The sequence below is a fragment of the Girardinichthys multiradiatus genome, chromosome X (genome assembly GCF_021462225.1).
Source record: "Girardinichthys multiradiatus isolate DD_20200921_A chromosome X, DD_fGirMul_XY1, whole genome shotgun sequence".
In the NCBI taxonomy this organism is placed as follows: Eukaryota; Metazoa; Chordata; class Actinopteri; order Cyprinodontiformes; family Goodeidae; genus Girardinichthys; species Girardinichthys multiradiatus.
In genome coordinates this window covers 38,460,812-38,589,014 of record NC_061817.1, presented here as the reverse complement: position 1 = coordinate 38,589,014, position 128,203 = coordinate 38,460,812, and the positions used below count along the sequence as shown (strand labels likewise).

At 41.1% G+C, this 128,203-nt stretch overlaps 5 protein-coding genes and 1 long non-coding RNA gene across 16 annotated transcripts; 4 read left to right on the top strand and 2 right to left on the bottom strand.

The window, feature by feature from the left end:
- The first annotated feature begins 12,459 nt into the window (after positions 1–12,459).
- LOC124863351 lies at positions 12,460–16,034 on the top strand. Its single transcript, XR_007037112.1, has 3 exons — positions 12,460–12,536; positions 13,721–13,875; positions 15,230–16,034. It is a non-coding gene; the product is annotated as an uncharacterized LOC124863351 (long non-coding RNA).
- A 1,858-nt stretch (positions 16,035–17,892) lies between these two features.
- On the bottom strand, positions 17,893–20,990 carry LOC124862496. Its single transcript, XM_047356451.1, has 3 exons — positions 20,842–20,990; positions 19,380–19,661; positions 17,893–19,263 (listed from the first exon to the last, which is right to left on the bottom strand). Exons 1-3 carry the CDS (start codon positions 20,914–20,916, stop codon positions 17,893–17,895), a joined length of 1,728 nt encoding a protein of 575 aa, XP_047212407.1. The 5' UTR covers positions 20,917–20,990.
- Positions 20,991–32,457: 11,467 nt separating this feature from the next.
- On the top strand, positions 32,458–58,381 carry LOC124862367 (globoside alpha-1,3-N-acetylgalactosaminyltransferase 1-like). Of its 5 annotated transcripts, XM_047356237.1 has the most exons (12): positions 35,656–35,716; positions 35,980–36,046; positions 42,328–42,659; positions 43,908–43,940; positions 45,113–45,148; positions 50,319–50,375; positions 52,051–52,083; positions 52,160–52,294; positions 52,368–52,500; positions 56,522–56,717; positions 57,008–57,227; positions 57,303–58,381. In XM_047356237.1, exons 3-12 carry the CDS (start codon positions 42,598–42,600, stop codon positions 57,439–57,441), a joined length of 1,044 nt encoding a protein of 347 aa, XP_047212193.1. In that variant the 5' UTR covers positions 35,656–35,716; positions 35,980–36,046; positions 42,328–42,597; the 3' UTR covers positions 57,442–58,381. The 5 variants fall into 5 exon arrangements, with proteins under 5 accessions (XP_047212194.1, XP_047212191.1, XP_047212195.1 ...); XM_047356238.1 differs by lacking the exons at positions 35,656–35,716; positions 35,980–36,046 and adding an exon at positions 32,458–32,482; XM_047356235.1 differs by lacking the exon at positions 35,980–36,046 and having other exon boundaries at positions 35,570–35,716.
- A 7,801-nt stretch (positions 58,382–66,182) lies between these two features.
- LOC124862474 (integrin alpha-3-like) lies at positions 66,183–94,263 on the top strand. Of its 5 annotated transcripts, none has more exons than XR_007036927.1 (29): positions 66,183–66,373; positions 68,143–68,306; positions 75,972–76,099; positions 78,034–78,122; positions 78,324–78,454; positions 78,540–78,646; positions 80,638–80,736; positions 80,967–81,026; positions 81,108–81,261; positions 81,402–81,595; positions 81,674–81,762; positions 83,842–83,975; positions 84,068–84,145; positions 84,234–84,295; positions 87,394–87,530; positions 88,336–88,479; positions 89,049–89,146; positions 89,378–89,546; positions 89,894–89,980; positions 90,077–90,156; positions 90,232–90,309; positions 90,771–90,870; positions 90,940–91,113; positions 91,259–91,384; positions 91,685–91,795; positions 92,100–92,198; positions 92,273–92,398; positions 92,552–92,782; positions 93,549–93,687. XR_007036927.1 is itself a non-coding variant. In XM_047356424.1 (29 exons), the coding sequence occupies exons 2-28, from the start codon at positions 68,149–68,151 to the stop codon at positions 92,660–92,662; spliced, it is 3,123 nt and encodes a 1,040-aa protein (XP_047212380.1). In that variant the 5' UTR covers positions 66,184–66,373; positions 68,143–68,148; the 3' UTR covers positions 92,663–92,664; positions 93,549–93,686. The 5 variants fall into 5 exon arrangements, 4 of the variants coding, with proteins under 4 accessions (XP_047212380.1, XP_047212379.1, XP_047212381.1 ...); XM_047356424.1 differs by having other exon boundaries at positions 66,184–66,373; positions 92,552–92,664; positions 93,549–93,686; XM_047356423.1 differs by lacking the exon at positions 92,552–92,782 and having other exon boundaries at positions 66,185–66,373; positions 93,549–94,263.
- A 5,343-nt stretch (positions 94,264–99,606) lies between these two features.
- Positions 99,607–111,499, top strand: LOC124863312 (phospholipid transfer protein-like). The gene is made up of 15 exons (XM_047357645.1): positions 99,607–99,808; positions 103,808–103,930; positions 104,037–104,124; positions 105,173–105,295; positions 105,625–105,768; positions 105,841–105,892; positions 106,060–106,221; positions 107,684–107,851; positions 107,972–108,022; positions 108,155–108,313; positions 108,393–108,460; positions 108,535–108,574; positions 108,667–108,718; positions 109,975–110,051; positions 111,322–111,499. Exons 2-15 carry the CDS (start codon positions 103,819–103,821, stop codon positions 111,391–111,393), a joined length of 1,368 nt encoding a protein of 455 aa, XP_047213601.1. The 5' UTR covers positions 99,607–99,808; positions 103,808–103,818; the 3' UTR covers positions 111,394–111,499.
- Positions 111,500–111,864: 365 nt separating this feature from the next.
- Positions 111,865–122,231, bottom strand: LOC124863289 (RAD52 motif-containing protein 1-like). 3 transcript variants are annotated; one of them, XM_047357615.1, is made up of 8 exons: positions 121,876–122,231; positions 120,616–120,795; positions 120,373–120,501; positions 120,132–120,291; positions 112,795–112,893; positions 112,604–112,680; positions 112,112–112,255; positions 111,865–112,040 (listed from the first exon to the last, which is right to left on the bottom strand). In XM_047357615.1, exons 1-7 carry the CDS (start codon positions 121,972–121,974, stop codon positions 112,175–112,177), a joined length of 825 nt encoding a protein of 274 aa, XP_047213571.1. In that variant the 5' UTR covers positions 121,975–122,231; the 3' UTR covers positions 111,865–112,040; positions 112,112–112,174. The 3 variants fall into 3 exon arrangements, with proteins under 3 accessions (XP_047213571.1, XP_047213572.1, XP_047213570.1); XM_047357616.1 differs by having other exon boundaries at positions 111,865–112,043; positions 112,115–112,255; XM_047357614.1 differs by having other exon boundaries at positions 112,123–112,255; positions 121,876–122,228.
- Between the last annotated feature and the right edge of the window lie 5,972 nt (positions 122,232–128,203).

The window sequence follows — 128,203 nt, the reverse complement described above, 5'->3', positions numbered from 1 at the left end:
CTTCTTCTTCTTGTATTATTTTTGGCGGTTGGCAAATAATTTAATGGTGTGCATTACCGCCACCGACTGGTATGGAGGATGGTTCTTCATGGTTTTAAATCTTATTTACTATTACAACAATCAAATTCTATTTATTAATAAATTTTTTTTAAATCTAACTATAATTTGAATATGTTCGCTACCTAAACTTCTTTGCAAAGTATCTCTCAAAATAAAATTTTCTTTAATACCTACAAATTCTCTCCTTAAAATTGTTCTTTCTTGTTCATCTTTCTGACACTTCAGTATTACATGTTCTATTGTTTCCTCCTCTCCACAATGATCACATTTTCCTGTATTATGTTTCTTTATCTTGAACAATGTAGAATTAAGTCCTGTATGTCCAAATCTTAATCTTGTAATTAATCTTTCCTCTTTTCTTCTCCTTCTTCCAGTTCTTACTTCTCCTACTATCTTGTTGATTCTATAAAACCATCTTCCTTTCTTTTCTTCATCCCACCTTTTTTGCCACTCTTTCCTGATTCTCTGTTTAATTATATTTCTTGCCTCTGACCTACTAATATTAATTATAAAGCTAATGTTGTTTTGTGTTGCCTTCTTTGCCATCCTGTCCGCCTTCTCATTCCCTCCAACTCCTACATGTGCTGATACCCATAAAAACACTAATATTAATCCCATTCTTTGTATTCTAAATAAAGTAAGTTTTATTTCCAACAAAATGTCTGGTCTACCCTCTGAATGATTATGTCTTAAACTTAATAATGCTGAACTTGAGTCTGAACAAATGATTGTTTTTAATGGTTTTATATCCTCCACCCACTGCACTGCTAACAATATTGCTAATAATTCTCCTGAATATATTGATAATCCATCTGTAATTCTTTTTCCTACTTTTATTTTAAATTCTGGTATTACAAATGCTACTCCTATTTTTTCATCTGTTTTTGATGCGTCTGTGTAAATCTGGACATAATGATAGTAATTGTTTATATATTCTTGTATTATATTTGAATCTAAAATACATTTCTTATCCTTTTTCTTTTTCATCAACACCATATCCACCACTGCTTCTGGTAACAGCCACGGTGGCACTACTGGCAAAGGCAACATTAAACTTATTTCTTTTTCATATATTTGAAATTTTTCTGCTATATTATTGATAATCCAACCAAAACTCTTAACTTGTTTTTTTTCTTTTTCCCAGCATGGTTTTAAAATATCACGTGTGGGATGATCCGGATTATTGCTTTGTAAGTTTATCCAGTAATTTAATGCTAACTGTTTCCTTCTTAGATCTAATGGCATCTCTCCCATCTCTACCTGAAGTGGTGCTATTGGACTGGTTCTGATTGGTCCTGTACAAATTCTTAAAGCTTGATGTTGTATATTGTCTAATTTTATAAATTGTGTGTTTGCTGCTGATCCATAAATTATATTTCCATAATCAATATTTGATCTAATTAATCCTGTATAAATTCTTTTTAATGATGTTCGATCTGCTCCCCAATCAATACCAGCCATACATCTCATAATATTTAATATTTCTTTGCATTTATCTATGATTCTTTCTATATGTACTTTCCATATAATTTTTTCATCCAACCATATACCTAAAAACTTTATATTTTTTACTTGTTCTAAAACTTGATTGTATAATTTTAGTTTTATATTTTCTCTTTTCCTTTTCTGTGTAAACACTATTACTTTTGTTTTTTCCACTGAGAATTTAAATCCCCATTGTTCTATTCTAATAATCTCATCCGGTATTTTCTTTTCAATAAGTTTGATATTACGACCCCTTTTCCATATAGCTCCATCATCTGCAAATAGTGAGCAACCAACTTCTTTACCAACATTTTTAAATACATCATTTATCATCATAGAAAACAATAACGGACTTATAATACTTCCTTGAGGAGTACCATTATCTATTATATATTTACCTGACAATTCTTGACCAATTCTTACTTGTATTTTTCTATTTGATAAAAAATCTTTAATCCAGTTAAACATTTTTCCATTAACACCCATTTTATTTTATTTTATTAATAATCCTTCAACCCACATCATGTCATAAGCTTTTTCTATATCATAAAATACAGCTACTACATTTTCTTTGTTTATTTGTGCTCTCCTAATTTCATATTCTAAACATAATGCAGAGTCATTTGTGCTTCTCCCTTTTCTAAATCCATTTTGATATCTAGATATATATCCATTAATATTTAAATAACATGTTAATCTATTATTAATCATTTTTTCCATTATTTTACAAATATTTGATGTTAATGTGATCGGTCTATAATTTTCTGGTTTTGTGTTATCTTTTCCAGGCCTCGGTGACCCGTCCCCCATTGTCTTGTGTCATGATGTATGTTTGGATGGGTTGTACTGGAATTCTAATTTCCCTTCGGGGATCAATAAAGTATCTTTGAATTGAATTGAATTGAATTATCTGTACCCTCATGTCCTCCCTGATTAACTCCATCATCTCTGTGCCTCTTTCTTTTCTGACCCCTTCCTGATGGCTCTCTGTCTTCCTTCTCCATCTGGTTGACCACCGCTCCGCTTGGCCCTGGAGGGTCCTCAGGGATGGAGGCAATTAGGACAGGAGGTGTTGTGGAAGACCTCTGTCCCACCATCTCATCCATAAGGACAAACCAGGGCCAAGTAGCAGCAGTGGGCTTTTCACTGACTCCCTCTCCTGACCCTGGATTCTTACAATCCTAAAGTTATTAGGAAGAAAAAAAAGAGTTGACTAAACAGAGAAACCAACAAGACTTTTAGAAATATTTTTTTATTTGTGTGTGACATGAGAACTTCTGAACATACTTTATATTTCCTTTTCATATTGTCCCACTTTTTTTTGGCCTGCAAGGGGGTGACCTTCACCTGTTGGACCATCTTCTCCAGAATTGTCCTAAAAAAACAAAAGGAAAGAGGGAAAACCAAAAGAAGTATGTTAATCACTGGATGGATATTTATGAAAGTTAGAAAGATAGGAGTTTATGAAACTGGACAGAAACTGACTGTAAAGAATGTTGTTATTGTACCTCCAAGCCACGGTGGCTGAGTTTTTAGCTCCAGTAAAAAGGTGGTGGTTCTCACCCCAGAGCTTCATAAACTGACCCGTCTGCTCCTTTGTACCTAAAAAAAATATGAAAATACCAAAGAAAAAAAAACATCTTGTTTAATATCAGAGCAAAAGTTTACATTTGTCTTAATTTGAAGAAAATATTAAAATATTTCTATGCAAATGTCTAAAACAAGCTCTTTCAAACTTTTCACTTCTTTACTGAGATTCATTTACATTTGGAGGTTTATTCCTCGTCGGGTTTACCTGGAATCAGAAATTATAATGCTAACTGAATTATAAATAAACGTTTAAAACATATAGCACATTTCTTCATTAAAAATTCATATTGAAAAGCTTATTTATTCTCAATCACACTCTCCAGCGATACAGTTGGATTACATAAAACTGTCCATTTATTCTGGTTAAACTTTAATATCACCTGAAATGTTAAATTGATTTTCAGTAACAATTAAAATAATAACATAAACTGTTAGAAATCACTTGTGTTAAACGTTCACTGTGATGACTGCCAGCGGGAGCTTAGTGCCGATAGTTCGGTGTTGTGTGAAATTCTGTTCCCCTGAAATATTCTGTTCCCTCTGTGTCGGGAGCGCGCACTGCAGCCAGAGAGGCAGATCTGACCGTCTTCACAGATTTTCTGATCGATTTGTCGGTAAAATGACGAAACGTATTCATGTCAATGTTGTTACTTCATTTTGAATCAACAGCTCCTAGAAAAAAGCAATAAATATAAAATGAACCTGGTCTTGTGAGGTTGTTTTTGCACAGTTTCGTGTTGTTTGTCTTTTCCAACTTGTGTCATTTTCACTTTAACCTGACAGTCATCAGTCAGACACCAACATGTCGTGTTTATTTCTACTTTTTTATTACTGATATAAAACAATGGATGCTCACTCTGTTGGCTTCCTGAATAGATGAAAGTGTAGCTTATTTTTCTGGTAAATCGCGTTCTAATGTAAAATATGACAAAATACTGGATTTATAAAATACATTTTACTGCTTTCATAATGGTACTGTCTGATGTTTTGTTTAAAATAATCCTCTCTAGTATTATTTAAGTATTTTACATATTCCTATATTAAACATACTGTCCCTGTCATGTATGAGAACATATTTCCTCTCTTTTAAAAAGAGGGGAAAATATTTCTAGGAACATCATAGAGGAACACAGTCTTCCAGCCTGACGCTCACACCTCGTAATGTTCTGTTGCCCCATGGGACAGAGATTAACCAATCACCTTATATTTTGGGTGGGTCATTCCTCACATCATACACAACTATTCTTGTGAATTTGGAAACATTTGCTCTTTATTTGCCAGAATTACAGGAGGAACAGAATATTTCAGACAGCTGAAATAATCATTTCCTCCTCTATAACATGGGAACAAATTATATTTTCAACAAGTCCTTCACTGGGTTTATTCCTCTCATCATGGACAACAACTCCTGTGAATTTGGAAACATTTGCTCTTTATAGGCCCGAGATACTTGGGAGGAAAAGTTCAGTTATATTGTTTTTAAATTTCAAAGTTGTTACAATATTTTGCTAATCTTTGGTCTATTAATGCATTTATTGCTATAATCGTGAAGGATTACAACATCCAGAATACAGGTCAGGCTGCTTTTATTGATTCATTTGCAATGACAGCAATATGGCAGGAAAAAGTCCAAGATTAAAGGTATATCTCATGCATTCTACTATGTGTTTATGTGTGAGTTTTCTATGTGGTTGTTAGGTATTATTTAGTTAACTCAGAGGTAAGAACGATACAGTCATAGTTACTTGCAGCAAGGGTAGCCCACTTTGCAGTGAAACTACAAAGTTTTTGACACCCTATCTCTTTATTTATATGCACAGTTCAACAGACAGTTCAGACAGGGTGTGTGTGTGTGAGACAGAAAGGAGGCTGGTTCACACAGAGATAACAATGATCTCACACACACAGGGAGGAAGGCATAGTGCAGGTGCCTTGCAACACAAAGTTTTTACATGAGTGATAACAAGTTTTTGCACCCATCCAACAGTCCCTCCTTTTATCACAAGTAAAAACATTTAATATAAAAACGAATAAGAAAAATACTTTGTATGAGCAGAAACCCACGGACGGTAAACAGATTATATTTTGTGGGAAATACTCATACGGCCCCGCCGCCCTCGGCAACCATTAAAAGTTAAATGTTGATTAATACTTGAAATCATAAAAATAAAAGAATAATACTTGAAATCATAAAAATAAAATAATAATACTTGAAATCATAAAAATAAAAGAATAATACTTGAAATCATAAAAATAAAAGAATAATACTTGAAATCATAAAAATAAAAGAATAATACTTGAAATCATAAAAATAAAAGAATAATACTTGAAATCATAAAAATAAAAGAATAATACTTGAAATCATAAAAATAAAAGAATAATACTTGAAATCATAAAAATAAAAGAATAATACTTGAAATCATAAAAATAAAAGAATAATACTTGAAATCATAAAAATAAAAGAATAATACTTGAAATCATAAAAATAAAAGAATAATACTTGAAATCATAAAAATAAAAGAATAATACTTGAAATCATAAAAATAAAAGAATAATACTTGAAATCATAAAAATAAAAGAATAATACTTGAAATCATAAAAATAAAAGAATAATACTTGAAATCATAAAAATAAAAGAATAATACTTGAAATCATAAAAATAAAAGAATAATACTTAATGAAAACAGTGAAACATAATAAAGGAATTTAAAAATCTGCCCTGTTTATGTCATCATTGTACTTTTTCTCATTTCACTTAAGCAACAACTTCTTTTGATTTTCTGCTGTAAGGTCATTTTATGAAATACAATGTATGAGTACACTCAGGCTTTCGATGTGATTTATTTACAACATGTCATCATAATCGTCCCCTTCATTTTCGTGCATTTCTACCTGGTTCAGTGTTGCATATGCCACCGTGACTGACAGAGTTACTATTCTTTGTACCATGCATTTGCAACATGGGATAATACATATTGACAGGAGACACAGAAGGCCCATGCATGCTATTACTGCAACTAGGAGAACCTTAAACAGATTTATCCATCCCCCTGTGAGCATCCAATCTAACCAAGAAGAGTTAGGATCTGGGTGGTCATGTGTCATGACATTTTGCAGATTCCGTAGGTTGTTTAATGCTCCCGTTATGTTTGCAGAGTGTATATTATCTGGGATATATGTGCAACAGGTGTTATTCAATAGAACACAAACGCCCCCCGTTGATGCTGTTATAATATCCAAAGCCATGCGGTTCTGAATTATCATGGCTCGCATAGCGCTCATTTCTGTGTTTTGACCCTCTTCTACTATTATGGAGTTATTTAGAAACAATCCAAATCAATAACTTAAAGTTTCCACGCGCAGCATTAATTTGCCCACACCTAACCAGGGTAAGAGAGATAATAATGTTTTATCCTCTTTAGACCAAAGTTTAAATTCATCTGGGACATTTGTTCCCCAAATGGGGTCATGTGGTTTAACATCTATTTCCCTTTTTGATCTCCTATGTGGTATAACTATAGTCTGCTTACTAAGTACCACAGTGTGATCTGATGTGAAAACTGGGGCACATACACCATACCAACTGGGTGGAAGTACATAATAAGCGTTATTATCACATAACCATGCCACCCCTTCTATCCAGTATGTGCCGTTTCCGGGATTATTCCTGTAAGTGTAGAAGTAGTTACATTTCGCTTTAGATAGAGAAAGAGTCCTGCTACCAGAATTAAGCTCAGGCTTATCAGTCCTGTCCACATGTTACAGAGAGCCATTTTATAATTGGGCGCAGATCAGCTGTTTTCTTCACCGGTTTGAGACGCTGGGCCATCTTTGAACCCGGACTTCCTTCTGCTACCCCGTCGGTTGGTTTGGCTCCTGTAACGGCAAAACTGGCTTACAGTGGCTTTTATGGATCCAGGAAGGCCTCTCAGCTATTTTCAGAGCTGTGGGCGTTGTCAGGAGTATTTGAAACGGCCCTTTCCACCGAGGAGTGCTCCAATCCTTCCTGTGGAGTGTCTTAATCAGGACCAGGTCTCCAGGCCTCAGGTCGTTCTGTGGGATAGGAGCAGAGATTATCGGCAGACCACTGGACATTTGTTCTTCTTTTGTCTGCAACATTTTATTCATCCACTCAGCTAATGAAGTTTCCTGTTGTGCTTTCTCTATTTCATTCATGTCAGAGGGCAGAGAAAACGGTCTGCCATGTACTATTTCTTTGAGAATACAAATTTATATCAGCAACTTGGTGTCACGTGATCTCAGACTCAGAATATAGTGGGTGGAGTTATACAATGATGTACAGTAGGTGGCAAATGGAGTAAGACCAGTTTGATTTGGAGTTATTCTCATCCATAATTAACCAGGGATAGGCATTCGGGTCATGGCCTCCCTGTTTCTTCCATTGTTTTCCTTAATCTTTAACTGAAACCCTAATGCTCTAGAACTTAGTTCTATTAATTTATTTACAAAATGAGTTCCATTATCTGACCTTATAATCTGTGGGATACCATATGTGGGGAAGAAATGTGTCACTAGGTTCATCTATTACAACTAGGCAATATTTCTTCCCCCGTGTTTGCAACAAATTATGCATGATCTGCAAAAATTAAATTGATGCTTTACCAGATGTGACATATTCCCCCCTTGACACGTGGGTCTTCCCAATGTGTCACTGTAGCCGCTGTGTTGTATAAATGTTTTTGGGAGGATTGGTTTATCTTCTATCTGATAGATGTCATCTTTTTTCTGTGCTCCTCTCTTTAGCCAGGCCTTTATTTCTGTCTTGGGTGCTGACTGTTGGGCGTCTTTCAGCACGTCTGTGTCTATAAATAGCAGATCTGACATTTTCTCTTTAATAGGTTGAAATGAGTTAGTTCTGTCCCTGATGATGTTTTAAAACCTCTATTTTGCCAAATCTTAGCATGGTGATGTACTGATCCGAAAACGTATTGGCTGTCTGTGTATATAGTAAGTATTTGTCCCTCATGTAATTCACATGCTCTTACTACAGCATATAATTCTGCTGTTTGGGCTGAGCATGTATTGGGTAGAGATTTAGCTTCTATTATCCTATCGATGGTTGTTATTGCATAACCAACTCTATTCTTTCCATATTCATCTTTAGATGCTGAGCCATCTACAAACACAACACATGAATCTGGTATAAGGGTTTGAGAAATGTCTTGCCTGGGTTTGGTGTCTTCTTCAACTTTTGCTTTATAAGAATGTGGTTTTCCATCTTCTGCAGTAGGTATTAGAGTACTTGGATTTAAAGGGCACATCTTTTTAGAGTTATGTTTGGCTGTGATAATAATAGCGATGTCAGTGTGATATGCCTTGCATGTAGCGTCAGGTGCTTCTCTTAATATTCCTGACTTCAACATATCTTGTATTACTGGCTTAGTATCTTCTTCAGCTTCTGGCTTTAAGGGGTATTGACGGACTAATGGCCTTTTTTCAGATATTAGTTTAACCTTGTATGGTGGGAACCCCTTTATAAGTCCTACATCAGTTGATGATTGGGACCACAGTTCAGGTGGGACAGCAGCCAGGGCAGGATGCATGTTGCTCTCTTTGCTCTCAGCTAAGCCCTGTATTTGTCCCTCTGCCTCATCTAAATGTATCCTTGGATGGACTTTGACTATCCATCCTAGAATGAGCTTCCAGATTCCTGTATTAGGATCTACCTTTGACAGTGTCAGTGCTGTTCCTGCAGAGGTTTAAAGCCTCTGTTTTTCCAAATTCTTATTATTATTTTTTATCATATTTTATAAAGTAAGTCCTTATTACATTTAAAAATGAGATCACTATATTTGGTAGTTGCTATCATTATAAATAATGCTTGGTTTAGTTCTTATTAAAAATAAAAAATAAAAACTCACTCACTGATGAACACAAAAAATGAAGGGCATATTATATCTTATAATCTTAGTTTTATAGATACAACATACAGTTTCAGTCAGCTTTGTATTTAGTTCACGTAACTAAAGTTTGTTTCATTTAACTCAAGTTTTCTCTATTTCAGTCCAGTCCAGTAATTCTGTTAAGGTTCATTTCATCTTATGTTAAGTTTGAGTCTAATTCAATCATTTTGAACCTGACTGGAAAAAGTCTAAACATCTGTTAAAATCTTTTTGTTTTACCATAGAGAACTGACCTAATATTATTATGGTAATGTTGAGGACTCTAATTTTTACATAACATGAAACAAACATTTATTTCACAAAAACAGAAAGTCAAACACAGACATTTGGCCACATGAAAGTTTAAATAACCTGTTTGTAAAAGAATTATGAAAAATTGAAGACGGATCTATGAACTTTCTTATGGTTATCAGTATTTTCAATACAGGTAGAACCTTTGATATCTTTATATGATTTTTCGAAAAAGATTCTGGAAACCTTATTAAGATATAAATTTGGCAAAGATCATCAGAACATCAGACCTTTATTAGCGCTTTTAAGGTCCCTCAAAGATGCATTACAATGAAATCAGTCATTCCCATTCACACACATTCACACACTACTTACTTATTTCTCTGTCAGAGTCATTTTATTTGCAAAGATTTGAACATAATTTGACTTCTATTATTCTTAAAATGCACATTGTTTCCTCATAACCCCTTTTGTTTCCACAAGGTCTGTTTTGAACGCTTCAATTCTTTTTTTTTTATTCACCAAGAATCAATAAGGTGGTCTTAGTGGGTCCACCTTAAAGGTGTTATTTGTTGGGTGTCATGTTATCATTGTCAGGTCAGTGAGGTTCATAAGTCAGTCAGAACCTTGGTCATTTGGTCTGTGCTCATAATGTTTCATAGATCCAGCCTATGATTAATCAGCAAAACTTCCACCTATAGGAGAAAAAGTGATTGTTAATGAATGAGCTGCATTTCCTAGGAACACTGTCTTCCTTCTGGATGAACATCACCTGTTGAAAAACTTTCATCATTGTTTGTTTCACATATTCAATCAGATCTTTATATTATATCAGTAGGTGAAGTTGTTAGTATCTCATGTAGACTGACATATACTGTTGCATTTGGAGAAGATCTCAGATTAAATAAACATAGTTAGAGCTTCAATCCAAGTTCATTTTGTGTCTGCAGACTTTAGCCAATTTTTCTTTTCTTTTTTTTTTTTTTAGACATAAAGAGCAAGATTCAAAACATTTTCAAAAGGCAGATTGTGGCAGAATGTAGACAAAACTGCTTATTGATTGACAAAATAACATTCAAGCACACAATCACCATATTAAAAGGCTCTACTTCTAGAGAATCACTAAACTTCTGAGGTCCGGTTTTGGCCCGCGGACCTTGAGTTTGACACATGCAGGGTAGAGTTACAATTGTTTTTTTTTTTTTTCAGACCTTTCAGCAGAGACAGACTTCTGCTGTTTGCAGAAGTTTTATCTTTGTTTTCAGGCAGCTGCATCTCTTTGTCAAGGTCGTTTCACATAGCTGAAATTTAACTTCTCTCAAAGAGGAAAAATCAAGAATGCAAACAATCTGAGCCAAATATGGAATTATTTCCCTGTAAAATGAATCTTTTGCATTTTATCATGATATTGTTGGTAGTATAACACCATAGAATGATTTTTAAAGCACCTGTTTCTCACTAATGCTTGCCTACAAAATCTTTTACTCTCAGATTACTTCTTTAACACTGGGTTGTCCAGTTGGACAGTTTCCATGTTGTCCACATTGTCACCTCCTATTTTAACTTATTTTACCACGTCCTCTAAAACCATCTCTTAGTCTTTATAATTTGGGGCTACCTTGGTATCCTAACCTGGGATGGGTGGCGGTCCGCCCCCCTTTATTTGTTTTCAGTTAAGCTGAAAGTTTTTTTTTTTTTCCTGTGCTTTTCTTAAGGCCTCAGTATTATGGCTATGTCAGTTAAAAGCTGCTCTTATTGTTTTTTTAATTCATCTTTTTGTTTTAATCTGTTTATTAACTGTGTGCACTCAGGGACTGAAAAGTCCCCTTTGAAATTATAATCTGGCAAGGTTTTTTATTGTCTCTTGAATCCTTTGAATGCATAATCTCCAGTTTAAGATCCCCGTGTAGTTTTAGGATTTCAGTGATAATTAAGTTACCTGAAAATCCGTATTTTTATGCCATCGTGTACATATTTCTGTTAAATCAGAGATTTTTCTCTGTTCTTTCCCCATTGTTCTTTGTTATTTTTCTCTTTTTAGTTTTCATTATTTCTAATTTTAGATCCCCTTGTAATTTTAAGACATCCTTTGTATCTAATTTGTACGGAAGAGTATTAGGGCCACTAAAAAAATAAAATAAAATTCTGACTTTAATCTCAGAATTCTGGCTTTTTTCTCAGAATTCTGGCTTTTTTCTCAGAATTCTGACTTTAATCTCAGAATTTTGACTTTTTTCTCAGAATTCTGACTTTAATCTCAGAATTCAATCTCAGAATTCTGACTTTAATCTCAGAATTCTGACTTTTTTCTCAGAATTCTGACTTTAATCTCAGAATTCTGACTTTACTCTCAGAATTCTGACTTTAATCTCAGAATTTTGACTTTTTTCTCAGAATTCTGACTTTAATCTCAGAATTCTGACTTTAATCTCAGAATTCTGACTTTTTTCTCAGAATTCTGACTTTAATCTCAGAATTCAATCTCAGAATTCAATCTCAGAATTCTGACTTTTTTCTCAGAATTCTGACTTTAATCTCAGAATTCAATCTCAGAATTCTGACTTTAATCTCAGAATTCTGACTTTAATCTCAGAATTCTGACTTTAATCTCAGAATTCTGACTTTTTTCTCAGAATTCTGACTTTAATCTCAGAATTCAATCTCAGAATTCTGACTTTAATCTCAGAATTCTGACTTTTTTCTCAGAATTCTGACTTTAATCTCAGAATTCTGACTTTACTCTCAGAATTCTGACTTTAATCTCAGAATTTTGACTTTTTTCTCAGAATTCTGACTTTAATCTCAGAATTCTGACTTTTTTCTCAGAATTCTGACTTTAATCTCAGAATTCAATCTCAGAATTCAATCTCAGAATTCTGACTTTTTTCTCAGAATTCTGACTTTAATCTCAGAATTCAATCTCAGAATTCTGACTTTAATCTCAGAATTCTGACTTTAATCTCAGAATTCTGACTTTAATCTCAGAATTCTGACTTTTTTCTCAGAATTCTGACTTTAATCTCAGAATTCTGACTTTACTCTCAGAATTCTGACTTTAATCTCAGAATTTTGACTTTAATGCAGGTGAGCACCTGGAAGCATCTGGGTGCAACCAGCTTCATCGCCTGAGATGTGAGTCGTGCAGGGGAACGTCCAGCAATCTTGGGAAACATGTCAGATTTAAGTGACTTTTTACGTGTCCGAGGGCTTCCTGAAGATGCCATTTCATTATTGGAAGAGCAGAAGGTGAGTAAAACAACAGAGTTAGTTTAGTGTCCAAAACGGAACGAGCTGTTAGCATGTTTGTTAGCTTACATCGTTAGGAGGAATAAACGTGTTCCACAATGTTACATCACACGCATTGAATATAGGGTTATTAGCTGCTGATTGCTGGAATTATCCCAAAAGTGTTGGTTGTGTTTTATTTTATTGTTCTTTGTGTTGAATGTTTTCCAAGGAAATTAACCAGTAGTTGAATTATAGACGCTAACCACCTGCCAACATGAAAAATGTATTTGATGCGTTCAATTGAGTAACTTTTCGTACAGCAGAGGAGAGAAACTTGAATGAAATTGAAGGTGAAATACATGTTTATATATATTAATCAGGAAAATGGATGGCTTGCATAAACAGCTGCCGATCCCCGATTGTTGTTCTGATTGTGGTTGACTAAAGATCCTCTCAAACCATTCGCTAGCACCAACTAATGTTGTGCAAATAACTATATATAGGCTATGTTAGTGGTACAATGTCGGAAAAATATACAAACTGTTAAAATGTCAGAATCACAAAATAATTTTCCTGCTCTGTGTTTTATGTGCCAGCTCAAGACTTAAATTACATTTTATACTCTGAGCTACCCTCATTGTTGTCAGTGCAGTTATCGCCAAGGTGCGGAAATGGTGGGCTACAGTTCACTAAATCAAACTTAATACACTCATTAATGTTTCTTATAAAACAGTAAAACTAAAATTGCTGGTTGGGGAGCACAGCCGCCTTGAACTTTGACCACAGGGTGATGTTGTTCGCACAACCAATGGAAACGTAAAATTATGTGATGGATGGATGGATGGATGGATGGATGGATGGATGATCCAATTGCTGTTCCAAATAATGATATACAATGTTTCATTGTGTGTTCTCTGTGTAATACCCTTTATTAGACTGTATATTAATGAATCGGTGTTATTGTACCGACATGATAATCAATCCAATCCTTTCATTTTAAAATAAAGTAGAGGATGGTCCATTTACTGAAAGGCTATGCTTTAGCTCCTTCTTTCACCATTGTATGTCTCCCTAAAACAGTATATAGCTTTTATGCTATTTAAAGTCAGTATTTTCCTATTGGCATAAGGGTGATCTTAACACTGATTTGCAGGGAAGACTTTGAAATAAAGTAATTGTGTTTTCTGTCTGTTTTTGTGCAGATTGATTGGGATGTCATAGCGCTGATGGATGACGCAACTCTGGCAAATTACATCCCTTCCTATGGAGACCGAATTGCCCTCTTCAATTTCTGCAAAAGCAAACAACCACTCTCAAAAAGAAAACAGGGTCTTCTGCCAAGAGTTCCCCTCTCAGAGTGAGAGACACAGTTCCTGAAATGTCAGATTTGGATGACCTAGTCAGACTCTACTTCAGACTTTCTTTCAGTAACAAAGAAATACTTGCAATTTTAGCACACAGTCATCAGACTATAATAAGTGTTCGAACTCTAAAGAGAATTTGTAAAAGACTTGGGCTGTTCAGAAGGAAGAATCAGTCAGACCTGGAAGAAGTGATGGTCTTTGTCCAACAAGAAATCATGACCAGTGGTCAGATGCAAGGTTATCGATGGCTACATCTTCATGCAGTTCAATGTGGAATTGTGGTGTCACAAGATACTGTAAGACGCATAATTAAATTGGTTGACCCACAAGGTGTGGAACTAAGACGAGCTCGACGATTGAGAAGACGTCAGTACAACTGCAAAGGACCAAATGCACTTTGGCACATGGATGGCTATGATAAACTAAAACTATATGGCATTGCTATTAGTGGCTGCATAGACGGTTTTAGCCGCTATGTTTTATGGATGGAGGCTTATGTCACAAACAATGACCCTAAATTGATTGCAAGTTATTTTCTGAAAACAGTTTCATGCATCAATGGATGTCCAGAGAGGATACGTGCTGACAGAGGAACAGAAAATAGATGTGTCGAACAAATGCAGATGTTTCTGTGGAGAAACCACACAGACAGTTTTGCAGGGGATAAAAGTTTCGTTTATGGAAGAAGTACAGCCAACCAACGTATAGAAGGGTGGTGGGCTACCCTCCGCAAACAAAGTGCACAGTTTTGGATGAGCTTATTTCAAACCTTTCAGGATGATGGTCACTTCACTGGAGACTTTTTGGACAAAAATCTTATCCAATTCTGCTTTCTTAATCTTATTCAGGTAAAAGGGTGTACACATGTTCTGTAATGTCTGTTTCAAAAGTTGAACATGTAAATGTTCTGGTAGTGTTTTTAGAAATATCAAAAGGTCTTTTGTGAATAAAATGAGTTTATTTTCATTTTAATAATTTGATGGAATTTATTTTATCATTAGACATAACTACACCTTTCTCAGCACATGTGCATGGAGCAAATGTGTTTTTATTGCCAAATGTTTTAAATTAGTAGGGAGTCTGTTCCCCAGTGCTCCCTTGGGTCTGGTTTCAGAAAGCATTTTTATCAGTAAGTTAATGCTACATATGAAATTAGGGATCATACAGTTTAAAGTGTTGCACCTCTCTGTGTGCATGTGCTGTTTGCTGAAAGTGCTATATTGTTGTTGTGCTTGGTATTAGAGGTCACTTTCTTTTTGTATTAATTACTTAATAAGCCCCAACCTTGGGAAAAGTTATTGTTCCATTATCTGTTTTATACATTTACACTGTGCTGTTTTTATGCAGGATGAACTTGATGACGTTGTGCACACATGGAACTCACACAAAATCAGGCCAAGTGGTGGTGCATCATCGGGTCGACCAGTAGTGATGTACTCTTTTCCAGAGCTGCACAGGGCTGAGGATAATAGACTGAAACCTGTTTTCATGGATGAGATCAGTGTGTGCATGGAAGAGTGTACACCAAAAGGCCAATATCCCTGCGATGAAACAGTGTTTGAACTTTGTTGTCTGCTTATGGTAGAAAATGAATGGAATGCCCCAAGAGATCCACTTGTTGCTGCTGATCTGTATATAAGGTTAAGAGAAAAAATACTCCAAAGTGTTTAAGAAATTTCTGTAGTCAAAAAGAGAAAAAACAGTGTTTCTGTTTATCTTGATTATGTGAGTAGTTGTCATGTCTTACAGGTACCCTATATGCAGGTATTCTTGCTTTGTATCAAATGAAATACATTTTGGGGGCAAGCAAACATGTCATTTTTTACATCATTCTGTCAGAATATTAATGGTTATTACTGGTATAATGTAAATGCAGTGTTTTGATATGAGTTTAGTTTTTCAGCTACCATTTTACTGATCAAAGTAAAAAAATGTTTGGTTGACATCTTGTCCCAATATATAGTTTTTTCTTTACTTTTACACTCAGTCATTAGAAGTAGCAATGCTCATTTCTTGTCAAATATAGATAGTGTGATGTGATCATCAGTTATGTAACAAATTCTTCTAACTAGCTATGCTTTCAGCTGCATAAACAAATGTATTTTTTCTTCTAACACAATTCTGTATTGTTAAATAAAATCCAATGACAATGTATGTGTGAAATGTGAATGAAATGGCAGTACGAGTACAGCAAAAAGGATATTATAAAATTTGTAAACCTGCCTTCCATTAAATATAAACATCACTGTTTTGTTGCCAGGCATTTGTGAAGTATAAACTCACTAACTATCCGTTGCATTCTGTTGCCAACTTTTTTTCTTACTATTCATGACTGGCAATCCAGATCGATAATTGTAAGCCTTGTGTGTATCAGCAAATTACCCATGCATTAACTCGGGGAGGAGGGGCAAGTTCAGCCCTCGAGAGCTACTGTCCTACATCTTTTAGGTGGATTCCTTCTCCATCATACCTGAATAAAATTAATAGCTTGTTATCAAGCCTCTTCAGGGCTTCCCTGCACCTATGTGACAAAACAGTGCCCAAAAGAAGTTCCAAGTTATTGTCCCATTAAGTCTGAAACCATTTGCAATTATCAAATGTGTATCTAACTTTTTCTAATGACATGTTAAAGACAAATAAATGGCATTCAGCTCTGTTACTGAGTTCTTTTGAATTCTGATTCCATTCTCTTCATTTTCTCACAATAAATGATTTACCTTAGGGTTATTCATTATCCTGTAAAGTTAAATATTTCTCTCAATTAAATTAGCTGATCACAGTCTTTAATTTGGTCGATGAAAGCCAAGCCACATGTTAAATTTTTCTTTCATTTACAGCCAACACATATTAAAAGCCGGAGGTAAGGGGATAGATTTGACGCCTGTTCAAATGGATAAGGAGCTAGATCAACATATTAAAAACCATGATAGAATTTTATTTTAAAGTAACATTTATTAGCAAAATTTTACAAGAAACATTTTCTTGCTAATCCCAACAACATGGCCATTAGAATGAGCCAACCTTTAAAAACAGAAACTAGATCTAATACAACCCTGTGTTATACATCAGTGACAGTGTAAAAAATTAACACTATTGCTCTTGTGGTATCAAAAATAAAAAGAGTCATCTAGGGTGTAGAGATAAAACAAGTGCTAATTGTTGAGGAAATGCAGAAACAAAAATTGGATATCTTCTGTTCACCGAGCACTGCACTGCATTGTATACTTTCTATTTATAACATTAGAAACCAGTACATTTCTTCAAAACAGACTGAATCCATTATGCAGTGGATTATTGGCGTATGAGAAACACACATGCTTAGAATCAATATGACATTTAGAAAATACTGGAAAATATATAAATATATTTTCTGTAACTTTCAATTGTACTTTAACAGCAAATACTAAAAATTGAAACCTCAGCTTAACTTAGCTAACAATTGCATAAACTGTAAAGAAACATACTGTCAGACATGACTAATTCAAATATGTAAAATTGTACAGATAACATTTACAATGTAACAATGTTTGAGTTTTATCCAGACCCAATAATAAAATATCTGGATTAATTAAGTCTGACTCCTTACTTACAAGAGTATTTGATTTAGCTAAACTGCTACAAAACATGAGGCACTAAAGAAGCTTAAAAAAGAAGCTTCATTACATTTTCTTTAGATCTCTTGAAATAATTTTTCCTGTTGCTGCTACAGGTTTCTTTCATGCAGCAGGAGAACTCAGATCTGGTGAAGACAGCTCTGGATATAGTAATAAACAGTGTAAAACTCATTCTTTTTTTTTACCACTTCATTGTGTCGTGTGAAACTAGGAATGATAAAAGAAACTGGAATAATTGCAGTCAAAACCGGTCTTCTGACATAAATGGACAATTACTCAGATTTGTTTTAAACAGGCGTAATTTTCATAAGTTCAAAATACATATTCTTTATGTCTCTTTGCAGCTCTGCTCTAGTCTGCATGAACCGTTCAAATGTAATGGATTGCAGTAGCTGTCTAAACAATGTCCATTACCCAGACATTACTTTCAAGAACAGCATTAAATTCAGAACGGAAGTCTGGGAAATTTTCATAGTTGTCAGCTATTTGCAGAATACTTCCACATGTGTGACCCACTGATCTTCTTGTGAATGCCGTCATATCTTGAAATTCCACAAAAATACTGTTTGTTACTATAAGATCAGATCCAGTGCAGAATCGCATAAATTTCTGAAGTTTAATGTCATCCAGCTCTCTGATGAATCTTTTGAGATGATTTCCCACATCTTTTTGCTTTGGAGACAAATCCTCAGCAAATTTCAGCAGTTGGCAGACTTTTTTTGATGTTGGTTGCAGGTCTGAGAACAACTTGATCAGTGCCTCTGGACTGAGGGAAATATGTGGATAGATGATCTCTCTCCAGCAGTCAATGACGAACATTGGTTTTTGGACAAGCTCTTTGTGTGCTATTTCATCAAGGATTGTAGGAAGAGTCTCGGCAATTATTCTTTTTCTACAGCCATAACTGTCAAGAACCTCCACAAGATCATCTTGGTCAACAGCAGAAAAATTCTTGACTGCTTCCCTCAAAACCTCACATTCTTGGCTGCTGACAAACTGTAGAAAATGTGCTTTAAGATCGCTGTAAACGCTACTGAAAAGCACTTGTTCAAGAAAAGGGATTGCAAGTTTATTTGGAAAATACTGACAGTCTTGGTAACCTTTCAAAAGTATTCGTCCAACTGCCTTCCATTTTTCAGCAGGAAAATCATGGCGAATGAAGGGGACTTTAACTGTTGTACCGAGGGTGCATCGCTCATAGAATTCATTCCAGAAGCAGGTGAGAACATCTCTTAGTATCCCTGAGCCACTGCCTGCTTCTTCTGTGTTGTCTGGAAGTATGCGCTTCACATTCAGTGTTTTTCTCATAATATCTGAATCAGAGAAAGCAGTAATAATGTCATGTAAAGTGTTAGTATGACGTACAGTGATTGTTATTGCATCATCTGGATTAGCTGGACTGAGGGGTACAAGAAAACCCTCATAGATTAATGTGTCTTCTGTATCTTCCTCAGCATTAAGAATGGGACCAAAAGTAATTTCTGAATCATCTGAAGGTTCTAAACCAGGGTGGGCATCAACAGAAGAACTCCTGACTTCCCACGTTTGCAATGGATTAATTTCACTGCTACTGCTTTCCAAGACAAATATGACTTCGGATGTCTCGCTGTCATCTTCTTCAGGAACTTTTGGCTTTGTTGCAATGTAGAAGCGTAACATTGTCAGCCTCGCTGCTTCATACATATTGCCAATCGTCAGGCAGGTGTCATCAGTAAGGTGGTTCTGTTTAAAGTCCCAAACCTCAAACTCAAAATCTGTCTCAGGACCCTTAGGAGACATGCCATCAGGAAAAAAAGTTTATTTCCTTCATGAAGAATATCTTTTAATTCAGAATCGGTGGCCATTTGAATTTTTCTAGTCCCACCTCCCTGTTTCGCTCTCACCTGTTTGGTTATTTTTCCATCAGTATGTATCCATCCTATCTCAATATTTCGTGTTGCTTTTTGCTTCTTTGTCTGTCTTGTTCTTTCTTGAGAGGTGTTTTCCTTTGGACTTTCCTTTTTGGTTTTCATTTTCTCACGAAGCTTCTGCAGAAGACCCTGTTTTCTTTTTGAGAGTGGTTGTTTGCTTTTGCAGAAATTGAAGAGGGCAATTCGGTCTCCATAGGAAGGGATGTAATTTGCCAGAGTTGCGTCATCCATCAGCGCTATGACATCCCAATCAATCTGCACAAAAACAGACAGAAAACACAATTACTTTATTTCAAAGTCTTCCCTGCAAATCAGTGTTAAGATCACCCTTATGCCAATAGGAAAATACTGACTTTAAATAGCATAAAAGCTATATACTGTTTTAGGGAGACATACAATGGTGAAAGAAGGAGCTAAAGCATAGCCTTTCAGTAAATGGACCATCCACTACTTTATTTTAAAATGAAAGGATTGGATTGATTATCATGTCGGTACAATAACACCGATTCATTAATATACAGTCTAATAAAGGGTATTACACAGAGAACACACAATGAAACATTGTATATCATTATTTGGAACAGCAATTGGATCATCCATCCATCCATCCATCCATCCATCCATCACATAATTTTGCATTTCCATTGGTTGTGCGAACAACATCACCCTGTGGTCAAAGTTCAAGGCGGCTGTGCTCCCCAACCAGCAATTTTAGTTTTACTGTTTTATAAGAAACATTAATGATTGTATTAAGTTTGATTTAGTGAACTGTAGCCCACCATTTCCGCACCTTGGCGATAACTGCACTGACAACAATGAGGGTAGCTCAGAGTATAAAATGTAATTTAAGTCTTGAGCTGGCACATAAAACACAGAGCAGGAAAATTATTTTGTGATTCTGACATTTTAACAGTTTGTATATTTTTCCGACATTGTACCACTAACATAGCCTATATATAGTTATTTGCACAACATTAGTTGGTGCTAGCAAATGGTTTGAGAGGATCTTTAGTCAACCACAATCAGAACAACAATCGGGGATCGGCAGCTGTTTATGCAAGCCATCCATTTTCCTGATTAATATATATAAACATGTATTTCACCTTCAATTTCATTCAAGTTTCTCTCCTCTGCTGTACGAAAAGTTACTCAATTGAACGCATCAAATACATTTTTCATGTTGGCAGGTGGTTAGCGTCTATAATTCAACTACTGGTTAATTTCCTTGGAAAACATTCAACACAAAGAACAATAAAATAAAACACAACCAACACTTTTGGGATAATTCCAGCAATCAGCAGCTAATAACCCTATATTCAATGCGTGTGATGTAACATTGTGGAACACGTTTATTCCTCCTAACGATGTAAGCTAACAAACATGCTAACAGCTCGTTCCGTTTTGGACACTAAACTAACTCTGTTGTTTTACTCACCTTCTGCTCTTCCAATAATGAAATGGCATCTTCAGGAAGCCCTCGGCCACGTAAAAAGTCACTTAAATCTGACATGTTTCCCAAGATTGCTGGACGTTCCCCTGCACGACTCACATCTCAGGCGATGAAGCTGGTTGCACCCAGATGCTTCCAGGTGCTCACCTGCATTAAAGTCAGAATTCTGAGATTAAAGTCAGAATTCTGAGAGTAAAGTCAGAATTCTGAGATTAAAGTCAGAATTCTGAGATTAAAGTCAGAATTCTGAGAAAAAAGTCAGAATTCTGAGATTAAAGTCAGAATTCTGAGATTAAAGTCAGAATTCTGAGAAAAAAGTCAGAATTCTGAGATTAAAGTCAGAATTCTGAGAAAAAAGTCAGAATTCTGAGATTAAAGTCAGAATTCTGAGATTAAAGTCAGAATTCTGAGATTAAAATCAAAATTCTGAGAAAAAAGTCAGAATTCTGATTAAAGTCAGAATTCTGAGATTAAAGTCAGAATTCTGAGATTAAAGTCAGAATTCTGAGAAAAAAGTCAGAATTCTGAGAAAAAAGTCAGAATTCTTAGATTAAAGTCAGAATTCTGAGATTAAAGTCAGAATTCTGAGATTAAAGTCAGAATTCTGAGAAAAAAGTCAGAATTCTGAGAAAAAAGTCAGAATTCTGAGATTAAAGTCAGAATTCTGAGATTAAAGTCAGAATTCTGAGAAAAAAGTCAGAATTCTGAGATTAAAGTCAGAATTCTGAGAAAAAAGTCAGAATTCTGAGATTAAAGTCAGAATTCTGAGATTAAAGTCAGAATTCTGAGAAAAAAGTCAGAATTCTGAGATTAAAGTCAGAATTCTGAGATTAAAGTCAGAATTCTGAGATTAAAGTCAGAATTCTGAGATTAAAGTCAGAATTCTGAGATTAAAGTCAGAATTCTGAGATTAAAATCAGAATTCTGAGAAAAAAGTCAGAATTCTGAGATTAAAGTCAGAATTCTGAGATTAAAGTCAGAATTCTGAGAAAAAAGTCAGAATTCTGAGATTAAAGTCAGAATTCTGAGAAAAAAGTCAGAATTCTGAGATTAAAGTCAGAATTCTGAGATTAAAGTCAGAATTCTGAGAAAAAAGTCAGAATTCTGAGATTAAAGTCAGAATTCTGAGATTAAAGTCAGAATTCTGAGATTAAAGTCAGAATTCTGAGAAAAAAGTCAGAATTCTGATTAAAGTCAGAATTCTGAGATTAAAGTCAGAATTCTGAGATTAAAGTCAGAATTCTGAGAAAAAAGTCAGAATTCTGATTAAAGTCAGAATTCTGAGAAAAAAGTCAGAATTCTGAGATTAAAGTCAGACTTCTGAGATTAAAGTCAGAATTCTGAGATTAAAGTCAGAATTCTGAGAAAAAAGTCAGAATTCTGAGATTAAAGTCAGAATTCTGAGAAAAAAGTCAGAATTCTGAGATTAAAGTCAGAATTCTGAGAAAAAAGTCAGAATTCTGAGAAAAAAGTCAGAATTCTGAGATTAAAGTCAGAATTCTGAGATTAAAGTCAGAATTCTGAGAAAAAAGTCAGAATTCTGAGATTAAAGTCAGAATTCTGAGAAAAAAGTCAGAATTCTGAGATTAAAGTCAGAATTCTGAGATTAAAGTCAGAATTCTGAGATTAAAGTCAGAATTCTGAGATTAAAGTCAGAATTCTGAGATTAAAGTCAGAATTCTGAGATTAAAATCAGAATTCTGAGAAAAAAGTCAGAATTCTGAGATTAAAGTCAGAATTCTGAGATTAAAGTCAGAATTCTGAGAAAAAAGTCAGAATTCTGAGATTAAAGTCAGAATTCTGAGAAAAAAGTCAGAATTCTGAGATTAAAGTCAGAATTCTGAGATTAAAGTCAGAATTCTGAGAAAAAAGTCAGAATTCTGAGATTAAAGTCAGAATTCTGAGATTAAAGTCAGAATTCTGAGATTAAAGTCAGAATTCTGAGAAAAAAGTCAGAATTCTGATTAAAGTCAGAATTCTGAGATTAAAGTCAGAATTCTGAGATTAAAGTCAGAATTCTGAGAAAAAAGTCAGAATTCTGATTAAAGTCAGAATTCTGAGAAAAAAGTCAGAATTCTGAGATTAAAGTCAGACTTCTGAGATTAAAGTCAGAATTCTGAGATTAAAGTCAGAATTCTGAGAAAAAAGTCAGAATTCTGAGATTAAAGTCAGAATTCTGAGAAAAAAGTCAGAATTCTGAGATTAAAGTCAGAATTCTGAGAAAAAAGTCAGAATTCTGAGAAAAAAGTCAGAATTCTGAGATTAAAGTCAGAATTCTGAGATTAAAGTCAGAATTCTGAGAAAAAAGTCAGAATTCTGAGATTAAAGTCAGAATTCTGAGAAAAAAGTCAGAATTCTGAGATTAAAGTCAGAATTCTGAGATTAAAGTCAGAATTCTGAGATTAAAGTCAGAATTCTGAGAAAAAAGTCAGAATTCTGAGATTAAAGTCAGAATTCTGAGATTAAAGTCAGAATTCTGAGATTAAAATCAGAATTCTGAGAAAAAAGTCAGAATTCTGAGAAAAAAGTCAGAATTCTGATTAAAGTCAGAATTCTGAGATTAAAGTCAGAATTCTGAGATTAAAGTCAGAATTCTGAGAAAAAAGTCAGAATTCTGAGAAAAAAGTCAGAATTCTGAGATTAAAGTCAGAATTCTGAGATTAAAGTCAGAATTCTGAGATTAAAGTCAGAATTCTGAGAAAAAAGTCAGAATTCTGAGAAAAAAGTCAGAATTCTGATTAAAGTCAGAATTCTGAGATTAAAGTCAGAATTCTGAGATTAAAGTCAGAATTCTGAGATTAAAGTCAGAATTCTGAGATTAAAGTCAGAATTCTGAGAAAAAAGTCAGAATTCTGAGATTAAAGTCAGAATTCTGAGAAAAAAGTCAGAATTCTGAGATTAAAGTCAGAATTCTGAGAAAAAAGTCAGAATTCTGAGATTAAAGTCAGAATTCTGAGATTAAAGTCAGAATTCTGAGAAAAAAGTCAGAATTCTGAGATTAAAGTCAGAATTCTGAGATTAAAGTCAGAATTCTGAGAAAAAAGTCAGAATTCTGAGATTAAAGTCAGAATTCTGAGATTAAAGTCAGAATTCTGAGATTAAAGTCAGAATTCTGAGAAAAAAGTCAGAATTCTGAGATTAAAGTCAGAATTCTGAGATTAAAGTCAGAATTCTGAGATTAAAATCAGAATTCTGAGAAAAAAGTTAGAATTCTGAGATTAAAGTCAGAATTCTGAGATTAAAGTCAGAATTCTGAGATTAAAGTCAGAATTCTGAGAAAAAAGTCAGAATTCTGAGATTAAAGTCAGAATTCTGAGATTAAAGTCAGAATTCTGAGATTAAAATCAGAATTCTGAGATTAAAGTCAGAATTCTGAGATTAAAATCAGAATTCTGAGAAAAAAGTCAGAATTCTGAGATTAAAGTCAGAATTCTGAGAAAAAAGTCAGAATTCTGAGATTAAAGTCAGAATTCTGAGAAAAAAGTCAGAATTCTGAGAAAAAAGTCAGAATTCTTAGATTAAAGTCAGAATTCTGAGATTAAAGTCAGAATTCTGAGAAAAAAGTCAGAATTCTGAGATTAAAGTCAGAATTCTGAGATTAAAGTCAGAATTCTGAGAAAAAAGTTAGAATTCTGAGATTAAAGTCAGAATTCTGAGATTAAAGTCAGAATTCTGAGAAAAAAGTCAGAATTCTGATTAAAGTCAGAATTCTGAGATTAAAGTCAGAATTCTGAGAAAAAAGTCAGAATTCTGAGATTAAAGTCAGAATTCTGAGATTAAAGTCAGAATTCTGAGATTAAAGTCAGAATTCTGAGATTAAAATCAGAATTCTGAGAAAAAAGTTAGAATTCTGAGATTAAAGTCAGAATTCTGAGATTAAAGTCAGAATTCTGAGAAAAAAGTCAGAATTCTGATTAAAGTCAGAATTCTGAGAAAAAAGTCAGAATTCTGAGATTAAAGTCAGAATTCTGAGATTAAAGTCAGAATTCTGAGATTAAAATCAGAATTCTGAGAAAAAAGTCAGAATTCTGAGATTAAAGTCAGAATTCTGAGAAAAAAGTCAGAATTCTGAGATTAAAGTCAGAATTCTGAGAAAAAAGTCAGAATTCTGAGAAAAAAGTCAGAATTCTTAGATTAAAGTCAGAATTCTGAGATTAAAGTCAGAATTCTGAGAAAAAAGTCAGAATTCTGAGATTAAAGTCAGAATTCTGAGATTAAAGTCAGAATTCTGAGATTAAAGTCAGAATTCTGAGAAAAAAGTCAGAATTCTGAGATTAAAGTCAGAATTCTGAGATTAAAGTCAGAATTCTGAGATTAAAGTCAGAATTCTGAGAAAAAAGTCAGAATTCTGAGATTAAAGTCAGAATTCTGAGATTAAAGTCAGAATTTTATTTTATTTTTTTAGTGGCCCTAATACTCTTCCGTAAATTTGCCCAAAAACCCATGTTTTTTATTTTTTATTCCATCTATGACAGATCATACCTGCTCCTTTTACACAGTTCTCCATAAACTTTACCTCCCCTTCTAAGTCAATTAGTTTACTTTGTTTCTTCTCCATTATGTTTTATGTTAGTTTAATTATAGTATAAATGTCCCAGATAAAAGGTCACTGGCATGAGACTATGGAGAGGACATTAACACGGCCTTCTACTGCGACTAATTCGCAGCGGTGTTAATTTTCTGGAATGAAATCCGACCTGAATCTCCAAAGTCACCAGTACGTAGTTTTAATCTGGGCAAAAGAAAACACAGGACTAGCAGAATCCTTCTGATTCTATTAAAATGCTTAGTCCTCCATACACACACAACACAGTCACACAGTTAGTTTCAGGTACCTTGTAATTTTTCTAAGTTAACTTGGTGTTATTTTATGAGCTCAATTTACTCCGTTCTTTTTACTTTTATAGCGCTTATTCTATTCCCTCGCAGGGGAATAACCCCTAGTCGTTTTATTTGGCCCCCTTCTTGGCGGGGCCCTACCTTAATTTGTCACTATTCCTTTCACGGTGGAATAAAACCATCCGAATGCAGCGTCCTTACCGGCGACGCACTACCAACGACTGTTAAGTACTTTTCCTATGAACTGTATTTTAAAACTGTCTCACCTCGGAGTTGACTTCTTGGTGACTCTCTGGACCCTGTGAGAGTCACCCCGCGCCGAGGAAGGCCATAACCCACTGGCCAGGTGTGAATTCACACACACCGGGACTTTCAGCCACTCCGGCTAATGGAGGCTGTGCAGCGGTGCTTCGCTCGACGTCAGGCTTCCCCCACGGATCCCAGAGTCACTGTTAAAGCAAAGAGAAATAAGGTTATTGAATGAATCCGGCTTCGAAGGACCAATAAATGTTAGGTATTATTTAGTCAACTCAGAGGTAAGAACAATACAGTCATAGTTACTTGCAGCAAGGGTAGCCCACTTTGCAGTGAAACTACAAAGTTTTTGACACCCTATCTCTTTATTTATATACACAGTTCAACAGACAGTTCAGACAGGGTGTGTGTGTGTGAGACAGAAAGGAGGCTGGTTCACACAGAGATAACAATGATCTCACACACACAGGGAGGAAGGCATAGTGCAGGTGCCTTGCAACACAAAGTTTTTACATGAGTTATAACAAGTTTTTGCACCCATCCAACAGTGGTAATAACAGTTTTGAATCAATGATAAGATAATATGTTATTGGTTGTGATATTTATTCTTGAATATATATTACCAGGTTTTGCTGTAGCACTTAGAGCAAATTCTAATCTTTGTACATTGTTTGTATAACTAAACATATTTTTGTTTGGTGACATCAAAACATGTTTACTGCTTTTTTAAAAGCACAGATGAACCCAATGGATTATGAAGTAATTCTGGGAATTAATAATCATCACCACCACTGGACATTAGTGGTAAGAATTTGTTTTTATATTTTAAAAATATCTTATATAATAGTTATGTCATAAGCAAAAACCACATGAAGACTGTTGATTGCAGACTTATTAGGTGATCTACCCACAAGACAAAAGATCTTTGGTCTTGGATCCACTGGGGGAGTCAAATCAAGACATCCAGAAATGTTTGCAAAGCTCAAGCTATGGGTAGATATGAAACGTTAACTTCAATTCAGATGACGGTTCTTCTTATTAATATACTTATATTAACAGGGCATTTATGAGGAAGAAGGGATGCAGTGTGTCATGGTGGACATGTGATACTGTCAAACATCCCAAACAACAGGACAGTACATCATGTGGAGTATTTGCATTGAAGATCCATACAAATTTTCACACAATGTATGATTATGATGTATATTTTGAAACATTTAAACGTTGTTATTAATTTAAAGCCATTAAATAAAGCTTTATATGTCAGTTTGCAGAAAGACTCCTTGCAGAAGAGGCTGTGGATTTCCCTGTTTCCACAGAGGTGGTTAACAGCCTCAGGTTTGACATTGCTGTAAAACTTCTCCTTAACAGTGGTGAGAAATCTAACATTGTTCTACCAAAATGTTCTTATTTTAAAGTTTGGATTAATTTTTATTATGATTACAATTGTTTGCAGTTGTTGCTACAAAGATAGGAATACTTAGCCAAAAATAACTACAGTGACAATAGGGTCTGCAATAACATTTGTTTTTCATCTTTTTCCACAAATAAATAAATACAACCATTATATTTTCTGTAGTTATTAAACTTCATAATGCTACTTTTATCACTAATTATGTCCAAACGTGGTACATTCTCATAGACAGCTCCTGAATAAATTGTGTTTGTGTTTACCACATCCTGTTTAATAGAAACCAGATCTGCATCTTGAAGCAACTCACTGAACTCCACAGACAAACAAACTTTGAATCACAAAAGATTTGCAGAGTGAATCTGCAAAAACATGAAAAACTGTATATATAGGTATATTTTTATTCTTCACATTTCTTCTTATCAGATGACTTAGAAGACTTGTGCCACTTCTACGGAGAGATGGAAAAAGAGACGGATTTGAACTGGGTAACAACATTATAGAATAATTCAAACATGTATTGTTAGGAGGTTAAATGGAGAGGATCTAAACTGTCATTTTAACTTGTGTAAGCAAGCTTTGATAGGATCCTGTTGGAATAAGAAGGAATAGAAAATGAATGGATGTTATCATTGTAAACAGATATTTTTGCTGAAAATACCTTATATTATTTGTCCTTTTTCTAGATCCAAAGTGAGATGTTCCTGAGGTGATTTCATCAGGCATGTGTGGGAAGCCCACCAACAGAAAACACATTTAAATGATTTGCATGTTCTTTTTAGGTTTGTGTGTCTGCTGTGCTTGTTTGTTTAGACTTTCTCTAAAAGTTAATAAATTACATTTTGAAAAATAAGCGTGATATTTTTCTTCACAAAACTTTTGTTTAAGGTAAATAGGGGAAGAAAAGACCCAAAGTCTCAAAATGCACTAAACATTAATCCTGTAAGTTATTTTTGTTCCCATGTTATAGAGGAGGAAATGATTATTTCAGCTGTCTGAAATATTCTGTTCCTCCTGTAATTCTGGCAAATAAAGAGTAAATGTTTCCAAATTCACAAGAATAGTTGTGTATGATGTGAGGAATGACCCACCCAAAATATAAGGTGATTGGTTAATCTCTGTCCCATGGGGCAACAGAACATTATGAGGTGTGAGCGTCAGGCTGGAATAAAGTAGAAATAAACACGACGTGTTGGTGTCTGACTGATGACTGTCAGGTTAAAGTGAAAATGACACAAGTTGGAAAAGACAAACAACACGAAACTGTGCAAAAACAACCTCACAAGACCAGGTTCATTTTATATTTATTTCTTTTTTCTAGGAGCTGTTGATTCAAAATGAAGTAACAACATTGACATGAATACGTTTCGTCATTTTACCGACAAATCGATCAGAAAATCTGTGAAGACGGTCAGATCTGCCTCTCTGGCTGCAGTGCGCGCTCCCGACACAGAGGGAACAGAATGTTTCAGGGGAACAGAATTTCACACAACACCGGTCAGATCTCTACCGGGCTAGCTCACCTCACCGCCGGTAGGGCTGGCGAGGCGAGCCGGTTACTACGCCGGGAACGGAAAACTCCGAACACGTCGGAGCACGTTTGAAATTAAGCGATGTCTTGATAAATCAAGCAAATATTTCACGTCTACATAGTTATATTCCCGCACTAAAAACATTGTAGAACTTAATGTGTGGCACAGAAAGTGTAATTTTCCACAATTTACTCACAGCTTTTGTTGCTATGGTCCGCCATGGCTTCCCCTGCCTGACCAATCCGCTTCGACCCGCAATGAATGATGGGAAATGATGGGCCGCGAAGGATACTCACAACGCATCCTTCAAATCGGGCAAAATAAGGACACATTTGTCGGCAGCATTTGAGGGAGTCTCAACTCCCACACTACACCCTACGCCCCTCTATAAAGTGTGTACTTTGTACCAGTGCATGTAGGGGTTAAAGTGCGCAGATTATAAGTGAAGTGGAGAATTGGGACAGTAGGGATTACGTCATCGACTTGCACCTCTGCACCGTAACTGCAGCATCAAAAAGGGCGGGAACCAGCGCCTGTTTTCAGTTGCTAAAAAAAAACTATTTAAAACTGCAACAAGCAAAATGTTTTGAGGAGAAGAAAGTGCCGGAAGTGACGTAGGTTTATACACCAGACTCTCGCTGCTCCAGTGTTTGTTTGAAAGGTAACTTCAGTGTTATGATCTACTGGCCCAGAACTGGCCCAGAATCACTCTGAACCCACTGGTTTCTTACTATGTTGAGGCTGGAAAACCAGTAAAAATATATATTTGTCGGCTTGCTGTCTAAAGTTTACACAGTTCTTATTATTCTGATTTGATGGTTAATTACGTTGACGGTTGTGATTGGTTTTGGATCAGAACGTCATCTGCAGCAGTGAATTGTGGGTAATATACTTCGGTGAAGTTCGCTTAGATGCGTTTTATTTCCTAGCTACCACAAAGTTGTCACCACGCAGTTTCTAATTATTCAGATTTTGTTGACTTTTTATTGTATTGCATTTCTTGGGTTTGGGGAGAAATTTGTTGATTTAAGTGGAGCTTTTACAAATTGCAAACAGCATTACACTATACTTCATTTTTTATTTCAGCCAACCTAGTCTCTACCGAAACGGTATGTCCTACATGCCAAGGAGAATACCCTGATGTCACTGAGGCGCATGCCAATGGCTGCAGTGAAAGATGAATGGAGACAAGAGGTTTTGCTATTAGAAATGAGTGTTTTTAATAGTATATACGCTCTCACAACTATTTCCCTTCTCACTTTGTGTGTACACAAAATAAGAATAGTTTAAATCAGCCAGATTATTGAGGGACTATATCAGTCGATAAGAGCTGCTTACAAATTAGTTCGCATTCTCTACTTTTAATGTTGACAGATTAATTGGGACTTTGAGAAAATTTACAGGAGAAGTTTTAATGGTTTTCCCACTTTGCAGGCATCTCAGTTGGCAGACATTTACAATTTAGCAGGTCCAGATATTGTGGCAACCATACTTTGATATTAGAATGTTTACTGCATTCCAGAATTTGTGTGAAATATATATTGTATTTTTTTTTGCAGGCCATCAACTGTGGAAGTGGCTTCATTTGACAGAAGAACAGTGGATGTTGCAAGATTAGAAGCACTACCAGGCCCATCCTCACAGACTACAGGTTTTCAAAATCAGCCAGCAAGTTACGCAGGATCTTCTGATACTGGCAACAAAACAGAGGGTTGGATGTGTATTTGGCTGAACATATTTTTAGTTTTTGTTTATGTTGGGAGTATGATTATTGATTGAATAATCTTGATCAATAATTATAATTACAAATCATAATCTGACAAAATCAATTTCTTAACCATAAATCCTCATTTACGAATCGAGACCAGAGAGGTTTCTGGTGTTGTAATTGTGGCTCGACGCCTCTGACAATTACAACCGTTAAATACTCCATAATAGTTAATAACTATTGCCGGAGATGTCACTGTTTAATCGACCGTTTCTGCCGAAACGTGTGGAACTTGAACCTTATTTTGACTGACACATCACTTTTTGCACACAATGAAACACCAAACGCTCTCTCTTTATCTATGTGAATATTTATTAATTTTCACCTACTCAACATGCAAAATTGTACAAACACAGGGGTAACACATCTAGATAAGCAAAATCAACAAACGGTAGTGGGTATGTATTGAGTCAACCAGCAGTTTATGGCACAACAGAGGAAAGGAGAGGATATGAAAAGGGGGGTGTGGTGATGACTGGTGGGGGGTTGGAGCGCAGCTTAGAGTGTCTTTTATGATCTTCTGATCATAAAACTTCCCCCTTTACTCCTGAAACAAAGGATTGATAACTTTTGGCGGCAAGCTAGCACAGTGAGATTGAAGACAAAGGTAAAATGGAGAATTTTACCATGAGGTCGTTTTAACAGTCCAGTTTTGCAACGCACCCGCGTTCAGATAGTAAACACAAACAGCTCTGGGGAACACGGCGGATCCCGATATTAACATAACACATCAAAGTTTCAAACAAGCAAGGTTACATGCACATATTATTCAGAACACATGAGATCCTAACCAGCGATTCTGATCGCTTCTACAACCTCTGACCCTGCCCAGGCCTCGTAATAAAGAAATAAAAAAAAGAAATGGATTTTACTTGTGTCGTCTTCTTCCTGAGCGAGGGAATTCGAGCGAGGAAACGTGGGGTTGAGTTAATTGTGCGTCCACAATTAACTTCAGGGGAACAGTCAGTCTTTGTCCTTTGGTCTTCTTGACAAAAAGGAAAAATATGATCTGACCATCAAAGTCGACTTGAAAATGAAACACGGTAGCGGTTCGTCTCTCCGAAACTCCGTGTCTCCAGTTACGTGTTAACTCACGTCTTCGATCGGCAAAAGTGAAATCTCTGGCCTTCCTAGTCCAAAAACTTCAGTTATGAATAGTTCGTTGTCCAACGAGAGAGAATGAATGAAACTCTGGACAGAGTTCTTCTCTTAAAGTGACGCTCTTCGATCCCTGGATGTGGGGTTCCAGCTGAAGGCAGTGTTTCAAACATGAGCGCCTCCTATATAGCATCCTGTGACGTCAGACTGGGGACGCCCAGTCATATCAGTCGCAATGCTTGATGGGATATGTAGGAGCGGGCTGTCCTGGGTACAAAATGGCCGATGCCATTGGAGGGGCACAGTGACGTCCAACAACGGGCAGATAATCCAATACTCAGCAAACAAGTGGTCCAACATTTAAATAGTTTGATTTCTCATACCAGATCTGACCGGGGCTGCTTGGATGTACAGAGACTGTGCTTAACATTCACAGATCAGGGAAGTCACTGTATGTGCATATTGACCTCAGAACCACCATCTCAGAACAAGATATTGCTTTTGTTACATTTTAAGAAGCATCCAGTGTTGAGTGAGCAAATCCTTTGCAATGCAGACTTGAAGGTTCATTTTTTTTAGTCTGGTTAGTTTTGATGCGTTATGTTTTTCTTAAGAACAACCACTAATATTCATATGTCTTATAATTACAAGGTGATCCTGCAGTCGGGGAAGGTGTGAACCGCTTCTTACAGAGGCTGAAAGATGGTTTCAACATGAATTTTGGTAAGCTGTCATCAATGGCTTTTTATCAACTGTGGATACATTTTAATCACCTTAATACTATTTATAATCCCTTTTTTGAAAATAAATTTAAGATATAACTATACCTGCTGTACAACCAAAGAATTGCTAAATGTTTGTGTACAGGATCTGAGAAACAAAATTTATGTCTACATAGGAAATTCTTGTGTAACAAGGCTGTTTGACGGAGAACCAGACCACCTTGTGTCTTCCTCATCTGCATTTCTGGTTGAGAGTGACCTATTTCTAATGGCAGGCAGAATGATCGGCCATTGCTTTTTGCATGGCGGTCCTCCGCTGACAGGGCTTAGTCCTGCTATTGTTCACATTTTGTGTGGAGGGACACCGGAAACTGGAATCGTTGAGATCAATGACTCTCCAGACATTGATCTGAGGGAGAAAATTTACGTTGGTATAAATGTACAGTAAACAGAACATCATTGACATTTTAACATTTATTTAAGACGTTTTTTCTATGTACATTGTTTCCTTAAGCTTGAAGGCAGCTCTGAACTCTCAGCTGATGAAAAGGAGAAAGTGACAATAGAAGATGGCTTTTTGAAAGGCTTCTGCATTATGCAGTAAAGCAATATTCTTGAAACTATATAACATTACTCTTTTAACCACTACCTGAGTAAAAATTAGCTTTCTCTTTCTCACTAGGTAATTAGACAGGTCATGAGGCAAATGAAGCAAATAAGAAAGGGACTCAAAGACACTATGCTGTGACTATGAATCTGAAAATATATATAAAAAAATATTAATAATTTCATATTTTATCAAGTAATATTTTGGTCTGTTAAGGGTTGTCCTGTGAATACCAGCCCAGTAAGGCGATGGTATTAGGACAGAATAGAAAGGTGTGAGACGAGCTCTGACATTATTGAACAGCATAAACTCTGTACATATATGGAATAAATTCACACAATTTCTTAAAATACAAGAATTTATTAACAAAAATAAGTCAACTCAAAGTCAAACATATTTCAATCAACAAACTCTTTACTTTGTTAAAACAATCCAACTAAACTACCAAGCAGAATTAAAGAATAATGAAGACTAATGGACTATGTACAATATAAACAAGTTGATTAAAGATGATTGATAATTATGACCAAAAGAGTGATGCAACATTACCATGCAATGTTTATGTTTGAGAACCAAGGATTATCTTGAAGAATCTGGAAGTGAAGTTAAGTTAGTCTTGGAACTAACTTAGGAAATAATCAGCAAACGTTTAGACAACCATTCACAATGCAAGATCAGATAAAATATTATTTTAATAAAATAATATTTTTATGAATGATCTGCTGAATAAAACCAACCTTCTGGATGACTAATTCTCAACGGTGTCTCATTAGATGTCTTTATTTATTAAAATAATATTTAAAGAAATATTAAAGAAATGGTCAAATATTTAAGGAAGTATTTTGGAAAGGAGCCAAATCTTTCTGGAGAAATGGGGCTTAATGGTGTTTACTTAGTTATCAAATTTAGTAAAATGATGTTAGAAAAATATTATTTACTGGATTGAAAACTAAACCTTTCTGGGTAAATATTATTTAGCAGCTAGCATAATGCAATAAATGCATAAGTGCGGATGGTGCGTTATGATCAATCTTCTGTGTTTAAAATCATCCTTTAAATAAAGTTTGTCTTAACTTTAAAAAGACACAAACACAGAACACAAACAGGGCACGTGTGCTGCAGATCGTCTGCTAGCAACAAGATAGCTGAGTTCAAATTCAATTCAATTCAAAGATACTTTATTGATCCCCGAGGGAAAATTAGAATTCCAGTACAACCCATCCAAACATACATCATGACAATTTGATCAATTGCATACAAACACAAACAAAACCAAACTTCATAAAATGAAAAACGTTCAGATAATTTCATCCTAAATCTTTCTGCCCAAACCCTAACCTCTGAACCATGCAGTTGTCCGGGCAACGAAGTTTGAAGAAATGTCCGCAGTCAACAAACGGTTAGCTACAGCTAACCTCCTTAGCTATGGGGAGTGACTCGTTCTGTCTTCCACCAAACTGCACATTACCGTAACCATTGTTCTGGATGTATGATTCTGTGGCCTTTTCTAATCATCTCTTTGCTGCCTTAATTAAATATATCTGCCCTTGTTGTTTATCTGCAGCACCGCTCACTGCTACAGCTGACCCAACATAACTGTTGATATCACATAAGATGCAACACATAGTCAATGATGAACTGATAGAAGGATTGCAGTAGCAACAGTGTTTTATCTAAAACCTCAACATTATTAGTTTACTTATCTTGAACAACAAGTGTGGTAAAAATTCTAAGGCTGCTGCTTACATTTTTCATAAAAACACACTGATCGAGGTTTTTAAAAGATACTGGTCAGTGGAAAATTTTGAACGGGAAGTTTAAATTACCGCCTAAACAAGGTCAGCTGTGGGGTCAATCCCTATGACGTTGCAGGTTTACAACATCGGATAAAAACACAATTTAACTTGCATGATGAAAGAAAAACACGACATTAATAACCGTGGTGATGATGTTCAGCGCAGGCCATAGACGTCATCGATTTAAATCGTCGGTGATCGCCTGAAAGAAAATGATATAGCTTGAACATAAAACCTGTACAAACGAAGCACTAAAAAATGAGCCCACTCCGGTTCAATTCGGAGTAAAATGGTGACCTCTGGATGACCTAAAAAAAAAAAATAATATTTAATATCTCAGAAACCAAAACAGCACAAACGAAGCACTAAAAAATGAGCCCACTTCGGTTCAATTCGGAGTAAAATGGTGACCTCTGGATGACCTAAAAAAAATAAAATAATATTTAATATCTCAGAAACCAAAACAGCACAAATGAAGCACTAAAAAATGAGCCCACTTCGGTTCAATTCGGAGTAAAATGGTGACCTCTGGATGACCTAAAAAAAAAAATAATATTTAATATCTCAGAAACCAAAACAGCACAAATGAAGCACTAAAAAATGAGCCCACTTCGGTTCAATTCGGAGTAAAATGGTGACCTCTGGATGACCTAAAAAAAAAAAAATAATATTTAATATCTCAGAAACCAAAACAGCACAAACGAAGCACTAAATATTCTGTCTATTTGCCGGAATGTTTCAAGTGGGTGGAGTGTCAGCTTCACGCAGCTGGAGGAACCGTATCTGATGGGGAAACGCCGGAGGAACTTCGAGACGTTTAACCGCCAACATGGTACGGTAGCTAGGACAAATGATTTGCTCTGTAAAGTAATACGTTCCCTTATCGTAACATTGCAGTACCACTAAAATGAAATCGTATATGCTGTAATTTTTCACCGGGAAGGTTTTGAAACTCACCTGTGAGGTGCTCGTCGTGTCCTCAGCCGCGAGGAGAGACCATGTTGTAGTCGGGGACCGTTAATAGTTTCTATTTTGACTGCAACGTTTGGGGACAGTTTGTAAAATAAGTTACATTTGTGTGCAACCTTTTGGCAGGAAATTAACTCCATACCGCCACCTGTCCCCCACTTCGTCTGCAGAGACCCCTACTTGGCAGAGTCAGGTAGGTTTCAAGGGGCGGGGCGTGGACTGTGTGACCAGCAGAGGGTCGTGGGGTCAGGTCGCGGGCAGGTGTGTCCAACTGTGCCCATGTGTGTCTGAGTTCTCTTTCAGTGCTTCTGTCAGTGGATTCAGTAACAGGTCGAAACTACAGAACTGGGTCGGGGGTTCGGCACACCCTGAGCGGAGAAACCCCGAGGTTTTGGTTCATTTACCTGAAAACCTTCACAGGCGCAGTGGAGAGTTATCATCCGCGTCACAGCTGCGCCACGGAAAACGTTGCAGCTGGACGCTCCTCCTGAGCTTTTAAAAAGAAACAGTCGTTGATTTAATGCAAAGCAGAGCGAGTCTGCATGGAGGACCAGTTGACTTCCTGAAGGTAAAGCCTGCAGTGAAATTTAACATCAGGTTCGATTAGGAAGCGGTGGACTAAACAGATGGTTTTCTTTTAGAAGTCGTGTAAAAAGTCAGGGAGAAATCCAACTGACTCCGGTGAAGTTTACATATAAAATATGATTCAAAATATCATCTGTTTTTTTTTTACTGCCAAACTAAATGTTTAAATATGTAAAGCAAATATTTAGTTTGGACCTAAACTGAATAACTAAATATAATAATGATAAAATAGAATATTTAGTTAGGAAGTATAAAGTAACTAATATTTGAAGTCCTTTTCCTCAAAAATCCCAATATTATTAATAATAATAATAATAGAAATGAAACAGTTGTTTAATTCCTAGGAGCTTCTGTCTATTTCTGCGGCTGACTTTTTATTTCTTCACTGAACATTTGATCAGATTTTCCTGCAAAGCTTCCAGACGGACTTCCTGCTGCAGAAAGTTTTATTCCTCCAGCCGTTGCCTTGGAGACAGAGCCACATTAATGAGGCTTTCAGTGCACATGTGAGCGAGTTTAAATTGGATTAACACGCTGAAGGTTGGTTGAATTTATTGATATCGGTTGTTCTGGAACCTGAAGCTCTGAGGTGGTCTTCATGGAGAAACTTCGGGTTCTGCTGGACTTCCCACCAGGTCTGCTTCTGTCTCTGAGTCTTGTCCGAGCTACCGCACCCTGTTGGCGGTAAGACGCCTCGGATCTCCCCCGAATTCTTTCCCCAGAAGCGTCATCTCTACTTAATCACTTTCTCTTGAAAGGAATGACTCTAAAACGGTTCTATACTCTCAACACTTTTATTCTAAATAAGGCAGAGAAATGGTTACAGAGATCAGCGCTGAGGCTCTCATCCTTCACCCGAAACAAGTTCACACATGGTTTTTATGTCTGGAACTCCCTGAAAGGGACATCCACTCCGTCTGTGTTTATCAGTTGACTATGTGTCACCGTTCTGGTGTCTATTTGATTGTGTGTGTAATAGCAGGTGTCCAACCCTGAATCTAGGCGTTGCTGCAGCTATCTAATCACTCCTATTTGTTCCACAATCAACCCAATGCACTAAATGTCATGTCAAACTGTAGGTCACTGAGGATTATTATCCTGTTCTAAGAAAAGTGAAAACATTAACATTCATACTTTATCATTCTGGTCTGCGTGTGAAAGATCATCCATAAGTAATAGTAAGAAATGCAGCTGGCCGTCGTGGTCTGATTACAACAAGTCGCTCCGTTCTCAGGTTGTAGTCGACCTAATCAGAGCTAACTGGGTCTCCAGGCTCCACCAGAACTCCATTATCATTTGTTGAACGTTTCATGGTCAGATCCCAAAAATTTTTGAGATTGTAATGTTTTTGGTCAGAACTTTTTTAAACGTTTAATTTTAGCTGCGCAACATTACATCTGTTGGAGGGGATCATAATGAACTGAACCAAATAGAACATGAAAACCCAGAATCATTTAAGACATGACAGGAGATCCAGCAGCTGTGGTTTTAATTGTTTCTGAGGTTCTGTTAGTAAAAAAATCAGCTGATTTGGATGAAGAACATGTGAACTGTAACTGAACCAGTCTCAAAACAGAACCAGCTGTCTCCTAACTGATGTATTCTGCTGGAATCTGACTAATAGAAGAATAATTTTCCAGTTCTGAAACTTGTGTTTTCTTGTTTTTAAGCTGCAGCAGATGGAAAAATAATGTTTTCCCTCTTGTTAATGTCCAGCTTCCTTCTTCCAACGCTTCAAACCTTTCCTCAATTGAGGATACCAAGCCTTGAAAAGTTCTGGTGTCATTCCATCTCATCTTCAGGGGTCCAACAGTATGGGATCATCTCCAACAGTCTCTGTTAAGCACAAGATATGAAGAGTCCACAGTTTTCATCAGCTTCAGATCTTTGGCTACAAGTCCTGCATTCGGCAGCGTTAGCGCGCCTGCAGCCGTTACCGACTTGTCGTCTGCAGGCAGCAACATGGGAGAAAAATTTTTTGAAACACTTGAGATGTTGCAATACAAACAGCTGGGTGTTGTTTTGATATATTCATTAAAGTTTATATATTGAGAAATACAGGGGTTGGACAATGAAACTGAAACACCTGGTTTTAGACCACAATAATTTATTAGTATGGTGTAGGGTCTCCTTTTGCGGCCAATACAGCATCAATTCATCTTGGGAATGACATATACAAGTCCTGCACAGTGGTCAGAGGGATTTTAAGCCATTCTTCTTGCAGGATAGTGACCAGGTCACTACGTGATACTGGTGGAGGAAAACGTTTCCTGACTCGCTCCTCCAAAACACCCCAAAGTGGCTCAATAATATTTAGATCTGGTGACTGTGCAGGCCATGGGAGATGTTCAACTTCACTTTCATGTTCATCAAACCAATCTTTCACCAGTCTTGCTGTGTGTATTGGTGCCTTGTCATCCTGATACACGGCACCGCCTTCAGGATACAATGTTTGAACCATTGGATGCATATGGTCCTCAAGAATGGTTTGGTAGTCCTTGGCAGTGACGCGCCCATCTAGCACAAGTATCGGGCCAAGGGACTCCATGCTTCACTCTGGGCATGCAACAGTCTGGGTGGTACGCTTCTTTGGGGCTTCTCCACACCGTGACTCTCTCGGATGTGGGGAAAACAGTAAAGGTGGACTCATCAGAGAACAATACATGTTTCACATTGAGTTCACCTCAGGAGCATCAGGCTTCCTATCTGCACAATAATGCTTGTGAATGTCTGTACTGTAGAGATGCTTCATGTGGTTCTGTCAACGGTTGATGAAGGACGGCTCTTGATGTAGAACCATCTGACAGATCAAAAGTCACAGCTGGGAAATTCCTCCAGATTCCTTGTATGATTTCTTGACATTCTGCTGTGTAGAGGGAGAAATATCCGACTTCCCTCCAATCTCTCTGAGAAACTTTCTCTTTAGATATATTGTCTCCAAGGGGAAATTATTTTCCTCAGACCAGTCCCCGGACTCCCATTACCAGCGGGTGGAACAATACAGTACCCTCACAAAACGGCAGTACTACCCAGAATACCTCATAGAAATCCTGCACAGAGCACAACATGATTAAAAAACGGCAGCCTCGACAGGACCTGTCATTTAGGACCGCTATGACCGGGATTCGGGCTTCTGCCTGATTCAAGGAGTTCCTCTCTTACTGTGGCTCAGTAGGAAGAGTAGTCGTCTTGCAATCAGAAGGTTGTGGGTTCGATTCCAGCTTCCTCCTGCCATATGTCGATGTGCCCCTGGGCAAGGCACTTGACCTCAAGTTGCCTACCAATCTGCGTATCGGTGTATGAATGTGTGAGCGTTAGTGAGTGCAATTGGGTGAATGTGGCTCTAGTGTAAAGCGCTTTGAGCGGTCTGTATGACTGGAAAAGCGCTATATAAATTCAGTCCATTTACCATTTAGTTTTACACTGAAGATCATGTTGCACTAGTTGCTACAACTTCCCCTATGTTGACTCTACTCACTGGTGTAACAGGTTGGAAGGGAAACAAAGATCCCCCTTCACCCACTAATGCTTAGGGTTAGGGTTGGGCCCCTTCTGAGGCAGCCCAAGGGATTCAAATGCAAATGTTTAAGTTAAAGGAGAAGACAGGAAGAATCTCTGGCATTTAAGTTGCATTTTAAGTCCTCAATAGAAACTAGGGCTCCACAATCTCGATTGTAATCGAGTTATTGCAATAATATTTATAAATCTCTTTTCCCTACTAGAGGCTTTAATGTATCGCAGGGTTTGTTTTCTGGGTTTTTGGCAGACATTTTAACCCTAACCTGACCTGAACTCTTCCAGGTCTTTAACTAAACCTGGACCTGACCTGAACTCTTCCAGGTCTTTAACTAAACCTGGACCTGACCTGAACTCTTCCAGATCTTTAACTAAACCTGGACCTGACCTGAACTCTTCCAGGTCTTTAACTAAACCTGGACCTGACCTGAACTCTTCCAGGTCTTTAACTAAACCTGGACCTGACCTGAACTCTTCCAGGTCTTTAACTAAACCTGGACCTGACCTGAACTCTTCCAGGTCTTTAACTAAACCTGGACCTGACCTGAACTCTTCCAGGTCTTTAACTAAACCTGGACCTGACCTGAACTCTTCCAGATCTTTAACTAAACCTGGACCTGACCTGAACTCTTCCAGGTCTTTAACTAAACCTGGACCTGACCTGAACTCTTCCAGGTCTTTAACTAAACCTGGACCTGACCTGAACTCTTCCAGGTCTTTAACTAAACCTGGACCTGACCTGAACTCTTCCAGGTCTTTAACTAAACCTGGACCTGACCTGAACTCTTCCAGGTCTTTAACTAAACCTGGACCTGACCTGAACTCTTCCAGGTCTTTAACTAAACCTGGACCTGACCTGAACTCTTCCAGGTCTTTAACTAAACCTGGACCTGACCTGAACTCTTCCAGATCTTTAACTAAACCTGGACCTGACCTGAACTCTTCCAGGTCTTTAACTAAACCTGGACCTGACCTGAACTCTTCCAGGTCTTTAACTAAACCTGGACCTGACCTGAACTCTTCCAGGTCTTTAACTAAACCTGGACCTGACCTGAACTCTTCCAGATCTTTAACTAAACCTGGACCTGACCTGAACTCTTCCAGGTCTTTAACTAAACCTGGACCTGACCTGAACTCTTCCAGGTCTTTAACTAAACCTGGACCTGACCTGAACTCTTCCAGATCTTTAACTAAACCTGGACCTGACCTGAACTCTTCCAGGTCTTTAACTAAACCTGGACCTGACCTGAACTCTTCCAGGTCTTTAACTAAACCTGGACCTGACCTGAACTCTTCCAGGTCTTTAACTAAACCTGGACCTGACCTGAACTCTTCCAGGTCTTTAACTAAACCTGGACCTGACCTGAACTCTTCCAGATCTTTAACTAAACCTGGACCTGACCTGAACTCTTCCAGGTCTTTAACTAAACCTGGACCTGACCTGAACTCTTCCAGGTCTTTAACTAAACCTGGACCTGACCTGAACTCTTCCAGGTCTTTAACTAAACCTGGACCTGACCTGAACTCTTCCAGGTCTTTAACTAAACCTGGACCTGACCTGAACTCTTCCAGGTCTTTAACTAAACCTGGACCTGACCTGAACTCTTCCAGGTCTTTAACTAAACCTGGACCTGACCTGAACTCTTCCAGGTCTTTAACTAAACCTGGACCTGACCTGAACTCTTCCAGGTCTTTAACTAAACCTGGACCTGACCTGAACTCTTCCAGATCTTTAACTAAACCTGGACCTGACCTGAACTCTTCCAGGTCTTTAACTAAACCTGGACCTGACCTGAACTCTTCCAGGTCTTTAACTAAACCTGGACCTGACCTGAACTCTTCCAGGTCTTTAACTAAACCTGGACCTGACCTGAACTCTTCCAGGTCTTTAACTAAACCTGGACCTGACCTGAACTCTTCCAGATCTTTAACTAAACCTGGACCTGACCTGAACTCTTCCAGGTCTTTAACTAAACCTGGACCTGACCTGAACTCTTCCAGGTCTTTAACTAAACCTGGACCTGACCTGAACTCTTCCAGGTCTTTAACTAAACCTGGACCTGACCTGAACTCTTCCAGGTCTTTAACTAAACCTGGACCTGACCTGAACTCTTCCAGGTCTTTAACTAAACCTGGACCTGACCTGAACTCTTCCAGGTCTTTAACTAAACCTGGACCTGACCTGAACTCTTCCAGGTCTTTAACTAAACCTGGACCTGACCTGAACTCTTCCAGGTCTTTAACTAAACCTGGACCTGACCTGAACACATTTTCTGGCTGTATGCATTTCCACAGTAAACAGCAGGGAAGGACTCTTATAAGCTGCTTATAAATAACTGGCTCTAACTCAGCTCTCCCTTTCTCTCTCTGCAGAGTGCTGCTCGCACCTCCACCTTTTCTCTTGCTTGTCGTTTCACAATCAGAGAGTTTGTACAGGTCAGCAAGATGGGTCGATGGATCAACCTCTAAGAATCCGCTGGTCCACTTCATACAGGAACCAGTGCTAGAATCAAGTAAAGTTCAAAGACCTCCAATAGACCCTGAGGAGCAGCTCCTTTCGCAATCTGCTGGAATTAAAGCTTCAGGACCGAGGGGTGAATCTGTGAGTCAGAACTGACCTGTTTGGACCGAGGGATACCTCTGATGATGATGATGCTGAACCTAAAGTATGTGGGCGTGCTTTTGCCGGTGGCTCTGCTGTTGGGGTGAGTTTACACAGCAGTGCAGGATAACAGAGTATTACAGAGTACAACACAGTACTACAGAGTGCATCAGATAATGCTAGAATGTCAAGTGTGACACACAAAGAGCACAGCTTAGAAGTTTTTAAATGGTGGAGAAAAATTTAAATGTGCAAAAAATATGACAAAGGTGTTCAGTTCAAGATATGTAATGTAGAATAATCAGTTGTTAAAAATAAGTTAAATAAGTTGTTAAAAAACAGGAACTGACAGAAATAAACATTTAAAGAAATTTAAAGAAAGGAACAAACAGAAAATAAATACAAAGTATTTGATAAATGGATAGAAAGGTTCTGTATGGAGGTTTTAGGTTCTGTTTATCAGTTGTTCTTGTGATCAGAAGCTGTTCCAGCAGGTAACATCTGAGGTTCTATGCTGTCAGCTATGTGGTCTGCCTCAGTTCAGCGGTCTGGCAGGCCCCCAAGCAGAACCTTGTGGTGTATATTGCTGCTGAACCCTCTGCTGGTGTCATGTTTGAACTTAGTTCAGCATGTCACCAATAGATTGCGGAGAACTGGACTCTGCTGTTTCTCTGCTTGTTTTCAGCAAGAAAAACCCGGTTCTAAGTTCTGCTGTAGGTTTTAACCTACAACCAACCCACAAAGAGGTGGTTTGTTCTGTTTTGTTTGAGGTTCTGTGATCTCCAAGCGCTGAGATGTTCCATGCCATGTCAGAATAAACAACCAACACTCACTGCAGTTAATGGGCTGGTTCTGTGTTGTGGGCTCAGTGGGTCTGGACCGGTTTCATGAAGAACTCTGAGGATGAATAGGAACAGGAGAAGTTATGTCTGCCTGTGAGGTGGTGGAGCCGACCTCTAGATAAAGATCTCAGAGAGAAAGCATCAATAAAAGCCTGAATCTTGGGAGAACTGACCTGGTTTCACTCGGTACCACTCTGGGTTCACTCTGGGTCTGCTTTGCTGCTTCAGAACCTGGATGACTTGTGTAATTAATGGAGCCATGAATTCTGCTCTCTAGCAGAAGGTCTGATCATCAGTTTGTGACCTTAAGCCCAAGCATCATGCAGAAAAACAATGATCTAGAGTTCACTAGCAAGTCCATCTCTGTATAGCTTTAACAAGCTTTTGCAGTGGCCTAGTCAAAGTTTGGACTTAAATTTGATTGAGATACTGTGGTTCAAAAATGCTGTTCATGCTGTAAAACGGCAGTATTCCCAGAGCTAATTCCTAATTCCTGTTTGAACCCCCAGAGTGGCGTTTGTCTACCTGAACTCATTCTACAGGTAACTATGTCTTGTCTCCTTATTTATGATGCCTGTTTTTCCTGCTTTCTGCCTTGGATTTGTCCTCTTCTCTGCTTCTGGGTTTTTAATTTCTGGGCATGCAGAAATCGTTTCTGTCTCTGTGATTTGAGCCGAAACGTTCCAACCGGAAAGATTGTACTGATGGCATTCCAGGACATTAAACTCACTGAAGGAGCTGCTCTGAGTTATGCTTAAGAACATCTGTGTTAAAGGTTAAAGGTCGGCTCAGTAAATCAGTATATGATTGAAAAGTGAATCTCTCATAGATTCATTAATTTGGAGGGATATATTTCAGAACTCTTTATGATTCGGGCCCCCAGCTGATGAAGCCCTGAATTCAGTCTCTCAGAACTAACAATATCACAGCAATAAAACAGTTTTTAATCCAGAAATGTGGTCCTACCGAACTGGACATTCATGTTCTGTACTCTATCTTCACTCAGTACATCTGCATGAATTACTCCATCAATGCAGCGTGGCATGGAGATCAGCCTGTGGTTCTGCTGAGGTGTTCAGGAAGCCCAGGTTGCTTTAGTAGCAGAACCTCAGCTCGTCTGTTGGTTCTGGTGTCTCTCATCTTCCTCTTGACAACAGCCCAAAGATTCTCTGTGGGGTTTGGGTCAGGCCAGTCTGCTGGTGTTACCATTTTGATTAAAGCTGGTGTTTGGTACCAGCCCACACTGTCCAGGTACCAAAGTCCTGCTGGAAAATGAAAGCAACATCTCCATAAAGCTTGTCAGCAGATCGAAGGATGATGTGCTCCAAGACTTCCCGATAGATGACTATGTTGACTGCAGACTTCAGAAGACCCAGTAGACCGGAAACTGCAGATGACATGGCACCACCAAACAATCATCGACTGTGAAAACTTCAAGCAACCCGAACCCTCGTCTGTGAGCTCCCACCAGATGATGGAGCTCCTCGCCCTGCCTCTGAAGTCCAGCCGCCTGTTGGAAGAACCTCATTTTGGCAGCTTGTATCCAGGAAATGAAATCAGATCTCCTATAACCCAGGTGCATCTGAAAAGGAGTCGTGTGGAACAGATTTCTGCTTCTCTATCACTGCCTTTCAGCCTTTCCACCTGATCCTCACCTGTCAACATTATAAAGAGTCTCTAAACATTTCATTAGTGTGTGTTTTTGTGTCTGCAGATTAAAGGAAGGCTTCTATGATTCTTCGACAGGACGGTGAGTAACTGCTGCTGGGTGTGACCTTATCAGTAACCTTTGTTCTGAGAATGAGCCAGATGTTCACCAGACGCCCCGAGCTGATGAAAAATGTCCAAACAACACCAAACGTCTGGATTTTACAGATGTCTAAAACAACAGAATGTGCCAGAACTATAAGATCCTTTACATTTCTACCTTATCTGATGGTTCTGTGCTGACAAGTTTCTGAGAACTTTTATAAACTGTACAAACGAAGGTTGGAGGGGAACTAGCAGTGTTGGTCTTTCTGGAGAATCTGCAGAAATTAAACAAAATCTAGATGATGAATTCTAACATTCTGGAGAAGCATTGGATTTTGACCCATCACACCAAAAACAGTTTCGTTCCAAAGGTTCTGTTGGGTGCAAGGGCTGTTTTTCTGAGTGGCTTATTCAGAGAGTATCTTTAGAGAGTTCTGGAAACTTGTTTAATGTGGGATTTAAATAAAATGACCCGGAGGTTCTTTACGTTCTTACTGGAGCTGAGCCCAAGGCAGAGCCACCCAGGGTAAGCGTTTTATAGAGAAATATGATGGAGAATCATCTAGTGTGAGAAGAAGAGTTTATTTTCTCCCATCTGATTAAAAACTGACCCGTTTGTGGTTTTTGTCAGCTGTGTCAGTATGTAGCTGAATGCAGAGAAACGACTCGGCAGATGTAAGTGGGTTCTGCTGAGTCCGTTAGGTCTGTTCTTCTAGTGAAGGACTGATATGAAGCTACAGCAGCATCAGCTGTTTTCTCTCCAACTTCCTTGTATGGTCTCGGTGTGTGTTGAGCCCAGATTGTGGGAATTTGGAAAACCTTTTACAGCATAGCGGTGGTAGAGCGTCCAATAAGCACCGACGACAATCAGAACCAAATGTCCATTTCTAAAGGGCTCTTATTCACAGGTAGACTGACTAGAAAGAACCAGCTGCTTCTCAAACAGCATTTGCTTCAGGGGATGACATGGAGAAGAGGTTTTGGGGAACTTTACTGAAGCTGGCTCTCGCAGGAACAACAGAAACACCAGAACCTCTGCAGGGTATCTGTTTGTAGAAGCTCTGTCTGTTTTATGGTGGTCATGGAGGTTGTTGCAGAAAGAGCCTCCTTTCAGACCAAAGAGTGACCCAGTTTTCACATGCTGGCTTCTCTGTCTCTGGATTTTCTGGTTCTGTTATCCTGTCAGCTCTGGGTTGCGGATGGTATCCTGTCAGGTTTAATGGTGGAGCTCAGACTGCACCTGCACATACAGAGGTCCGCTTTGTTCAGTATAGTCCAAGGCTGTGTTTTCAGATATCTTTGGCGTTTAACCTGCTCTGAGCTGACTCCAGGTCGGTTCCTGGGGATTTGTAACAGCAGCTCAACCGGATCCAACGTTGACCCACACACCTTTAACAAACTGGTTGGATCAAGTGTAACTAGAGGATGGAGGGAATTTAGAGACAATATAATGAGTTTCAAGGATTAAGGTTGTCCTTTGAACTCTGTGTTTACGCTAGGTGCACATTCACCCAATCGCACTCGCAAACGTGCACACATTCATACACCGATACGCAGATCTGCAGGCAGCCTTAGGCCCAGGGGCAGGAGATAGTCTCAATAGACTGGAAAACACCTTCAAGTCTTTATCTTATTTGCTCTGTAGGTGTTGGAAAGACTGAGGCCACCTTCTCAGTTTAATGTTGGTTTTTATGTTTGGAGATCTCTTCTTTAGGGTTCACAAATGCACAGGATCTAAACTTCTAATTAATATAACTACTCTGCTGCAAAGCCCTAAAATATCCCAGACAAATCTCTAACATTATACAAAACAGCCTCTTGTTCATCACCGATAGGCGCCTGGATCTTCAGGATGTGAAGGTCTTTATGACTGAAGTTTTCTGCTCAGAGATGTTCTCTGAATGTGTGTCGAAGCATACATGATATTATTTTGTTAGAGTAGAAATTTATGTCTTCAGTCCCGGTAAGTTGGGGGAAAAACATGTTCAGTGCAGATGCAGTAAAGGAGGACACATGTTTCTAGCTACCCTCTTTGAGATCCTTCAGCCACGTAAGGAACAATATCGTTGTTCGTTAAACCCACTTAGGGTATCTACAAGTGCTTTCTTGGTGTGTTCGGGTTCCTTAGAATTGGTTTGAGGTTCTCTCTGCTTCAGATCTTGTCTGGGCCTGTTCTGCTTGATGCTGTAGAGTTCTGATGACTGAGGTAGGTACTGGTCCGTTTAGACTTTGATGTGTTGTCCAAACAAGCCAAAAAGGTAGCTTGTGTTCTTTGGGTTCCTCCATCGTGAACATGCTGTTGTCCACTGAGTTCATATGTTCAGTGAACGATTCTTCTTCTTTGGCCTGGTTTGTGACCCAGTTGCTACCCTCATATCTGAACAGAGGTGTTGTTTCACTTCGAGTGTCTCGTTACTGAAAAGCGCTATATAAATAAACTTACCTTACCTTATATAAATTCTGTGCGTTTCTTTCCATGTCCTCCATGTAGAGACTGGTTATGATGGGAGAACATTAGGAGAACCACGCTTCTGTCTGTAGCTTCTTAAACTAAATACTTCCAGTGGGAAATAAGATGCATTTTCACCATCTCAATGTTTTTTGAAGGGTCTGAGGCAGCGAGGGAGGCTAATGTTGACTCACGAGTCACAACCGTCTCAGCTAACTTACACCAGGGTGAACTGGTCTTGGAGCTCCAGCTCAGGAATCAGCAAACATGGATGGTCTGTGTGAGCAGCTTTCAGGCAGAAACCCCGACTAAGACTGATTTATTTCTTTAAGAATGTTTTGAGTTTTCAAAGCTCATATGTGTAATATTGCTGGCTTGATTTGTGACTAATTTCTTTTCCGTTATGAAAGATAATCCAAAAAATATTTTACTAATATTTACTTTTCTCTAACTATTAAACAAACATGATTCGGTCAGTAGCTCAGCATAACAGAAGAGGTCATTATTTGATAGAAAAGGAGACACTGAGTCTCTGCAGGCTGTATTATTAGGATGTTTTACAGTTTTGGTCGTGGTTTTCATTCACACACTTCCATGGCAGAGGAGCGCTCTGATTGGTCAAGACATACATGATCTATTCAGAACTATATATCTATCAGGAATAATGTGAGGGAGCTAAAATGCCCTGCTTATTTACAGCAATTTTCATTTTTCAGTCCAAATAATTTGAAGCCAACTCCAGAGCACTGCTTGTTATTCTCTTACTTCCTGGTTGTGTGTTTAGGAGGCAGTGTGTGCTCCATCAGCCTCCATGTGTGAGACGGCCATAGAAGGTCACATCATTCTAACTACGTTTGATATACGCTTGTTTCACACAATCAGGTAGAAAATAAATCAGGTACTGTAGCTTTAATATATATATATATATGTATTTAGAGATGCAGACACATTTATTCGATGTAGACAAGAAGTTTAAAATTCACCCACTACTACCTTATTCAAATTCAATTCAAATTCAAAAATACTTTATTAATCCCAAAGGGAAATTAAATGTCGTTGTAGCTCATCAAGTTCCCAGAAATTACTCGTTATAAATGTTTTGAAAGAATGAAAAAGATATTTTATAAAATCATCTCTTATTAAATTGAAACATTAGAACCTACATTATTGAGAGATCTTTTGACAGAAAAATGTGATATAATCTACATGATTTGTTAGTGACACGTTATTTACTTCATTCTAACCATTAAAACAGCTGATTGGTAGACGATAACTGCATTTTCATTGGTTCCCAAAAAGTTTAAATATAGATAAACTGCATCATCATCACATCTCCTCAAAGTAGCTTTTCTACCAATATTCTAGTAATACTGAGTGATAGCTGTGGTTATCGCTAAAGAGAAGAGGCTTTTTAGACGCCTTCGAAGTCTTTAGCTAGCAGCTAGCTCATGGTACAACAAGGAACCTCTGAGTGAGAAAACCTGAACAGTCAGTTAAAAATAGCTTCTCCTCACCCTGTCTCCAGAGCACTCTCCTTCCTCTCCCTGCATGCGTGTTGTTTTAGTCTCTCTGCTCAGGCTGCTCCTCCGTCAGTGATGAAGAAAAAACGATGCAAAGTTGTCGTCTGACAAGTTCGCTGATGTTTTCATTTCACTCACCGATTTATTGACCGACGACTGTCCTGGAATCTGGACCGAACGTGACATGTTCTGGGCTCCACAGTGGTTCTCTATCTCACTGCGTGAGGGGCAGGTATTGCATGTCACAGAGGTCAAAGGTAATGAGGTGACCGGGGGGCGTTGTCATGTCATGTTTGTGTACCTTCTCTGTTCTGTCTTGTGCCCACAAGATGCTGGTCCAGCTGACAAGAACATGTCCCGGTGTGAAAAGGGGGACATGTGTTTTAGTTCAGGCTAAGACAGGATCTGCTTTGTGGCCACTCTAGGTAACCCACATCTGCCAGGTACCAGAATAAAATGCCCAGCATGTGACCTCTCGGGGCCCAAATATTAGCTCATGTTTTTTTTGCCCTAAATGACCCTATATGGACTAATCTTCTGAGAGTCTGGAATGGTGCACGTTAGAGCTGCGAAATAAATCCAAACAGTATTGTCCCAATTGTCAATATGTACAATTTCGCAATTGCTAAGGACCGGTTGGTTGTGGATGGCCACACACCTGATATGGAGCTGCTGATGGAGAGTGGTGGGAACGTTGTCTAATGTGCCGTCGGAACGTGAAAACATACCTGACGTGTTTCAACAGCAGAAGTTCTGTCGTTGTCAGAGGTGTCACCACATGGTGACATGTTTCATTCAAAGTGTTCACCTGAAGTTTCTGCTGTTGAAACATGTCACGTATGATTTGAAATCCTTGTGTGTCTGATAACAGAGGAACTTACCAAAGCATAAACACTTTGCATTTCATGGCATTAGATTGCAAATTACTGCTGAATGCAATATTTGTTGTCTATTCTATCCCAAGTGTCAGAAATCCACACTCTGCATGACAATAGAATACTCAGCCTGCTCCATTAAACCTTTCTTCAGTAGATGGTCAGTAGATGGTGACCATCATCAGAGAAGTTTACATGTCGTGTAGCACTAGTCTACAGGCGATCAGTCAGCATCTGGCCCAGAACAGTTACAGTTTTCAGCCGTCAACCTGTTAAGCCTCTGCATGAACTTCATGATGATGTGATGTCTGGCATGCTGTGCAGATTTGTGGATGAAAACCTCATTGGAAGTCCTGACCTCCACTTGGTGGCACCTGATGGGTAAGAAGCTTATTTCTCTACATAGATGGTGCCATCTGTCGCTTATCTCTGTTTTCTGTCTGGATTTCTGATTAAAGTCTCTCTGTCTTCTTCACACCCTTTATTTCCAGTTTGCGGAGACGGCATACCTCCTGTGAAAAAGTTTTCCACCACTTCCTGTTTCTTAGTTTTCCTTCCAATGATTCAGACTCTCCTGTAATCTTTTAAAGTAGTCTGGTTCAACAGTTTCTCAGGCTTCCTGAAGGTCTTCCTGAGTTTTTCTTTGGACCTTGGCTGCTTCTTCACTGCCCAGCCTTTGTACCCAACCATAGTTGTTCATCCACCAAGCTACTTCCAGTTCTTTCTGTTCCTGCCAGTTTTTTCTCAAAGAAACTGAGTTAGTTCATCTGTAATCTGTCCGAAAATCAAACCATAAGAAGCTCCGAGCTTCAATATCAATAAAAAAATCAGACCAGCTCTGGATCAACATCAGCTCACAGTCTCTGATCTTCAATGTCAGAGTGAACTTAGGTCAGCGATCCACACTGAGCTATTTGGTGGACAGACTGGCAAGGTCAGGTCCACAAGAACTGGACAGAACCTGAGTGAAGACCCCACTAAAGGCTAAAGAGAACATCTACACCAGATTTAGAAAGTCTGCAGACCTTTTGATTCAGACTGGTTTAAAGGATTACAGGAAAGTCTGGAGCAGAAGACATACTTCTGGAGTCACACATGACTACTGTGAGGTGTAGGTTTTTCCAGAGAAAGGTGTTCCAGCAGCTTAAAGTGATGTTTCATCTCTACAGCGATGAGGAAATCATCTTCAGAACAGCATCTTCAGCTGAAGACACATGAGGCCCCCTCCCCTATACAGTGAAGGTTCACATCTTCACTTACATAAATGCACAGGATACAGCGAAGTGCTGAAACAGATTGTAAACACTGCCAACTTCTTGCTATTTACTGGAACTGCTTTTTACCCTTCGTTAATCCAGGAAGAAAGCAGAGATCCCGAACATCCCTATAATTTTATGAGGAAGAAACATCTGACCCAAAAACATGTAGTGAAAAATATCGAACAGATGATTAAAGCGGAGCAGGGATCTCAGCTCAGAGCTGAGGAAGCTTAGGTCAGCTGTCACCTCAGCGAAGTCTGTCTGGAGGAACCGGACCTGATACTTTGGTTTTACAAGTGTTTCCAACGGCAGGGAGATCAGGCATCACTGTGCTTCATGGTGCTGATGTTCTCTGTTTGTGATGGGTTGAGATCTTTGCTGCTTTCCTTTCTGCCCTCTGTATTTTTATTTTCATTTTCTGTCTGGCTGGTTTGTCGACTCTGCCTGAAGCTCCCACCTAACCTGAGCTGCCCCTGCAGCAGGGGTTGGTTAGGTTGTTGATTGTCTCCAGTTTGAAGAGCCTGCCTCCGTACCGTTGCTGCAGCAGTGTTTTAAAATTGGTTCACCATCATCTCCTTCCTGCTTCTTGTCATCCGTTGTTTAGCTTATCTGCACCATGTCTGACTCTGTCTGTGCTGCCGTTAAAGGACTGGTTTAACATACATCTACTATGACTGGTGTGTCCTTATATTTTGGGGATCATACCAGATCGTCTGAATGCTCCTAGAACCCTGTTGAAGGCTAGGTGACCTCTTCAATGATGTTGGATGAACTTTATTTGGGTTTCTGTGTTTCAGGCTAAAGTACCCACAGCCGAGCATCATGCATGGGTGAGTATGGTTCTCTGCTGCCATCTTTGGTTTTTTCATCATTCCCGCTTCCCTAATGGTCGGTCTCTGACGACAGTCGGACTGACATCGTGTCAGTGACGCCCTGGTTAGCTCCGATCGTCTGGGAGGGAACCTTCAACCCGGTTATCCTGGACAGCATCTACCAAAAGAAGAACATCAGCATCGCTGCCACAGTGTTTGCTGTGGGGAAGTAAGTGTGACATCACAGTGCTGTTTTCTGTCTGTTTCCACCTCACCAGTCAGAGCTTGATTTTCCTGTTCAGGTACATCATGTTCCTGAAGAACTTCCTGGAGACGGCAGAGGAGCACTTCTTCGTTGGTTTCAGAGTGAATGTCTATGTGTTCACCGACCGGCCGAAGGAGGTGCCTGAAGTCAAAATGGCTGCTGGCAGAGAGGTAAACAGAGCTGAACATGAAAAACTCGGTGCAGCACTTCATCTTCTCCACATTAACTCACACAACAACCACAAACCTCAGTGTTTTTATTGGGGTTTTATGTTAAACTAGTGTAAAGTCCCACCAATCACAATGATGGCTATCAAAGCATGATCTGAAAAGTGTGGTGTATGTCTGATACCTCAAAATGAAATCCAGTTCAAATATTGCCTCCAAAGTTTATCTCATAAAATGTGTGTGTAATCAATCTGAGTCCAAACGCAGCTGTTCCTTCAAGGCCTCAGAGGCCAGTTAGAGAACATCGGAGAACAAACGGAATCATGAAGACCAAGGAACAGAGCAGACCGGTCAGGGAGGAAGTTCTGGTTCAGTTTAAAGGTTCTAGAACAACATCTCAAGCTTTAAACATCTCCCAGATTTTTGTTCAAACCATCATCTGAACATGGAGAGAAGATGGACCACCTGTAGACCTACCAACACATGGCCATCCATCTAAACTGACAGCAAGAGAGCATTAATCATAGGAGCAGCTAAGACGACCATGGTAACTCTGGAGGAACTGCAGAGATCTACAGCTCAGGTGGGACAGTGTGTTAACAGGACAGGATTTTGTTGTGTCCCTCACAAATCTGGCGTTTGGAGAAAAGTGGCCAGAAGAAAGCTGTTAAAAAAACAAAACACAAGTTCTTTCTGCAGTTTGCAACAAACCGACATGAAGAAGGTGATCTGCTTCGACAAGAACTGAACGCAGATACTGTGATCATTTCTGATACCTGGCTGATTAAATCTATTACTAACGAAGACATTAACATATTTGGATACAATGTCTTTCGTACCAATAGGCCCAAGAAAGGTTGTGGTGTTGCTTTTTTTGTTAAATCAGAATTTGATGCATCAATTCTTCTGAGCCTTAAGGAAAGTTATGAGAAAACTGTAAATCAACACGCTCGCATCAGGAAGCTCGGAGTGAAGGGACGGGGAAACCCCTGGTTTTCTCCAGAGCTGTCAGATATAATCCATCAGCACAATGGGGCCAAAGCCAGGAAACGTGACTCTACTACTGATCGGTCTATGCTCAAGCAACTCCGAAATAAACGTTCTTCTCTTGTCAACACTGCTAAATCAGAATATTATCTGTCACAACTGAGAACCTCCAATAATCTGAAGAAATATTGAAAAGTGATTAAGTTTCTATCTGTTAGTAAAAGTTTTCAGGCTCTCCAAAATTTGTTGTCAAAGACTCGGTGCCACTCTGATAAAGCTGAGGTCTTAAACTGCTTTAACAAGCTTTTATGTCATTTGGTTGCTTGTTTGACTCTTCAGGAGCAGCCGCTGTGATTCCCTGAACAGACCCTCTGTTTTCCAACGAGTGCAAAGTATCTCAAAGCGTTCGATCCCAGAAAACCCTCTGAGCCAGACTTGGTCGAGCCCTACTTTTTGAAATCAGCAGCTGATTTTGTAGCGCAGCCTCTTACGATCCTTTTTCATCTCTCGATCCAAAACAAGGAAATCCCATCAGTTTGAAAGTCAGCTTTTGTTACTCCTTTATTTAAAGGAGGTGATCCAGCAGTTTTAAAAACTGCAATCAGGCTTCAGGAAAGAGCAGGGCACCATCACTGCGGCTGCTAAGATGATTAATGAAATACTGTGAAAGCATCATTGAGCGTCACATTTGACTGATCTGTGTGAAGCTGCGACACTGGACCACGCCGTTTTGAAGCATAGGTTACTTGTTTGGGTTAGGGTCAGATCACATACAGGTGCTGGTCATAACATTAGAATATCATGAAAAAATGGATTTTATTTCAGTAACTCCATTCAAAAGGTGAAACTTGTATATCATATCCATTCATTACACACAGACTGATATATTTCAAACGTTTCTTTTCATTTTGATGATTATAACTGACAACTAATGAAAATCTAAATTCAGTATCTGAGAAAATTAGAATGTTGTGAAAAGGTTCAATATTGAAGACACCTGGTGCCACACTCTGATCAGCTAATTAACTCTAATCACCTGCAAAGGCCTTTAAATAGTCTTTCAGTCTAGTTCTGTAAGCCACACAATCATGGGGAAGACTGCTGACCTGACAGTTGTCCAGAAGACGACCATTGAGACCTCGACCAAGGAGGGCAAGACATTAAAGGTCAAAGCTCTGTGTCCAAGCACATTAATAGAGGTGGAGGGAAGGAAAGATGTGGTAGAAAAAAGTGTTCAAGCAATAAGGATAACCGCACCCTGGAGAGGACTGTGAAATAACAAAACCCGTTAAAAAAGGTGGTGGAGATTCACAAAGAGTAAACTGCAGCTGGAGTCGGTTCTTTCAGAACCACCACGCACAGACGTATGCAAGACATGGGTTTCAGCCGTCGCATTCCTTGTGTCAAGCCAGTCCTGAACAAGAGACGGCATCAGAAGACAAAAAGGACTGGGCTGCTGCTGAGTGGTCCAAAGTTATGATCTCTGAAGGAAGTAAATGTTGCATTTCCTTTGGAAATCAAGGTCCCAGAGTCTGGAGAAAGAGGATTATATCCCTGTTCTTAATTGGTCACCAAACTCGCCTGACCTTAACCCCGTAGAAAATCTATGAATTATCATGAAGAGGAAGATGCAATACGCCAGACTCAACAATTCAGAAGAGCTGAAGGCCACCATCAGAGTAACCTGGGCCTCATAACACCTGAGCAGTGCCACAGACTGATGGACTTAACGCCACGCCGCATTGCTGCAGTAATCCAGGCAAAAGGAGCCCCAACTTAGTGTTGGGTGCTGTACATGCTCGTACTTTTCAATTGGTCAACATTTCTAAAAATCCTTTTTTTTGCATTGCTCTTAAGTAATATTCTAATTTTCTGAGATACTGAATTTGTGGTTTTCATTAGTTGTCAGTTATAATCATCAAAATTAAAAGAAATAAATGTTTGAAACATATCAGTCTGTGTGGAATGAATGAATATAATATACAAGTTTTACTTTTTGAATGAAATTACTAAAATAAATACATTGTAAATCTTTGACCCATCACTGTGAGCAGCACTATCGAGTGGGATGGCCTTCTTTGTCCACCTGGAGGTTGGGACATTAGTATACTTTTATTTATAAGGTCATGCTGGGGATGCTGCCCTTTGTGATTTAATTACCCAGAGAAGTGTTGATTCTTACTCTCTGCGTTCAAATAATCGATTGGTGCTTTCTGTACCATTTACCAGCACAGAACTGGGGAAAAATGGCGTTTGTTCCTCGGATCCGTCTGCAAGTTTCAAAAAGGCTGTAAATTAACTCAACGTATTTCATTGAACACTTAAGTCCAGACTGAGAGAACTAGAGATGACCTCCTTAAATTTTAATTGTGTGATCTAATTGTAGTTTAACGTTTGCAGCCTCTTAATCTCAGTGGGACTTATTAAATAAATTAACATATTTAACTGTTGTAGACACAGAAGCTTCAGTGAGTTTTTAAATTTCTGAGAAACAGAGTCGTTCTTTAAGATGCTTCTCCAGGTGTGTGAGGCTGATGGACTTTGTTCTAGTAACCACAGCTTGCATCAGATCAACATCCTTTTGGCTTTTTGAATTGTTAGAGGTTTTAATCTTGGAGCAGCTCACCGTTTTGGTTCTGAGACATCGTGTTAGCTGCTGTAAGGGAGAAGATTGTTTTAATACAAATTCAGATCTTAAAAACTTTTTTGAGAACCTGAGAAAGACTCAGAGTTCCCTGCAGGAACCATGTGTCCGCTCTGACCTGAGAACTCATTGGGTTCCCCTAGAATGAGATGGAGAGTGTTTCCAGGAAGAGGAGGGTTCTAGTTGTCCTCTTGCACCTGTTAAATCCACAACCTGATCTCAGATAACCAGAAGACAATGGTAAGATGTTAGATTTGTGTTGATCACATAAAATCCAAATAAAATACGCTGATGTTTCGGTTGTACCATGATAAAATATTGAAAAGAATGCATGAAAACTTTCTCAAAGAACTCTTTGTGGATTAGCAGCTTGTCCTTGTCTTCCTCCTTCAGCTAATAGTGCGTTCTGTGCCGAGCTCCAAACGCTGGCAAGAGATCTCAGCCCGACGGATGGAGCTAATCCAGACTCTGATCGAAGAGACACTCCTGAACAATGTGGACTACATCTTCTGTCTGGATGTGGACTCGAAGTTTCACAGTCGCTGGGGGACCGAGTCACTTGGAGGGCTGGTGGCTGTGATCCATCCAGGTACTGCTTCTAGGTTTTAATTCTAGACTCTTTGGGTTGGGGAAACCTGAGAGGAACATTTCTAGTTGGTTGAGGAGTCACACTTTAAGGGCAAAGTGGACAGTTTAACACGATCTTCTCTTCATCAAGTATCTCAGTCTCTTCACTGAGTTTATTGGGTCCGTACTGTCAACTCTGGTGGTTGTAGTGTCATAAAGTCCTCACTCCTTCTTGTATTATGCAGCATCTTGGCAGCTCAGGTCTACCTGTCAAGTTGAGTCTAAGGTCTTCCTTCCCTCCTCCTTCTGCAGGCTACTACCAGGACAACCGCAATAAGTTCCCTTACGAGCGGCGGCCCTCCTCCAGAGCCTACCTGGCTTCTGGTGAAGGTGACTTCTACTACTGCGGAGGCGCCTTCGGAGGCCTCCTAATGGAGGTCCATCAGCTCGCCAGGACCTGTCGCAAGAACTTCGAGGATGACGCCAAGGAAAACATAGAGGCCGCCTGGCAGGAGGAGAGCCACTTAAACAGGTAGGCAGGGGCAGTGCACCGGTGCCAGGTCTGGTTGTATAATGTGGTGATGTCATTTCCTGTCTCTGTGTACAGGTACATGTGGACCAACAAGCCCAGTAAGGTTCTGTCCCCTGAATATCTCTGGCAGGACTTCAAACCCAGAAACCCAGAAATTCATACCGTCAGGTTTTCTGGGGTCATAAAGAACTACGCTGAAATTCGACCCAACTGAGCCGATCCAGACAGAACCAGACTGGATTGAGTGCACTGCAAAAGACCAAACAGGACTGGACCAACCAGGAAGTACAGCGCTAACCACTATCAGGATTTCTAGTACCTCTTTTACACTTAATATTTACCTTCGAAGACACTTCCTGTCTGACCCAGTCCATCCCCATCCATACTCAGAACTCCATAGTTGTCATAACCTCTTTTGAGCATGTGCAATCCTCACCTACTGGATCCATTCTATTGTTCTACTGATTTATCTGTGAGTCTGTTTAAAGAAACCCAAAAGAACCTAGAGTTGTGCTTCATTTCTGTAACTGAAGGTAGTGGTGGTGACTTCTTCTCTAGATCCAATAATTCTGATGCCAATGTTCTGCTCTCTCCCCTGGTGAGCAGGTTTCAAGTGGTCCGGTTTAATCAGCTGGACTCTGTCAGGTGCTTCAGTTAATACGTCAACATAAAAACCCGGTTTAAAGAACCCTCCTTCATTAATGATCACAAGGCTCACGTATAAACCCACACAGACAGTTTGTGAGGCAAACCCAATGCAGATGTTGGTCAGGGTCCTCAGCTTCTTTCAGGTATTTCTTCAGTGATTTATCTCCATGAAGTCATCACAGATTCCTCCACTAACACTATGGGAAGAGAACATTGAGCTGATCTACTGCTGAAAATGAGCCTTTTCTCCACAACTCTGGAGAAAAACTAGATCTTTGTCCTCACAGGAGAAGCTGCAGCTTCACAGAAGGCTTTAAGGTCAGTTTCTCTACTTTGCTCACCGGCTTCAATAAAGACATCTGGTTTTATAGCTCCAGTAAATTCTATCTACTAGCAGAATCAGTTGTTTTATGGGCCATCTGGTCCAGACTTGAGTCCTGGACCAGAATTATGGAAATAAGCTACTGTGTGTGTGTAACCCTAATAAATTACGTATGAAAATTTGAGTTTTTTTGATTATTTGTCTCTGTTATTATCAAACATTCATAACAAGCATAAAACTAACATGAAATTATTCGGTTGTTGAAGTTCCTGGTTGGAAGTTCTTGGTTCTCGGGCTGAAATGAAGGCCCAGTTCAATGAAGACCCATTCAGTCTGAACAGTTTTTCCTTCTGGTCTCGGTTCTGCTGTCCATCAGATATTTGCTGGGTCACATAATAAACTTTATATGTGACTCACTGTGTTTGCGGATCAAAGTTTTTATCCCCTGAAAAATCTGAATCATCTTTATTGCCATACAAACAAGGAATTTGACTCTGGTACACTTTGCTCTTTGGGATTGTTTTTGCATTACAGAATATACATATTTACAATTTACACAGGGGTTGAACACTGAAACTGAAACACCTGTCATTTTAGTGTGGGAGGTTTCATGGCTAAATTGGACCAGCCTGGTAGCCAGTCTTCATTGATTGCACATTGCACCAGTAAGAGCAGAGTGTGAAGGTTCAATTACCAGGGTAAGAGCACAGTTTTGCTCAAAATATTGAAATGCACACAACATTATGGGTGACATACCAGAGTTCAAAAGAGGACAAATTGTTGGTGCATGTCTTGCTGGCTAGCCAAACCTTTGGTCACTCATGCCAATGCCAAATGCTGGTTTCAATGGTGCAAGGAGTGCAAATCTTGGGCTGTGGACAATGTGAAACATGTATTGTTCTCTGATGAGTCCACCTTTACTGTTTTCCCCACATCCAGGAGAGTTACGCTGTGGAGAAGCCCCAAAGAAGCGTACCACCCAGACTGTTGCATGCCCAGAGTGAAGCATGGGGGTGGATCAGTGATGGTTTGGGCTGCCATATCATGGCATTCCCTTGGCCCAATACTTGTGCTAGATGGGCGCGTCACTGCCAAGGACTACCGAACCATTCTTGAGGACCATGTGCATCCAATGGTTCAAACATTGTATCCTGAAGGCGGTGCCGTGTATCAGGATGACAATACACCAATACACACAGCAAGACTGGTGAAAGATTGGTTTGATGAACATGAAAGTGAAGTTGAACATCTCCCATGGCCTGCACAGTCACCAGATCTAAATATTATTGAGCCACTTTGGGGTGTTTTGGAGGAGCGAGTCAGGAAACGTTTTCCTCCACCAGTATCACGTAGTGACCTGGCCACTATCCTGCAAGAAGAATGGCTTAAAATCCCTCTGACCACTGTGCAGGACTTGTATATGTCATTCCCAAGATGAATTGATGCTGTATTGGCCGCAAAAGGAGGGCCTACACCATACTAATAAATTATTGTGGTCTAAAACCAGGTGTTTCAGTTTCATTGTCCAACCCCTGTACACATATCTAATAAAAAAGGTACATTTGCAACATCTGTATGCTGTTGTTTTGTACTCTATTAAATGTTCAACAGAGAAACAGCTTGGGGGAAGAAACTGTCTCTGTGGCGGCTGGTTTTAGTGAACAGTGCTCTGTAGCACCACCTGAAGGTAAAGCTCTGAACAGTTTATGTGCAGGGTGTGTGGGGTCTGCAGAGATTTTTCCAGCTCTTTTCCTGACCCTTGACCTGTATAAGTCCTAGATGGAGGGAAGGTCAGCTCTGATTATTCTCTCTGCAGTCCTGATTATTCGTTGCAGTCTGGACCTGTCCTGTTTGGTGGATGATCCAAACCACACTGAGATGGATGAAGACAGGACAGACTGAATGATGGCAGTGTAGAAGATGACCAGCAGCTCCTGTGGAAGGTTGAACTTCTTGAGTTGTCTCAGGAAGTACAGTCTCTGCTGGACCTTCTTTTGAACAGTGTCTGTGTGAAGACCATCTCAGGTCCTCAGAGATGGTGGTTCATAAGAACCTGAAGTGGTCCACGGCCGATACAATGTTGTTGAGGATGGTGATGGGGGTGTATGGGGGTGGTGTTCTCCGAAAGTCCACCACCATTTCCACAGTCTTGAGTGGGTTCAGTTCAAGGTAGTTCTGACTGCACCAGTGGACCAGCCGATCCACCTGCTGTCTGTATGCAGACTCATCACCGTCCTGGATCAGTCCAATGACAGTGGTGTCATCTGCAAACTTAAGGAGTTTCACGGACGAGTCCGATGAGGTGCAGTCATTTGTGTACAGAGAGAAGAGGAGAAAAATCAGAACTTTTGATGAAGTCCAGGATCTGTTTGTTTCTTTTCTGGTTTTAGATGTTTTGAATGTTCATCATCTGTGCTCTCTGGAACTAACAGAACTGCTGGTTCCAGCTGCTCAGGTGGACCACCATCTATGCAGGGGGGCGGGGTTATACTTTAGCTGTTCAGGTGGAAAAAACCAAACCTGAGTGAAGTTTTTAAATGTTCAATTTACTTCTCAGTGGAAACCATGTGAGCTTGTTTTCAGTCGGGTTTGAATCTGTGAAGAAATTATAATTATTGTTAAACTGAAACAAACATTAAACCTGTCAGACTGCTTGATCTCTTCATCCTCATCATCAGAATGTTTAATTGCAGGTTTTTATAGATCGATATTTAAGGAAGTCTTCACTAGAATAACTTCCTGGTATCTGCCACACCATCAGAAGCTGCTGAGGTTCTGAAGTTTCAGAACATTCTTCCTCAGGTTCCTTCAGTGTTCTGTGCTTTTAAAAGAGCCTAATGTCTCCTGACCTGTAGGGATGTACTCCTGAGTCACCAGTGTTGAGATGTTCCATCAGAAGATGAGCTTCAGAGTCTGGACTCGAAGAAACATCTGAAATCTGTTCAGACTTCAGTTTGAGATCCAGCTCTGCCAAAATCAACAGCAGATTAGGACTGTGGGAACCGAGCAAATCACATCCGTTTGGGTCCTGATGGAGGAACAGGAGACAAGGCGCCATCATCTGGCCACATTTGGTACTGCATTAAACCAACAACAGCCGATTTCAGGTCCAAGTTGTGTACCTGTTCAGGGTGGTTCTGTGTGATTTACATCAGGTTCTGTTCTGGTTTTCATGTTTGAACTTTGATGCTTGTAGGTTTTTGGTGAGATTTGCTGTAATTTTTGCTGAATCTTCAGACTGCTTAAATCAGCTCCTCTGATGGAAAAAGTTCTATCCTCCTAACTGGATTATTGGACTAGACCCGTTATTATCTAGACCCAATGCTGCTGCAGTCAGTGGACATGAGTATCAGAACTGGACCGATGGAAGGGTGACATTAAGTTCTATATTGATTCAACATCGGAAACTTTTACTTCCTACATTTATTTGATTTAACAATAAATGATGATGCAAAACATGGAAGAAGTTTCTATGCTGACGCTCATCCAACCAGAAACACCCGGATGTTACGTGTTGGCGGATTAACTCAAATCAGTCGGAACCAAATTAGCAGAAAAAGAACCAAAGGCGTAGTTACTGTGGATCGCCTGCAGGAGGCGGTAAATCAATGTGTTTATTTCCAAGTGTTCCTGAGAAGTTTGTGTTCCTCGTCAGAGTAAAAGCATCTTTGAAGTCATCCAGAAAAAAAAAACTGTGACCCAGTTAGAACACTGGGAACACTGGGACCGAAGATTTTTATGGTTTGCATTCAGTTTGTTGGGGAACATTTGTTCCATCAAATAAACAAATCCTTTGACAAAGGGTTTAATTTTTATAATACTTGTTCTTACGGTGCATCACTAAACTATATCAGGCCTTTGATTGGTCTCTACTGATGCAGGAAGAAGTCTTGAAGGACCAATGTTTAATCTGCAGGATCAACAAAGTTCTGCTGTGTGTTGATGACCTTCCTGAGGAAACATCTGATTTGTTTTTGTCCTGAAACTTGTTGGAAACATTTAAAAATACTTAATAGGGTCTGAATTGTTATGCTCAAGTTATGTTTAATAATGTCTGAAATAAAATGTATTGTGTGGCTTGGTGGCCTGGTTGGCAGGCCTTCTGTGTGTGTTTAACTTAGATATATCAGTCAGTCCAACTGACACTTGATAGAATGTGTGTTTTGTTTTTCATGGACATGCCCGGCTTTTCAATAAAAACTGCTGAAGCCGGGGAGAAAGGCAGAAGCGTTCGTGGTGAGCAACAACGGGGCTGCAGCGTTTCTCCTGGCCGGCCAGAATAACTTGACTGCGCAGTCTTTTTATTTTCTTTTATTATTTAGTTTTACTAAAACAGTATAGCAGGACTTAGCTTTACCAAAACAAATGAGCACGCAGGAGTTCTAGGTAACAAACTCCAACAAACTCCAGGAAGGGTCCAGTTAATGATCCTAATCTGTTTGCTTTTTGACATCAGACCGGTTTTCTGCTGGTTCCTCGTTATCAGATCTCAACCCCCCCCCCCCTGTCAGCATGCAGTAATCAGAGTCTTCCTGCTCAGCCCTCCATCTATCTCTATCCACACAGAAACTTCCTGTAGAAGCCCCACACTGGCTCATTCACAGCGTCAAGCTTCAACACAGCCGTGGAGACAGTGTTGGAGAACCTGTCATCTTCCTCAACGTGGGAACCAGGGCCAGAAAGTGCTTCTGTGATGATACATTAAGGACCTGAATGTTTAGATGTTCTTCTGATTTGAATGCATGAGTTAACAACAGACTGCTGCAGAATTTCACACTTGATGGAGCAGAAACATCTGGTCTTAAAGAACCAGAGTTGGCCTTCCCAGCTGTAAACTCAGATTGTACCTTTACTCTGGAAACATTTTCCTAACCCTTACTACATCACCACACATCCAACCCTAAAAGCCAAGGTGGTTCTTCATGCTGAAACCTCACCTTCATGTTTTATAGTAAATCAAACCAATGCCATCACCTCAAACCAGACTGTAGCCTGTAACCTAAGAACTGTCCATCATTTTGACCTTTGACCCCATGAGACTAGTAACTGGAGTGATTAGGATAAGCCCAAACCCGGCGGGGTACACCCCGGACACCGGTCCATCAAAGAGCAACATGGAGACAACCACTGGTACCAGAGAGCAGTTTAGAGTAACCAGTTAGCCTAACAGTCATGGATTGTGAGAAGAGGCCCGAGAACCCAGAGAGAACACTGAAATCTCATGTTTAAATTTGTTTTGACATTGGATTTTTTCCACTACATAAGGATTCTTAGCTTACTTTAATTTTAGGGGAAAGGTTTGGAGAATGAGATTCACACCGAGTCTGAGACCCCGTCAGTCTTAGAACGTCCAGATCAGCCGGACAAAAATCAGGAATATAAGAGCAGAGAGGTCCCAGCTGATAGTAGATCTTCCTGGTCTGCAGTCTAGACTCCTCCTAATGAAACTGATGCAGCTGATAGGAATAAAACTGAATTTGTTCACATTTAAAATGTCTGAGAGCTCAGTGAGCGTCCTCCCAGCCTCAGCCTGAAGGGATGTGGTGATCACAGAATAAAGTGAAGAACCCGACACCATAGCTGAATCCTGCTTCTTACTGAGGCCTTCACTAACCTTTGCTTTCAAGCACTGGTTCCTCATTCTGGTGTTGTCTGAAGAAACCAAGGTTAGCAACAGACTGTTCTGATTCTAGACATTTCTCCTGTTACGTCAGTGGACGCATTTATTGGAGATGTTTAAATGTGATCCCTTAATTCCAGCAGAAAGTGGTTATACTTACCAGGAGTTACCAGTTACCAAGAGTAGGGGCATTAGGATTACCTGGGGCTACCAGGTCTACATGTCGGCATTAAACTTTCCTCAGATTCCAGGTCCAGTAAGATCCCTTTGTTTTATTGTCCTCTTGGGGTCATGAGGTCAGATTATTTCACTGCCATTGAGGTAGTTTCAGGTAAGGTCAGGCCCTTGATGCCATTTAAGAGCCCCTTAATGTCTGGTTCAGGTCCTGGATGAATATTTTAACTACTTTTGAAAACCTGGTTACTTTTTCAAAACGTTTTAGATCATCGATGACTGTGTTAGGTAGTTTCAGACACTTGATGACAGTTTATGGAGGCTCCTGGTCATTCGTTGCTGTTTCAGGATATTTTCGACCATTTAAAACGGTTTCAGGAAGTTTCAGAACCTTGATGACTGTTTCAGGGAGTTTTAAATCCTTAATAGCTTTTCTGGAAACGTTAGACTCTTATTTCTGGAGGTTTTAGACCCTTGATGACAGTTTCAGGAGGTTTTCAAACTTTTGCTGACTTTTCAGGAAGTTTCAGGTCTTGTGTGATTGTTACAGGAGGTTCTGAGTGACAGATTTTTGGGTGCCCTGCTGTTCTATGCCTTTAGGAACATTGTTCTCTCTCTAAACGTTCACCATGTTTCCATGTGTTGCTGAAACACACAAACGCGGAACCTTTGAGCCGTCTTCATGCAGCAGCGCCTTTACTGGTCTTTTTGTTTCTATGCCAATGGCAACGGTGAAGCTCAGGTTTGAATGCTCGCTGATGAGGTGCTTCCTGTCAGCTCACCTGAAAGCCTTTCATCATCAGAGGGAACAGCTGCCACCTCTGATTGGGTATTGTTCGGCTGACAGCGGCATCAGATAACCTGTGAGATTTATCAGTTCATCTTTCGGAGGAAGCTCTGGTCCTCACCTGAACTGAAGCTCTGTATCTGAATCAAATTATTCAGTTCTTCAAAGACACAACACTGGCAAATCCCTTGACTTCAGGAGTATTTTCTTAATTTGATGATCAAAGGTTACTTAACAGCTTTAGTCTGGTTACTATCAGCTAAAACTAAACAAAATGCTTTAGTAGATTACAGAAAGTCTGGATCACAGAAAGAACCAAGGGCTGGATTAGAAGTATGAAAAGGACTGTATATTCTGTCCTGTGGATTATCTCACCATCTGTGCCAAGAGCCCACAGGAACGTCTAGAGAAGAATAACATGTCTGATTTGGAGTCTTCCTGAAGGTAGAAAAGAAAACCAGATCAGTGACCAGCAACTGCAGGAAAGAGGAGGTTAAGACAAGCTGCAGATCCACCAACCATAGCTGGCAATAGAAAACAAAGCTTTTCTCTAAACAGCTTCAATCTGCAGCTGAGTTAATGGTGCAGGTTGATCTTCAGAAGACATGCTCAGATTATGCACAGAGGTGGGAGTGTGATGATGAGTGGCTGCAGGACAAGCCTTGGGGATCTGTGGAAGTACATGATTCTACAGGATTCTGGTGTTTCAGGATCTGCAGCATCCTGCAGCAGGTCTGCAGAGAAGCAACATTTTAAAATAAACACAAAGATCCAAAACATGACAGATTTTCTCAGAACATCAAACTGACCTTGAAAAAACCCTGAATCTGACTGAACACCTTCAGAGGATAGAAACTGATGATGTTCCAGAGTCAAAAAGGGAAAGAAGAGAATGAATGCACAGAAATATTCTGCAAATTTTATGAACAGAATTATATATAAAGGGGTTGTCAATATTTAAAAACTGTGACAAAAATGGTCTTCCATGAAGCAACGTGGAGTCTATTAGAGCTAAAGCTGATCTGTCCAAGCTGATAATCCGGTTGATAAACGCATCCTTGATACAGATAAAAAGTCCAGATCAACACCTGACAGGTGTTAAATGTTACTGAGCGTGCTCAGATGTTTGTAGAGAGGTGTTTGTAAAAACCAGAAAAGGAGAGCGGAAGTGAGACAAAGACAGGAAACTGAAATAAAATGTGAGCTGAGAGTGTGAGACAAAATTCAGTTTCACACACACACACACACACACACACACACAAACTTATAACAGGAGTGTGTGTGTGTGTGTGTGTGTGTGTGTGTGTGTGTGTGTGTGTGTGGGTGTGGGCGGGTTAACTCACTCACTCAGACATGATTTCATTTCAGGACTAGCAAGCACAGCTTAAGAATAAGAATGAAGGAGAGAGAGAGAGAGAGAGGGAGGGAAGGAGGTGGAGAGACTTGATATAGACAGAGGTTCATCTGAGCGCGTGCAGAGGAGTGTTTCAGCAGACGGAGAAGTCAGACTGTCTGCCTGCAGAGGACAAGGACAGCTGGACAGATCCCCTTCATCCACAAACATCTGGAAGCATCTTCAGTCTAAAGACCAACAGGTCAGGGTTCCTCCTGTTTCTGTAAGCTGACCGAGCTGCATTTATTTATTAGCTGCCTTCACTGTTTAACAGGTTGCAGGACATCTATAGCTCAGAAAACCTCAGAGTACTACAGAGTACTACTGGGCAATGGTACTACAGCTGTTTTTCAGTTTGTTGTTTAACCAAAGGGAGAACATTAAACTAAAGTAATGATTGAGATTAACAACAATCAAGTTGTTAACATATTTTTATCAGAGGAACTGAAGCATAGCTCCGGACAGAGGTTTCCATCCACTTCTCGTGGACATGCTTGTAATTGTCCTACCAGTTAAAATGAATGTTACCAATTCTGCCAGGTAGACTGGTCAGATATCAGCCAGAATGATGCCAGAAGCTTGTTCAGAGATACAAAAAGCCTTTGGTTAAAGTACAACGTTCAAAGAAATATTAAAGAAAATATTAGGGATGATGTTTTTAAATATATCTGTCCTCTTCCTAGAAGCTACACCTGGCCTGGCTCTGTGTCTACCTGTGACACCTTCCTGGAGAGGGGCATCGTCTGAGCTTCTGCTGGCAACAACTTAATGCTCACCTTCTACAGATGATCCACATAGCCCTGTCTTTCAGTGTTTAACCCTTTCTCTCTCCTAGACATGGCTACTGACTGAGCTTCTACTGTAACTAACTCTATGTTCTCTCTTTCAGACTCTAACCTTGAAAACTGGCTCAGAGTTTATCTGTTCTTTCTTTCTAGGTGAAACGACTAAAGGAGCTACATCCATTAACATTTACTTTTCCTTCCCATAGAAAGTACTCCTGGATCAGTGCTTCTGTGTTCTCTTTGTGTCTCTGCTCTGTTCTCTCAAACCCCCAGTCGGTCGTGGCAGATGGCCGCTCACACTGAGCCTGGTTCTGGTTCTGCTGGAGGTTTCTTCCTGTTAAAAGGGAGTTTTTCCTCTCCACTGTCGCTACATGCATGCTCAGTATGAGGGATTGCTGCAAAGTCAACGCCAGTGACTGTCCACTGTCTCTACATGCTCATCCAGGAGGAGGGAATGCTGCAAGTCACTGACTGGATGAAATCTGCTGGGTTTCCTTAGACAGAAAAACTTTTTATCCAATTTGAATAAATAACTGAATCTGACTGCACTGTTCAATTGTTAGGATTAATAGGAATGTATGAACCTGACTTTGTAAAGAGCCTTGAGACGACATGTGTTGTGAATTGGCGCTATATAAATAAAACTGAATTGATTTGAATATTTGATGCTGTGTGAAAAGACTGGCTCTGATTAATAATCAGATAAAGCTCAAGTGGTCTTCATGTAAAATGATTCAAACTGGTGACTGTAGACAAACAGCAACAGAGTTTGTCTGAGAACATGAGGCTATTCCACCTGAACTGACAGACAGCAGTAATGATGGAGATTGGATTAAGTCTCTTATTAACATCACAGATTGAAGCGAACAGGTGAGATCGACAGACAGGTGACAGCCAATCAGCTTGGAACATTCTTCAGGTGATTTCCGACCGCTGTTGCTCATTGGGTCGAGCAGTCTGACAATGAGAAAGTTGTCAGTTGGATTCCAGCTCCCCCCAACACATGTTGAAGTGTCCTTTGGCAAGACACTGAACCCCAAGCAGCCTGTTGATCTGTGTACAGTTGTATGAATGTGTTAGTGTGAATGGATGAATGAATTCAGTCCTTTCGCCAATAAATAATTATGATTTCATTGTTCAATCCATACCTTCAGCGATGTTTGACTCAGGCTCTCATTCCTCCCAGGTCGTCATGACAGTAGAAATGTTTGTACTGCTGAGCGTCTGCCTTAGTACATGTGTGGCTTTCAACGTCGACATGTCGTTTCCGGTGCTGAAGACAATCGGAAGCAAGAGTCTGTTTGGATTCTCAGTCGCTCTGCATGAGGATCTGGAGACGGGGAACTTCCTGTGAGTGAACACTGCCTTTCTAATGCATACACTCCCACCAATCTGTCCCTCCTGCTCCGTCCGTTTCAACTGTTGTGTCCTTGGGCAAGACACTTCACCCGCCTTGCCTGCTGATGGTGGTCAGAGGGCCCGGTGGGACCCATTGTATGACAGCCTCACTTCTGTCAGTCTTTTCTAGGGCAGCTGTAGCTACAGTGTAGCTCACCACAGTCAGTGTGTGAATGGGGGGGATAACTGATTGTAGTGTAACGCGCTTTGAGGTCCTCGGACTACATAAAGCGCTATACAAGTGCAGGCCATTTACCATTTCTCATGCGCACACCTGCACCCATCAGCTACACTTCTCCTTCTAATGCACACACCTACATACACCTGCACACGTCTCTCAATCCACTCCTACTTTTGCACATACATGATTATCTGTCCCTCACCTGAACGCACCTGCATGCTTCCTTTTAATCCACACACCTGCACTCCTGTACACACTCTGTATTGCTGGGAGAACACACCTGAATCAAACAAATGGTACCTTGTAGGGCCTCTGTAGAACCTTAGGAGATGCTGAGTAGGTAATTTAGCCATTTGATTCAAGTGTATTGGGTAAGGGACGTTTCTAAAACATAAAGACACTGGGCTCCAGGGACTGGAATTGGACATTCCTGGTTTAGGACCATCAGAACCATCTAAATGGATCTTTAAGAGGGTGGCTGATGATGCACAACATCCTCTCAGTAATTTGTAGGATCTGAAAATCTGTCACAGAATTCATTTCAGGATTTCTTCCAAACGTCTGAGAATTATGGAGCGGATTAATTATTTTTACATTTTAAAGATGCTCAGAGCAAGCTGGCATCCTAATGTTCAGAGGTAATTTAGGGTTTTAGGTTTCAGAAGCACAGTTGAAGGTTGTTTGTTTGGGGTCTTCTGTATGTTTCAGATCTGTCTACCTAAATGCAAACTGCAGCTCAGAAATGAGCTGTTCCCATCGCAATCTGTTCTAAAATAAAAGAAAGCTGTGCCCTGACTGGCCCTCAGATGCATGTACTAAACATACGTGACTAAACATAACAGCGGTTGTATCAGTTTCCTGTAATGTTGAAAGTGTTCAGCCATGCAACACCGAAATGTGGTCTGATATGTTCTTCAACAGAACCTCAGTTCTTTTCAGTCTGACTCTGACACCGAGTCAGTTTCCTTTTTTACAGAGACAAAAAGCTTTTATTGAATGGAGGTAAGGTTAATACACTGCTCAGACAGCCCAGTAGACCAGTCCCCATCTTCATCCTTTCACCACAGGTGGGCACCAGCTAGTTACAATTGTTTGAGTAACTGTTAAAAACATTTACTTCTAGGAGTAGTTTTACTTTATGTTTTTACTTGAGTAAAGGTATTCTGAAACATGCTTACTTGAGTACAGTTTTTGGCTATTTCTACCCACCTCTGACCTTCGGCAATTAACAGCCGAACTTCCTACCTATCCACAGCTACTTTTTCCTTTTCTTTGTCCATTTCATACCTGGAAGCAAACCATGTCACACCAATCCACTGAAACAATGGAGAACCTGTTTATGTTGTTAAATATTTTAATGAATTGGTTTCCTGTTTAATCTGGTTCTGATCATCAGTTGGACCAGGGGAAACCAAAATAATTCTGAGCTTCTTCCTGCTTGTAGATGTTATTAAGTGAGATCATCTAACCACTCTTTGCCACCGCAGACTGTGAACTGATTATAGAAATGTACTTTATTGGTTCATTGGTTGTGAAACCAGGTACAAAACGTTCTGCAGACGGGTCCATGTTGATGCATGGGCCGCATGAAATGTCCTGTAACAAAGAGTTTTATTTCATACCTGGACATGTCAGGTACAAAATGACCAAAGGCATGAACTGACCAGCCCCCCATCAGAATCCATCCAGTATCACCATCTTCAATTACAAGAAATATCCACACGGTTCATCCAACCAGCCACCAACCAATGGAAACTGCTGCTTGCCTGCAGATTCTAACAAACCATCTGGGTCTGAACACACTCAGGACACTCTAACCCAGGTCAGTCAGGTCTAGATCCCAACAGCAAGAACCAGGACTCAGTGGTAATAACAGGTCCAGCCCAGACTCAGAACTGTAGGAGACAGTCTAACATCAGAATATTTTTGTCTTGGTGTTGAAGGAGTTGTTGCTCAACCATGTCTGGGTCGGACCCGATCAGTCTGGGAATGCTGTTTCCCTTCAAAGGTCTGGAGCTCATCTTTCCATGCAATGTTGATGGTTCACTGCTGTCTTCTGAGTGGTTCTTCTGGTTTCTCCACTGATGATGCTCAGGCACAGTTTTATCTCCCAGTTTGTGATAACTGGTTTTTCTCTGAGGAGGCTGACTCCATCCAGCTGTTGCAGACCCGTCTCCATCTTCATGAAGCCTCTGAGTCTGCTCTGAGACTCACGCAGATAACTCTCCATGACGAGGAGGGTTCATCAGATCAGATCCCAGTAGAGTGCTGCTCTGTCTGAATGTGCTGTGCAGCGCACCGAGTCAGCTGAATGCCCTGCAGTGTTAATAATGTGTCTGAATTCTCCTGCAGCCTGAGAAAACCGCAGCAGCCCGAGCAGAGCGGGGCCAGGGAGGGGCCGGAGGGATCATTCTGGACAACAATCTCGGATCAGAAACGATGGGACTGAACGGAAAACCCTGGATGGAAAGCAGCAGCTTTCTTTTTCATATTCTATTTTTTGTTAGAGATTTCATTTGCAGCAAATTAAATGTGGGGCTAGCATTGAGCTACATGAAGGGATCGTCCTTAATTTGATACTAAAGCAATCTCCTTGAAGATCCTGGTTTCTGAGGATCAAATATGTTCACTTGGTGTGAACCGCGTAAAACCAAAGAAAGATTGGAAGGGATTTATGTCTTCCTCTACCCAGGAGAATATGTTAAAACCATACAGAGAATACAGAGACACGTCTGCACCAGGACCTGCTGATAGCTGTTAGAACCATGGAGCAGAGATTACTTTGGGACACCTTCGGCCGTGTGTAAAATATAGGCTTATATTCACAAACTTTACTGAGCAGAGGTGGAGCCAGCTTCTCTGGGCTCAGAGGCTTCTGGGATGGACCATCACACTGTGGGAACATGGATCTGATGGATCAGTCCTCCAGATGTTGCTGGAAAAGGAGCATTCAGCCTGTTGTCAGCAACCAGTCCCTGCAGCCAGACTCTGTGATGGTAGGAGGGTGCATCATGGTATGGGCTGGGATCATTTCCTCTTCTCTGATGGCAGCTTTGACGCAGAAAAATAAAGCATCTTTAGAGCAACATTTGCAGCCTTTAGGACCACATCTTTTCCAAGGACATCCATGACAATGGAAAACCACATTTTAAAGGCTGACTGTATTGTTCAAGGGTTAGTTATTAATGCATGTGCCTGACTTGAAATCTATATGATTCGATTGAATTGACTTAGCCCATTTTAAAATTACCCACCTTTCACACAATGCAGCAGGAAACAACACTCTCCCAGTATTTTTACCTCTGCCTTCCTCCCTCCCTGTTGGTTGGAGTAAGGGGGAGTCAGGTTTAGCCTAAACCGGCTCAGTTATGGTTGAGGTCCAAACACACCCTCCATTTCTGCTACCTGTATGACCCCTTCTCTTTTCCAATGGTTATAATCAGTCTGACAGAGGGAGGTATCCTGATTCTTGTGGTTTTTACTATAACAATGACCATCAGTGGGCTCTAGATGGACACACTTTATCAGTTTATTATTTTACTTTGTACCCCTATACGTGACCCGTTCTAAAATAGCCGAACTCTAACACCCAGTAACAACCCAACAAACCTATACCATTCCAAACCCTTTATGAAGTGCCTTGAGACGACATGTGTTGTGAATCGGCGCTATATAAATTAACTGAATTGAACTGAACTGAAAGGCCTTGTGAGGAAGACCAGGGTACAGCTGCTGGACCGGCCTGCCTGTAGTCTTGACTGGTCCCCAACAGAGAATGTTGGAGGAGACACCGCACTGCTGGACCCACGAAGAGATGTTTGTAGGAAGAATGGGACAAAACAACTGGGACTGGGATTCATTCTTTGGTGTCCTGAATGACAGAGCAGCTTTAGGAAGTGTTTCAGAAGGAAGATCAGAAAGTTTATTTTGGACATGCTGCAGCCTGAAATGCAGACATACAGCCATGCTCTGCCTGGTTCTGGGAGGGTTTATCTCGTACAGCATGTTGTCTGCCGGTGCGTCAGCCTCAGACTCAGTGTGATTTTAAGCAGTTTCAGACGCTGACAGGTCACATGGTACCCCTCCCATCCCGGTGGTACAGGCCAGAGGACTCCCTGATTGCACCGTGTTACTCGGACTCTGAACATACGTGTTTCATTCCACACTGAGCTGCGGCTTCCTGAAGGAGATCCTCAAACAGCTCAACCTGAGGTCACCCAGCTGCCTGTCTCCATCGTCACCATGACGACTGTCTCTTTATGTTCACTAATTAGATTGGCTGTGGGTGTAGCACACACAGATTGATGTTTCTCTGGAGGTTCAGGTGCTGCTGCTCCCTGCTGCTCTGGGATTGGCTAACCAGCGGATCAATGAGCTTTTATTGATTCCTGAGGACAGAATATAGACCCTGAAGAGCTTCCAGGAGACCACTGATGAGGTCCTGTTTGTACAGAGGAATGTTGGATAGCTGCAAGGGCTTGTATTTGTTTCTGGATGTGGTTCCAGCACTGTGTCCTGGAGGTTCTGGAGTTCAGGAGGAGGCAGGATGAATCCATGGGGTCTCACAGGTCCTAAGTGCTCCCTGGAGACCTGGAGGATGTTGCAGGAATCAATAACTCATCTCATTTATATGCTTCTGTTGCTGATTGACACAGCTGTGATGTCATCACCATGAGAACCTACCTGAGCAGAGAACAGATTAGAGGTCACAGAGGGAACACAGGAAATGATCACACCCACAGATTTCCTGTCAGCGAGAAGCACAACGGTCTCTCACTGACGCCCCATCACATAAATGGGGTGTCATCTTTTCTCCATGTGGACCTCTAGTCCTCCCTATGCCAGACCTACATCCCAATAATCCCAGTAAACCCTCAGCCTGGTTTCATGCTCCTTTAAGTGAATTCCCAGCTGTTTGGACACATTGTTCCAGTGTTTCCACTCCAGTCCAGTCCAGTCAGGATGGGTCCTATCCGGTCATGTTTGACTCACACTGACCTCTAAACAGTTTGTTGTCCTCCAGCTGATTTGTCACATGACCTCAGCCAATCAGAAAGAGCTACTAGTTCCCAGCCTGTCATTATGTCCATTACTGAGTGTCGTGTCTGTCCTTCAGACTCATTTATTCTGAGACACCAAAGGAACATGACTCAAATATAAACACGGTCAGTTTAAAGCTTCAATGACCTCCAGGAAGGTCAAAGACTCCAGATTTTCAGGAACATTCTTGGTTCCTTCAACAGTTCACCAGCAGCACTTCTGAGTTTTTCCTTCTGTAATGTAACTGTTAGCTTCAGTGTGTGAATATGCAACCAGCTGTTGGGAAGGTGAAGCTGTAATTCTGGAACTCTCCTCTTCATCACCTGCAGCTCGTCCAAAATGTTGCTGCCTCTCTGCTGACCTGTAAAAGAAGATGTGACCACATTACGTTCATTGTCCTCCTTGCACTGGCTGCCTGTACGTTTTTAAGATTTTACTTTTGGTTTTTAAATGTCTAAATGGTCCGACACCTCCTTACTTATCGGACCTCAGGCATGTTCCCAGCAGAACTCTGAGGTCAGGTAACCTGCTGCTTTTAGATGTTCCTAGGACTTGCCCGGCGAGCCGAGGACACAGAGCTTTCTCTGTTGCAGCTCCCAAACTTTGGAATGATCTCCCACTCGCTGTAAGGATGGACCACACCTGGAATGATTTTAAATCTCCTTTATAGACTCCAGTTGTTCCAGTTGAGCAGAGGTATCAGGCTGGTTTTATTAACAGTTTTCTATTTTCTTATCTTTTTACGGTTTAATGCCCTCATTCTATTAATTGGACTATTGTTGTATTTTATTGCCTATTTCATGTTAATCTTTTTTAGTATTTTATTTTATGGACCTATACAGCATTGATTGATTGACTGACTGATTAATAATGTAGAGATCCATTAGGGAAAACCTTTAGGACTGAAAACACGGTTCCATTAATGCTTTAAAGCCTAATATAAAAATTAAACATCGGATTTTAAAAATCTTCTTGGACAGTTTTTTGTATCATAACTGATACATTAGACCTCTTAGGTCATGCTTTTATCATATTTTCAAATGAATGTCATAAAAATATCCAATAAAAACAACTAATACACTCACCAAAACAAATAGACCTAAATTCTCACGATTGATTCACAGTTTTTCCATCAAACATTTAATGATGTTATTTTCAAGTTTTATGACTCTATTTCCAGTTTTTAAGACTAGTTTTTAGGTATAATGAGTTTTCAGAAGAAGGATTTAGCCACCCGCATCGAATCCAGGTCCCTAATGTACAACTCCCATCTCCTTGAATGCTCTCCCACAGGCTGATGGGAGAGGACTCGGTCTCTCCATTCTGCTGGCAAGGCCTACACCACGCTGTAGACCATCCAGACGCTCCTCAATGGTAGAATGACCTACCAAGCGCTACCAGAACCGAGGCAATCCCTGTCTATCTCCAAAAAACTCTTGAGGACCCACCTCATCCTACCCTGTACTTCCCTATCCCTTCTACTGCACTTCCTTCTGTGCCTACTATCTATTTCTACACGGTCTTCATGACAGAACCTCAATAGAGGTCTTCCTTCTAAGTAGCTGATTGTTAGCTTTCATATGGTCTGCATTGTTACATCATCATTAGTAAGTCACTTTGGATAAAAGCATCTGTCCAATGCAGAAAGAGAAACGTTCTCCATGAAAACTCTGCTTCTGAGAAGGTTTGATTAGCTATACTGGACTTCAATCTTCTCCCAGACGGCAGAAGATAAGCCTAGGATCCAACACAACAGGTTTTTCAGAAACGTATCACCTTTTTTTTAAGTGATAAAGGTCCAAGAAATGCAAAGATTGTTGGTGCTGCATTATTCCTAATGTTCTGGCAGCTGTTTCTAATCTTCCCTGTGTTCTCTCTGTCATCAGTCCAGTTTACATGGAGACATGGTGGATTTGGTGATTTCAGAATCTGTCCAGCATCTTCAGATTTTGATCGAGCTTCCTTGCGGTGTCCAACTAGAGTCCATTCCTCATTCAGGAAACCCCTCCATTTCTGTGCTGTTGTTCCCAGTTCTGGACTAGGACTGTGTCAGAAATTGGGCTTGGGTTGAATTGAGTTTATAACTCCAGTCATCTGTTTTCAGAACACGTTTAGAGATTCCAGGATTGTTTTAACATCTGGAACTCAGTCCCAGGAACAATTAAAGCCATTCCCACTGTTTGGAGAAACATTTAGAGTTAGCTTTCAGATGAGACCAGAACCAGGCATTTACTGAGGATGGTCCTGGAGCAGAAGGTTCTGGATTACACAGTTCTGAAACACATGGTACCAGAACAGAAGGTTCTGCTACATATTCTGTTGAAACAGAATTCTGGATCCTGTTGGGATGTTAAAATAATCAAACAGGTAACATTGCCCTCCTTTGTTGCTGACAGGCTATTGGTGGGAGCTCCCAAGGAGAAGGCGGAGCCTCATGTTCCAGCCAATCGAACTGGAGGAGTGTACAGCTGCCCGGTCACAGCTAACCAATCAGACTGCAGTAGGATGAAGCTCATAGACCCAAGTAAGTTTCCCCTGTTAACATGTAACTTGTGTCGTTTCACAGTGATGATACCATGAATGAATGCTGAAGCCTCAGTGTAAAAAATATTTTTGCAAAGTTTATAAAGTTTCAGAATTCGCAGGTATGGAAAAACTGCAGATGACTCAGACCCGGCATGGTCTCCAAATTTCCAGTAGAGTTTAATAGAGTTCTCTCAGTCAGATCTTTGGGAATACCATTCCAGAATCTTAATGTTTGCCTGATTTATCCATGAATATCTAAATCATAAAAGTCCTGACATTATGTTGCATGCTGTCAAAAAATTTATAATAACTAAAGAAACTTTGATCAGCGCTGCCAAAATAAGGTGGAGAAACGTATCTAAGTTGACCCTCACTGACCTCTCCCTGAAAAATAACAGCAAAAATAATGGTCCAAATTAAATTTGGGCCCCATTAGGATCGCCAAGTCTGGCAGTTATATAGCAACTAATCCCAAAAAACAACCCTCTGAGTCTTGAAATACTGGTGAATATTTGAAGGAGTTTGCAGGATTTTGGGACGTGTTTGGAGCTCATCCTGAAGTGTGCTTTGGTTTGACACACAGGTCCCACTGCAGAGTGCCTTTGGATTTATAGACTGATCGAGTGGGCGGTAGAATCTACATGAATGGGTTGATCCAGGAAGTCCTGTCAGAACATCGGACTGTAATGAGATCATCTTAGTTATTAACTGCAGTTTTAATGTATCCTAAGGACATAATTAGACATTTAAGAACAGAACTGTGGTTTAATGGCAGCTCCTCTGTGACAGGTGAGCTCCATGTCAACCAATCATAGAGATGGAAGTGGAATAAAGCCTGACAGTCATGACTCGGGGAAAAAAACCCTATTTCAGCTGCTTGTTTCTGGACTTTCAGCTGATTAGGTGACTGATTTGTTGCAGCTAACGATGAACCCGACTGCTGCCTGTGATCTTATCGCCATCTTGGTGCATTATGGGTAGTCCATCAGTCATTGAGCCGTGACAGCCGCTGTCTGTTTCAGGACAACACAACAGCACTTACACATGATAAAGATCCTGAGTGGGACATGTTCAGTAATAACCATATATATATCCCAGAGCTAATATTTAACACACCAAAAATAAACAAATAGAGAGTATAAAGCATGACACCTGGTCCATGATGACTGAAAACCTCAAACAAAAATATATTTTACCTCCTGGTGCTGTTTTAGTTTACAAAAACTGATCCAAAAGGAGAAGCAGGGTATGATCCACACAAAAGGATCAAACTCTTTACAGGCAAGACTCTGCAGGTATCAGACAGCATGTTGGATGTTAAAGTTCATGACAGGACAGGTAGAGAAACACTGAACCGTGGCCAGTATGGCTGTTTGGATGGGCTGAGGGAGAAATCCTCAATATGGCGGCAGGATTTAGATTTAGGTTGCAAATCTGAGTCTGAACAAAGAACAAGACTTCTGGAATAATCTCCTTAGAACAGATCAGACCAAAGTTGAGATGTTTGGTTATTATGCACATCACCATGGTTGGAGAACATCAAACACTGTATCAGCAAAAACACCAGCTCTATACCCACTGTAAAGCATAGTGGTGGATGACTGATGGTCTGGGCTAGTTTTGCAGTTACAGGATCTGGGAACCTTGCTGTTGCTGAGAAGACCTTGAACTCATCTGTATACCAACATATTCTAGACTCAAATGTCCCACAGCTGAAGCTTGGTCCAAACTAGGTCATCAATAGGACAATGGTCCTGAACATAGGAACAGATCTACAACAGAATGGCTGGAGAATAGAATCAAAGCCTAGTCAAAGTCCAGACCTCATCCTGATACACATGCTGTAATGAGAGTTGTATCTCTGGTGGGATACATCTCACTAAGGCCAGGCTATGGCTTTCCATCCTTCACTCTTCTGTCTCTGTGCTGTAGCAGACCTGAGGCCCTCTGAAGACCTGATTGAGGATATGTGGTTGGGAGTCTCAGTAGCCAGTCAGGGCAGACCTGGAGGGAGGGTCCTGGTGAGTCTTTGTTCTCATTGGCTGATTATTCCTGCCTGGTGACCGGCTGTTTAATGGCTTCTTTAGCTCTCGCCAAACTTGACTGAACTGAACCAGAACATTGTGGTTTACCTCCATCTCTGTAATGAAAATGCCTGAGTAACTGACTTCATGTTCATTAACCACCAGCTGTAAGTTATCCTGTGTCATATGTCCTGGCAGGCCTGTGGTCATCGGTTCGTTAAGGTGCACAACGGGGATGGACGGATGATTGGCCAGTGTTATCTCCATAGAAACGGCCGGCGTTATGTTGAAGATCAGATAAACTGGCAGCAAATCCAGCAGCATTGCGAGTAGGTCACATGGCCTAGCGTTATTGTGTAAGAGGAAACCTCAGCTGACGCTGAGCCTGCTCTACTTACCTGTGTGTGTGTTCAGTTACAGGGAGGATCATACCGGTGAGGGCATGTGTAACATCGGAATCTCTGCCTCCATCACGCAGACCGACGCCATCTTCGGCTCACCTGGGAGCAACGAGTGGCGGGGTACTTGTTCTGTTCAGTCCTGCCCTTCTATGATGTCACCTTCACCTGTCTGGTTACTTGTTACAACCTCACCTCCAGGTTTCCACATCCATGCGCCTCCAGGCGTTCAGTCCCTACATGGTGAACCGGTAGCGCAGTCAGGCTCCAGGGCGTGGATGAACCCTGGACCCTGTGTTTGATCTCTGTGGTTTCTCATGCCTGAATGACTGAACATGGCTTCAGGTTCAGCAGAGAGAATCAGTGAGGTCCAGTTAATGTTCATGAACACAGAAACCTCAGAGATCATCTGAACCCAGTGAGCTGGATGGTGCTGAACTTCCTGCATCATGCAGCTCAGGATGGCAGCTCACGTGTTCACCGATGGTTCCTGGAAAGTATTATAAGAATTAAATCAAATCAAATTAAAGGTGAGAGAAAAAATGTGAGGAATGGTTATGGGAACCTGTGATTCCAGGATTACAGTGTTTTAGGAAACTTTGCTTGTTGTTTCCTTCTCACTGAGCACCTTTCCAACCCAGCCAACCAGCTGTGGAGCTGCTCAGGGGATTCAGTTATATTTAAGTATGACTTGGTTTGTTGTTATTTTTTATTTATTTATTAATATCTTATTCAAATTACAATCTTGTTCTCAGTAATGTCCCAGAGACCTGTTGACGCTGCAGTGTGTGAACAGTGTGTGAACAGCCTATTTCAGGTCACCCCCAACATCTCAATTAGACCAAGATCTGGCCTTTGACTAGGCCCAGAATGTTCCATTTCTTACTTCTCGGCCAGTCCTTGGTGGATTACTGGGGTGTTTTGGGTCATTGTCATGTTTTTTTACAGATGGCGTCACATTTTCCTCAAGCTCCCTCTGATACACGGTAGAGTTAATGGTGAACTCTGTGATGGTGAGCTGGACAGGTTCTGATGCACCAAAGCATCACCAAACCATTAGACTTCCACCCCTAGGCTTCACAGATAAGATTATCTTGCCCAAACACATCTGTCCAAAGAACATTGTTCTAGGTCTCATCTTTGTTCTATGTTCTCGCTGGTGAACTTTAACCTGGCCTTCATGGTGTTTTTCTTGGAAAGTAAAGGGTTCCTCCTTGCACACCGGCCATGGAAGTTAAACGGTCAGTCCTTCTGATTGGGTAGTCAGACCTGGGCATGTTGGCAGATGGTTTGAATGTCCCCCTCCTCTAGACTGTTTTCACTACACTGATTTAAGTTTCTTCTGAGACCTCTTTAAATCCATTACCAGATCCATAAGCTTCTACAGTCTTCTTCTTGAAGGCCTCAGACAGATCTTTGGATCTCCCCATGGTCTTCACTCTCATTTCAACAGTTAGGAGCACCAAACTAAAGGTCTACGGTTTAAACAGGACAAAACTCCTTCAAAATGCAGAATAATGATAATGATAAAAGTCCTCTAATGGTTTTAATCACACCCTCCTGATGTGATTAACCTGTGTGTGATTTTAGCCATTTTAAGTGGAAATATGAGGATGTCCTAATTTATTCTTCAGAAATTGTATGTTGAGTACAATGTTAATGGTCATTTCTTCAGTTTCTGCTGTTTATTCATATTGCTTGAGATTTTTCACTATAGCTAAAATGTCCAAGAATGATACACATACACACAGGCTGCTGCAGGGTGTACATATCTGATCAAATCAAATGAAGCACCTTATACCTTCACTCTATGCTCTGTGGAACTTCTCCATGGTTCACATGTGGCTCAAATTCAGGCAGATGTATTTAAGTTTAAATCAGAGCTACGTGTAGATTTCAGGTTCAGTCACATCTAAAGGTTGTGTGTGGAGCATCGATGCTGAACATGCACGTTTGCTCAGCAGGACCACATGCAGCATTGTGTTGCTCTAAATCCACACAGTTAAAAAACTCTAAAGTGATTTTTCCAATGAGTAGAAACAAACTCCGCCTCTAGTTTCAGCGTTTTTTTTCTCCGGGGTTTTATTCATGTTGTAATTGTGTGTGTGTTCCAGGAAACGTTCACGCCTTTTGGATGAATCCAGATGACGAGTATGTTTGGAAGAAGAACTCGTTTGACAACAAGGACCCAAGGTGTAGGAACACGTATTTAGGTGAACTGTCCCTTTCAGTAACTCCTCCACTCATCAACCTCTGATCTGAGCTTCCTTTTTCTGAAGATCTTATCTCCTTGGATGTGCATCCAGGAATCAGAACCTGCCTGGAAACTTTGGTCTTTCTGGGGAATCAGTGATCTGCGATGATCATTTAGACTCAGCTGCTTACATTATTTGAGTTGTTTTTTTATTCAGTGTCTTAAAAACTGAACTTTGTGTTCTTGCAGGATACTCAGTCACTCAGGCCCATCATCTTCTCTCTGCAGAGAATCAAACCATCGTAGCAGGTGAAGCTCCTCCTTCATTCCTTCATCGGCTCTTCAGGTCAGCTGATGTGTTGACTGATGTGTTGCTGTGTTGGTGAACAGGGGCTCCCAGGGACAATACAATGGATGCTCGTGGTTCTGTGATGCTGGTGGTCAAGCGGTCCGATGATCTGGTGATTCAGCAGACTCTACGAGGTCAACAGGTTGGCTCGTACTTTGGTAACGCTGTGGTAGCCGTGGACCTCAACGGTGATGGGTGAGCGGTCACAGAGTTTCTGCTGTCGCCTCCTATAGATTAACAGAAAGACAAACGCAGAACCCACCTTCAGATCCTGGGTTCCTCAGGGGATGGAAACTGGAACTCCATCAGTTCATTTTTGGTTTTCTGTCCTGCAGCTGGAACGACCTGCTGGTGGGCGCTCCTTTTTACTTCAGCCGTCACCCAGGGGCGGGCGGGGCAGTTTACGTTTACATGAACGGACGAGAGAAGTTCCACTCTGAAGCCAGCGTGGTTCTGACAGGTCCACTTGGCTCTGCTTTTGGAATGGCTGTTGCTGCTGCAGGAGACCTCAACCAAGATGGCTTCCAGGGTGAGTCAGCTGCATGGTGCAGATGTTTAATCATCAGTAAATATTAATCAGTCAGGGTGATGTGATGTTGTGTTTCAGACTTTGCAGTGGGAGCTCCTTTCCACGATACAGGATGTGTAATGATCTGGACCGGGAGCAAGGAGGGGGTCTCTGTAGAACCGAGTCAGGTATCACACACAAACGTTGGTACTGTCTGGTTTCAGGATTGGTGAGACAATAAACAAAACACCCACCCACCCACCCATCTGTCCATCCATCCATCCATCCATCCATCCATCCATCCATCCATCCATCCATCCATCCATCCATCCATCCATCCATCCACACATCCATCCATCCATCCATCCATCCACGCATCCATCCATCCATCCACGCATCCATCCATCCATCCATCCATCCATCCATCCATCCATCCATCCATCCATCCATCCATCCACACATCCATCCATCCATCCATCCATCCATCCATCCATCCATCCATCCATCCACGCATCCATCCATCCACGCATCCATCCATCCACGCATCCATCCATCCACACATCCATCCATCCATCCATCCATCCACGCATCCATCCATCCATCCACGCATCCATCCATCCATCCATCCATCCATCCATCCACGCATCCATCCATCCACACATCCATCCATCCACACATCCATCCATCCATCCATGCATCCATCCATCCATCCACGCATCCATCCATCCATCCATCCATCCATCCATCCATCCATCCCTCCAACAATCAATCCATCCATCCATCCATCCATCCATCCATCCATCCATCCACACATCCATCCATCCATCCATCCATCCACCCATCCATCCATCCATCCATCCACGCATCCATCCATCCACGCATCCATCCATCCACGCATCCATCCATCCACACATCCATCCATCCATCCATCCATCCACGCATCCATCCATCCATCCACGCATCCATCCATCCATCCATCCATCCATCCATCCATCCATCCATCCATCCCTCCAACAATCAATCCATCCATCCATCCATCCATCCATCCATCCATCCATCCATCCATCCATCCCTCCAACAATCAATCCATCCATCCATCAATCCATCCCTCCAACAATCAATCCATCCATCCATCCATCCATCCATCCATCCATCCATCCATCCATCCATCAATCCATTGGATGGACGACATTGTTGCAAATAAGCGCCGTTTAACTAAATAATCTGAACTGAAACTATTTCTGTAGTTATGCTGCTATAGGATTAGGCTGCTGGAGGACATAACGACCACTTTCACTCTCTTCGCTACATTCTCACACTACTCTCCAATTTTGCATTATTTGCTGTTATTTCAGCTTTTAACTTTGTTCTCTCTATTCTCTTCCTAGAAGCTACACCTGGCCTGACTCTGTGTCTACCTGTGACACCTTTCTGGAGAGGGGCATCGTCCGAGATTCTGCTGGCAACAACTTAATGCTCACCTTCTACAGATGATCCACATAGCCCTGTCTTTCAGTGTTTAACCCTTTCTCTCTCCTAGACATGGCTACTGACTGAGCTTCTACTGTAACTAACTCTATGTGCTCTCTTTCAGACTCTAACCTTGAAAACTGGCTCAGAGTTTATCTGTTCTTTCTTTCTAGATGAAACGACTAAAGGAGCTACATCCATTAACATTTACTTTTCCTTCCCATAGAAAGTACTCCTGGATCAGTGCTTCTTTGTTCTCTTTGTGTTTCTGCTCTGTTCTCTCAAACCTCCAGTCGGTCGTGGCAGATGGCCGCTCACACTGAGCCTGGTTCTGGTTCTGCTGGAGGTTTCTTCCTGTTAAAAGGGAGTTTTTCCTCTCCACTGTCGCTACATGCATGCTCAGTATGAGGGATTGCTGCAAAGTCAACACCAGTGACTGTCCACTGTCTCTACATGCTCATCCAGGAGGAGTGAATGCTGCAAGTCACTGAGTGGATGCAATCTGCTGGGTTTCCTTAGATAGAAAAACGTTTTATCCAATTTGAATAAATAACTGAATCTGACTGAACTGTTCAATTGTTAGGATGAATTGGAATGTATGAACCTGATTGTTGTGAATTGGCGCTATATAAATAAAACTAAATTGAATTGAATTGAATCCATCCATCCATCCATCCATATCCCATAAAACAGAATATGAGTTTATGCCTGAAAGTAAATTAGCACCATGATCATTCTGGGTTCCTTCCACCACATTAAGTCTGACTCACAAGTAACACCTCACCTGTCCCCCTCAGATGATCCAGGGCAGCACAGTGTTTGCTGGGTTCAGGACCTTTGGGTACTCCCTGGCTGCAGGCGTGGATGTTGATGGGAACAATTATCCAGACCTGCTGGTGGGGTCTCTGGATGATACTGTTGCCCTCCTCAGGTACCATGGGAGTGTTTCTCTGAACCACAGTATACAGACCTTTTTCTTTAGCTTACGGGTTTTTATTTTCTGTTGACCAACTAATTCCTCAGATCGCGCCCTGTTGTCCAGCTGAATAACAGGCTCAGAGTTTCTCCGGATGTCGTCAACCCAAACGACTGTGACTTCTGGTGAGATTCAAAGGAAATGCAGACTGTTCCGGTTTGCTTTAATCATTATTATTGTGTTAATTATTAAATAACAGAGTCTGTCTCTCAGTATCCAGGTGGAGCTGTGCTTCTCCTTCAAGTTCAATGCTGGAAAAAGCATCAACAACATCTGTGAGTCCACAATTTGTTCACTATCCTTGATATGAAGTCTTTAAAGTGTTTTTGACATCGAATTTTCACAATAAATCCAATTACATTTATGGAAAGGAAACACTGATCAAATATTTTAAAAATAAATTCTTGCCACTAAAATGAATAGTTGTTGGGATATATGGTCATAAATTTCCCTAAAAAAGGCATTTCCAGACTACTCCCTAGTGATTTTGTTGCACTCTTAGAAAGGGAACCGTGGCAGTAAACTGACTGCTGCTACAATGGCAGCAACACAGACAGTCTATTGTTGCTGGATGCTGGAGCACAGCTGGAGTCAATATTCATGAACCTTACCAGGCCACCAGGAAACAGAAGCAGCACAACATCCGGATTTTCAAAATAATTCACTAGAGACGGACTAGATCTGGCTTTATATATATTTATAACTGGCTTTATATTAGCAGTTGTTAACATTAGATCAATTAGATCAGTTACTGGGTTAACTAAGGTATTATAAACCGAGCAATTAAACATTAAATGCACCAAATATAGCTTCTCTGCTCTCAGTGAACTCATTGTAGAACAAAACACATGAAAACATCTGGATGCATGAAATGAAAATGAAGCAGTTCAAATGGTGTGAACAGCGAGGCTATAGACTCGGCTTCAACATCCTCCTTCGTCTGTCAGATATCTGACCTCTGACATCATTTCTCTGGTGAATTCAGAGGTTTTCTTGTTCGAAGCGGTTTGCTGAGAAGTCCTCTGATCACACCTGGCTGTGGGACCAGCCCATCTGTTCCTCCTCAGTTTTCCAGCTCTGATCCAGGCAGCTCTGATCCTCTTCCCTTCAGGAAAGTAGTGCAGACTAACGGCTGCTGTCGTAGTGTTGCTGCCACCACCAGCAATGCACCGTTTCACCATATTAACACTGTTTTTAACACAACTTGGCTTCTACCTGAACCGTTTATCGTTGACGCTCACACAATGAATGACCAGAGACTTCCCCTTTCACGTCATTTCCAGGCAACTTTGGACTCAGAAAATTTAACATCTAAATATGCTTATTTTGTGGCACAATTGTCTTTTATTACATCTTTAATCCTAATATCATGTCAATTATTGACCAATTCATTCAGTATTAAGATGTTTTCTTTCTATTTCTACATTTGTGGGAAAAGCGCGTCACAGGCACTTTAAAGCAGCAGAACAATCCTGGAAGGTAGCCATATAATGCAGTTTTCTGACTACATGGAGCCTAAATGTTCTGTACAATTCCACTGTATTGTCTTTCAGAGCAAACATGCATTCAGTCTTTTGTGTGAGGTGTAATAAGATATTTTAGGAACAAGACACATCACTTTCTATGGTCCAACACAGTCCACTGGACATAAGCTGTGGTTCAGTTTTTCCAGAAGCAGAGACACATTGAAGTAGAGTGGTGTAGAGTCGGGTTACTGAAAGCAGAAGGTCCGGTCCGGGTTAGAACTGAAGTTAACGGCCTTCTTTTTGAGACATGTCATCTGATGCTGATGAGTTTGGCCCTTCAGACATGGGTCGGCTTCTCACACAGACTGGAATATTTCTTCATCTCAACCATCAACCTATCCAGCTACATTTAACAGCCACTTCTCTACAGGGTATTGCTGCCATAGAAATATAAATATAAATAACATCTATAATCAGACCTCCTGCTGCTGTTTCACAAGGAAGCTGCTGTCTTCAAGGTTAAACTTCAGGGATTAATATCCAGCAGTTTTCTGACTAACCCTCAAGGCCCATGTAGATGCAATCAAACTGGTCCTGGATCTGCTCCGTCAGTTCCTCCTGCAGCTGCCGACTGATGCAACAAGCTCGTTAATGACAGCTGCTTCCTGTGTGTGTTGTTAATTAGCTCCTGCTGCTAATCAGCACACACTCTTTTATGAGCGGTGTGTCTTTATTGTGTGCTGTTAATTTGTCCAATCTGAGGGAAGGTCACCCCGTTGCTATGACAACCTGCACCGCCCACACGGCAGATGACATCATGGCGTGTCCTTGAGTGTCCTGGTGTTTCTGTGGATGATAAATCACATGAAATAAACTGATATTATTCCATCTGCGACACACACTCACACACACTCTGCGAGCCCTGTGTGTGAGTGTGTGTCTTCTGTGTCGTTAATCTGACCAATAAGAGCCAAGGTGACCCCCTTCCTGAGTGAATGTCCTGAGGTGAATAAAGTATCAATGAGTCGCCGAGGAAGTAGAGCGACTATCATCTGAGAGTAAAACTATCCCGTCGTCCCTCATGCATGAACCTCAGTAACATTTCGACTCATTTAATTTCAAATCAAATAGTTTTTAGTGTGCATGTTCCATGAACATTTTCTGAAGTTTCTCATATGAACAGAGGAACAAGCCCTGGGTTAGTTAACCTGATTTAGTGTAATTACCAGTCTAATCACATTATTAAATCATCATATGAAGGTCAGTACAGTGTTCCGGATCTAACTTCCCCTGGCTTTCTAACTGAGAAACAGTCCCTACAGAACCTGAAAAATCACAGGTGGAGTTCCTCAGGGCATGGCAGGAGACACCCAGACCTCTGGAACAGCTAACACTGTTGGCACCCCACTGAACTCTTGGTAGCTCTCAGCCTTTCTTCTGCAGATGTCCCAAACAATGAGAAGGAGAATCCATTATAGGAAGAACTTTGCATCAGTCTGTTCATCCTTGAACCTCTTGGAGAGGTTGTCTTCTTTGCAGCCCTTCTTGTCACAAATGAATGTTGATCGAGCTCTGCACCGGTGATGCTGCAGTGCCATGTTCAGGAAGAGATGGTTCTGGAGATTACTGGACCGTCGAGGGCAGCAGTGCCCAATTCTAGTCCTCAGAGCTGCTATCCTGCAGCTTGTAGATGCATCTCTTCTCCAACATGCCTGAATCAAATTTTATCAGGTGTGCTGCATCTGAGGCTGTTATGATGCAAAGTGATGCAGCAGCACAGATGTCATGAAAACTGAAGCTGCAGCGTCAGTCCAGAAGGTTTTGGCCCAAACTGTAACATTTATGATGTTCTTAAACCTGAATCTGTGTTTTTTAAAACGTGACTTTAGTCTGTTTTTGTCTTGCAGCCGTCAACTTTACTGTGACTGCTGATGTCACCAGTCTCAAGCCCCGCCTCCGTTTCCATGGCACCAGAGAGAGTGTGTACTCCAGCATCCTGTCAGTAAGGAATGGAAAGTGTAAAACCCTAAGAGTCGGACTGCTGGTAAGACATGCACACAAAGAGAGAGCGCCACCGGCTGGCAACTGAGCTCATTGCACATGACAACAGGAAAAATGCTTTAATTCACACTGTTGACTAAATGCTGCTTCTTTAATCACACAGAGCTTTGATATTAATCATCACCTGAGAGTTTGGATAATATACTGACCTCCGGAGAGGACCCAGTGCTGCTGTGTAGAGTTCTGATGGTTGTGTCTGATAACAGTGAAACTGTCGGGTCAAAGGAAGTTTACTGGTAGAGAGATAAGACGAATGTTGGTTTGACGTTAATCGAGTGTTAATCAGTCCACTGGTGACAGAGTCCACATCCTGGTTCTCCACACTTGAAACAGAAACAACAAGCTGTTAGAGACTCAGATCCTGGGTTCCTGAGTTGGACCGCTTCAGATACGGTTGGTGGATGTTGGGCCTTCAGGAGGTGAACAACAGCTTTAAACATTTCTCTGAGTGCTGAAGTCAGATCCCAACATGATCATGGCTTGTTCCGTCACCTCCTCGTTTTGGTTTTTGACTACTTTCCTTCTACTCTTGTCATGAAGATCTGCTGATCTCATGGTCCCAGCAGCACCTAGAGCATAAAGTGGTATCTGGCATGCCACTTTTGAAACTGGCCACTTTTTGCTCCCGCTGTCTCTCCATGGTCTGACATTTCAGATCATCACATCAGATCTGCTGTTTCAAACTCCCACTGAGATCATCTTCTTATCCGTCTGAACACATAACCCATGTTCTGATGAACTAGATGAAATAATCTCTCAGGTTCTGTTCGTCTATCTGTGTTCTACAGAGTACCATCCAGAATGTGGTGGAACCTCTGGTGTTCTCCCTAAAGGTCTCTCTGCATGAGAACCTTCCCAACAGAAGCAACATCGTCCAAGACCTAAAACGCTTCCCCGTTCTAAGCCAGACACCTCAACCCATCAGAACCCAGGTCAGCCACTGTTACATGTATCAGAGCTTTAAGAAAAATGTCAGAACCTCCAGAACTTTGGGAACTCCAGGTTCTTCCGCAAGCATGTCTTAGTTCCCACAGATTCTGATCAAAACCCAAATAGGATCAACAGAACCAAGATATTAAAGCTACAACACTTATTATTTTTAATAATTATTGTTTAATAATTATTATTTTTAATAATATACTTATTAAAGATAATACCCAACAGAACCCATGGGGAAGAAATACGTTCCAGGTGAGAACTTAGCAGAAGTCAGGTCCAAAGGGTTAAAAAAGGTTCAGATCTTCCCTAGTTCAAAAATCTATTCTAAGCCTCCAAACAAGATATTAAAGACAGAACTGAGTTCATAATTAAAGATTACCTATCAGAACCAGGTCAGAACCTAACAAGAAGTAGAATGTTGGATTCCCATCAGAAACCACATCAGAACTGATGAGAATCCACCGTAGAACTAGACTGAAAACTTTCAGGCTTTGTGTATAAACATTGGAACTGACACAGAACCATTTAGAACCTTTGATTTCTGTTTTTCCTCATCATTTAGATCCACATTCAGAAAGCCTGCGGTTCTGATAATGTCTGTCAGAGTAACCTTCACATGATGGCCCAGTTCACAGATGAGAACCAGGAACCCTTCCCCAAGTGAGTGACACAGCTGATCAAATCATGTCAGAATATCGGTTGGATCAGAACCTGTCTCTGTTGAGACAAAGACAGAAATACAACAGGGAGATGAAGATGAAGAAGAAATGATACTCTGATGAAGATCACCAGCTGGACTGGTGTGAGGGTTTGTCATGCAAGCAGGACCTGAAGACTCTTGCAGCCACAGTCAGGTTCTTGATGTCCTGTTGTTGATCCATTTGTCTCCAGGCGTAACGGCAGTCAGCTGCTGAACTACACCAGCAGCATCAGGAGGTTACTTCTGGAGGTCAACGTCAGCAACACCGCGTCACCTGGTCAACCAGCAGAGGACGCTCACAACACCGTCCTCAACATCAGCATCCCGCCGTCGCTCATTTACTCTGGAGTCCAACTAAAGGCATGGAGATGAACTTCTGTTTTCCTGTGGTGAAGATTTGGTTGGAGAAGATGCAGAGCAGAGTCAGTGGTGGAGGGTTAGTCTTTGGACAGATGGGGCACACCTGTAGCTCTAAGCCTGAAAATCTTCCAGTAAGACAGAAATAATGCGTTTAGTTTTACCTCTAAAGAAGGCTCCCTCACCAGAAGGTCCATTTCCAAATGAATCCCAGTTTACTGGATATTAACCTGATCAGTCACTGTCAGAACATTTAACTGGACACATGGACTCAGAGGTGTGCTTCACAGGAGTCTCGACTAAACCCTGAAGGTTCAGGTTCTTAAAATGTTCTTGTGTTTCTGTTTCAGGGGGATAAATCAGGATCTGTTGAGTGTTTTGTTGAAGGTGTCGCTCTTCTCTGTCAGCTGGGGAATCCTTTCAGAAGCAACCAGAAGGTAAAGACCTGGTCCTGCAGCCCATTCAGTACCAGCTGTAGCACCACGGTCCTTCTGAACCCTGCTGAAACTCTTTTCTCTGCTCCTGTGTTCCAGGTTCAACTGTTCATTAAATTTGAGCCATCTGAGCTAGCTTTGGACACCAGGGAGATCCGGTCTCAGCTGCGGCTGTCCACGTAGGACGTCCACCCACACGTCTCTGTCTGGGTTTGTGCAGGGAGATACTGATGTGTGTCTCTGTGTGTCCTCAGGCTCAGTGAGCAGTCACACCTGTCTCCCGTCTCTGTCTCCCTGCTGGTGGAGTATTCCCTGCAGGCGGCTCTGACTTTGTAAGAACCAACACAACGTACTGATGTAGAGTTGGTAGGAAACAGGCACCATTCTGACAAAGCACAGGCTGAACCATAACCTGATCAGAAGTTTTCCTTGGTACTGAAAACCCAGAGGCCACATATGCAAAGGAACCCTTTTTATGGCCGTACCTCTTAATTCACATTTATTTAACTTCTTTATCTGTAATCTGGCCACAGAAATAAAGGTTCTAATAAATATTTTACATTCTCCTTATTTTATGTAATATTTTTAAAGCTTCATGAGGCGAAAACAAACCTCACCAAGGTTAGTAATATGGTGCCATCATGTGACTATAAATTGAAGAAGGATCAGTTTTTTTATTTTTAATGGGTCAACTCACGGTAGCAGGTTCTGTTCTCGTGGATCAAAGCAAAAAACAAAACTGAATAGAAGTAGTTTCATTGAAGCTGTCTTCTGATTGGCTGTGTCCTGTTAGAATCAAACCGGGTCCGATCTTCTTCAGTGGTCATGTGATCGGTGAGCAGGCCATGAAGATGACCGAGGACATTGGCAGTCTGGTAGTCTTCACCTTTCAGGTTTGTTTGGACCATACAAACTGCTCTAGACCTGAGACAGGACAGGTGTGACCAGGTGTTCTCCAACAGGTTCATGTCCTGGGGAAGCCTCTGGGTCACCTTGGCAACCTGGAGGTGGAGTTTGATTGGCCCAAGGAGGTGACGAATGGAAAGTGGCTGCTGTACCTGACAGAGATTCGCTTGGACGGCACCTCAAATTTTCATTGCACCCATAACGACATCATCAACCCTTTAAACCTCCTGGTAACCATGGCAACTCCTGCCTCAGACACTCCTTTCAAAAAAACAGTAACAATAACACAATAACAGAATAAACGCTAGATGTGTTTGTACCAAAAGCAATGGATGTTATGGCACCGTAAAATAAACTCACTTCCTGTTTGTTCAGATGTCCGATGAGGAGAAGAGGATGATGAGGATCCTGAGGGTGGAGGAAGAAGAGGGAGAGAGGAATCAGAAGGGGAAGACTCTCCCTGTCCTCAGCATGCAGAGACAGAGGAAGACCTTCAAACTGGTAAAGATATGAGGATGGACAATTTAATATGTCCACTAAGTGGAGGGTTTGCACATTAACCTGTGGTCCAAACTTGGAGCTTCAGCTGTGACAGAACCAGTACCAGAAAAGCAGTAGGTGTCAGTGGGAGGCTGCTTCCAAACTCCCAAGCTGCACATGACTGTTTAAAAATGTGGTTAGCACTGTAAGGCAAACAGAGAGAACCTTCTGATGGATGTTAGACAACGACTCAGTGGTTCAGTTTATGGTTCTGGTTGTTGGAGTTCAAATGAAAAGTGATCATCCTAATCTGTGTTGCAGAGCTGCAGCAGCGGGGCCAGATGCATAAAGTTCTCATGTCCTCTGTTCAACATGACCAACTCTGCAACTCTGACGGTGAAGAGCCGACTGTGGAACTCCACCATGACTGAGGTACCATCACCCAGAACTAATCATCTGTCAGGTCCTACCAACACTCACTGGCTTCAACAGCTCAGTTAGTGTCATGGTCACTTCCTGTGCAACGCATATGGTGGTCCAGAGGTGCAAAATATTCCCAAATCATACCAAACACAAAACACAAACAGGACAAATAAACCAGGTAAATAAAACGGACAGGATCACACCACCAGGAGATGTCAGTGCCATCATGTTGCTGCAGAAACTGAGTCTCTACAGTTTGTGTCTTACTGCCCTCTAGTGGCCACAGATTAGTAAGCTTCCTCTTGTGTTTCAGGACTACAGCGATGCGAGCAGTGTGTTGGTTCAAGGCAAGGCCACTTTGAAGCTGAAGACCACCAAGAGCACCATCAACATGAAGTCGTCCCCCTTACTGGTACCAATCTGCTGCTCACATTACCGGCTGATGACCTGCTGCATGTTCCCTGAGTCTCTGCTTCATGTCTGCAGATTGATGTCAACATTTACCCAGAGTCTGGACTGCAGCAGAACTTTGGCGCCCCCTTGTGGATCATAGTGGTGTCAGTCCTGGCTGGAGTGCTCCTGCTGGCTGTAATCTGCCTTCTCCTTTGGAAGGTAAGCTGAGCTGCAACATGTGAACAGAAGGTTTGCAGTGAAGCCTGGAGCTAGTTTTCAGGATCCACCACTGACCAAATAAGACAGCCTCATTATTTCATCCCCATGACATCATTCACCCCATAAAGTGTTATGTTGCCCCCTGCTGTTCAGTGTGGCTTCTTCAAGAGAGCCAGCACCAGGGAGATGTACCAGGCCAAGACCCAAAGGGCCCACATGAAGAGCCAGCCGTCTGACAGGGTCAAGCTGACCGAGGGGCTGTGAGGGTGGGTAGGCTGCTGCAGGAGAGCCCTGCTGTAAGGACCACTGACTGGCTGTTTACTGCTTACTGGCTTCTTACAATCTGGATACTGACTGCACAGACGGCTGCAAGGGAAACCTCCTGTAAGCACCACTGCCTGGCTGTTTACCACTTACCTACTGGTTACAAACAGCTAACAGCTGCAGATGAACTCTGCTTTAAGACCTACTAAGTGGCTTTTCAATCCTTACAGCCTGCTTTTTACAGACATGTTGCTGACAGCTTAGAGACTAGTTACTGGCTGGTTACTGACTGTACTGGCTGCTGCAGGAGAGCCCTGCTGTAGTGCCTATTGTCTGCTTTACAAACTGTTTACTGACTGCTTGCTACCTAAGAACTGACTGGCTGTCTTGCTGGCTGTTTTTCTGCAGGTGTTTCATTCTACCTCACTGTTCTTTCAAACTGTCTCTTTTTAAATCCATTCCTGGTCGGAGTAACAACTCATCTTTCACTGATGAACAGATTGTTATATTCAATATTCAGTTATGTTTTGGAAAATATCTGTCAGTAGATCAAATTCCATGGGAAGTGACACTTTTGAGGCCACACCCAGTAGGTCTTTGTAACCAATCAGAGAATATGTGGATGTGTTAAAGACTGAAACGTTCACTTCAGAAAGGTTAGAGAAGGTTTAGCATAAAGCTAAGTCTTTTTAGGCTGTTTGGTCTCTGAATAATAAAATCCCTTCTGCATATTTACCTGCTCTCTAACTGCAGCCCTAATCCTACCCGTTCACCCGTTCACCTACTTACCTGTCCAGACACTCACCTGTCAATCTTCTCACCTGCCCACTGACTCATCTGTCCCCGGCGGTTGTGTGAAAACACAATGTTTCTGTTTTCTCTGCAGTGTCGGTTCTTTGTTCGTCAGGAGGCGTGGCAGACAGCGGTGCTCCAGCAGAAAAGGATTATGGGTAGCGCTGAGCAGCATCAGCACGTGGACGATGACGGTTTCCTGATCCAGGATCAGGTGACCTCGACCCGGAACAGGAACAGCCAAAAACACTGGGTCACTATTTGGACTGAAATTCACTGAGAGATTTCTGGTATCCATGGAAACAGATCCTGAATTATACCAAACTGAACCGAACCGGACCAAATCTGATCAACACTGCCAGTCTGCTGTCATGTGCTTCACCTGTTTACCATAAGTGCATTCAGAGGTGGAGCTGTGAGGTCCTAAAGTGTTCTTATTGGTCAGATTTTATTGACCTGTGTGTGATTGGTCCTCAGCCATCTGAAAAGGTCAATCAGACACTGATTACTGAACTAAAACTGATCAAAAGGAAGCTTTTGAATTTAAAGGGCTACCTTATAAAACAGTGGAATGGTCCTTTAAGGACCAGATATTGCCACAGGGTCAGCGTTTCCGTTTGTGCTGCCTTCATGACTCGTCTGTAAATTTGTCCTGCTGCCTTCAAGTGCTGCCTGGTCCAGTGTTATTCACATTGTAGATATGACTTTACAGTTTTGTAATTTTTGACAGCAGCTCCTATTTGTGTGTAAAAGTATTCACTGTAGTGTTGTCTGTATGTTGATGATATTAAAGTATTTTTTATAATTCACTGGTTTATTATCATACTGGTGTGGGACTGCAGAGACTCTTAAAGTGACCGTGATGTTGATGCACTGTATGTAGGCCCCCAGAAGACTTCTGACTGATCTTCAATATGGCCTCCATTCTGGAAGCATCTCTGCAATGTGGCATGGAGCATCCTCCTGATGGAAGAAGCTGCTGCCTCCTTTTTTCATAAAGACATGGACTTGGTCAGAGTCATTTTGATGACAAAACCATTAAAACGGGTGGCTGAGAGCAGCTGTTTTGAGAATCTAGTCATAAAAAAATACTTTGTGAGCAAAAACAACAGGATAGAAGTGGTAAGGTAGTCTACATATGCTTGGCCAGGGCATTACTGATATGCTCTTTTGTGAGTGACATCATGACCTTCATAAATATTTTAAAAGTTTGTCAGCCAATACATAGCAGATGAATGAGAATTCATCTGCTATGTTCATGTTAAAGCTGTGAACTTTGTTTAGAATGAATGAATTGGTGCAACACTACTTCCTTTTTTATGTCAAACACTTAATAAACCTTTATTTACGTTTACTAAAACAACAAAAATCATCTGAAACCCCGAAAAATTATTGAATGACAAAAGATAAATTACTTAAGAGCTGGAGCCACACAATGTCTACAAAACAGAATCCATGCATTGTCCATACCAGCTTGTGATTGCAGAGTTTCTGGTGTCTAACTCCAGTGGTTGTTGGGCAAGAGTCGGGGTACACCCTGGCCCAGTTCATCACGGTCAAGACACCACAACTCATCAACGATTGCAGAATCCTGCACCCGTTGCAGGTGTGTCAAAAGAGACTGATGCCAAAATAATGAGTTACTATGAGTCTTATTATTTTTAAATTCAGTTTCAATTCAATTCAATTCAGTTTATTTATATAGCGCCAATTCACAACTCATGTCGTCTCAAGGTTCTTCACAACAGTCAGGTTCATACATTCCTATTAATCCTAACCTAACAGTCAGATTCAGTTATTTATTCAAATTGGATAAAAAGTTTTTCTATCTGAGGAAACCCAGCAGATTGCATCCAGTCAGTGACTTGCAGCATTCACTCCTCCTGGATGAGCATGTAGAGACAGTGGACAGTCACTGGTGTTGACTTTGCAGCAATCCCTCATACTGAGCATGCATGTAGCGACAGTGGAGAGGAAAAACTCTCCACTGTCACCAGCCACTTTATGAAGCGCCCCTCGCTAGTACCAGACCCACATTTTACCTTCAGAACAGCCTTAATTCATCAATGTGGTGTAAAGACTCCATGATGAGAACCCCTTGTTCCACCACATCCCAAAGGTCCTTTGGTGACCGTGGAGGTCATTGGAGTTCAGTTCTCATTGTCATGTTCAAGAAACCAGTTTGAGATGATCTGAGCTTTGTTACATGGTCCATTATCCTGCTGGAAGTAACCATTAGGAGATGAGTCCACTGTGATCACAAAGGGATGGACGTGGTCAGCAGCAACATTCAGGTCGGTTGATGGGTTCAAATGAAGCTCAGCTTGTACTGCATCAGTTTTCTAGTGTTCTGAAAGCATCTCAGGCTGGCGCTCATACCGACTCCTCCACTGTTGCTGTCAGGTTTTCATCTATCACATCACCAGCGGTGAAGGAAAGCAGTTTACTGCTTCTTTATTCCCTGGCGTTCAACACAGCAGGAGTTATTTGCTCTTCTGCGTGAGGTTTCGTGTCAAACATTGTCTGCTTTTACTGTATTTACCAAGTCTACTTATTCTCTTAATCATTTGTTGTTTTTAAATACGCTTCATAAATGATTATTTCTAAAAATAATTTTTGACATTTTATGATAATGAACCAAAGTAAAAAAGATAAAAGTAGTAGCTTTGTGTAAGAGAAACGTTTGCATCTTTGGGTGTAGAGAATACAAATTTAAACAGAGAGAGCTTGTCTCTATGTAAAACTAGGAGTACTCCGTTTAGGACAGATAAGCAGGACCGTATATTCAAATGTGAACTAAGAGCTTCAACTGTGAAACAGCTTTCAACCCTGCTGGTGGGTATCTGTTAGAGTCAGGGCAGGAGAATGTGATAATATTGGGTTTAAGCAACATTATTTTTGTTCCAAACACTTTATTCATCATGAAAAGGTTCACTTTTAATGACAATTGCAGACAAAACATTTTGCACTAAAACAAAAATACATCAAAGTGTACTCTTTGCAGGTAATGACGTTAAATTGTAAACTCTTCCATATATAATGCACGCTCCAACAGTCTCTTATACAGGTACTGAACATTTCATACCATCACAGTTTTGCTCATTTCTTGTGGCAGACAGATCCATTTGGTATTTGGCTTCAGCAAGTCCAAACTGGACTGTCGGTATCAAACCGCCATAAGGATGTTCTGCACCCAATTTGACCACCTATAATTTAAAGAAATGTTCATAATTCACTGATAGTCTAAGAGAATTTGGTTTTATGACTAAAATTATTCAAATCTACCAGCAGGAGGTCACTTACAGTTGTTTTAATCAAGTTTCATAATTAGTCATATTTCATAAGAGTCACTGGACCAAACTGGGATCAGAACAAAATTCCATGGGAATAGACAACAATAGGTTTCCATGAAATAATACACAATTGCATTTAACAATTTCTAAGATTTTAGCATTTTATGACTGTCTTGAGCATATGGCATATAAACAGTTTTATCTTCAACTACTCGTACTCGTACTCGTACTCGTCATCTTCCGCTTATCCGGGACCGGGTCGCGGGGGCAGCAGACTCAGTAGAGACGCCCAGACGTCTCTCTCCCCAGACACCTCCTCCAGTTCCTCCAGGGGAAGCCCAAGTCGTTCCCAGGCCAGTCGAGAGACATAGTCCCTCCAGCGTGTCCTGGGCCGTCCCCTGGGTCTCCTCCCGGTGGGACGTGCCTGGAACACCTCCCGAGGAAGGCGTCCAGGAGGCATCCGGTATAGATGCCCGAGCCACCTCAACTGGCTCCTCTCGATGTGGAGGAGCAGCGGCTCTACACCGAGCTCCTCCCGGATGGCCGATCTCCTCACCCTATCTCTAAGGGAGTGCCCGGCCACCCTACGGAGGAAGCTCATTTCAGCCGCTTGTATCCGGGATCTCGTTCTTTCGGTCATGACCCAAAGTTCATGGCCATAGGTGAGGGTAGGAACGTAGACCGACCAGTAAATTGAGAGCTTTGCTTTTCGGCTCAGCTCTCTCTTCACCACAATGGACCGGCACAGCGCCCCCATTACTGCGGCAGTCGCACCGATCCGTCTGTCGATCTCCCGCTGTGTTCTTCCCCCACTCGTGAACAAGACCCCGAGATACTTAAACTCCTCCACTTAAGGCAGGAACTCCCCTCCAACCTGAAGAGGACAAGCCACCCTTTTCCGGTCGAGTATCATGGCCTCGGACTTGGAGGAGCTGATCCTCATCCCAGCCGCTTCACACTCGGCTGCGAACCGCCACAGCGCATGCTGTAGGTCTTGGCTAGAGGGGGCCAGCAGCACCAGGTCATCTGCAAAAAGAAGAGACGAAATCCACTGGTCCCCAAACCAGACCCCCTCCGGCCCTTGGCTGCGTCTAGAAATCCTGTCCATAAAACTTATGAACAGGACCGGCGACAAAGGGCAGCCCTGCCGGAGTCCAACATGCACTGGGAACAGGTCCGACTTAGTGCCGGCAATGCGGACCAAACTCCTGCTCCGCTCGTACAGGGACCGGATGGCCCCTAATAAAGGGCCCCCGATTCCATACTCCTGGAGCACCCCCCACAGGGCATCACGAGGGACACAGTCGAATGCCTTCTCCAGGTCCACAAAACATGTGAACCAGTTGGGCAAACTCCCATGAACCCTCGAGTACCTTGTAGAGGGTATAGAGCTGGTCCAGTGTTCCACGGCTGGGACGAAAACCACACTGTTCCTCCTGAAGCTGAGGTTCGACTATCAGCTGGACTCTCCTCTCCAATACCCTGGCGTAGGGCATCTTCAACTAATAATCTTATTTTATAGAATAATTCAATTCAATTCAGTTTATTTATATAGCGCCAATTCACAACACATGTCGTCTCAAGGTTCTTCACAACAGTCAGGTTCATACATTCCAATTAATCGTAACCATTGAACAGTTCAGTCAGATTATAGCAGCATAACTACAGAGATAACTCAGGATAAACTAAGCCACTCTAACTATAAGCTTTATCAAAAAGGAACGTTTGAAGCCTAGCCTTAAAAGTAGACAGGGTGTCTGCCTCACGGACTAAAACTGGGAGCTGGTTCCACAGGAGAGGAGCCTGATAACTAAAGGATCTGCCTCCCATTCTACTTCTAGAGACTCTAGGAACCACCAGTAAACCTGCAGTCTGAGAACAAAGTGCTCTGTTAGGAACATATGGACCAATCAGATCTCTGATGTATGATGGAGCTAGATCGTTAAGGGCTTTATATGTGAGGAGGATAATTTTAAATTATATTCTGGATTTAACAGGGAGCCAATGAAGGGAAGCTAAAATAGGAGAAATATGATCTCTCTTTTTAATTTTCATCAGAACTCTTGCTGCAGCATTTTGAATCAGCTGAAGGCTTTTCACTGCATTTTGTGGACATCCTGATAGTAAAGAATTACAATAGTCCAGCCTTGAAGTAACAAATGCATGGACTAGTTTTTCAGCATCACTCCTGGACAGGATATTTCTAATTTTGGCAATGTTCTGGAGATGAAAGAAGGAAATCCTAGAAACCTGTTTAATATGGGATTTAAATGACATGTCCTGGTCAAAAATAACACCAAGGTTTTTTACTTTATTATCAGAGGTCAATTTAATACCATCCAGGTTAAGTGATTGACTAAGCAGTTTCTTTTTTAAAGACTCCGGTCTTTAAATGCAAGCACACGATACAAAGTGCCGGCAAAAAACAAAATATTAACATTGATTTAAAGTGATTGTAGAAAACATGTATCACTAGTACAAAGTGATAAAGAGATATACAGAAAGCTTTCAGGCCAAAGACGGTTTACAACTCATTAGAACAGTGTCTAATAAAACATACAAAATATTTCACAAAATAAAATGTTACTAATAAACAAAACTAAGGTTTAGATTAAATTAATATGTTATCTTACGTTGAAGCTCCACCTCACGGGAGACTCCGCCAGGCGTTCCCAGCAGACACTCAAGATTAGTTTGGGTCTGCCAGGTCTGACCGGCATCCTCCCCCACCATCGGAGCCAGCTCACCGTCTGGTAGTGGTCAGTGGAAAGCAGTCGAAGTCCACTAACGACCTGAACACGCCCTCCCCAGTTAAAACCCCCTGATGCCATCATTTGGACCTCTGTCACTTCAGGCAAATAAGGCTAAATTGTATTTTAATGTTGGGATGGTGTGGCCTTTCTATAGAAAGGCAATAAATTCCTAATTTCAACTTCAGAGTCACTGACTCTAACTCAACAACCATCATCCAACACTGCTTTGAAACTTAACTGACCTGCAAGATTGTGTTCACCAGCAACCTTTGCTTTGGACCACCAACCACCTCTCCATTGTATTCCAGGTCTGCAGTCTCCATTTACCTTATAATTGAATTTATTTTTTAACGCATAAGAGCTGTTGCGCTTATTTTTTATCATGTCTATAAAGAGCTTGTGATGCAGGATTCAGTGGCGGGGGAACCCTTGACCCCAATGAGTTTCAGCTATGCCCATTTTAAATAATACAAAAATGTCATATTCTAAACAGTTGTTGATGGAGGTACATTTTAAATTTAGATCTATTCTTAAAATCTAAACGTTTCCAACAGCTTTGTCTTGAATTGATTTTTTCTAAATGGGTTTCTGGACCAGCAGAATATTGAAAAGCAGCATATCTGGGTAAAATATATTTTCAAACATTAGCAGACAACTACATGTAGCTGCAAAAACACTGTATGATTTAGGAAATATTTTATAATGTAATAAGTATTCGTCTAGTTAATCATTCCGGATGTGTGTGGTTGTGTGTTGTGGGGGAGGACGGTGGCCTCTTAATCATTTGTTGTTTTTAAATACGCTTCATAAATGATTATTTCTAAAAATAATTTTTGACATTTTATGATAATGAACCAAAGTAAAAAAGATAAAAGTAGTAGCTTTGTGTAAGAGAAACGTTTGCATCTTTGGGTGTAGAGAATACAAATTTAAACAGAGAGAGCTTGTCTCTATGTAAAACTAGGAGTACTCCGTTTAGGACAGATAAGCAGGACCGTATATTCAAATGTGAACTAAGAGCTTCAACTGTGAAACAGCTTTCAACCCTGCTGGTGGGTATCTGTTAGAGTCAGGGCAGGAGAATGTGATAATATTGGGTTTAAGCAACATTATTTTTGTTCCAAACACTTTATTCATCATGAAAAGGTTCACTTTTAATGACAATTGCAGACAAAACATTTTGCACTAAAACAAAAATACATCAAAGTGTACTCTTTGCAGGTAATGACGTTAAATTGTAAACTCTTCCATATATAATGCACGCTCCAACAGTCTCTTATACAGGTACTGAACATTTCATACCATCACAGTTTTGCTCATTTCTTGTGGCAGACAGATCCATTTGGTATTTGGCTTCAGCAAGTCCAAACTGGACTGTCGGTATCAAACCGCCATAAGGATGTTCTGCACCCAATTTGACCACCTATAATTTAAAGAAATGTCCATAATTCACTGATAGTCTAAGAGAATTTGGTTTTATGACTAAAATTATTCAAATCTACCAGCAGGAGGTCACTTACAGTTGTTTTAATCAAGTTTCATAATTAGTCATATTTCATAAGAGTCACTGGACCAAACTGGGATCAGAACAAAATTCCATGGGAATAGACAACAATAGGTTTCCATGAAATAATACACAATTGCATTTAACAATTTCTAAGATTTTAGCATTTTATGACTGTCTTGAGCATATGGCATATAAACAGTTTTATCTTCAACTACTCGTACTCGTACTCGTCATCTTCCGCTTATCCGGGACCGGGTCGCGGGGGCAGCAGACTCAGCAGACTCAGCAGAGACGCCCAGACGTCCCTCTCTCCAGACACCTCCTCCAGTTCCTCCAGGGGGAGCCCAAGTCGTTCCCAGGCCAGTCGAGAGACATAGTCCCTCCAGCGTGTCCTGGGCCGTCCCCTGGGCCTCCTCCTGGTGGGACGTGCCTGGAACACCTCCAGAGTAATGCGTCCAGGAGGCATCCGGTATAGATGCCCGAGCCACCTCAACTGGCTCCTCTCGATGTGGAGGAGCAGCGGCTCTACTCCGAGCTCCTCCTGGATGGCCGAGCTCCTCACCCTATCTCTAAGGGAGTGCCCGGCCACCCTACGGAGGAAGATCATTTCAGCCGCTTGTATCCGGGATCTCGTTCTTTCGGTCATGACCCAAAGTTCATGGCCATAGGTGAGGGTAGGAACGTAGACCGACCAGTAAATTGAGAGCTTTGCTTTTCGGCTCAGCTCTCTCTTCACCACAATGGAGCGGCACAGCGCCCCCATTACTGCGGCAGCCACACCGATCCGTCTGTCGATCTCCCGCTCCATTCTTCCCTCACTTGTGAACAAGACCCCGAGATACTTAAACTCCTCCACTTAAGGCAGGAACTCCCCTCCAACCTGAAGAGGACAAGCCACCCTTTTCCGGTCGAGTACCATGGCCTCGGACTTGGAGGAGCTGATCCTCATCCCAGCCGCTTCACACTCGGCTGCGAACCGCCACAGCGCATGCTGTAGGTCTTGGCTAGAGGGGGCCAGCAGCACCAGGTCATCTGCAAAAAGAAGAGACGAAATCCACTGGTCCCCAAACCAGACCCCCTCCGGCCCTTGGCTGCGTCTAGAAATCCTGTCCATAAAACTTATGAACAGGACCGGCGACAAAGGGCAGCCCTGCCGGAGTAGTACATGTAGCTGCAAAAACACTGTATGATTTAGGAAATATTTTATAATGTAATAAGTATTCGTCTAGTTAATCATTCCGGATGTGTGTGGTTGTGTGTTGTGGGGGAGGACGGTGGCCTTTAACGGCTTGTTGGTAGAAGCTTTTGTTCAACCTTTCCATCTTTACTCTTGACAAGAAAATGTTCTGTATAAATTGTCAAATGAATTGTAACAAGGTAAATGTAAATAAAACATATCCACAGAGAAGCTCTTTGCCTACATGTGCCAGGGCAGTTTAACTCTACAAAAAGGACATCTCAAGAGGAAATCCGAATTGAGTGATAACCTTTTTTTAAATCAAGGTTGGATCCAGCATCAAAGTAGACCTGTCTCATTGATGTAATAGAAACCCGTGTTGGAAAGATCTTCAACCATCTGGATTATCTGCGTGTCGGGCCGTGTGGGTGGGTGGTTGACCGTTTGTGTATAAATAAGTTAATTTGTGCACAGATATATGTGAGAGAGTTTGTCACCTGGAGTTGCACAGGTGTTAGAGTGACGAGAACGATAGGAAGCCTGCAGCACCCAAGAGCAGCAAATGACAGGTGGACTTGGCTCTGCAAGCCACAGCAGCCCAAGGTCCGCACAAACCAAAGAAGACTGCCAGATTACTTACTAAAGATAACTGACATACTTTACTTGATGAATTTCATGCTCTTGATCATGTGCTTGCTGATTACCATGTGGACCAAACTAAGAGGTCTGAATAAATAACCTCTGGTCAGCTGTATGAAACTGCCATTCAGGTCTTACACAAGCTAACCTTAGCTGAAGGTCCCAGAGTCTCTGACGTCTCAGAGACGTAGGAGATATGAAAGATAAACATGTTCTATGATGTTGTGGCACCTGAAGTGTCCAGTCAGGTTCCAAAGTAGCCAATGAAAGCCTGTGCCACCCCTGTAGCTCCACCCCTCCATACAACCATGGATATAAAATACCTGTGGGATTCTGGGAGCACTTTTCCTAACAAGAGTGAGGAATTATCCTCAGAATTTTCATCACTTTATTCAGACTCTTGTTCCCATGATTATGAATAAAACAGTTAATAAAGTTAGTCTGGTTCCACAGATGAGTTTACAGATATTAAAAGTCAATTTAGACCCAAAACAGCTAATCTTTCTGTTCTTCATGGCATCCAGCCTGACTTGTTCAACAGTTTTTATGTTTCTGTTTCCATTTGAGCAAAAAGGTGGGTTGTGAGAACACTTGCAGCTCTGCAGATGGAACCAGCCTGCTGGTTGGAGAAACTTCTGACACACTCAGAGGACATAAAGAATCAAACATAATGTCCTTTTACAGTTACTGCTGTGATTAAAATGCAGAATCAGGAGTATAAAACTCCTGCTGTGGTTCTGTAGACGTTCTGACCAGCGGCTGAAGATGTCCACCTTACTGATCAGTCCTGATTGATCCTTCCTCAGACTGATCAGAACCCAGACGGTCTGGCCTGAGAACATTTGGGGAATTCTTAGAACAGATCAAGTGCCTTAAACTGGACTCAGACCAGTAACACAGTGTTGGCCAGAATCCGAAAATGATACCAGATGCAAGGAAGAAGATGCTGATTCTCTAAAAATAATTTATCATCTATCATTCCAGGAGTCATCAGGATGGCTTCCCATAAATGCTCCCTCCTGTTCTTCATCTTCATGTTTTCCTCCATCAGAGCTGACGATCCCGCTGCTCTGAAAGTCCGGATCACCAACCACGCCATGAACATGTGTAAGATGACCTACAGTCTAAACATGGAAACAAAGCTGTAAATTCTGGTTATTGAACAGGTATCTAGAGTTTTGGTAACATCATGAAGCTGTTTGTGTTTCCACAGTGAGAGATGAAGCTCAGGCCATGTTCCAGGAGGACATGGCTGGAAGAACGTTTGAAGGCTTCCAGTTTTGGAGCTGTAATGTCAGCAAGTAAGAGACGAGCTCGACTGAACGCCCACTGACATAAAGTCTGATTCCACTAAAGTAACCAGCGCCTGATTCAAGAGTCTAATTCCAGATTTTTGTCCAGTTCAAGAGTTCAAAAGTCTGGTTCTAGAGTACTAACCAGTCTTATGTCTGATGACTGAGTGTTCAAGAGTGTGATTACAGTCAGACTCTAGAGCGCCAACAAGAGTCTGATTCAAGAGTGTGAACTACAGTAGGATTCAAGGGGCTGATTACAGAGTCCGATTTAAAATTCTAATTCAGGTCCAGTTCAACAAACTGATTCCAGAGTGCCAACCAATATGACTAAACACCCTGATTTCAGAGGCTGGTTTCACAGTTCGATTTTAAATTAAATTCTGATTCCGGTCTGATTCTAGAGTGCCAAGAAAGTCTGATTTAAAAGTCTTATCATTTAAGATTTCTCAGCAGAGTCCCGTTCCACAGTCTGTTTCCAGATTGCCCACCACAGTACTGATCTAACACAGGAATCTAATTCCAGAACCTTGTGTCTGAGTCTGATTGCAAAATTACATTCTTAACTCTAATTCTAGAATCTGATCCTAGATCTCAAATTTTTTATATTAAAGTCAGATTACGAAGAATCTGACTTCGGAGTCTGATTCCAGATTTCCATTAAAGAGGGACATTCCAGAGTCTGGCTCCACAGTCTAAATTAAAACTTACACTGAACGTTTGTTGCCATTTAAAGAATCTTCAGTGAAAATTGTCAGAAAACTTTTATAAAAGAAGCTGAGTTGGTTTTAGAGTCCATCATTGAAGACCAACTCACATGGACCAATCAGTTTACTCTGACATTGTTAAGAGCTGATATCTGTTCTGGAATTAGTTGAACTGGGTTAGAAAATCAGGCCTCATTGTGAGGAACACCTCATCGGTTGCTCTCTTCAAAATGATGATGAAAAGGAAGCTTCAGGTTCTGGTTGGAGGGTCGGTTCTTCATGAAGCTCAGTGAGTGAACATCTTAAACATGAACTGCATCAAAGTGTCTTTTCTTCTCTTCTGTGCTCAGTGTGAACTTAACTGAGGTCAGCGTCAATCAAGCTCATCTGCAGTTCGTAGAGAACTACGGCTTCCAGTTCATGATCAAGAACTTCAGCTTTACCTTGAACTTTAACAGCACCAATTGTTCTTGGTAAGTACTCAGTCCAGTCTGGTCCAGTTTGACAGAAGCAGCAGACTGAGGGTCCAAACTGTTGGGGAGTTCAGTAACATCAGTGAACAAACAGATCTAATGATGTCCTTAGATAATCTGGTCAGTGATGTGTTGGCTGATCCAAAGCAGAAAGGAAATGATTAAACTCCTCAGACTTTACTCCACAAGAACCCACTAAAAGTCAAATTCCTGCTGTGTTTAGTATTTCACTTTAAGCTGCAGCAGCCAAAGCAGACTTATCTGATTTCAGAAAGCTTTGACCATGGTCCTGATCATTGTGAGTGAAGTGGTCTGTAACGCTGTTGCAGGTTACCCGCTGAAGTCAGCATTACAGGCCTGTCTGCCACCATGGAAATTGGTCTGACCAGGAATGAAAACAGACTGGCAGCCAACATGAGGACTTGCCAGGCTTCAATAGACCGAATAAGATTTGTTGGAACGAGTCTACCCAGGTAACCGTCATCTGGACTATAGATTCTGGGTCTGTGAAGGTTCTAATTTCTTTCTTTCTTGCTTGTTTCCAGGATTATTAAGGCGATAGTTCAGTGGGTTCTGGCTCCATTTGTGAACAATGTGGTTTGTTTCCATCTCTCTGAACCTGAATGTTGAGTCACATTGAAGTTAATTAGAAATGACACTTACTTGCTGACCAGAGATCATATACCTGAACCACCTTTAAAAGCAGCCAGTGTTTATTGAGCAGTAGGAAGGTTAACAGGACTCTCTATACTCTCTGGTTACAGTTCTGCCCCGTACTAAAGGTAATCGGCCCGTTATTGGTCAACAGGAAGCTAAACACAATTCCAATGGTAGCAGAGCTCCTTCCAAACTATGGCATCGGCTTCAACTATTCCCTAACCAGAGACGTCGAAGTAACAACCACAAGCCTGGACATGTCTTTCAAAGTGAGAAAAAAAATGACTAAATCTTTGGGTTATTATTTTAAATAGAGGAGGGTTTATTACGGATGCTCAGGGTTTTATCAATGTGACATGCTTACCTCTGTACGGTACAAAATACTGAAGACAAACTGAATATTTTTATCCTACTGGAAACACAAACATCTCAACTTGCAGCCTGCATGAAATGCAGTTACTTGTCACATTTTTCCTATATATATTGAAGGGATGGACAATATGAACACATATTTACAGGTAATAAATCTTAATATAAAAAACTATTTGATTCCTTACAAAACATTGACTCTAAAAATGTGTTAATCTCTATTTTTCTGTTAATTATGCTTAGTTATGATTCTAAAGCAGCTCATCAGTTTTGTGCTGTGTGAGTCAGAAACCTCATGCAGAAGCACACCTGGAACTCTTAAACAATTCATTCAGCCTCTGACATGAAACCCAAAAGAAAAATGTCAAACTGAGTTCAAACAGGAAGCTAACTAAAAAAAAGGTTTTCAAGAAAAACAAAACAGAATGAACTAAAGGAATACACCTAACAATGAGCACATAGAAAGAACTGATGTGGCAAAACCCAAAAGGGAACAATTAAACAGAATATGGCAAAACCTTTTGAACATAACCAAGCAAAAATGCTAAAGAACATGAACACAAAGGAAAACCAAAACCTAACACCTCTGGATAGTGAAACCCAGAGGGTTAGTAGGGAGACAGCCAAGGGTCATGCAAGAAGAGGCAGAGATAAGATACCTTAGGGCTGGGTTAGGCTGGGTGTTCAGGGCACAGAAACAGAGTTGATGTCCAGAGATCAGAAGCTTGGTAGAAGTCAGATGAGGGCAAGACAGGAGAATCCGTGCCACAGCAACATGGTTGTAATGAGGAGCTCAAACAAGGGCAGGAACAACTGCTGGGCATCTGCTTTAGATATTTTAGACACTGGAGAGACTGGAGAGCGCTAAAATAGGGGAGATTATAGGTGAGTGAAATCCCGCTGACTGCAGCAGTGGAGGTGGTTGTTCTCACAGCGGAGAGCAGGGTGACTCAGAAGTAGGACATGCTGAATTACTTATTAAAAGATTAAAATGAATAATCAATTGAGTTTATGTACATGTTTTCAATTTACATCAAATAAACAAACCTGATCCACACAAACAGTCATTTGCCCATGTGTTGAATTTGGCCTTTAATAAGAAAATGTCTATTTCAGTCATTAGAGATTTGACTTGGACAGTCAGACCAGTGAGAGGTCAGCAGACAGATGATGACTGGCTGTAACGCCAGACAGCACTCCCAGCACTGAATAGACCTTGGAAGGGGTTACCACGAGGCAGGCTGGTCTCACCATTGAGGAACGGGGTGACAACCTGTCAGAGCTGATGGATGCTGGCATGTTGTTCCTCAGTCAGTTTTGTTAGTTTCATGATTACAGCATCCAGCGTGTCATATGTGCCAGGTCCAGGCGTACAGGCAGCCACAGCCCCCTCCTATGGCGAATGGTGGCATGGAGCCGGTTTTCACAGAGGACGCCCTGATGGCATACGTGGGCATCTCTGAGTTTTTCTTCAACTCTGCTGCCAGATCCCTCTATGAAGCAGGACTCATGGAGACAAATTTCACTGAGGTGAGGAGAAGCTCCATTATGTTGGCGTGATAAAACATCGGCAGAGAAAACTGACGAGGTTTAAACTGATTATATAATTTTCTTGTTTGAGATTAAGAAATCCTTCGTCTTTTATGCCAGATAAACTCAACGGCTTCAAAGATCATTTTAAAATTCAAGCAGTTCTTCACAGTGAGTAGAATCAGATTTATACCAAAAAAAATACTGATGATATTCGAAAACAGGGGGAATCCATCGCTGAGCTCCTGTTCAGTATCAGTCCTTCTGAAGCCAGGACTGAAGCATGATGCTGTGTTTTCACAGCAACCGTGGAACCTGAAACAACCTCTTGAAGCTAAGGTGAACATCACTGAGGTACCCAGCATCAGCATCACGCGTGATGGTGTCTTCTTCAACATGAGACCCAGAGTTACGGTCATTTCTCCTGGAACTCGAACACCCAATGTCTTCTCCTTATCTGCGGTAACACAAACAGACCCACAGAGGAGATTCAGGTGGACCACCATACTCTTCCTCTTAATTATCTCCATTTCTGCTGCAGGTGTGCCCCATCAGCTTGATGGTTACTGTTGAGGGAAACCGTCTTACTTTGCCTTCTAGAGATGTCAGGTATGAGAACACACAGGAACATGGAGGGTTCTTGGACCTTTCAGACACTTGAAACAGTTTCTTCTCTTTTCCAGATGTCGACTAGTAACCAGCAATGCTTTTAAACGGTTCTTGGTAAGAATGTCTCTTCTTCGTCTGTTTGCAACCACATTCTGACCTCCCTGCAGTAATCACTGAATACTGAATTCTGTGTTGGTGCTGAGCAGGTGGCACCTCTGAATGCTCTGCTGAACAACAGAGCCAAAGCGTTCCTGTCAGGTGAGATGATGGAGAGCAAACACACTGGCTGACCAGCAGAGATCCAACCTCAGGAGGAGGTCAACACAAGTACAGTTTTCAGACTTAGAAAGTCTGGGTTCAATCATCCAGATTCATTCACAGATTCATTCCGCCTCTGACAGAGATATTTAGACACATCAGAGTGGGCAGATTAAACCCTCCTGATCCAGTCCTGATCCATTAAACTAACCTGGGTCAACAGTTCTCCAGGCTTTCTAAAAGTCTTCCAGAGTTTCTCTTAGGATCTTGGCTGCTTTCCATTCATCTCTAGTCCAGTCCATGATTTTTATGTCATTGCACATGTACATTACAACAAAATTTGTCCTCTGCATTTAACCCATCCCTTATAGGGAGCAGTGAGCTGCCATTGTGCAGCGCCCAGGGAGCATTCTGGGGCTAAGGGTCTTGCTCAGAGAGCCAGAGTAGCAATCTGTAGGATACGAACCCGGGCCCTTGTGTCTCCTCTGGAACGCAAACCTCCTGCTCTAACCACTTGACCACCACTCCCCTCTGACCTATGACCGATTCCACCTCAAAAGGGCTCCGACTATTCCCAAAGAGCTGCCAGCTGTACACTTGAAATCTTGATGATCAACTGAAGGCTGATGTTAGGTCCTGCAGCAGAGTGTTGTTGGCTTTGTTGCTGTTCCTGAAAGACCGGACTGTCAGACATACTTTTTCTGCTGGAAATGAGTGTCCTAAGGTTTGTTCCTGCTTTTCATGCTCTTGTGGTCAAGAGCGGTACTCCTGACCCAGATCTGCTGTCTGTCCGATGGTTCATTGCAGCAACCTACTAAGTTGAGGGCAGTTGTTGCCACAAGTTGAATAAAACGTAGTACTAACCTTGACTTTGGTAACTGCAGGGTTACAGTGCTGTTCAGGTTTCACAAATGGGTGATGATGACCAGACAATCTGGACGCAAACTGGATGAAAAGAAGAACCCTCTGGCAGACCTTCAGAAAACCTGAGTAAAACTCAGCCGACCCGGTTCTGATGTGGAAACAGACAGTGGTGAATTGGAGATTTCTGACCAGTTTAAAATAGAAGCTGCAGCTGAAACCACGAAGGAGAAGTGTGGACAGAGATGTTATTATTAGGTGACCAGCTGAGCAGAAGCTTAGAGTCAGACGGATGAAGCACAGCAGGCAGTCATCCAGAACCAGCCAGCTACAGACAGATCCATTAAAACAGCTTCAGAAGGTGATGATACTGAGAACATAAACTGTTTGTGCAGGCTTGTTTAGTAATGAAGTGAAGATTCCTGTTCCTGAAGGAGTGAACTTCACCCAGGGAAACATCCGATATGAAAAGGTGAGTCTTTCTGGAACACTAAACTATTTTAATTAGAAATCAATCTGCAGGTCAGAATGTGGATTATTGTTAATTGGATCCAGATTTGTTAAACATTTACTTAAATGTTTTCTTCTCTGAGTCTGGACAACGGTTCCTCAATTAACCAAGTCAAGTTTATTTACAGTATATAGCGCTTATTAGCAACAAGGCACTCAAAGCGCTGTACACGAGGAAAAACATTACAATGATACAGAAAATCAAATCCAATGACACTAATAATCCTTGGGAGTTTACTGGTAAGAGCTGGTTCTCATCCAATCTTTCTAATAGAGGTAATTAGCTCATTAAGTCCTCTGTGGTAAGGAATTCATCCTGGGCTAGAAGAAAGATGATAATATTAATCCTGGAGGTCGCTGGTATGAGGCAGTCAGCAATCATTCTGATCCAGGAGGATTTAATTTAAAGTTTTAAGTTAAATGAATCTGTTAATTCAGCAGCTACGTTCTGACTGTGAGGTTAGAACGTTCAGATGTTTCATCCATATTCATACGGCTTCATCAGGAGCTCAGCCTTATAGCTGAGCTCCTGATGAAGCCGTATGAAGAATAGATCTGATGGTCCATACCAAGAGTGTAGTCACAGCTAGATTAAGAAGGTCAACGGTGATGATCAGCTTAGTTTCAAGCTGAGAAAGAGCACTTCGGATGTAATGTATGTCAGTTGTTGCAGAACACTAAGACAGTGGCGAGGTGTGAGGTACAGGGGCAGATGTGATCAGATCAAAGCAGGTTAACAGATGAGGTCAGACAGGAGTACGCATGGACTACCATGTTTGCAGAGAACATTGTGTCAGAGCTGACCTCCACCTCTCCACGAGGAGCCTGGAGAGGTGGAGGTCAGCTCTGACGGAAGGAAGTCCAGATGTGAATGAAAGGGAGATGGGTGGAGGTACTCAAGGTGGGTGAGTTTAAGTACCTGGGGTCAATGAGCCATTGCATTGAATGGCTTTATGATCCCAGGTATCAGAATTAACTGATTTAGTCTTTTTCACCTGATATCAAACTATTTTATGTCAATAAAATTATTGTAAAGGTCTTGAATTGTCAGTTATCCACCCACAGATACTGAGATGATCATCTGTGTGCTGCTAAAGACACTGAAGTTGGCACTAGGACCACCTCGCTAAATATTTCTGCAAACCTTTACTTCCAGCATTGTCTCTCTACTCGTTACTTCCTGTTATTAAACCAATTTCTGTCTGGCCCTCTGTGGCCTTTCCTGCATGCAGGGCTTTGTAGTGGTTGGAGGATCCCTGAGCTTCACCCCAGCTGGGAGGCAGAAGCTGTTGAACTGGGGGTGAGGTCCCGGCGGATGAACAGCCCCGGATGAGCCGAAGACAAGAGCCTTCCTTATCTCCAGCTTTCAGTACCAGTTTTGTTCAGAAATAAAATCCTTCAGCATCTCAAGAGTCTGTTTTCTATCTGAAACACCCGAGCAGAACCAGCCAATAAGAGCCATGGGTGTAGGATACATTTCTGGGGCCCTATGCTCACTTGACCATTAGATCTCTACATGTTTAGAAGACAAAAATAGAGCCAACAAGGTTCCTCCCCTCCGGCTGCTGCTGTTACCTTAACCTGTGTGTTAGTTCAGTTGTTCTCCTCACCTCCATGCTCAGAGAAATCAGTTTTTCTTTCTTGGTTGCCTGATTTCCCTTACGTGGGGAGAGATGTTATATTTTTCTGTCACTCTGAGCATAACTTAGTTTAATCAACTAGGTGAGAAGACACCTGTTATTGTAAATGGAAAAATCTGACGCCCAACCACTTAATTCAGCCACTACAATTTTATTATAACAATTAATTTATTAGACATTAAACAAACATTTTTATTCCGGGTTTGATGTTCTTCTCTGAGTGCGCCCTGGGTACACCGTCCCCCAGTCAGGTACACCAGACCAGATCACAGCTTCAGTTCATCTCAGGTTCTGTTGTCCACCAGACACACCTGAAAGGAACGGGCCAATCAGAGCACAGCTTCAGCTCAAACTGATTCTTTGAACAGGAAGCTTATCAGAGCTGCAGCTGACCTCAGATCGGTTCTGTGAACAAGCTCAGTCCAATTCACAATCACTAGAGAGTCTAAGACACGGTCAGATCCCAGTCTTCATCCTCAGCCTCCTCTTCATCAGCAGGACACTCTGACAGGGAAAACTCGTTCACCTCAAACACAAACACACATCCGTGTTTTACTATCTTTATGAGGACTTTTTGGTTACTTCCATTGACTTCCATTCATTTTCCTTGATTTTTAGTGCCTAACCAGTTAATACCTAACCCTAACCCTAACACTAACCCTAACCAGTTAATACCTAACCCTAACCCTAACAATAACTCAATTCATACCCTAGTCCTAAACCTAACCCCTGTCCCAAGAACGGAATTTGAAAAAGTGAGGACCAGGAAAATGTCCTCACTTTGCGATAAAAATACGAAAAATGGTTCTCACTCAGCAACAAGTACAAGAACACACACACACACCTGGAGCCAGGTGAGTACACGTGAGCTTACCTGCAGGATGTCTTCAGTCTCATCAGCTTCTAACTGATCTGAGGTCTGTTTCAGCTCCACCATCACTTTACCATTACCTGCAGCAGCAGATCTGGGATCAGCTCACATACAGTACTGTGGTTTCACTATAACAAGACCTCAGTATTACTGTAATGTTTTAGTGTGATATTACTGTAGTACATGTGTGGTACCTAGAAGGATGAGCAGCACTGAGGAGAAGGCCTGGACCAGGGCTTTCTCACGGACCGACCTCTGCAGCTTACAGCGTCTCTGCAGGAGGACCTCTGGACCTGCACACACAAAGAGACATCAGCATGAGCTCAGCTAAACGCCACTGTCTCATAAAGCTCTGCTAAACATTGGAGCAGAACCAAACCCTGACAGAAGCAGAAAGAGGCTCTGCAACAGAAATATAGAACAGCAAAGGTTCTCATGTGGACGCTGACTGGACTGACCTCACTGACCTCTGAGACGCAGGAACAAGGAAACCATCTTTGTTCCCAGTTTCTGCTGCAACATAAAGCAGCAGGAACGGATCCATAGATCAGCTCCGGATGTAAACATCATCATTCCCCAGCAGGTTCTGTGAGGATCTCGGTATAACCAGATCCAGCTCAGGGACAGGTGCTCGAATGTTCTGTGCTTTCCATCCTCCTCCATCAGAGAACCTGCAGAACATTTTCCTTCTTGTTCAACATTTAACTGCTGGATTAAAGCATTATGAACACAGAGGAGCGCAGATGGGTTGATGTTCTTAGAAAACTCGGTCCTGAAAGAAAACCGGACCCTCGCATCAGCTGGGCAGGTTCTGCTCATGTCCAACACAGCGCGGTCACCAGTCTGGTCCGTTGGCTGTTGACTGACAGTCAGGTTCTATGAGTGGGGCGACAGTAGTAGGGATTCGTCCTGTAATGGTGGGTTGCCGGTTCAAACCCCCGTCCATCTCAGTCGTTGTGTCCTTGGGCAAGACACTTCAGCCTCCTTGCCTGCTGATGGTGTCCAGAGGGCCCGGTGGCGCCGATTGTATGGCAGCCTCACTTCTGTCAGTCTGCCTCAGGGCAGCTGTAGCTACACCACTGTCAGTGTGTGAACGGGTGGATGAATGGGTGGATGAATGGGTGGATGAACGGGTGGATGAATGGGTGGATGAATAAGTGCTGGTTCCTAAGGAGTTTCAAGTTTGATTTCTTCAATAATCATTTAAACACTGTTGCTAAGCAGGTAGTCATAGGTAAAAGGAAGTACACCCTTGATCTGTTCCAGGGTGTAAATATATAAATGTTCTGGTCTTTAAAAGTTTGTGAAATTCTTCAAATCTAATCCAATATGTACAAAACCACAAACTAAAGTTTCTAATATGTCAGTTTTTTATTAAATTAAAACAACTAAATACACCCTGAACCATAAATGCATCTAAGGGTGTATTCACACCAGGAAAGTCCTTTGGTTCGCTAGTTTGGTCCGGACCAAATGTGAACTTTATTTTTGTTATTTGGTGCGGTTTGTTTTCACTTTGTACTTTTTACAAGTGAACTATTACTTGTAAACAAAGCCACGCGGGTGACGTTCATACCTCCCATTGGACAGAAATGACGGGGGCAGGACAGAACACAGACCTGGAAATGTAGGAAAACAGATCCAACAAAAATTCTCTTTGATTTTCTGGACTGATTGGATGCTCTGGGTGACGTCATTTCCTGTTTTCGCTATTGTGAATTGTTTGGTGTGTGAAGCTCTCTCGTTTGATCTGATTTCTCTCTACTATAATATCTCTTACTTGTTCTAATACATAAGCACGTTAAAACACTTAGTTTCTGTTGCTGCATTTAACGTTTGGAAACTCTCCGTGTTTTACAAGTTTTTCTAGTAGTGGTAAAGGGTCGCTAGCTTAGCTTTAGCTCCATCATGGCTACCCGTTCTGCTGTTTCTCTCTCTGAGTCTCCTCCTCTCTCCTGCTCTGTGTCAGATGTTCAGTTACTCCTCTGCCTCCTTTAGTGATAATGGGACGTGTAATAAATGTAGCATTTTTGTAGCTTTGGAGGCAAGGGTGTCAGAATTGGAGGCCCGGCTCCGCGCTGTTGAAAAACCAGCAGATAGCCGAGGCCCCTTAGCCAGCGCGGAGCCACCGAGGGTAGCTCACCGTAGCTGTCCTCCAGCAGAGCCCGCGCAGCCGGGGCCTCAGGTCGGCTGGGTGACGGTACGTAGAAAGCATAGTCCTAGATCCCAGCCCACAGGTCACCACCAACCCGTCTGCGTTTCTAACAGATTTTCCCCGCTCAGTGACACACCCGCTGAGAAGCCAACTCTGGTAATTGGCAGCTCCATAGTCAGAAAGTTGGCACTAGAGACACCAGCGACCATAGTCAAATGTCTGCCAGGGGCCAGAACGGGCGACATCAAATCCTACCTGAAACTGTTGGCTAAGGATCAGCGTAAATACAGTAAGATTGTTATTCACGCTGGTGGTAATGACACCCGGTTACGTCAATCGGAGGTCACCAAAGTTAGTGTTGCTTCGGTGTGTAAGTTTGCTAAAACAATGTCGGACTCCGTCATTTTCTCTGGTCCCCTTCCTGATCTGACCAGTGACGACATGTTTAGCCGCATGCTGTCATTCAACCGCTGGCTGTCTAGGTGGTGTCCAGAAAACAATGTGGGCTACATTGATAACTGGCAAACATTTTGGGGAAAACCTGGTTTGATCCGGAGAGACGGCATTCATCCCATTTTGGATGGAGCTGCTCTTCTTTCTAGGAATCTGACCGAATTTATGAGTTCTCCAGAACTCTGACAACCCAGGGTTCAGACCAGGAAGCAGGGTCGTAGTTTAACACTCCTCTCTGCAGCTTCTGTACTACTACCCACCCATTACCCTATTAAGACAGTGTCTCGCCCACGGCCAAAATTAAATATATTAAAAAATAATCTAAAAGGAGGAAATCAGGAAAATCTAATAAAAATAAACACAACACAGACTAAAAAGAAAAATAAAACAATTAAATGTGGCTTACTGAACATAAGATCTCTCTCTTCAAAAAGACTTTGCTAGTTAGTGACCTGATTTGTAACAATCAGATTGATTTATTTTGCCTCACAGAAACCTGGCTGCAGTAAGAGGATTATGTTACTATAAATGAGTCAACTCCTACTAATTATTTAAATTTTCACATTCCTCGAAATACTGGGCGAGGAGGAGGAGTAGCAACCATCTTTCAGTCTGATTTATTGATTAGTCCCAGACCAATCAATAGCTACAACTCTTTTGAATATTTAATCCTTAGTTTTCCTCATCCAAATTGCAAAGCATTAAAACCACTTCTGTTTGTTGTTTTGTACCGTCCACCAGGCCCTAACTCTCAATTTTTAGATCAGTTTTCAGACCTTTTATCTGATTTAGTGTTAAATACAGATAAAGTTATTATAGTGGGGGATTTTAACATTCATGTAGACGCTGAAAGTGATAGCTTAAATATAGCGTTTAATGCTATCTTAGACTCAATTGGCTTTGCTCAAAACATTAACAAACCTACCCACCTTTGTCTTCATTCTCTGGACCTTGTGCTGACGTATGGCATTGAGTGTAAAGACATAACAATATTCTCTCATAACCCTGTCCTGTCTGACCATTTCTTAATAACCTTTGAGTTTAATTTAACCGAGTACTCCACACCTGAAAGAAAATTTCATTATAGTAGATCATTATCAGACAATGCTGTAACAACCTTTAAAGAATCTGTTCCACTTTTAATTTCCTCATTATCACTGAAAAGCACAGTGGAGGGCAATAATTCTGTTTCTACCCCTTCACAAATTGATTCTCTGGTTCATAGTGTTTCATCATTGTGTGATGCATTAGACAATGCAGCCCCCTTGAAAAAGAAGGTAATTATTCATAGGAGGCTAGCTCCCTGGTTTAATTCAGAGCTGCGTACTTTAAAGCACAATGTTAGAAAATTGGAGAGAAAATGGCGCTCTACACACCTAGAGGATTCCTACTTAATCTGGAAAAATAGCCTACTGTTGTATAAAAAGACACTTCACCAAGCTAGAACAGCTTATTTCTCATCATTAATAGAAGAGAACACAAATAATCCTAGGTTTCTCTTTAGTACAGTTGCTAAACTTACACAGAGTCATAGCTCTGTTGAGCCATCCATTCCCTTAGCTCTTAGCAGTCAAGACTTTATGGGATTCTTCTTAAATAAAATTGATTCTATTAAAAATAAAATCTTTGACATACTCCCAAAGATGATTACTTCATCCTCATCTAGTGAGACAACATTGGAAATAACTGTAGAACCTGATCTGTGTTTGGACTGTTTTGATCCTGTGGAGCTTCCTGAGTTATCAGAAATATTAGCTTCATCTAAACCTTCAACTTGTATGTTAGACCCAATCCCAACCAAATTATTTAAGGAAGTGTTCCCTCTGATAACCAGCCCCATTTTAGACATGATTAATCTATATTTAGTAAATGGATCAGAACCACAGGCTTTTAGGGTGGCTGTAATTAAACCTTTACTTAAGAAACCTTCGCTTGATCGAGATTATTTAATAAATTACAGATCTATATCCAATCTTCCATTCTTATCTAAAATTCTTGAGAAAATAGTTGCTAATCAAATGTGTGAACATTTATACAGCAATGACCTGTTTGAAGAGTTTCAGTCAGGTTTCAGAGCTCATCATAGCACTGAAACAACTCTGCTGAAAGTCACTAATGATATTCTTATGGCCTCAGATAATAGACTTGTGTCTGTTCTGGTTCTGTTAGATCTCAGTGCTGCATTTGATCCAGTCGACCATAATATTCTCTTAGAAAGGCTGGAATATGCTGTAGGGATCAGGGGAACAGCGCTAGGCTGGTTTAAATCTTATCTGTCTGACAGATTCCAGTTTGTTCATGTAAATGATAAATCATCTTTAAACCCCAGGGTTAATTGTGGAGTACCACAGGGTTCAGTACTTGGGCCAATTCTCTTCACTATATATATGCCTCCAATAGGTCAAATTATCAGGCAGCATGGGATAAATTTTCACTGTTACGCTGATGATACTCAGCTTTACTTATCCATGAATCCTGATGAACCCAACCAGTTATGTAGACTACAAGCATGTCTTGAAGACATAAAAACTTGGATGACGTTAAATTTTTTGCTTCTAAATTCAGACAAGACAGTAGTTGTCGTCTTTGGACCGGAGTCTTTAAAAAAGAAACTGCTTAGTCAATCACTTAACCTGGATGGCATTAAATTGACCTCTGATAATAAAGTAAAAAACCTTGGTGTTATTTTTGACCAGGACATGTCATTTAAATCCCATATTAAACAGGTTTCTAGGATTTCCTTCTTTCATCTCCGGAACATTGCCAAAATTAGAAATATCCTGTCCAGGAGTGACGCTGAAAAACTAGTCCATGCATTTGTTACTTCAAGGCTGGACTATTGTAATTCTTTACTATCAGGATGTCCACAAAATGCAGTTAAAAGCCTTCAGCTGATTCAAAATGCTGCAGCAAGAGTTCTGATGAAAATTAAAAAGAGAGATCATATTTCTCCTATTTTAGCTTCCCTTCATTGGCTCCCTGTTAAATCCAGAATATAATTTAAAATTCTCCTCCTCACATATAAAGCCCTTAATGATCTAGCTCCATCATACATCAGAGATCTGATTGGTCCATATGTTCCTAACAGAGCACTTTGTTCTCAAACTGCAGGTTTACTGGTGGTTCCTAGAGTCTCTAGAAGTAGAATGGGAGGCAGATCCTTTAGTTATCAGGCTCCTCTCCTGTGGAACCAGCTCCCAGTTTTAGTCTGTGAGGCAGACACCCTGTCTACTTTTAAGGCTAGGCTTAAAACTTTCCTTTTTGATAAAGCTTATAGTTAGAGTGGCTTAGTTTATCCTGAGCTATCTCTGTAGTTATGCTGCTATAGGCTTAGGCTGCTGGAGGACATAATGACCACTTTCACTTGCTCTGCTACATTCTCACACTACTCTCCAATTTTGCATTATTTGCTGTTATTTCAGCTTTTAACTTTGTTCTCTCTTTTCTCTTCCTAGAAGCTACACCTGGCCTGGCTCTGTGTCTCCCTGTGACACCTTTCTGGAGAGGGGCATTGTCCGAGCTTCTGCTGCCAACAACTTAATGCTCACCTTCTACAGATGATCCACATAGCCCTGTCTTTTAGTGTTTAACCCTTTCTCTCTCCTAGACATGGCTACTGACTGAGCTTCTACTGTAACTAACTCTATGTTCTCTCTTTCAGACTCTAACCTTGAAAACTGGCTCAGAGTTTATCTGTTCTTTCTTTCTAGGTGAAACGACTAAAGGAGCTACATCCATTAACATTTACTTTTCCTTCCCATAGAAAGTACTCCAGGATCAGTGCTTCTTTGTTCTCTTTGTGTTTCTGCTCTGTTCTCTCAAACCCCAGTCGGTCGTGGCAGATGGCCGCTCACACTGAGCCTGGTTCTGGTTCTGCTGGAGGTTTCTTCCTGTTAAAAGGGAGTTTTTCCTCTCCACTGTCGCTACATGCATGCTCAGTATGAGGGATTGCTGCAAAGTCAACGCCAGTGACTGTCCACTGTCTCTACATGCTCATCCAGGAGGAGTGAATGCTGCAAGTCACTGACTGGATGCAATCTGCTGGGTTTCCTTAGATAGAAAAACTTTTTATCCAATTTGAATAAATAACTGAACCTGACTGTTGTGAAGTGCCTTGAGACGACATGTGTTGTGAATTGGTGTTATAGAAATAAAACTGAATTGAATTGAAAATTGAATTGAATCTGTAGACGTGCTGCGTTCAGCTCCTCTGTTCTGCATATTTATGCCGTTATTAAAGCTGCAATATTATTGTGAGGCTGAAGAGCAGCTCATTCAACACAGACTTTGAGACGTTCTATTTATAATTTTGGAACCCCGTCAGAGAACGCGTGCTGAACGCCGACGTTCTCTAAGTGCCTTGTCCCACAACAAGCCGGTAGCGTTGCTAAGCAACACAGCTTATCAGGTATGTTTACCTTACAACACACACCTTTGCTACCGGCTATGGTGGCTTTTTATGTCCAAAGAGACGTACGCTTTTTGTAGTTGTTTCGGATCGGGGCCGGTTTGTATTCAGACTATAAGCGAACCGCACCAGAGTCCGTTTGGAAGCGGACCGAGACCACCTCAAAAAGTGGGTCTCGGTCTGGTTGTTTGGTCCGGACCAGGGTTCGCTTGAGAGTATTCACACCTGCACAGAAGGTCCGGACCAAGGAGGGAAACGAACTCTGGTCCGTTTAAAGCGGACCAAAAGTGGCAAGTGTGAATACAGCCCAAGTTACAGAACATATGATTTAGAGAGGGGTGTCCTTTCTTTTTAACTTGACTGTATGCTATCCTTTATCACAGGATCGATCTGCTTTTGCAGTATAACGTTAAATATAAATAACTGGTTGAATTATTAAAAGGTGCTATTACAACCAGCAAACAAGAACACACACCTCACCTCCACCTGCTCAGGTGGAGCCGTCTCCTCCTCACCTGTACAGGTGAAGCTCTCCTCTACCACTGCGGCTCCTCTGGTCATCACTCCATGCTGAGGGAAGCTGAGCTTCATCATACAGCCGAACCTTATCCTCTGTCTGACTCCACCCTCATCTTCTGCATCCTCACCTTCTTCTTCATTGGTGAGTTCCTTCAGCTGTTAAAGATAAACACAGACAGGAAGTCACCTGCTTACTCTCACTCACCTGGACTAACAGGTGAGGTGTGTGTTTCTCACTGTGATGATGTCACAGGTCCAGCCATTAAAGCCCAGGCAGTGATTGGCTAGTTCCAGGCAGCGGGCATGGCTCAGAGGAGTGTTTCTGCCAGAAGAGAAGTGAGGAGTCTGTTTGGAACTCAGCTTCACCTGCAAGCACAAACACAGGTGGATCCACTGATAATGAGAGCCAACCAGAAGTTTCACTGAAGAAAACTATCCTGTGTGCAGGTAAACACATCAACCAGAGGAGCAACTGGTCACCTTGAGGGCGGAGTTCTGGAGCAGCGGGCATCCATCTGTAACCTTCTGAGCGGTGGCAGCGTGAGCAGCGGAGTAGAACTTGATGATGGCGTAGAAACCAGGTGGGTGGAGCGGAGCATTAGGACTCACCTTCAACAGGTAGATCGGTCCAAAGGAGGAGAAGACGTGAAACAGCTGCTCCTGAAACAACAAACAGCAGCATCCGTGTGGGTCTAATGGTTCTGATCCAAAAGCTCAGCAGCTCATAGAATCTGACTGTCAGTCAAACCCAGAACAGACAAATCATGGAGCTGAAAACTTCTCATGAAGAAGCATCACATCACCAGCAGTGGACCACACATCAAACTGTGATCTGATTGGTTGTTCTAACCCACAGCTCCCCCTACAGGCAGCTGCTTCCAGGAGACAAACATCTAGATGTCTGCGGCAGGAACCTCCAGAGTCAGTTAGAAGACAGGGAGGATGTGGAATATCACATTAAAAACCAACAAAAACATTACATAGTCAAACAAATAAAACATTAGGAAGCCATGTAGAGGTATGAAAATACAGAGCAACATGGCAGCCTAACTGATAATAATTTAAGAAATCATGAAGTCAGAAAATATTCTAAATATAACTAAAATAAAATGGTAAATGGACTGAACTTATTTAGCGCTTTTCCAGTCATACAGACCGCTCAAAGCGCTTTACACTAGAGCCACATTCACCCAATTGCACTCACTAACGCTCACACATTCATACACCGATACGCAGATTGGTAGGCAACTTGAGGTTAAGTGCCTTGCCCAGGGGCACATCGACATATGGCAGGGGAAGCTGGAATCAAACCCACAACCTTCTGATTGCAAGACGACTACTCTTCCTACTGAGCCACAGTCGCCTAAAGGTACTTAAAAAAAAAAAAAGAAGATTGAAGAATTATCCATAAAAAATAAAATGTAGTAATAATAATAAGCATCGTTATTTGTCATTGCAACCTGTACATTCCTATGAAGTTTGTCCTCTGCATTTAACCCATCCCTACAAACACATAAATATACAGAAAACTATATTAGAAAAATAAAAAATGATAATAAAAATAAAAACAAATAATGAAAATAATATTCAGAAGTCATTCTGAACATTTAAGTTAATTTCACTTTAATCAGTACACAGTTCTACTGATTTCGATCCAAAAACAGCTGGGACCATTCTGGCTTTCCTGTTAGAACCTGATCCGGTCACAGTTTCTGGTCTGAGTCATTAGTTCGGACTTACATAAACCTGATCGTGGGTCAGAACCGGTGGGATGTCCCAAACGAACACGGTCTTGTTGCTGTCCACCGGAACCCTGAACTCCAGGATGTCCACCTCCATCCCAGGTAACAACAAACCACACTCCGTTTAAAAATCCAGAGGTTTTTTAGTTCGCTTCTGTCTCAGCTGAAAACCGGCTCGTTCAGAACATGAATCAAAGAAGGTTTCTGTTTTCAAACACCTACCGAACAATTCGGCTTGAAGGTGACCTCTTCACACCTTTCAACTGAGGATAAATACGACAAAGCTGAACTTTTCCTGCTCACATTTCCTTCTAGTTTGGGTTAAAATGGCGGGTTTCCGACTGAAATGTGGTGGGCGGGTATTTTCATCACTGAGAGCCAATCAGACAACGAACAGCAAAGGGACGGAGTCTGTGATGCGGAAACACTTCATAATAATAAAAAAAAAAGCCATATAAATATATATGTATGTATGTATGTGTATGTATATATGTATGTGTGTGTATATATACAGGGGTTGGACAATGAAACTGAAACACCTGGTTTTAGACCACAATAATTTATTAGTATGGTGTAGGGCCTCCTTTTGCGGCCAATACAGCGTCAATTCATCTTGGGAATGACATATACAAGTCCTGCACAGTGGTCAGAGGGATTTTAAGCCATTCTTCTTGCAGGATAGTGGCCAGGTCACTACGTGATACTGGTGGAGGAAAACGTTTCCTGACTCGCTCCTCCAAAACACCCCAAAGTGGCTCAATAATATTTAGATCTGGTGACTGTGCAGGCCATGGGAGATGTTCAACTTCACTTTCATGTTCATCAAACCAATCTTTCACCAGTCTTGCTGTGTGTATTGGTGCATTGTCATCCTGATACACGGCACCGCCTTCAGGATACAATGTTTGAACCATTGGATGCACATGGTCCTCAAGAATGGTTCGGTAGTGCTTGGCAGTGACGCGCCCATCTAGCACAAGTATTGGGCCAAGGGAATGCCATGATATGGCAGCCCAAACCATCACTGATCCACCCCCATGCTTCACTCTGGGCATGCAACAGTCTGGGTGGTACGCTTCTTTGGGGCTTCTCCACACCGTAACTCTCCCGGATGTGGGGAAAACAGTAAAGGTGGACTCATCAGAGAACAATACATGTTTCACATTGTCCACAGCCCAAGATTTGCGCTCCTTGCACCATTGAAAACGACGTTTGGCATTGGCATGAGTGACCAAAGGTTTGGCTATAGCAGACCAGCCGTGTATATTGACCCTGTGGAGCTCCTGACGGACAGTTCTGGTGGAAACAGGAGAGTTGAGGTGCACATTTAATTCTGCCGTGATTTAGGCAGCCGTGGTTTTATGTTTTTTGGATACAAACTGGGTTATCACCCGAACATCCCTTTCAGACAGCTTCCTCTTGGGTCCACTGTTAATCCTGTTGGATGTGGTTCATCCTTCTTGGTGGTATGCTGACATTACCCTGGATACCGTGGCTCTTGATACATCACAAAGACTTGCTGTCTTGGTCACAGATGCGCCAGCAAGACGTGCACCAACAATTTATCTTCTTTTGAACTCTGGTATATCACCCATAATGTTGTGTGCATTTCAATATTTTGAGCAAAACTGTGCTCTTACCCTGCTAATTGAACCTTCACACTCTGCTCTTACTGGTGCAATGTGCAATCAATGAAGACTGGCTACCAGGCTGGTCCAATTTAGCCATGAAACCTCCCACACTAAAATGACAGGAGTTTCACTTTCATTGTCCAACCCCTGTATAAATATATATATACACACACACACACACTGCTCAAAAAAAATACAGGGAACACTTAAACAACACAATATAACTCCAAGTAAATCAAACTTCTGTGAAATCAAACTGTCCACTTAGGAAACAACATTGATTGACAATCAATTTCACACCTGTTGTGTAAATGAAATAGACAACAGGGGGAAATCTTTGGTGATTAGCAACACACACTCAATAAAGGAGTGATTCTGCAGGTGGGGACCACAGACAACTTCTCAGTACCGATGCTTTCTGGCTGATGTTTTGGCAGATTCAACTTTGTACAGAACAAAGTATTCAATGAGAATATTTCATTCATTCAGATCTAGGATGTGTTATTTGAGTGTTCCCTTTATTTTTTGGAGCAGTGTGTGTGTATGTATATATATATATATTTACAGTACAGACCAAAAGTTTGGACACACCTTCTCATTCAAAGAGTTGTCTTTATTTTCATGACTATGAATATTGTAGCTTCACACTGAAGGCATCAAAACTATGAATTATAGGAATTATATTCTGAACAAGAAAGTGTGAAACAACTGAAAATATGTCTTATATTCTAGGTTCTTCAAAGTAGCTACACTCTTGGCGTTCTGTTGATGAGCTTCAAGAGGTAGTCACCTGAAATGATTTTCCAACAGTCTTGAAGGAGTTCACAGAGATGCTTAGCACTTGTTGGCCCTTTTACCTTCACTCTGCGGTCCAGCTCACTCCAAATCATCTCCATTGGGTTCAGGTCCGGTGACTGTGGAGGCCAGGTCATCTGGCGCAGCACCCCATCACTCTCCTTCTTGGTCAAATAGCCCTTACACAGCCTGGAGGTGTGTTTGGGGTCATTGTCCTGTTGAAATATAAACCAAATGCAAACCGGATGGAATAGCATGCCGCTGCAAGATGCTGTGGTAGCCATGCTGGTTCAGTATGCCTTCAATTTTGAATAAATCCCCAACAGTGTCACCAGCAAAGCACCCCCACACCATCACATCTCCTCCTCCATGCTTCACGATGGGAACCAGGCATGTAGAGTCCATCCGTTCACCTCTTCTGCGCCGCACAAAGACACGGTGGTTGGAACCAAAGATCTCAAACTTGGACTCATCAGACCAAAGCACAGATTTCCACTGGTCTAATGTCCATTCCTTGTGTTCTTTAGCCCAAACAAGTCTCTTCTGCTTGTTGCTTGTCCTCAGCAGTGGTTTCCTAGCAGCTATTTTACCATGAAGGCCTGATTCACACAGTCTCCTCTTAACAGTTGTTCTAGAGATGTGTCTGCTGCTAGAACTCTGTGTGGCATTGACCACTCGTTTTTCTTTACTTAGCTGCTTTTTTCTTGCCATAATACAAAGTCTAACAGTCTATTCAGTAGGACTATCAGCTGTGTACTGTATCCACCTCCTGCACAACACAACTGATGGTCCCAACCCCATTTATAAGGCTTGAAATCCCACTTATTAAACCTGACAGGGCACACCTGTGAAGTGAAAACCATTTCAGGTGACGACCTCTTGAAGCTCATCAACAGAATACCAAGAGTGTGTGGAGCAGTAATGAAAGCAAAAGGTGGCTACTTTGAAGAACCTAGAATATAAGACATATTTTCAGTTGTTTCACACTTTTTTGTTCAGTATATAATTCCACATGTGTTAATTCATAGTTTTGATGCCTTCAGTGAGAAACTACAATATTCATAGTCATGAAAATAAAGAAAACTCTTTGAATGAGAAGGTGTGTACAAACTTTTGGTCTATATATATATATATATATATATATATATATATATATATATATATATATATATATATATAAATCCTAATATATAGGAAATATATACTTTATATATAATATATATGTTTAGGTATAAACATATATCTATAATGTGTATGCATGTATGTATATAGACAGTAGTTGTTCTTTTAAAGAATGATTTGTGGATTGTAAATGGTCAACAAGTATAAGCCTTGGCTTCTGCCTATTTCTTTTTTGGTAAATGATCTGTATATAAAAGATATAATGGTGTTTTATTTTGTTTTTCTTCTCTGTATTGTTGTAAATTTACCAAAATAAAGAGAATTTATACAACATATTTTAGACTACCTCTGTTTCAAAAATGCTATGTGCAAACAAAAATAAAAACACATTACATTAAAAGTCTATGGATCAACAATAAAATATAAAGAAATATTGAAAGAAACCAGCATATTATATTCAATCAGAGCAGGAAACCTGTTGGAAGAGATATTCTCTGAGATGTTTCTTGTTCACTGCCCAGGGGCCTCATGTCGTGAAGAGCACGGAGCTTTCATACCAAAAGTTGGCGGTAGTGAGAAATTCTGAAACTTGCGGCGCACAAAAAAAATCAGATGTAGAAACCGTGCCTAGACATGTCACCGCACTTGTAGCCTTCATACATCCCAATTTGTGGTGAACTGAGCTCAGCTTGGACCACCTGGTCCCCGCCCATGAATACATATGCAAAGTAGTAGAAATAACCGCACGGCACCCGCAACGTGTCCAAATAACCATGGCAATGGTGCTGTGACAGTCACAGAGAGACTTTGTCCACACCACGAATTACAGCAAACCAGCAACTTCTTGAATAACATCAGCGACTCAAATCTGACTGAAAATAAAACGTTTGTCGGCTCGAACCCGTTTAGTTCAATAATGTCTGGATCGGATCCTAACTGCGCCATCTAGCTGCTGCACAATTATAATTCATTGCTGATCATTATAATAACATGAATATGCCTTCTATATTTCTATGAGGAAGACGGTCACTTAACACACTATGTGAAGTATTTAAAATCTTTAAAAGCATTCAGGTCGTCACATAAAAAATTGAAAACATCCTGGAATCAGCCATCACACACGGAGGTTTGTTTATTATTATAGTATAAAGGAATCCTGAACTGAGGAGGCTATCATTGCATTAGTGAGACACATCTACACATCACTAATAAGTTTAACATATATTGCATGGAGATGCTTTCTATTCACTAACAGATGGGGCCCTTGTAGCAGTATGGGTGCAGTCTATAGCTCTGATTATATTCCTGCTGCAAATAAGAGCCACAGTTTAAGGGAACTTTAAAATCTAAGCAACATTTGGATGAGGCTGACCCATATGGCTGGCATGGCCCGGCTCAAGAATGACTGTTAAATACCCGACCTGTTAGTCAGCTCCCTCTGAGAAGCTCCGGTTAAAGGACCACAGCGTAGCGAGAACTGGAACTGGTACCGGAGACTCATGGTTCCTCCTCTGGAACACTGAGGCCAGCTCCATGCTGAACTCCAAGATGATTGTCCTGGACAATCTAAACTGGATAATAAGCCCTGCATCCTCATGTACCAGCAGGTCAGTACGATCTCTGAATAAAATGCTCGCTCTGACGTCTTCCATCCTCCAGCTCAACCAAAGCTGCCATAGTTACATAATTAGGAGCAACTATAGAAGCTATTTATGGACATGTATGATTGTGTCCAGCTTCTCCACCTTAGGAACCATCAAACCTGACGTGTTAAGAGTTAATCTGCTGATCCGACACTGTTTTATTCACAGTGAGAATGAAAGTGCCCCTTAGATTATTCACATGCATTTTATGGTCGTCAGCGCTCAGACCGATGAGCATTTCCATCTACAGGTGACAGAGACAGAGGAAGTTTCACAGTTTCCATCCGACTGAGGCTGTTTCCATCATTTTCTGAGGTGTGTTACGTTATTGAGGCTGAATATGATTCAGTTTCATCGCTCTGATTTAAACCATAAACCTCAAGCTCATGAAGAAACATCAGGTTTGATTGGCCATGAATGAAATAAACTGAATGCAGTCATGTTTCAGTGGATTTAGTGGAGTTTTGGTTCTCTGTAGTTTATTATTGTCGATTGAAATATTTTGCATGGCTGCCGCATATTTTCACGGCAGGTCAAAGGTTTCAGTGAATTACCGCACACTTACACGCAACGTTCATTTCTGTACATGCCGAGTTGTGCGTAAAACATTGCGCCGCAGGGTTTTTGTGCGTAAGTACTCTTCATACATGAGGCCCCTGGTGCAGATCTCTTTTGAAGACCTTAAGGATCCTTCCTTGGCTTTCATCGTGGACCTACAGAAGCAGTTGGTACAGAACAAGTTGGTCCACTGATCTAAAAACGTTTGTTGGCTTGAAAAAGTCTGTCAATCCAGTAGGTGGCGGAAATGCACTTTATGCTGGTTGCAAAATGCAAAAACGAAACCACAGAATAAAAAAAGCAAAAGAGCAAATCTGGGTTTTAAGTTTGAAATTAGTCACTGCGACCCAAGGCTGTCGAAACCCCAAATTCAGTATTTTCTACTTTAGTTTATATCAAAGTAAGGCTGATTATTGATCCCAGCTGAAACAATTACATTTAAAAGCAGGACAGGGTCCAAAATAGAGTCCTGAGGTGCTCCACAGCAAAATACCTTCCTAGCTGAACAGAGATGTTCCTGTTTTCCTGTTTGACCTGTCTGACTTGAGAGTAACTATTTGAGTGCAGTGCTCTTATT

Coding starts and splice junctions, on each gene's coding strand:
- LOC124863312 (XM_047357645.1), top strand. CDS start 103,819: ATGGCTTCCCATAAATGCTCCCTCCTGTTCTTCATCTTCATGTTTTCC. Junction 108,575..108,666: donor ATGCTTTTAAACGGTTCTTG/GTAAGAATGTCT, acceptor GGTGCTGAGCAG/GTGGCACCTCTGAATGCTCT. Junction 108,719..109,974: donor AGCCAAAGCGTTCCTGTCAG/GTGAGATGATGG, acceptor CTGTTTGTGCAG/GCTTGTTTAGTAATGAAGTG.
- LOC124862367 (XM_047356238.1), top strand. CDS start 42,598: ATGATGATGATGCTGAACCTAAAGTATGTGGGCGTGCTTTTGCCGGTG. Junction 52,295..52,367: donor ACAGTGTTTGCTGTGGGGAA/GTAAGTGTGACA, acceptor TTTCCTGTTCAG/GTACATCATGTTCCTGAAGA. Junction 57,228..57,302: donor GAGGAGAGCCACTTAAACAG/GTAGGCAGGGGC, acceptor CTCTGTGTACAG/GTACATGTGGACCAACAAGC.
- LOC124862496 (XM_047356451.1), bottom strand. CDS start 20,916: ATGTCAGATTTAAGTGACTTTTTACGTGGCCGAGGGCTTCCTGAAGAT. Junction 19,662..20,841: donor CATTATTGGAAGAGCAGAAG/GTGAGTAAAACA, acceptor GTTTTTGTGCAG/ATTGATTGGGATGTCATAGC. Junction 19,264..19,379: donor ATGGAAAAATAACCAAACAG/GTGAGAGCGAAA, acceptor ATGTCTCCTAAG/GGTCCTGAGACAGATTTTGA.
- LOC124863289 (XM_047357615.1), bottom strand. CDS start 121,974: ATGGAGGTGGACATCCTGGAGTTCAGGGTTCCGGTGGACAGCAACAAG. Junction 112,894..120,131: donor GGAGAGCTTCACCTGTACAG/GTGAGGAGGAGA, acceptor TTGTGTGTGCAG/GTCCAGAGGTCCTCCTGCAG. Junction 112,256..112,603: donor AGACTGAAGACATCCTGCAG/GTAAGCTCACGT, acceptor TTTGTGTTTGAG/GTGAACGAGTTTTCCCTGTC.
- LOC124862474 (XM_047356423.1), top strand. CDS start 68,149: ATGACAGTAGAAATGTTTGTACTGCTGAGCGTCTGCCTTAGTACATGT. Junction 81,596..81,673: donor CAACCAAGATGGCTTCCAGG/GTGAGTCAGCTG, acceptor GTTGTGTTTCAG/ACTTTGCAGTGGGAGCTCCT. Junction 92,399..93,548: donor TCTGCCTTCTCCTTTGGAAG/GTAAGCTGAGCT, acceptor TTTTCTCTGCAG/TGTCGGTTCTTTGTTCGTCA.